This window comes from Parambassis ranga, chromosome 19 (assembly GCF_900634625.1).
Source record: "Parambassis ranga chromosome 19, fParRan2.1, whole genome shotgun sequence".
In the NCBI taxonomy this organism is placed as follows: domain Eukaryota; kingdom Metazoa; phylum Chordata; class Actinopteri; family Ambassidae; genus Parambassis; species Parambassis ranga.
Genome location: NC_041039.1, coordinates 13,497,495 through 13,609,108, shown reverse-complemented (window position 1 = coordinate 13,609,108; position 111,614 = coordinate 13,497,495). Strand labels below are relative to the sequence as shown.

At 41.3% G+C, this 111,614-nt stretch overlaps 4 protein-coding genes and 1 non-coding gene across 6 annotated transcripts in view; 2 read left to right on the top strand and 3 right to left on the bottom strand.

Annotated features, from left to right (window-relative positions):
• The first annotated feature begins 2,588 nt into the window (after positions 1-2,588).
• On the top strand, positions 2,589-7,258 carry slc24a1 (solute carrier family 24 member 1). Its single transcript, XM_028431159.1, has 9 exons — positions 2,589-3,614; positions 4,290-4,349; positions 4,636-4,744; positions 5,208-5,285; positions 5,694-5,782; positions 5,959-6,216; positions 6,289-6,378; positions 6,471-6,637; positions 6,719-7,258. The coding sequence occupies exons 1-9, from the start codon at positions 2,589-2,591 to the stop codon at positions 6,966-6,968; spliced, it is 2,127 nt and encodes a 708-aa protein (XP_028286960.1). The 3' UTR covers positions 6,969-7,258.
• A 220-nt stretch (positions 7,259-7,478) lies between these two features.
• On the bottom strand, positions 7,479-27,913 carry dennd4a (DENN/MADD domain containing 4A). Of its 2 annotated transcripts, XM_028431347.1 has the most exons (31): positions 27,671-27,913; positions 23,827-24,163; positions 23,396-23,642; positions 23,225-23,294; positions 22,975-23,144; positions 21,951-22,189; positions 21,795-21,861; positions 21,641-21,699; positions 21,413-21,557; positions 20,960-21,135; positions 20,528-20,628; positions 19,316-19,534; positions 18,731-18,876; positions 18,320-18,340; positions 17,038-17,171; positions 16,570-16,702; positions 16,230-16,436; positions 16,009-16,137; positions 15,780-15,924; positions 14,549-14,671; positions 13,736-13,846; positions 13,253-13,321; positions 12,335-13,167; positions 12,021-12,240; positions 11,484-11,575; positions 11,223-11,398; positions 10,675-11,068; positions 9,855-9,972; positions 9,425-9,587; positions 9,268-9,332; positions 7,479-9,109 (listed from the first exon to the last, which is right to left on the bottom strand). In XM_028431347.1, the coding sequence occupies exons 2-31, from the start codon at positions 24,135-24,137 to the stop codon at positions 8,973-8,975; spliced, it is 5,220 nt and encodes a 1,739-aa protein (XP_028287148.1). In that variant the 5' UTR covers positions 24,138-24,163; positions 27,671-27,913; the 3' UTR covers positions 7,479-8,972. The 2 variants fall into 2 exon arrangements, with proteins under 2 accessions (XP_028287148.1, XP_028287149.1); XM_028431348.1 differs by lacking the exon at positions 18,320-18,340.
• Positions 27,914-29,694: 1,781 nt separating this feature from the next.
• Positions 29,695-29,766, bottom strand: trnaq-cug (transfer RNA glutamine (anticodon CUG)). The gene has a single exon. It is a non-coding gene; the product is annotated as a tRNA-Gln (tRNA).
• A 5,791-nt stretch (positions 29,767-35,557) lies between these two features.
• On the bottom strand, positions 35,558-85,509 carry megf11 (multiple EGF-like-domains 11). Its single transcript, XM_028431065.1, has 26 exons — positions 85,373-85,509; positions 84,124-84,238; positions 83,011-83,112; positions 82,512-82,612; positions 78,297-78,389; positions 78,115-78,135; positions 58,561-58,807; positions 58,338-58,458; positions 57,532-57,668; positions 55,506-55,718; positions 54,841-55,015; positions 50,250-50,370; positions 49,251-49,414; positions 49,048-49,150; positions 46,300-46,446; positions 43,251-43,385; positions 41,009-41,137; positions 40,288-40,416; positions 39,562-39,690; positions 39,282-39,410; positions 38,945-39,181; positions 38,687-38,853; positions 38,528-38,591; positions 36,953-36,997; positions 36,083-36,289; positions 35,558-35,827 (listed from the first exon to the last, which is right to left on the bottom strand). Exons 2-26 carry the CDS (start codon positions 84,228-84,230, stop codon positions 35,652-35,654), a joined length of 3,399 nt encoding a protein of 1,132 aa, XP_028286866.1. The 5' UTR covers positions 84,231-84,238; positions 85,373-85,509; the 3' UTR covers positions 35,558-35,651.
• Positions 85,510-106,604: 21,095 nt separating this feature from the next.
• map2k1 (mitogen-activated protein kinase kinase 1) overlaps positions 106,605-111,614 on the top strand; it is an 8,898-nt gene continuing 3,888 nt past the window's right edge. The window contains exon 1 of the mRNA XM_028431386.1: positions 106,605-106,877. Within this exon, the coding sequence (XP_028287187.1) occupies positions 106,792-106,877 (86 nt within the window). The 5' untranslated portion in view covers positions 106,605-106,791. The remainder of the gene's footprint in view (positions 106,878-111,614) is intronic.

The window sequence follows — 111,614 nt, the reverse complement described above, 5'->3', positions numbered from 1 at the left end:
CCTGAAAAGTGTATTTGAATGATTTGAATGATTTCTCTTGTCCACAATCTCTAAGGGAAACCCTGCAAAAAGTTAACAAGGTCAGTTAGATCCATATGTGCATGTTACAACACAGGGAAGTCTAGGATTGGCATAGATGAATATACCAGCTGAACTCAGAACATACCAGTTATGTAAAACCTAATTGTTGATGCATATATTTTTTTAAAATCTTATAAATATGTATGTCTTGTGTAGATTAGTTGCTGTGCAGCTTATTATTAACAGAAAGGATCCAAGATTCCTTCTAGGAGGCTGTGCATGCAGGAAAAAAATGAGTCAGGCGGTTCCAAAGACTCTGACACTGAAGAAGATGACAGCAATGAAAGCCGAGAGGACTTTAGTAAAAGTGAAGATGATGAGAATAAATTGAAGGAGGAGGAAGCAAAGGAAGACAAACCACTCTCTGCACTGGCCTGACAAACAATGCCAGCAAGCCACCTACCTCTTCCTGTTGCCCATAGCCTTCCTACTGTGGCTGAGTGTATGTTTGTTTGTTTTCCCTCTTTTGTTTCACAGTAAATTCAGTTTGATCACTTTCCTGGGGTCTACCTTGTGGATTGCTGTCTTCTCCTACCTAATTGTGTGGTGAGCTTATCGGGTCAGTAGCTGTAGAACCATTAATAGGTGCCATGTGCAGGCTTTGTTTATTTTTGATTGTGCAGACAAACAGTTTTCACAGAGGCCAATGTAAGCTGACACTTTTGATATTATGATTGTTTTCCCCCATTTTGTTCTGGGTCTGCTAAGATATAAAAATCATTGAAACTGCTGTGTTTTTGTAGGTTAGTGAGACTGCTGGTGTTTCAGATCAGATTATGACCACTCTGGCTGCCGAGACATCCCTCCCTGACCTAATTTCTAGTGTGATTGTGGCTCATAAAGGCCTGGGGGACATGGCTGTGTCCAGTAACATTTGACATCACTGTGGGGTGAGCATCTTTAGCTTTATCTGTGAGAACTGTGCTGGAAAAAAGCACCTCACTCAACTTATATGTCTCAATTTTTTTCTATTTATCACTTTTGAAAAAAGTTTCCCACTGCCTGGCTCTTGTGTTCCTTCATCTACGGTCTTGCACCAGTAGGCGTCAGGATCATTGGTCACTTCTGTTTTAGCACACTGCTCTTCCACATGCTCCTTTTCTCATCACCTTCATTCCATCTTGTAAATGTAAGGTGAACAAAGTGCTTGGTTTTACCATGTGTCCGCTCTATTTAATTTTCCTAGTAGCTAGAATAATGTCACATTTTTATCTGCACTGCAATTGTGAGTGAAGAGGCTTATTCTGATTCAGTTGATTCAATTCAGATCTTTATGCAGGCCAGTCAATAACATTCAATTTGTCCTCCTGGAGGTAGATTGGACTAAGAGACAGTTTCTTTTAAGGTATTCAGAGTTATTCTTGGTCTGCAAACCAGCCTTTGTTTGCAAATCGAATGCATACTCAGTTAAAGCACAGACTGACTAACGAGTTAACATTTGTTTTTCCCTATTAAACAGAGCGTGGGAAATATATAATATAAATATACAGTAATAATCATAACATTTTTGCAAGGTCACTAATCATTTTATCGCCACCTATATGTGCACAGGTTCTTAAATTCATCCATAGTTTCCGCAGTCAGTATGCTCTTTGGAAACCCATCAAGGCTCATCATACTAAACTGTGCATTGTTTCTTCCATCCAGGTTAATTCAGTGTACAATCAAACAGTTCCCACTTAGCCTAAAGCAGATTTCTTTATATTTCATATTCACAGGCAAAAAAAAATCATGTTACAAAATAATTAAGGAAATTAATTATTAAAACATGCCATTGTCATAATTACATTCTAATATTGTAATACTGCCCATAAGCAATATAAAAAAATACACTAAATTGACATGTGTATTTTGCATTGCATTAAATATTACTCAGGTATACTCACAAAGTGAGAGTGAGACAATGCACATAATCCTCTTAGAAGACTTCAGGTAGGTATTATCCTGATCCATTGTGAAGACTTGCTCCTGTGTCCTACATAACCCTTTGGCCACTACCAACAGTTTTTCTCTGTGCCACAACACCCCACTTTGGAATTCTGCATTTGGAATTTTTGGACCGTGACTTTGCAAGACATTAAATCTATGGTAAGTCTTTATCTGTGATTATATTGTCAGGTTTTTGTTTTCTTTGGGTTTGATGGTCGCCTCTCTACTGCATGACATATGTGCTCATTTTATTTTCTGTGCAGCTATTGCTAATTTGGTACATTTTGTATTTGTTTTTGATTCATCTACACTGCATGTTCATCTTAATAGGTTAATCAGCAAGGCTAGTAATGCTACTGAATGATATGATGTGTATTCCACCGGCTGTCCAAATGTAGTCAGTTTCTTAATGTTTTCCTTAATTTCCCATAGGCTGTCAAGGATGTGACATGAATTACACCGCTAAAGTTTGGAATTCTGTTGCCTCATGGTCTGCCAGGGAGAGAGCTGGACTCTACCAAAGCCCATTTATGCAGTTTAATTCAACCTAGCCAGGAGTGACACTGCTTTGGAGGAAAATGTATTGCACAAGAAGAAGGCGACTGCAGCTGAGCAGAGTTCTGTTTCTCCTGTCTGGGGTTTTCCTCTGTACCCTCTATCAGCTGACCATCAGTGCCAGACTCTATGAACCTTTGCCAATGCCTCAGATTAGGGAGGACTTTGGAGAAGGTTCAGCAGAGGGAGTTGAGGAAGTCACAGTGGGAATTGGTGGACTGGAAGAACCTCTAACTGCAACACGGGAAATAGAGCCCACAGATCAAACCACTCCAGCAATGCATGTGGAACATAACACAGATACAACTTCGTCACCAGCCACCACTGAATCTCCATTATTGCCTACCACAAACAGGACTATTGTGCATTGCATCTATGTTGCCCCCGAACCACCACCCGAGACACCCACACCAGCTCCAGCTCCTCCAACAACTCCTGCAACCGCTGGTGAAGCGCCACATATAAAGGGTGAATACCCTGAAGATATCTTTTCTATTGAGGACCGTAGACAAGGCTGGGTGATCCTTCACATTATTGGGATGATCTACATGTTTGTGTCACTTGCAATTGTGTGCGATGAGTTTTTTGTTCCCGCACTGGGGGTCATCATAGACAAGTTGGCCATCTCTGATGATGTGGCAGGAGCCACTTTCATGGCTGCTGGAGGTTCTGCCCCTGAACTTTTTACCTCTTTGATAGGAGTCTTCATCGCCCACAGTAATGTGGGTATTGGAACAATTGTTGGCTCGGCAGTGTTTAACATTTTGTTTGTGATTGGAATGTGTGCTCTGTTTTCTCGGGAAGTCCTCCATCTCACCTGGTGGCCACTTTTCAGAGACGTATCATTCTACATATTTGGCCTCATCTTATTAATCATCTTCTTCTTGGATAATGTCATATTGTGGTGGGAGAGCATGATGCTGGTGGCCTGTTACAGTCTGTATGTCACTTTTATGAAATTTAACGTGCAAATTGAACGAGCCTTCAAGACTCAACTGCACAAGCACAAGAGCATAGTGAAAATTATCACTGTGGAAGAACCTGAAAAGGTAAGCACTTATTTGAAAATATAAAACAGATCCTGATTTCAGACAACCAGATAAGTATGATGATAGATTTGGTCTTTGACCAAAAATTACCATTTGAAGATGCCCTAAATATGTCAGTATCGTTATTTACCAGGACAAATGTGTAATGAGTTAAAAATATTCACTGCCACTACTAATGCCTTAAAGTACACTCCATAAAGCCACATATATGATTATTTTTGACATCTCTGCCTTTGCTTGTAAGTCATGTCCTAAGGCTGACACACTAGATGCTAGTGAAGGCCTTGGTGTACTAAAGCTGATCAGCTACAGCAAACTAATCCTTTCAGGGCTCTGTGCAAACTGTAGCATCAACATATACTGTGTTTAACCCTGGTAAGCGTGACTGAGGCTTAATTTACCCAGTATTTGTTCACACCCAGGGTTTTTTAAAAAGTTAATCTAGATATAACTAAGAGCTAAGCTAGTTCACTTCAAAAATGTAAGGGATGTGTTTACAAAACCATACTTCTGCATGCACATCTTTTTTACTGACACGCTAACAAGACTTCCAGTGTGTGCATGTGTGATAGAGCAGTATTATAGTATGATATTTAAATTCTACGAAATTTAATATCTTTGGTCTATCTCTACAAATGAATGATTATTACTGAAAAAAACCATTGTTGCACGCAGACAAATGGGGACGTTGAAGATAATGCCCCCCCTGCTCCAGAGGACAAGAATCGGTTAAAGGTAAAAATCAATCAACCAACCAATCAGCTGCAAGAGGAAAGACACAAAATACCTTAGATAGTGACAGTGTTCATTTTTAACTACCTGTCTCCATGTAGATTGACACCTTATTTATCCTTACATAGTCCTGACTCATCATATGATCATGTTAACAAGTCTCCCTTCTAATGCTGGCTCATGCAGATGCACTTTTTGAAAGACATCCACTCTGACATGATTGTCTTAACAGCGGTGTGTAGTGTGTGTAGCGAGTAGCTGTCATGACCTCAGCCATCTCTTTCCTCAGTTGAAGCCATCCCTTCAGAGAGGAGGGAGTTCAGCTTCTTTACACAACAGCACCATGAGAAACACTATCTTCCAACTCATGATTCACACATTAGACCCTCTCGGTGAGGGTGAGTACCATGTGACTGCAATGACTGCCCCGAATATTGATTCATGTGTAATAAACTGTCTTGGTACTATGTCCTTCCCATTGTAAAATGGATTAGCAATGTGTCCCATATGAAGCCAGCACTAAGTCCAGATTGATACTAAGCAGATAAATACCTACCACAGTCTATGGAGGGATCCGTTTGCATGGCCATGCTAAAACAGTGGTGTATTCATTGAAATTGGCTTCATTAAATTACAACGTAAAATGATCGCTGGTTTAGTTTTTAGATAGATGAATGCTCTTAAACTAACTGTTTTGGATACACAAGCATCTATATCTGTCTCTATCACTCACTACACTAACTTGAGTTGCAAAAAAAATGTGTGTTTTATAGTTTTGTAGTGTGTCCTGTACCATGCATATTCTTGGTAAGAGTCCATCACACTGTTCTAAGTTTGTTTTTCTTGTTTGATTGTTAATAGGAAAATTTAAGGACAAGGTAGAGACTTTAAATAATGTGGCCAGACGGAAGGAAGACGGCAAAAGTGAAAAAAGTGAAGGTAAGATAGAAAGGATGTGATAGTTATCCACTGTTTAGACACTTCTCACTAAGCTTTTAGATTTCTTCTTTGATGCACAGAGGCTGAAGGCTGAACATCATTTGGACTGAATGCACTTTTTCAGAATTAAATGCATGTCTTTAAGACTCTTCTGTAAGTGATGATCAAGGTTAAATAAAATGTAGTGCATAAGAACAGAAAAGAGCATAAAGGGGCATGTAATGATGTGTTACTTATGAATACACTGAGTTAATTTAGTCCAGTTACCATGAGGATGATCTCACACATTATGTAAGCCTCAAAAACACATTTACTTCCATATAACTGGTCCCAAAGTGACTACTTCTTGCAGACAGCTGAATGATTGAGAAACGGAAAATAACAAAACGTTTGGAATTCCTTCCACAGATGCTGAAGGAAAAACTGAGAAGACCAAAGAGCCAGAGGCAGCCCCAGCTACAGAAGAAGAGAAGAAGGAGCCGCCAGAGGACAAGAAGGTACTCTCCAACCATGTGCTGCTTTTCAAAAAGCCCAGAAGTCTGTCTTTGATACCTGTCTATGTAAGAGTCACTGCACAGAGCTGCCTTTGGCAACACGCCTCTTTTGATGGTCCTTCAGATTCATCTGATCTCTTCTCCACTTTTGATGCATAATGATGTGTTTTCCACTTCAGGATGATGTACCTGCAGATGAGAATAACTCAGGAGGCTCAGACGATTCTGACAATGATGAAGATGACAGTGACGACAGCAGTGATGTGTCCAGTGAGGACGAAGATGACGATGAAGATGACAGCGAGGAAGAAGAGGAAAAAGAAGATGAGCCCCTCTCTTTAGAGTGGCCTGACACGCCACGTAAGCAGGCCACCTACCTCTTCCTGTTGCCCATCGTCTTCCCTCTGTGGCTCACTGTTCCTGATGTTCGCAACCAGGTAAGATGTACAGATTTCTGGGAGCAGCTGCCTTAAATTTGACTGCTTTTACATGTCTGTTTTGTCCGATAGAAATCCAGAAGATTCTTTGTGGTCACCTTCCTGGGGTCTATTGCTTGGATTGCTGTCTTCTCCTACCTCATGGTGTGGTGGGCCCATCAGGTCAGTTACTGTAAAGACACACTTTGTCTCTTGAGTAAATCATCTATAATATCTATAATATGATTTTTTATCATGTTGCACTTGTACTGTAGGTGGGTGAGACCATCGGCATCTCAGAAGAAATTATGGGTTTGACTATCCTGGCTGCAGGCACCTCCATCCCTGACCTCATTACCAGTGTGATCGTGGCTCGTAAAGGCCTGGGGGACATGGCTGTGTCCAGTTCTGTGGGCAGTAACATCTTTGACATCACTGTGGGGTGAGCATCACTAGCCTGGTAAAAAAAATAAAACACACACACACAACCTCTGATGTTTTTCTTCTGTGTTTGCCACAAAAGCCTCCCAGTCCCATGGCTTTTGTACTCAATGCTCCACGGTTTCGCTCCAGTGGCGGTCAGCAGCAACGGGCTCTTCTGTGCCATTGTGCTGCTCTTCCTCATGCTCCTCTTCGTCATCATCTCCATCGCGACCTGTAAATGGAAGATGAATAAGGTGCTGGGTTCCACCATGTTTCTCCTCTACTTTATCTTCCTGGTGCTCAGCGTTATGCTGGAGGATCGTATCATCGTCTGCCCCGTTTCCATCTAACACGCAGAGTGAACACAAAGCTTCACTACTGCAGACTTTCTTTTCACTCGCAACTTGAAGCAGCACCTCTACAGAGCTTTTAAGCATGGATAACTGTAGAAACCTCTCAAAAAAGCTACTGTAGTTGCTCTGCATGGTTGCCAGTGACACATCTGCAGCAATACACACTTTCTAGATCTCAATACACCTTTTTAGTAAAGACGGCAGCTTTAACATTTCCTATCACACCGAGAGAAGCAGAAGTGTCCAATATGAAATGTGCAGTATAAACATACTAAAATTTTTTCACTGTTTACACACAACCTTCTATAAGATAAAATTAGGAATCTAGAATAATATATTTTGGAAAATGTAGGTGTCTAAATATGATTTTTTTGTATAATATCTAAGTATAAAAATGCACCAATTGTTTTATAACTTCCTTCAGATAGAAACTGAGCTTGATCTATAAGTCAGTTCTTATCTGGAGGATCAGGCATAGCACTCAGATTTAAAACAACAGACTGGACATCCATAGAATAAACGTGTTTATTCATAAACAAAGGCAAACTATAGATCCAGCCAAGGAAGAAAATTGATTTTTCTTTTCTTTTCTTATGTAAAAAAATCATACAAATTTGTATTTGTGTTACAAATGATAAATAATACTTCTAAAACAGTGTTTAAATCAACAAACAGTGTAAACAACGTGTACACGTAAATTTATGTTTTGGTCATTTGTGTGTTTATAGTCACTGGTTACAAGGTGGTGAAAAAGCAGATTTACATGCTGTGAAACACAGCCTGACCTCATCCAGCATTGTGCCACTGAGAAGTCCAGAGAGAGGCTCACATAAGCTGAATCTGTTCAGGTCAGTTAATAGTAAAGACGATATAACACAGTTACTCTTTTTTTTAAGTGGTTTTGATTGAGGGCAGGTCAGAGCTGTTGTTATAGATATTTTTTTAATAAGCTCAGTGCAAAGAAACCACACTGCCGTCTATTCAGAGACAGTCGGTTATTATAAGTCAGTAAAATGTCCTTTTATGCTTTGAATGTCACAATAAACAGTGCACTGTTGTCCAAATATCTAAAACTGACATCTACACCATACAGTGAAGACCAAAAGCAAATATATAAAATACTAAAGTCAAATACTTTGTACATTTTAAGGACAAATTTACTGTGTTGTTTTGTTTTCTTTTTTTTTTAAACCAAAAACCATGACAGAAAACATGTTTCAGTTATACTATTCATTTGATTGTACTGTTTTAAGGAAACATATCCTTGGTCTCACATTAATACTCACTTTTAAAAATGTATTGCTTAAAAAACTGTAAATAAATCACATATTTTCCCTTAATGGGCTTTTTTTTGGTAACTTGTACAAAAAAAACAATGAACAAATAAACATTGTGCATATACATGAATGGAGTGTTGTCTTCTTGAGTTGATGTTAGGTTTTATAACTTTCTGGTGTAGTTTCATTTTATTAAGTGAATCTAATGGAAATACCCAGCAGTGTAGTCAGTGCTGCAGCTGCTGAACAAAGCGTAAGCTGCTGGGTCACAGCGTTACATAAGTGAGAATAAATGACGAGAACTCATCCTGTCAAAGTGCTTTGTGAAAACATGAATGTCTAAAAGCACACACGCACACACACACATACACACAAAACAGTCTGAACAAGGTCACCAGGACCACTGAGGGATTTTGACATACACTTAACTTTACATACTTATTCACAGCTTTGACAGAAACAATGGCTTAAAATATACTGTATAATAACTGTACAAACATTTTTACCATACTGAAAATATGGTAGATTTCCTACATATTTACAAACAAAAGGCTTTTCGCTTCATTGCCTCTCTCCTCTGACACTATACATTAAAAACTCGTGGCAGTTATTTTACATTGTAAGTTTCTCATTGTGCTTAAAAAGAGCTCTGTGCTCCAGTCAGGTGAGCTGGTCCTGAGTCTGAAGAGCAGTGTGAAAACACAATAAAACAAACAGCAGCAGTTTACAAACTGGGCTCTCCAAAAGTCCTCCTGCACTCCATGACCCCTGCTCCAGGGGGCCGGTCACAGTTGTGTGTCAGTTTGACCTGGTTGGGGGGAAGGCGGTCATAGGCCAACTTGTACTCCCGGTCAAAAGCATCTGCAAAACGTTACAGGTTAGTTTAGTTTTAGTAACTTTTACCATTTCCAAAAAATATTCTCACACTGTATATTAGATTTAATTCACACACAGAAATTTTGACCAGATGATGACACATAAACCAAACCTAAAACAGGATATCATGGTTTTGTACTCACTGATATTAATGTTGTTCTTTCCCAAAGCAACCAGAGCAAGGAACAATAAATCTCTGTAGAGGCTCCTTCAATGGAAGAAAACACAAAATGTTTCCAGCTGTATTTTCTTTTCTGAATAACTTTCCAAATGATTCATACTAGCATCTTATTTCCTCACCTCTGTCTCTTAAAACCTAGCTCTGGCCCCAGCAGCTGGATGATCTGGCTCATGGGTTGATGGACGTCGCTCTTCTTAATGCTCCTCACAAATCCCTGCAGCAGCTCCACAGTGAACAGTTGACCTTCCTCACATAGGCCAGAGCGAATCAGTGAGTTGGCACCTGCAAAGAAAGTGAGATAAAAGTCACACTGATCAAAGACGTATTCATCTCCATCACTCAAAATAAACTCTGCAAGCACTGATAAAGCTGGCATGACTAATAAGAGTCCTGAACTGAATAATGCATGATGTTCTGCTTCCTTAATATGCATTATGTAATTTGCATCCAAATATTCAACCTTGGAAGCAGAATAACTTCTGCAATTAATGTCAAAGTTTGTTACATGTTGTACCAGATTCCGTGAAGGTAAAGGCAGAGATGACTTACAGTGAGTGTTCCACAGGACATAGCAGGGCTGAACTTTGTCTTGGTGTAACTTCAGGTTGTCCCACATAATCCTCACAAGCACCTGCTTACTGTCCTCTGATGAAACAGTCGGAGTAGTCTGAAGGAGATAAAATGTGTGGAAGAGAAGCCCCTTTTAATCATGGGACACCTTTGGGTAAAATTTTGTTAAAATAAAAACATTTTAAGTGCAAAAATGAGCTGCTTCCATGTATTGTTTTGTTTTATAAGCCAACACTAGGTGTCACCAAAGTCACAGTTTTGATGTTCAAGGAGAAGTCGCCAAGAAACTACGAATGTTTTTTTGAAAATAAAAATTTAGCTTTAGACATTTGATGTTTTTTTTTTTTTTTTTTACACGGTGCTCAGCCATAAGCTAGTATGCCTGCCTCCACCTTAATATAAATGCAGGCATAAAGAGTAATTATTTAAGTGTAGAGGACCAAAAGTACAGAAATAAAAATTAACAATAAATAAATATGGCATCAAATGCACCAAAAACATGTTTTCAGGCTTTAAATATATATATGTACACATTTTTAAATCAACCACTAGGTTAATTTTTGAACCCATTATTAAGTTTTTAATGGCAGCAAGAAATGCGTGTGGATAAAAGAAATGGCATAAATAAATAAAATGCAGAGGGTAAATTAATACAGAGTTAAATAAATATATATTATATATTAATAAACTATAAGGCTTGTTGTGTTTTATCACATTATATTTATGTATTTTACTTTAATTGCTTTGCTTTTACTTTGTCTTTTTAGTGGGTTAACATAACACATGCTGTGATGTCTACCTGGTCTCCATGGCTACAGTGCTGGGAGGCCAGGATGAGAGCAGGCAGGTTGCTCGGCAGCTCCAGCCTTCTGAAGTACCACACAAGGTTCCAGAAGACAATGGGGTGTTGGTCGACAACACTTGGGGAGGAAATGGCCTGATCGCCCTCATTCACCAGCAGGCTCTCCAGCTCCTTCCACAACACCAGAGGGCTCAGGTAGGGCACTGTTACCGGAGCAGAGGTGGAGGCTGATGATGAGGTTGGTGCCATTCCGGTGCTCCCACTGCTCTCCCGTGTCTGTGTCGAATCTGCAGATGACTGACCTGCACAGTCTGCCCCAGACATTTTGGCCTCGGGATCGAGTGGCACAGACGTGTCCTCCTCTTTAACAGGATTACTTTTCTTAGAAGATCTGAGGGGAGACACAGAGGGGATCTGTTTAGGCCACAGGGATAAGAGATGTGCGTGCATGTGTGTTTGAGCAGTTGCAAGACTGTATAAAAATAGAAATGTAGCAGCAGAAATGTAACAGCCCACATTTTTACTGAATTAAATGTGAAACTTACCTGCTCTGTGGTCTCAGATCTTTGATTTCCACATTGAGGAAAGGCAGGAAGGCCGTGCCGCAGAAAGGACATGTGCTATTTAGGTTTGAATCATTCGCTGTCCAGCCTGCCATGATCTCCTCATCGTACACCAGACAGTCACATGTCTTACAAAGTGAACAGCTGGACATCAACACCTGCCACAGAATGAAATGGTCAGTTTTTACAGCCTAAATCAAGCCAAAGTGTCCAATCAGGGATCTTTAAATGTGAGGATCTTACCTCGACAGTGTAATTGGGAGAGGGTTGGAAACGGCTGGTGTCGGGGGAGGAATCTGGAGTGTGAGGAGTTTTAGAGGGGAGTGCCAAACCACCTGGATATGATGGAGGATTATACAATTAGACACACAAAGCTTGCCCAAGTTTAACACAGCTATACATGTCTGGTGAATAAAAGCTGACAAAAGCAACCTACGCATGTGCAATTAGTGGTCCTTTTGCTTTAGTGGTGTAGGTTTAACTAATCTCTGTCTTTGAGTATGTGCACGTGAGTGTGCATGCACGTGTGCATGTTCACATGTTTATGTTTAGCATAGGGCCTGTGGCTGGGTGTGGAAAAGCCTACACACTGAATCAGTCTTCGTGCCTGTTGGCCTAGATTCCTACAGAACAACACCGACTCTTTCCATTACTGAGCCCTACTCTTACTCTAAATTTAGATTGTCACGAAGTGTTTTAGCTCAAAACCAACACAATGCTGGAGATGTAACAATTGCTCCATATCCTTTCAAACATTCAGACATGCTGATTACAACATACCAGAGAAGGAGTTGTGTCTGAACACTCTGTTGGGAGTGCTTGGGCTGCACAGATTAGCATGGTATGCTGCAACAGGGCTTCGCCTGACTCGGGACACACTGCCATGCTGGGGTGAGGTAAAGCCCTCTGGGTCCAGACAGGAGTCATTATCAAGCAGTGAAGAGCACTCAGCCTCTCCTGACGTCAGCGAGGACACACTCATGCGGTCACAGTTTGTATCCTGAGGAAATAATGAAGAAGAAAAAAACACTGCCACATTAATGGACTTGATCTTCGAGGCAGTAATCAGTTAGGTTAGATTTAAGACTACTAACCTGTGTTAATGAAGTCTGGGAGGACAAGCGAGAGTAAAGGCGACTGGCCTTCTCAGCCACCCCCTTCCCTGCTGAGAAGATGCTGCTCCTGAAGATGTCCAGCGTTGGGGTGAACAGTGAGTCCATAGAGAACGACGAAGTGGAGGGAGTGGGTGATGATGGCGAAACCAAGGAGGAAGGCCTCTCTCTGTCTTTGTTGCAGACCCCTAGAGGAAGAGACGGTGATGGCCTCAGCCTCTCTTTGGGTTTGACTGGCAGTGGGAGGTGAGTATTGGAGCGGTGGAGGGAGGAGGATTGCGGTGAGGCGTAAGGAGAAGAGTCAGCATGAAACAAAGGGCTGGAGGGGTTCTGCAGGTCCATGCTCGGTGTGCGGCTGCTTAGAGGGCTGTTGCCGTTATTCATGTACATCTCAATCTCCTCGGCGAGGTTGCGTCGGGCAGTTGGTGTACTGGGGCTGTTCTGGTTGCACTCTTGACCTGTCGCCATCAGTGACAGGGGATCAAATCCCATCTCGATACCTGTCCTCTTCACTGTCCCACAGCTTGTGCTGCTCTCTAAGGGGACGCCTGGCCTGTCCACTGCACCGCTGCAGCTGGCCGTCCTCTCCACCAGAGGTTTCTGTTTGTCAGTCTCTGTTTCCTCCTCTTCTACACCATGTAGTCTGTCAGCAGTTAGCTGATGCTGCTTTGCTGAGCCGAGGAGAGGGACGGTGAGCCTCAGAGTTTCCTGCCCTCCAGACAAGTCGAGAGATTTCGGTCTCTCCGTCTTTGGCAAAACCCCACAAAGGGAAGTGTCTTGAGACTGACTGAAAACAAGCCTGCTGCTACTGCCCACTGCAAGACATTCAGGTCAGACATGTAAGATCCATACACTGTTTTTTTTTTTAATTTAGATTATTTCTTTTTAAATAATACATACCTGCACTGGCATCTGTTGATTTGCATCCTCTAGCTGAAGTGCCGCTCACTGGAACCTCAATGTCAGGTGCTGGAGATTTAAGTGATTCATTGTTTTAGAGAGAGAAAACTAAAGATGTGCGTTTGACATTCTTAACATATTGTTAAAAAATCTAAAATAATAAATGTAATATTACATTGAGGCACAACCTCAAGAGAAAATACTGAAAGGCTGTCAAACAGTAAAGGACTACTGATTAAAAGGTTGCATCACATACAGCACGTCATGATTTTCAAACAAAATTCGAGACATCCTGCTGTGCAAACAATTACCTGATTATATAACACCTATTCTGAACAACGTGCCTAATTATAACAGCAAACCGATGGTACATTACACCCACACTGATGCTCCAGCTCTTGAAAACAGAGGTTTGGTTTTGCTGTAAGCTGTGAGTCACATTTACTCACATGGTCACAAAGTGTTAAATTATCCAAAACTCACTGGACTGCCTGTGTCCTTTTTCCTCGACCAGTGCTGTGCCGTCACTCTCTCTGCTGCACAACCTCTCCTCCTCTTTAGACAAGGAATCGTAGCCCTGGTCCGACTGTCCACCTGAAAAAAAGAAAAGAAGTTTTTTACTCTTCTGTGTCTTATTTTTAATATTTTAACCTACTTTCTGTTTCTTTCTTTAAGAACGTTTGCTGAATTAAAATTGTGCTTTTTCTCTACGTGGACGCTTTGAGACAACTGATCTGAGAGCTTCTTCAAAAGAGCGTGCTGACATTCCCTACAGCTTATAGCACACAGCACTCCCAGAATAGAAAAGCAAGAGCAGCAGAAAAAGGAAAAGAGTCTTTTTAAATCTTGCATCATATTCAAGGTTACACTGCTCCACTGTGATTTATGTTATTGTTAAAGATTTTCTGCTTTATTCAGTAGTTTGATGAGAAAAGTTGCTCCAGATAAATTAAACTGGCCAAGGTTTAATTTATTCCACAAGGACATGACATGTTCTCCCTACATTTACTCTTCTTCTCCTGCACCTGCAAATACTTTAACAACATGTCTTGCCTTTTTTTGAAGCCCAATTTTAACATTATTGAAGATATCTATGTATTTATGTACAGGTTTGACGTGGGATTCTTGATTTTGAGAGAAGTTTTAGGGTAAAAACACAGAGACATTAAACCTATTGAATCATATAGTATGGACATTTTTAAAGGCGATAAATTAAATCAAAGCAAATCAACCTGCAGAGAGAGAAAGTGCAGTTACTGTGTGAAAAACTGGCAGAAGAAAGAGCTGTCTTCCTACCTGTACTAAATCCATCATCACTGGAGTCCATTTTAGTGAAGTCTGTGTCGATGGAGGTGCGCTCTGCAGAGTCATTAGCACTGTCCAAGCTGCCATGACTGACTGTGTCAAGATCGCTGCCGTCTAAAGAGAGATAAGAGAAGAGAGAGAGAGGCCGGATGAAAGACTCAATAAATGACAGAGGATTATGAGACCAAAGGGTTAGTGAAATAATTATCACCCACAGAAAAGATGCACGAATGTTGTGAAAGCCACTAAGTTGTTATCATAATAGAATGTTTGTGTCTTATTTTTACCTCAAAGCTAAACCCGGAAAGAATCGCATTAAAATACACATTACCATTTTATAGGATCCATGAATTCACACAAGAACATTCACTGACTGAAGTAAACACCTTTATGATTTAACGTCTGAGATTCAAACACAGTTATCCCACAGTGCGCGGTGTAAAGCACGGTGCTTTCATTTGAACCCTTCACACAACATGCCATTATGGTAATGAGAATGTCTTTGGGATGTTGTGGGAACTGGGGACTGACATCAAGAGCAACCTGTGTGCTGGGGAGGGAAACCTCTTCACTCTGTTTAATTAGTGTCATTAAAGAAATGCAGGTTGGGAGTAATGTGTGCTGGAGGAGGCTGGAGTCGTGTTAAAACCTTATGATAAGACTAGCAAAAAAATAAGAGTCCCACGTATTCATTATAAACTACAGCAAGTAAGCAGAGGTTTGACATTATCTATCAATCACCTCTAATTTGCTGGCAATTGAAAAGTAAAGCAGCTCCAAACATCTTAAGGCCTGTTTAGTCTTAGGCATGAAGCAGTGACTCCCTTATTTACGATTTCCTATCTGTTTGCAGACAGTGCAGGAGGAAGTGTGTTATCGTTATCATATTAGGCAATAAATGTTTAAAAATAAGACTGACAAATCCTCTGGATTTTATGTGCAGTTGGTTAAGTTATCTTCATATAAGGAGAAGCATTTTTATTTTCTTATAACTGATATATGTGGCTCATCTCTAGACTGTCTCTAACTTATCTCTGTGTTTCTAAAAACAGAAGTGATGACTGATGGCTTGCTTTCATATGAGAAACTGTGTGCCATCTGTGAGTCTGTGTAAGGAGGACTTTCATAGAGATTTACTGTAGCTGTGGTTATCAGCTGATATTATTTTTAGAATTAAACGTCATCTGATATGAGGAAAAGGTTAATGCAGTGTTTTTCTTACCTGAAAGCTGAGGATCTCTTTGTGGAGTCTGCTGTTTCTTCCCTGCTTGCTTAAACTGGAGCACACCCAGGACCACATTCCTCAGCTTTCCCCACAGAAAGTAGCCTCCTCTGGTCGTGGATGGCCACGTGCTCTCCAACACAGCCTGGAGCAGAAAAAGTAGATTTAAAGATTTCAATTTAAGAGTCATAATAGTTTATTGATTGCCGTTTATATCAATAGCACACACCTTGTTATAGTAACCGTAGGTGATAGCGTTGGGTTGAACTCCAGCCTTTTTCATCTCAAACAGCACCCTGACAGCCAAGACTGGCTGGCTGTACTGACCACACAGCTGCAGCAGGACACGGTAACACACCTTGAACAGAAAACCCACAGCATTGTATTAAAAATGCAGAAAATACAAAACTTCAACGCATTCACCTCTATTCAACAGGAACATCTGTGTACCTCATCTGGAGCCTGCAGCTTCTTGTCCTGCATCTTCCTCAGCACATCGTAAGCTGTACGCAGAGCTCGCACCTTTGAGTGACAGTTGCCAACAAATCCTGGCAAGCAGATAAACCACAAGCCGTAGCAGTGGCGCAGGAGACACTTGGACCACATCTGAGGCATGGATGAATATGTCTTGGCCATCTTTTGAGCTGATTTGATCTCCTGTCATCAAAAAAAGAGAAAGAAAACATGTGACAATTCATTAGCTTTGAATTCACAATAAGTAGAATAGGTGTAGATAGATGATAACTTAGATACTAGTTTCAAAGTAATTCTAACGACTCATATGGCTGACCTGTTTTGAGCGTCTAAAGATGGCCGTAGGGCTGGCAGGGCTGCTGTGGCGAGAAGCTACGCCTGCTGATGAAGGATTTGGTCCCTCCAGTGGCTCCAGAAGCTCAGCACTCAGCACTGGGAACCCAGAGTAGCTGCAGAAAGACATGCACTCACTTATAAAGCACTGCAGTAACTGAAAAAGACATTAATCCAAAATAAAAACTGGCGAGCCAAGTGACATGTACAATATAGCTTTTGGCTATTATACCCCTGCTAGCTTGAGCGCCAGTGGAAGAAATCAAAAACCAATGTGTTCCAGCCTACGATAATCACAACGCCCTGCAGCAGTGAAAGGTTTTTTTAGCAACACACACAGAGTAACACACAATAAGTCGCTTCTTCAGAAGCAGCCTTTGTTTTTCACCCTCTGCGCCAGCGAGAAGTGCTTTTGAGTGCTTTAGGTGGAGTAAAAGACGGCAAGTGGTACCTATAGCACAGAGGATGCTCTTCTCCCTCGGGCAGAGGCGGCAGCTCTGGAGGGTTGATGTAAACCGTGTGCTCACTGCGGTGCGATTCATCCAGTTCAATCAGTCGACTGTCCTCAGGTCGTTCACTGTCCATCTGGTTTGTAAGAGAAACAGACATTCATCATCATCCTTTATCTTTCCTCCTGCCGTAAACATTAATCTATACAGGTACTATATCAGCTCATTAGAATCTGATGCCATATGAGCCCTCAGATTCAATCAGATCAGAGCAGGTCAGTGAGGACAAACAGATGTCATTAATGAACCCATCCACATCAAAATAGGGCCTGTGCCCCAATTCCATTTATCTAAAGGACAGTGCCAAGGCAGAGGCTTGATCCTATGAATCCTCCAAGACTGAGTTAATCTGGGCTGCAGTGACCTGGACAAAATAGATGCCATGTTGCTCTTGGGACATGAAACCATTTAACTGTACCACTTTGGCAGCACTACTTCATACTAAACTGCTAAATCTGTTTCAGCTGATAACTGACAGTTTAAAGGGGAGAGAGACAACAGCACCACCACAATGTATCATCAAAAAAATGTCCTTTTTAGGAGGAAATCAGCACTGAATAGGCGTTAAGGCGAGATCGATTCTGAGCTTATCTTGGGCAGGGGTTTCACTGAAACATTAATATTATGGCAGCAGCTGAATAGTTCCCAGCGGTACTGCATTACAGGGTTTGTTCCACTCAGTTGAGTGGATGATTCAGTCAACTGACTCTCACTGACCTGTTTGCCCTCAAGTTGATTCTGCTCAGTGTTTCTCCACTTGCTGCCCTTCCTCTTAGACCCAAAGGCCCTTTCTCAATCATGTATTTGTTGTTAACCTCAGCAACTATGACGCTGAATGAATCAATGCTTGGACTTCGCAATAACCGCAATGGCCATTAATACAAGAGTTCTATCTGCTCATGCAGGATGTAAATGTGACTTCCTGATTGCACAAGTTTGCAAGCACAAAGGGAGACAGATTTTGGGAACAAGGCGGATGTTTTGTCTTTTTTTGTGTGTGTGTGTAACAAAACATGCTGACAGGTTGCCTTCCTACAAGCTGTCAAAATGTGACAATAATTAGCACAAACTAACAATGAGCATGCCTACATCCCTTAGGATTCCAACAAAGAATGAACAGGATCATCCCTGCTTTTGCTTTGTTTCTCCTTTATATTCATTTATGTCATTGTCACAGCACTGGAAAAACAAACTTCAACTTTAACACAAGTTCTAGAAGATTACCTTGCCTCCATTGGTGAAGAGCTACCAAAGAGGAGCAGAGATGGCAAGAAAAGGAGCAGAAAGAGAAGAAAAGTCAGACCAACAAGAAGACAGAAAAACACCAAAACCATGAAAGAACAGATGAGAAAAGCTGCTAACAAGAGGCTCAAGAGAGTGTTAATTACCATTAGTTTATTTCAATTAGCTTCTTTTTCTGGCTTATTAACTCCCTTCAAATTAAATAAGAGCCACAATGGGATCTTAATTGAGAGAGGACAGCGTGTCATTAGTCTTTCCTCTAAATGCCTCTGCTGCCTTATGAGAACTTCCGCAGACCAAATATTGCTCATTTTTTCCTATACAGAAAAATTATGACAATGAACTGCCTCTTAACACTGAAATTCATCTGTAAAGGTGAGCTGTGAATCTCACCTTATCCACACACTCATCAAAGAAAGCCAGGCTGGCGTCTTTATCACTGACAAAGGAGCACTCCTCTATGAAACGACTGAACATCTGAGTCTTAGTCATAAGGGAGTAAAACCTCTGATGGGAGCGGTCTCTGCTCTTCAGGAAGCCTGTAAAAACAACAAACATTATTTAGACACAAACCTGAAAAGTGGACATAAATATACAGAGATTTACTTTTCAGGCTGTTGCACAATATTTATGGGGTCAAGATGCATGTGTTGCCAGCATTTAAAGGAAATGAATACTGTTGTATGAAACAAGTTGTTCTCCGCTGCTCTGCTTGCATAAGAGAGCACAGATGTGCTGGGACATTGTGCTATTAATCATGGCAGCTTCTCCGACTTGTCATCCAGGTCTAATTTCCACTAAGGCTTAAGCTAAATCATTACAGCAGTGATTTAGGGCAAACTTTGATGCAGCAAATTTCAGACCTTAACCCCCTAACCCACCACAGCACAGCACCCACACATCACAGCAGCAATGACATAAGAACTCATCAACAGGGTTTGTGATTGGAGCATTTTACAAGCTGTCAGAGAAACTAACCTTGAATGTCAAAGAGCGAGCTGGCATCGGTGGTCTTCTCAGAAGGAGCTTGAGTGATGGGCAGCAGATAGGAGCGATAGCCTCGGAGGATGGCTGCCATGAACCTCAGGAAAGCCTCCTGGATCTCTAGCTCTAAGGTCTGGAGGCTTTTACCACCATCAAGCTCATTCTCCGTCATTGTGTGGTCCATCTGGACGTCTTCACGGTTTAACTGGCCGCCTGACAGCACAAAACAGAGGAGGGTTCAAAATCTGTGAACACTTCAACAACTGAGACTGGAACACAAGCTCAGGTGACAGCACACTGGCCAGTCAAATGGTAGACATTTTATATACTCTATAATAAGCCAGGAAATGTTAGTACATGTGCATTTTTGTGCCCATGGTGTAAATATTAATCCCACAGTGCAATGTGTGCATAACCAGACTTGGGCACAGCAATCTGATAACGCTAAAGGAAAAGTCAGGGGTCACCAAAGTCATTTGAAACTATTAGGGAAGCCATCAGTTACCATCCAGTGACTAAGCCTCTCAGGGCATTTGCCAATGTTTCAGGGCTTTTAGTATAGCCAGCAAACAGGCACCGACTGCCTGTTTTCACTGTTTACAGACTGCAAATGACTCCAGAAAGCTTTAGTGAGACACAAGCAACTCTCTGAGAACCTTCAAGTTTTTGGAGCAATCCAATCAATACTTCTTGAGATATTTCAAATATTCCAGCACAAAACATGATAATAAACTGGACAGAAATGGAATAGATATTGTTGTGTGTCCAGCACAAATAGAGACTGATACCACAAAACAAAAAGTAAGAGTCAATCTGTCAAGATCAAAAAGCTTCTTCCTCTGCCAGGATTCATTTTGTATTGATGTTTAGCCATCACAGCGAAAGAAATCCATTGTCTGGATTTTACATCAGATAGAGGTAACAGATACAGAATACATCCAACTGTATGACATGCTGAAATTTGAGCGAAGGGGAAAAAGCACTTCTGGGAATGACTGTATAAATGACTGATAGATGCCGGGTGAGGAGGAGCGTGTGTCATCTACAGTAAACATTATATGCTCTAATAATGTAACAGTGTGTGTGTCCAGTCTGTTTTCCTGTAATATTGACCATGCAAGCTGACTCCACAGAATCAACACCGCCAACCTAAATTATTCATGAAACCGCTTCTAAAATGACACAGCAGCATCAGACCGGACTCACCCTCAGTGAGCTGCTGATAAAGCTTGTTCAGGGAGTTCAGAAGATGTTTGCAGGCTCTCCTGGGCAGGATTTTCCACGTTAAAGCCTTCTTGTCTTCTTTTCTGAAAGGACACCATATGGTTTGTGTTAAAAACGTTGCATAAAAAGCACAAGGAGGGAGACAGATTCACTGACATCAGCACTGACAACTTAATCCCTTCGCAAAATAGCTTTTGAATTGATGCGGGAGCCCGGCCGTATCCAAATGTGCGTTTGTGTGTACAGTAAGAATGCTTCACATTCCTGCTCCTATCATTACATAAGAGAAGCTCTCACTTCGAGATACTGATAACCTTTGGAATAACTTTCAGACCAGAACATGCCTGAGACTTATTGGCTTAAAGTTGTAGGTGATCATCTATCACAGGTCGATTGCAGTCAGAGATCACTTACTGTGAGATGGCATTTGTGTCCAGATCAACGCAGGTGATGTCAGCCGGTGGCACATAAAGGTCAAAGTATCTGGAGTCCACGCCTACGATGAAAGGGCATGGCGCACTGAGCACATCTGCTAAGGCCAGCGGGCACAGAGGGATGTAAGGGCACGGCCAGTGGAAGGGAAAGATCATCTAAAAGAGAGGAGAAATTATATTATTACAATATAAAACCCCACATCATCAATCTTTCTTATATCCTTTTTCTTATTTCAAAATTTGAAATGCTCATTTCTGTTGTTTTTGCTGTTACCCATAATCCCATAGAGGGGTCCTCTTTGATGTGATTATACTGTAGGTACTTCATTGGACTGGCAGCACTGCCTCGTGCCGCATCCACCACTGCCCTTATAATCACATGAAAGAACACCCTCTTCAGTGTTGTTAGTGGACAGAGAAAAAAAACACTCACGGAAACAAGGGCCTCAGTGACACTGGTGAGCACAGCTGGACGCAGAGAGTGAACCAGGATCTTGTGCTCAGTGACAGCCAACACCAGTAGAGTGGCTGCATTTTTTGGACCCAGATTCAGCAGTAATGTGGAGAGGCTTCCACCACTGCAGCACAAAAACAAACAACAAACAATTAGGACTGCAACAAATGGAGTGTGATCAAATATTGCACTTAATGTTTTTGTTACCTGAGAGGCAGAGGGGAGGACACAGGCTGGCTCAGAATCAGGCTGTCATGTGGAGACAGCTGTGGGAGACAGAACAGAATCAGTCAGTGCATGAATGACTTAGGGTGTAGCTAAAGTGTATTTAAAAAAAAAAGCAATGCAAAATCAGTCAAACCTGCACGAGGATGCGTGGCCTCTGAGTGGAGGGAAAGGGCACATTTTGCATGAAGTGAGAGATGTGCCTGTGAGTAAAAACAATAATAATTGAGTTATGTGATAATTGCAACAATTTATGTTTACGAAATCTAAATGCAAAAATAAAATAACTAACTTTTCGATAGGCAGGGCATGTGGTCCAGAGATGGAATATCGGTAGAGGAAGGTGAGAAAACTCCTGAAGGACTGAAAGAAAGGCCAGTGGGAGAGCAAGCAGATGCTCTTGTTGCTGTAAACATTTTTGGTTCCGTCAGGTCCGAGATTGCAGCTTGGCAAGCCGAGTTGTGAGCGCTGACGCTCAGACAGATTGTCCTCTGAATACGGCTCATAGAACTGAATTGCTGCTCCATACACCTGCACACAAAAGGACCTCAATGTAAGGGCAATGATTAGCATAATATCTGCACAAGGATGCACACACACCCTGATAGAAACTTTACAGAGGTGACTTGAAAAGTAGGGTGTTATGGTGGCTTCACTACAGAGTTTCAATCATAATAAACCTGCTAAAAAACAAGCCTCAAGCCTTTGAAGGTACTTCTCCCAAATAAATAAAGAAATCATTTCAGACACGAAGTGCCCGGAGACTCGCCTGCAGACTAAAGGTTGCAGGGAAGAAGGAATGAGCACTGAGGCACTGAGCATTTAAAACTTGTGCACAAGCCCAAGTGGTGCATGAGCCATCCATTATTCAAAAGATGAGCTGCAAAAAAAATAAATGTCTTATGCTGCATTGCTTTCAAAGGCTAAGAGCCTTTTAGTATTCCAAACACAGCTGTAAGGCCATTTTTGATTCCAGTCCGAGTTAAGACGTTGATTAAGATTGTCTGGTATTATAATACCACTGCAGTTCATCAATAAACCAATACAAGAAGGACCTTAATGCACAGCGAGAAATAAAGACGGAGAGGCTATCTGGAATAATGCAATTATAGGAGACTTTGTGTATTAGAAGACAAAAGCTGATGGGAACTTTGGGGGAACTCCTTCAATTATTGATGATGTAAATGGAACTGGAGTGTTTCTTCTGACAATAGGAGTGTGCACTTTTTATGTTTTGCATGCAAGGACAAAAAAGTTTAAATCAAAGACAAATTGAAAGAAGAACTTGGTAACACAGTGTAACTGGGTGGTCCTACCTTTTCTCCAGAGGCTCCTGTAAGTACAAATGTGGAGAAAACTGGGAGGGAGTGTTTAGTGTGTGCTGGCCAGCACTCGATCATCGCCCCCATGGGAAGGCAGAACATAGGCACTGACTCAGGCAGAGGGAAGGACTCGTAGTCCTCTTCGGGATACCTGCACAACAGACCTGGACACAAATATACAAGTCAATAACATTATAAAGGTACTACTTAAACACATATAGTCACAATCATGCTTGTTGTTTACCTGCTTTGTAAGCAATTGCATTTGCTTTAGCCAGAGACTTCTTATAGCAAAGGTAGACTGAGGATCCCCACTGGGGGTTCAAAGAAAAAGCAGCACAGATAAGTCAAATTCTGCATTTTTTAAATACATGTATATACAGAATATGTGTTTATTTCTGGAGCTTTGACCCACCATACTGCTGTTGAGGTTCTTATCCACCTTGCAGAAGGTGTGAGGGGGCATCTCCCCCTTGCCTGGAATGATGATGCAGACATCAGTCACAGCCAGTGAGGTGTGAGGCTGGCTCTTTGGAGCACGGCGGTAGGTGATGTAGATGCGTTGGGAGGATGAGTTGCTGATGTTGGCAGGGCGACCTGAAGGTGTGGTCTGGACAATGTGACATCCTGGTTTCAGCTTCTCCTTCCACTCATACAGAACCCTGGAAGCACAAGGTAGGGTTAATCTGATGTTTTTGTAGGCTGTTTTAAGGGGGACCGTGATAAAATATTCACTACAGGGATGTAAAACTAGAGGATATGTTTAAAAGCAGATTACAGTGACCCTCTAGGCAGAGAGGTGATTAGTGGTGCTGGGTGAGTGAAGGGTCAGTAAGTGAGGATTACCCAAGATCTGTCAGTGGAGGCTTATCTCGGCCGCGCTTGAAGCACAAGAAGATCTGCGGGCCTCGGAGACTGGATCCATTAAGCTCTGCAGAGAGGCCTGAAGGGGTGGTTTCCACACAGGTGAAACCCGGGGGTACCTCTTCACCCAAAGAACGGATCACCACGGCAACATCGGTAATGGGGGCTTTGGGTTTCACAGACTTGGGGCCAGCATCGTCAAAATGTAGATCCTCCTCCAGAGGCTTGGATGAGTCAGTGAGGCCGGCAACCACAAAGTAGTCAGCTACACGGGGCCCTTTATCCTCCATCATTTCCCATTCCCACACTGTGGGCTACACTGTAGAATGGAGGAGGGGAGAGGGGGGCTTTTATTAAACATTGTAATTATATTTTAAAATGTATCTGTGCCTAAGAACAAGACAGAAAACAGGCTATGCCATCAGGAAAACAACCTGGCTCAGCAGCCTCTCTGGCTGTACAGGCTCCAAACTCCCTTAGCATGAATTATATTACTGCTTCAACTGTTGCATGAAACATGGGAATTGAAACACAATGCTGCAGGAAGAATGCTGGCTTTACATATATTACAAATGCATGTTATGCTGTTAAGAAAACATGTATAATGAGAGCATCTGGAAGCTTTTAACATGCATTCCTGTCTGCAAAAACACTATATTTCACCAAGACATATAGGAGGACTGAGACCAATGACCTTCTATATGCCATGACTGATTACGTAAAATAAAACACATGCCTCATAGAGAAAAAAAACATGTGGGGTAAGTAAAAGAACCAGAACTGTAACTGCGCCTTCGGAAATGAGGAGAGAGCCGAAGGCGCACTGTGGCGCTGCTTTTTTTACGAGGTAACATTCAGACAGCTTTTGTTCTGGATGTTGTGAAAAGAGGAAAGCATCACTGAATCGGCTTGTTATGGCTTTATCACAAAGCATGGAGCCCTGGAAGCCCTCTGAGCGCTGGGCCAGCTTATTGTGCTTCAGTTGAAGAGCCTGCTTTATCTCTCTCAGCAGTTCTTCCACACTCACTAGTAAACTGATAAACAGCTGCCTATTATTTTCTCCACTGGGATGTGTGGGAGTTAACATAAAGTTATCCTCCTCCCCTCCTTTCTGGGCTGGATGTGTCACCAAAGAGGCTGTGACCATATCTCACCTACTTATAACTTTAGCTTTGAAGCTGAAGGGTCTATGTGTTGCTCTTTACACTGAGGCTGTGTGACTGGAAACACAGCTAAGCTCTGCTAACAGGTTTAGAGCGGGAAACTGACCGCTGACATGAGAAGACACAAACACGAGAATGATTCTGGAAACCACAGTTCTGATTTAAGTATTTTGCAGAATGAATATTTATCATAACAACATTTATAATTCATATTTCACAAGCCTGTTTGCCCTGCACATCAAAAACAGTGACTCACCATCACAAGGTTGTTCATGGCCTTACAGTTTTCGATGTTTACATCTAGTGCTCCCTGATGGCTGTTCTGGTTGAAGTTGTTTGTGCTCTACAGTTATAAGTCCTGTGGGTATGCATGATGACTCAGCTAGCTGCATGGTAAAAAGGTTTGTCTGGTCTCCTTCAGTACCTGATTATATAATCAATACTGACTTTATTTCATGGCAAAGTGTATATATGTATATGCATGACAGCCCCATGATTTCTGTCTGACAGTTGTTTGATAGGATGTCACTGAAATACCCTGACACAGCATGATCAAGTGTCTTTTGAGGCATTCAGACCCTTGAATGTCACAAACCTTTTGCATCCAAAAAGCTTCTACGAGGCAGCTGATGTACACAAAGACAAATATGTTCATTATGAAAATAACCAAAAAAAAGCCCAAAATCCTGCTCTTCATCCACCTCTTCTTCATCATGACCCAACCCTGTGGATAATCTGGGAAAGCACCTGCCCTCTGTAGGTATTGCATGAGCGCTGCAAAATAAGCAGCTGATAGCATGACAGATTTATTGTATAATACTTCAGGATTAAATATAGATGTAATCTCCGGTTCCAACTACCATGGTATCAACTGCGTCTGTTCCTCCCCCTCAACAGGAAGCAGAGGCCTAAAATTGTATCCAATCCTCTCCATGGCAACAACAGTAAAACTGAACAGTGAAGTGATGATTGAACTCTGCTGATGCAAACCAAGAAGATTGCTTAGGTTACCTTTAACCAGGAGGATGACTATTGATTGATCATGTTGTTACCACTGAGGCATTCTGTCTCTGTATTCTATCAGTATTACAGGTTATTAGCTCGCTTTTGTCATACCAAACACGGTGTTTCATAGTGTCTTTTCTATAATCCTTTGACACCTTTAGTGGCACAAAGCCTAAAAAATAAATCTGATTTTCAAAGATCTTCCTCTCGTCTCACTCCCTGTTACAGGCAATCCTGTGTGCTGAATACTGTGAGTGACTCATGGTCTCCCCAGAAACTGCATTTCATTCACCACACTTTCTTCATAATAACAGCACAAATAAGGACATAGCGGATTTCCTCTTCTGGCTGGCTAACAAACTAACTTCCCCATCGGCATGTACTATTATTGTCATGAGTCACCTCTAACTGTCAGTTTTGCAGCAATTTGTCCACCAATTTGTGAAGCCACAAATGTAGAAATCCTTCTTAGAATGACATCTCAGTATTTTTTATATTGCCACTAATGCCTCACTTCCTTTCTGTGCAGTTTATCATGAGCTTTATGGCATCTCTGACCTTGTGGTTTTAAGAGGAAAGCAGCACTTTGGGTTTTCCAATAAATTAAGGTAAACATTAAAATAATAGCTTAAAGGAAAAATATTTCTAAGTGCTGCTTGTTAGGAGAATACGTTTAAGCTGAAAGTTAGTGTTTCTGTTAGAATCAGTCCAATGTCTTTTGATATTTTATGTAGAATTTTTCCCCACAAGCTTGACAACAAATCTTTCAAAATTGATCCTCTTGCTAGATGTTGGTTTAATGATGTGAAACAGGCTTTGTGACTTTTGCCTTGTGTTGTTATTTGTAATTATGGCCCAAGAGACAGAGGCAGTGGCTGCTGGACACTGCACAGCCTGCAAGGATTAAAGGGCTGTGTTAACAGCAGGGGAGAAGGGGGGGGGGGGGGCAGGGAGGATGGGCAGTCTGATCAGGGAGGGAACAACCACAACACATTTCACTCAGCATCTGTTCCCTTTTAACCATGAAGACAACAGTCATCCTCATCAGCCATTTGCATTCCTTATGTTTGACAGGGGGAACCCTGCTGCGTGATGAGGAAACCACACACGCCCAACATAAACACAGCAGAAAGATGAAAACACTCCGAGGTGGCAGAAAAAAAGACAAATGCAAAAAGAGCTCCTGATACAGAAAGCCTGCATCCCGTGCAGGAGGGTTTCATTTAAAAGCAAGGCAAGCTTCAGAAAAACAGAACTGACCACCATAATAACAGTGAGGGGAGACTCTCACTGCCCACATCTGAAGAAGCCATCTTATGGAGCATCTACACGGGATGCAATGAAATAAGCCTCCATATGACTCCATCGTAACCAATGGGCGCACGGTGGAAATCACACACAGGCAGTGAGACTCGCCTCAAAGCATCAAATCATTCCTGCAGCGCATAAAGCAACAATCCAATCAATTTACCGTGATGAGGAATAATTATTATAAACAGTGCAATATTATAATAATTATAATAGTAATAATTAAGGATGTCGTCAAAATCAACGCAAATAATCACAGCGTCTTCATCTGAAAATAATAACAAAAGTAACACACTCATCACAGAAGCTGAACGTCGTTTTTTATTCCAATAAAATAAAAATCTACTCACATCACGACGGCTGAAAGATGATCTGTCGAATATGAGTGCGCGTCGAATAACAAGCCAGATGTCTGCTAGAGAATAAATCTCTATTTCTCACTGTTTAGTTTCTCTAAGCTTATTATTTTATCGGTCTAAATTCTTCTTCTCCTTCTTGTTTTGTTTTGTTTTGTTTTTTTAATCGTAATACCGATATCACACAGCGGGTTGGACGGATCCGAAGACACGGTGAAGTCCACAGCAGCGCTTTATCCAGACCTGCACCTGGTCACGTGACTGATTACAACCCTTACCGACGTCACTGATGACTCTGTTTTGACAACTGTGACAGAAGAACCACGTCCGTGGATGTACCTACACTGAATTTCCTCAATAATAATAATACTACTACTAATAATAATAATGAATTAATAAAATGACCCTCAATTTTTTAATTTCACTAGGCTAATATGTGACTGATCTGACTATAAATCAAACTTCTCCTTGAAGACAGTCATGATCCAGCAGTCTACTGATCTGTCCATGCATTACAAATTCCATCTCGTTCGGGGTCATGTGTCAGCTTCTGTGGGCTGAACGGAACCAAGCTATATGTATATGTAGAACTATTAATGTGTTGACAGAAGACTCTGGGGACTTTTCTATCAGCAGCTACTGTCAATATGTGCAGAGAGTCTCAGGGCTGGAAAGACTGAACTGATGTGGAAAATTGGCTGGACCTGCAACCACCATACAGCCTATTGTCCTGCCCTCTACTGCCCTTGTGTGGTGATTATTAGGACATGCACATTTTGTTGTCGGAAATCCAAATATGACCATATCTTTATACCAACCGGAAGATCACAGATAATTTTAGATAGTCTATTTTCAGATATCCTGCTATGTCATCTTTGATGCTCTGATTATGTGTTTTTGACAACGACATGACAAAGACAACAGACAACAGACATGTAGGGTTATTTAGGTGATTTAAATAGTTCTCCTATTTGTAGGATGGTTACCTTGGAGCAATCTGAGTGAATGTGCTGGATAAAAATAGAGAGAAAAATTATTCTGCCAGGAGAGTCTAAATGACAACCTGAACGCTCACAGTGGATTGTGAGTTCGCCAGGAGCTGACAGCAGCTGCCTGGGTTTTCATTTGTTTCTGTGAGATTGAATCACACAGTCTGAAAGCCTCTGACTGAATTCCAGGATGTCTGTGCATGAACAAAAAGCATCATCTGCCCTGCTCCAAGGCAGATACAGAGATGTTCACTGTGAGTTTGTGAAGCGAAATGTTCAGGTTCAGTGTGTGCAGATCTGATTATTAAATTTAAATGTCAAATTTTCTTCATAACTTTATTTACACTGTACTTCTTTTCTCTCATGGCCCCACTTTAAATAGCATTAATATGTGCATTAGCTAGAAGCCAAGTTTCAGTGTAGTTTTCTATCATATTCCAGATAAGAGATAATTATTTTATGACTTAACAAACATAATTTGCAACTACAGATATTTCTTTTACTAAATTTAATGTCATGACACTGCCTATTTTACACTGACTTATACCATAAAGTACTTACAGCTCCAAAGCAAACATCATATGGCTGTACAATTTGTTAATTGTCTAGTACCAGAGTTTCCAAATTTCTTGTATGTATACATATTTCTTGTATGGCTAATAAAGCTGATTCTGAGACAATGGGGTCACGTTTGTCTCTGCAGAAACTTTAATCCATTGCACTGACATTACATGACATGTTTTGATCTCTGTGGATGGCTGAGTATGAGCTGCAGATCAAAAACACAACAGCAAATATCTGTAGGTGTTATGAGAAGTTGACAGTAAACAAAAGAGGGAAACAAAGCCTGTGGAGCAACCTGTACCAGAAATATAGTTTCAGAGAGAAGAAAGAGAAGGGAGAAACAAATATAAGGACTTACTTCATTAACACACAATAAAAAACATTTACCGGAATAAACAGAAACTATTTATAGAAACAACATTGTATATTTAACAGGCCTCATTTAACAATGGGAACAAAAAGGTTAGGTCCCACCGAGATTTGAACTCGGATCGCTGGATTCAGAGTCCAGAGTGCTAACCATTACACCATGGAACCACGTGGTTACACGACCTGTGACTCATCTAGGCAGACAGAGCAGTGCGCATGTCTCTTTGTTTTCATGGTGATTGTGATTGATTATCCAAAGATAGTCGATACACTCTGATTATGGTTCGTGTCAGCTTTACAGACACAGCTGTGAATAGGTTCGTACGGATTTAATTCTCACATGTCGGCTCTGGCTGACACGTGACTGCCCCCTGGTGGTCAGCGGGACTTATGGCAGCGTCTGGACGTCTTTTGTTTCAACTCAGTGTCTGTACACACCACACAGACTCAAGGACAAGTAGTTAAAGAAGCATTCAGATTAAGACATTTTTATTGAGATGGGTAAAAATGTGTTACTCTACAAAAGTGGTAAATACCTAAACACTACAACAAGTGTGTTATGTAAGTAACAAAATCAATGATCACACTAGTCCTGCTGTAAAATTATGTAATCAAATGTGGTCGATTTAGATTTAAAAATGTTAATTTAACAATTTGACATACAGAGTCTGTTATGAGAAAATGATCACCTGCTTCACCACTTTAATTACCTCCTAATTACCTCACTTAAATTTAACAGCAAATTAATGATTGTATTTACATCCTCCATGACATCACACTCAGTTTAACACCACACAACACCAATCAAAAAGCAGGTATGTGTGTGAAATGTTTATTAGCACACTGCTGGCCTTGCATCTTTTTTCTGAAAGAAAATAAGATCTCAGTTAATTGAACTGAAATGGAAACAATAGGATTCTTCTCTGTGCTGATTGTTCTGGGTACTTTCATTGATTTGTCCTTATATAACAGCTTTACTTTGTTAAAGAGCTTATTTTGCAGAGTTATGCATGCCGAGGTACATTTTGATCTGGGTTTAGGTGCAGTTATAGACGCAGAGGGAGTGAAAATGATCTGCCCGACTATGGATGAATACTGATTGTTCATTAAGAATGGCTAAGTAAAGATCCAGCTCTGGTCTGATGGATGCTCACAGTTCCTGTAGCAGGACGTGACCACAATAAAGATCTGCAGCTGAGCGCTCTGCTATAGATTTAGCCACAGCACAGTGCAGTCAAATGGTGCATATTAAAAGAAAGCACTATTACATTAATCCTGCAAGCACAAAGTCACTGGGGAAATACAAACTTTCCCAGAGGCAGGCACGTGTCAGTCACTTTAAAATGTTTTATGTCCAATTCACTTTTCCTCACCCAACATAAATCTACCACCCCTCGCTGTTAACAGCCCGGCGTCAGACTGAAGTGGAAGTGACAGGATATCCAGCAGCAGCGTGGTCAGCATCCAGGTGCAGCCAGTCAGAACATGTGGAAATGTACCCTCTTTTCTATGACAACCTCTGTGAAAAACAGCTTTGCCTGAAAGATAGAGCTGCCAGGCAACTGCAGTAGAAACGATTATGCCCAAGGCTTGCATTAATAAAGGAAAGTCCCCGCAGTTCTTTTTCACCTGTGAAATATTTTACATTTTGATAACCATCAAAAGGCAGTGCTACATGTGAATGTATGTAGTGTCCACACTGCACACATATGAACAAAATAAAAGATGTTTTTTCACAGTATGTCTGTTTAGAATCCATCATTGCAGCTTGAAATATGGGTTCAGGTTTTCCATCACATTCCTATACTGTATGTATGATCAAACAGTTCTTGGTCACTGCAATCATCCCTTCTGTGGCTGTCAAGAGATTTTCTGACTCCTTCCAATGGATATGAGTGACCACAAAAATCCATAATCCCTCTCTATATAAAAATGCATTCCATTTCTCTATTGTCTGTCTACTTCAGATGTAGCTTATATGAGGGTTCAGCAGACTGTGTCAGACACATCAAGTGAGTCACTCTCCAAGTCCTTGAGCTCACAATTCCCCTTTTTATTTTTTCCCCTTTGTGAGCAGGGATAATATGAAAACACTTTACATTGGATTTTTTTTGTCTAATTCTTCTTATATAATTTTTTTCAAGTCAAGGTCAACTGGTTTGATATCCATGTGGCACATCTGCACTTCTTTACATTAGCTTGTTAGAATTCAAAAATGCATTTCAAAGCACAAACATGAGGCCTTTCTGTTAGGTCAAGTGATGTTTTAGTTTGTCAAAGACTGCAACATGTCCTTTAAAAGTTCTACAATTAAATGAACGTTTAATAAAATATTTAGTTTATACAACGGGGGAAAAATACAGTTTTAAAAAACAAAACAAATGACTTCCTGTGAGACAGACAAATTACAAATGAGAGAGCACAGATGTGGACAGATGGCATCGATGAGAATAACCCTTTGAGAAAAGTAGGGACATACATGTGTAAGAGTAGCTTACCTTTTTGCATTGAAGTTTGCTGCAGGTTGGTGTTGAATGGCAGATCAAAGCTTGGAAAATGTTTCTCTGAGTGACTCTCCTGCAGCAGTAATCACACTTGCCTCTGAGCAGCATGACATGCGTTCCATTTTCACACATACAACTTGTTATTGTTCACTATCAGCCCACCTTTCAGTCTGACGTCAAATCAAACACACGGCCTAATTATTTCAGTGTTGAGAAGGTAAAAAAAATCTCACTTTGCTGAAGTTTGACCTCGTCTTTTAGAGCTTCTCTTCCATTCCAGCTACGACTGAATTAACAGGTTGTATTTGGTCCATTAGATCCTTGACTTACTGGCTACTTCTGGCTTTCAGCGGGGCATCACTCAGAGCTTGTTGGCTTTCAGAGGCATGTCCATCATCTTGAGCTTACTGCTGGGGAACAAAAGCTGGCTCACTGCAACTCTAATAATGTGGTACCTCTCTTATTAAAGCTCTGCAGTCAGTAGTATGAAACACAGTAGTTCACATTCAAGATTATTTCAAACCTCACCAAAGCTGAAGCAAGCGAAAGACTGTAGGCTTGAAACATGCTGCAATGAATACACCATGTTCTGTGTGATTATGTGACATTGTGCATAATAGCCACAGACACATAGTTAAAACAATGCAGTCTGTTTTATGTGAAGTTAAAATGAAGCCATTTCTGTCCAGTACTAACATTAAAACAGACGTCCGATGCTTTCATTTAATTATCGCCATGCAACTTCCCACTCTGTCTGCAGAAAAAAAGTCTCTGTCCTCTTTTCAACTGCTCAAAACTGCAGGAGTCAGTATTTTAACCAGCACAGGAAAACGATTCCACATTACATCCATTCTTTCATCTTCACGCTGGCTGCCTGAGTCACTTTTAAAGTTTTAGTTAACACTTTCAAAGCCCTGAACAGGTTAGCCCCAAGCTATATTTCTGACCTTTAAACTCCAGGTGTACCAGCTCCTGATGTCGTTGGATGCAGCTCTCCTGCTGGTTCCAACATCTAGATTAAAAAACAAAAGGTGAAGACTTCTGCCTTCAGGCCTCCAGTCTTTGGAACAATCCTCCTAAGGATATAAGGCTGGCTAAGTCTGTGCCTTTATTCTTCAAATACACTTTTACAGTCTAGGCTTTCCTCTGATCATCCATCTTATGTTACTACACCTTTTAATCAGAGTTCCTTTTTCTACATATCTTTATTGATGGTGCTACTGCTCTTACTGTTTATATCATCAACATTTTTATGATTCTTTTTTGCCATTTTACCTCATGAAACATTTTTTTAAATGTACTCCAGCGTCCTCACACATACCAAAGATGTGCATGTAAACAAGGTAAACTCCGGACTCTTAATTGGTAATAGGTGTAAGTGAGCCTGGCTGCCTCTCAGTGTTGGTCCTGTGATAGACTAGTGACCTGTCCAGAGTGTTCCCTGCCTCTCACACATATAGATAGACTCCAGCCCATGACCTTGTAGTACAGGACAAGTGGGTTCAGAGATGGATGGATGTGTGCTGATCTCCAGCAGTTTAACATCCTGCAGTGATATAGAGGTGAACTCCAAGAACCTGTTATTATAGGCCCACCTAATGCTGCATTCAATGGTAAATAGGAACTCTAACTTACAGTGTGATTTTCATTCTTCTCTTTGTTTAGTTAAGACTGTTCTACAAATAAAATACCAATCTTGAGGCACTGTCCAAATTTGGCATTAGGCTAATGGACATTAAAAATTGATTTTTAATTATGACTTCTTGCTTTCAGAAAGTTGCAGCAAGGCAACTAAACTTTTAGTATTTCGCTGCTCCTTCAAGCAGCTTGATCAGTTCAGACTTCTTGCTTGCAGCGTTTTTTGATGTAGCAAAAGTACACTCCTGATCTCCATAACCAATCAACCTATCAAGATGAAACAGTTCCATTATCCAGTGCATTAACCTGACTGAAACATGTATCTGATGGCAGAATAGGCATTTAATTTTAAACTTAAGTACCAAAACAACAACCAGCTTTGATATGACAGCAACTAGAAAAACCTTCCTCAGAAGACAAACAGTCACATGAAAGTAAAGAATGATCCACTGTCACCACACTGGTCAAAGATGATATAATGTCCGGCACTAATGAGACGCTGCCTGTGCATCGATTGTCAACATGTTATTGCTTCTACAGAGGGTGAAATGGAATTCACATAGTGAATGAGTAAATTCATTTCAATAAATAAAGTTAATTAGCCTGATAAACATAAAATAGTTTAGATATGGACTTTGTACACATGATTCCCTTTGTAAATACTGCACAGGGTATTTGTCTGGTCAGACGAAATCTTATTTTCAATTTTACAATTCGACAGAGAGAGAGAGAACATTTTAAGTGACTTCAAAAACAGTTCACAAAATGACACTGATAATCTCACAAGAAGATAAATTGTGTTATCTACATCAGTGGGTATCCATTATCTGATCATGCTCATCTTTTTTTTAATTCTAGAGTCACATTAATTAAAAAAACACCATCACTAATATAAATGAATAAATAAAACAATTATAAATACAAAACATAAAAAGGTCAAAGCAATTCCTTCTTTGAACACTCAATAGTTTAAAAATGTCAACTGAAACATAAAAAGCTTTCACATAAAAACAACACAAAATCAGATCACTTCATTAGTGTGGGGAGAAAAACAACCAAACTTTATACTTACTGTATGTGTGTAGGTCTCAGTAATGCATTAATGCATGAACACTGGTGTGACCTCAATACATGTCCAGATGCACTGGGCCTCATTAACACTAAAAACTTACAGAAGCTCTTTAGTTACAGACAGTGACCACATTAACTGTGTGATCATTACTGGATAACAGTGAATAACCATTACAATATTTTACTTTTTATCCATGCTTTCTCAGACTTTGCTTACCCTCAGCCTAGTTTCCATTTCTAACATTTAGAACAGAGTATTCTCTACTTTTGATCATGGGCACTTCATGTCAGCTGTACTGTGATCTGCAGCGGTATAATTCTCGCTCTGATGTCTGTTTGTAGTAAATATTTGCTGCTGCTACTCCTTCCTGTGGGAACAATCCTGTCCATTTAGGGCATGTTACAAACACTTTGCTTCTCTTGAACAGTAAACCTATGTCATGGGCTAAAAAAGAGCATGAGGATAGCTCTCTCCCTGTAAATAAACCATCCACCCACTCCATGTATACTGCCATATCGCTGTTTGGAATCATTACATTCCATTTCAGGAGGTCCATAAAGAGGCCAGGCAGCAGTTTGAGTGATCACTTATATAAGAAAATAAAATGGGTGAATGGTCGCTGGTGTGTGGGACGCTCTTTCCTCCCCCTCCCTCCTTAGAGTGTGAGCGAGGGAGCCAAAGAGGGCAGGGTCCAGAGGAGCTGCGGCTGTCCCTCCATCTCAACATCACAGTATCTGATCGGACACAACCGGAGACAAAGGGAGGGCCGTTGGCTTAAATTTGGCTGAATGTTTCCCAGATGCCAGCACACTGTCAGGGCCAGGTGAAGACTGTGCCCTCTAGAGCAGGGAGCTGGGGCTTTCTGGGGGTGGAGGGGGCGTGTGTGTGGGGCTGTGACGCATGGGCAGTATGTCATAGTGGCTGGGGATGTGGCTGCTTCGGGGAAGGTCATAGGGGCTCTGGGAGAAGCCGGTGGCCATTCCATTAGGTCCCTGCAGGACACTCACCGTCGGCTCTGTCATAGTTTAGGGAAGAAGGACAGGGAAAAAAGTGGGAGAGGTATGTGAGATTCACTGAGGCTGAGGAGAGGCAGGTACAGGCTGAGGGAAAAAAATGAGAAACAGAGGTGCATGCAATAGAGAGCAGCTCACATCTCCTCTTATCAAGGCTTATAACATCTGCACAGGCTCACAGCATGGGACATGACCAGAAAGGCCATACACTGCAGAACCCTGCTGAGCTCCACATACCAGAGCAACAACGCACTCACCAACATCATAGACATTCCTGCTCGCACTGCCCAGGAGGGTGGCAGTGCCTCCAAAGGGCACTTCACGGTGGGAGGGGGATTTCATCTCCACGTAGCTGCTCTCTGTGTGCTTGCAAGCCAGCCCTGGCGGGTCTCTAATGGTGGCGTATGGATTCTCACTATTCAGGGAGCAGGAGCTGTTGCTGCACATTGAGCCCTTGATGTAATCTGCGGTAGCCGTAAAACAAGGACATATTCAGTGTCAACAGTGATGAAGCGATTGTCACTGGCTTATAGCACTGGTATTAATACTGGACTCTGATATTACACCACTAAAGTTTAAACAGAGCGTGGCCAGCCAATGAAACTCGTTGCCATTCTGAGGAAGTTCAACTTCTTTTGTCTCCGACAGGTGAATGGTATATCAGAGTACAAAGGGGAGACAGTGGAAGTCTCATCTCATCTATAACAGTCTCATCAGGCTGATAAGAGGGCTCATTAGAGACGCTACAAAGCTCCTTCAGACCACTCTTCACACCCCTGGGTCCCTCACATTCACTACCAGCTGCACGAAGTGGGAGACAAAATGACGTATCAGGCACTGAGCCATAGAGAGCAATTACTGTTGGAATAAAACCTCAGCCCACCATGATCTCGTCCAAAGTGCAGAGAGCTTTCACATAAATCACAGAGAATATACGGATGTGGGATTTTGGGTCAGAGAAATAGCAGTCTCAGAGGAGAATTAGAACCCAAATGGGAAAATTGATACACAGGCTAAGGCGTAAAAGGATTGAGTGATTTTGGTGCTGGTGAAGCTGAACAGGATTCCACATGCAGACTCACACATACATATAGATGCACAAACACACACACACAGTAATTACTTACCTTTTCTGGAGCCTCTTTGTGTTTGTCCCTCGCCCTGCTGAACATCTGTAACAAACAAATATCACAAATGTGTGAAGGTTGAAAGGCAATGCAAACGGCGTATGTTTTTTTATTATTATTGTTATTTTTTGGAGGAATATGATGTATAGTAATGAGGACAAGTTGCTGAGTATTCCAACTGCATGCTGTCAAACCCCCTCAAGGCGTACACGCTCTCATCAGCTGTGGTAATAATGAGATATGTTACGAAGAGAAAACACACCTTAGCTGATTACTCAGATAAAAAAATATATATATTCTTATTAGAATTGATCTGCTACACGTTTAAACATAAACTGGAAATCTGCGAATCAAGATATCTGATGATTAAATCAAGCATGGCAGAGGATGAATTGTACATATTTGTGTGGTGTTCAGCAGTAATGAAGCTGTAATCAGTACACAGGCATTGCTCACACACCAGCACAGCTTTGCAGTCCATACCTCCACAAACCAACAATTTATTCATTTGATATAATCTATACATAATGTAATAATAAATGAGAACCTCTCAGTACAGAATAGATGTACATACACTGGTCAGCCTTATGTGGACTCTTAACTTATGTCTTACGTCAGGTCCTTCCTGCTATAGTAGTACTATATTTTCAGAAACTATATTATCCAACCAACATGGTTCCGTCGTTTCTTGAAGAACCTGGGGTGTTTGGGTTGTTGGTTCACTGAGTGTCCTCTAGTGTTGGTTGTTTACTTCTAATCCTTGCCGATTTTTCTTGTTTAAAAGACATCAACATCAAGAAGTAACTTCTTGCCTAACGTATCCTCGGTCTTGAGGAGAAGAACCATTATAACAAGATAATCATTGCTATTCCCTTGTTTTTTGTTTTATGGCTGTTCTCTTAGTTTTCAGCGTTTAAGCTGTATTAGCCGTCAGATCAAAATGTTATGATTAATTATTTATTTCTCTAGTAAGCCAGAGCTTAAAATGCTAGTTAGGGTTTTCTTAAGTTGGCACGTACATGTAATCACGTCATTTTTTTGCTTCTTATTAATTCACCAATTATGAGTCATGTATGAAAACACACAATCTGCCTTATACTTCATTATCTGAAGAATTACAGTTGTCAAACTGACACGATTAAAAAACAATTCCATCTGCATACAACAGTTTAACGTGTTTTGAACCATTTATTAAACTCTAACGTGCTACTTGAAATTTCTCACATTTAATTTTCTATAATTCACCACCTTAGAGTGCAGTGCATGACCCAATGTAAGCCATCATAGAAAAATGTGCCACTGGGAGAAGTGAAAGAGGACTAATGAGCTCACGATGACCCCTCATTCATCTTCTCACCACCGCTGTCTCTGTCCCACCCGCATATCTTATCAAAATCAGAGCAAAGGTTATGTCTAACAAGAGACCCTCGGTTCATCTTCATTCACAGCAGGATGGTGCCAATAGAAGGTCTGCACTAATGACACCTTCATCTCTGCCCTTGAATCAACAATTCTGCAAAAGTCTAAATTCAGGATGTATGTGGTGTGACATAATGAGGGAGAAAGAAAACTGACCTAGGTCATTGAGGTTGCAGTAGGCTCTCCATTCAGAACCATTTCTGCTTTTCAGGGTGCTTGACTGTGAAAGAAAAAAAACACAATACAGTGTTGAATTTGTACTGTTGTGGGTTTTTGGGGAATTAAAATGTTGTGTAAACACTTGATTGGCCATACTTTGAGGGTCAGGGTGCCATCCAGGTTGCTGGAAATGGTTGAGACAACATTACACTGAGCCACAGTGTGGTAGCTGGGGTTGGAGAAGCACTGGCCGCTGCTGCTTCCATTCTGGCTCTGAGTGATCTCAGGAGCACTGGTCCTCATCGCTACCGTGCTGCCACACTCTGAGGGTTTAAACATGTGTTTGTGCTCATCGAGATAAACATTTCAAATACTTTGATGCAACTCAGTAGGGAAATGTTTTAGGAGTCTTACCAGACAGAGAATAGTCAGTGTTGGTGATGTGCATTGCCTGGGAGTAGGACACGCTGGGCTGGATCTCATGGCCCTTATCCCTCTGCCTCTGTCTGTACCACACAAACAGACTAAGCATGGCCATGATGATGAGGAGGAGAAAGATGATGCCCATGACAGCCCCTGCAGACTGGCGCTCTGAGCCTCGTGCCGGACTAATCTTAGTGTATGGGTTGAGCTCCTCCATCATCAGAGCTGCTACAGAGAAAACACAGAGAATGAGTTGTTTAATCAATGCGTACACATCTGTGTTTCAGTGAAGCTGCAGAGGTCTCGTCTCATCTCAGTCACCTCTCACCTTGATCACATCGAATACCCTTATACCCAGGGCTGCAGTAGCATGTTCCAGTCACATAGTCACAGGTAGCATTGTTCAGGCACTCACACAGCTGCTGGCAACCATACCCAAATGTACCAGCAGGACACTCTGCATGACAGAGAGGTACATTACTAAAGCCATCAAAATTAAAGCACTTACAGAGTGGGAGCCAGAGTGTTCACAGGACACATACGCCTAACCACAGTCACTCACAGGGTGATTTTTATTATTTTACTAAAATGTGCCGGTTTTACTCAACTCTGTTCGCAGCCCGTCCCGATGAAGCCTGTTCGGCAAGTGCACTGGCCAGAAACATAGTCACAGTCTGCCCCGTTTTGGCAGCGGCAGACTTCAGAGCAGTCCCTGCCGTAGAACCCTGAAGGACAGCCTGGGACGGAGATGTATAAAATGATGGGGAAGGGGAGTGGAGTGGAGGGGTGGAGAAAACAAAGAGAGAAGAAGACAACGAAAAGAGTCAAGGTCATATTGCAAGGGAACAGGGAAATCAATACCAGTCAATGTCTCTGCTGCATACTCAATAGGGGACAATGTGAATGAATGGAAATGAAACATTTCCTGCTTCAGCAGAAAGTGCAGTAATGCTGTTATGGCACAAAGGTGGAAATACAACTGGAACAATCTTTATGACAAAAAAGCTGCAGCATTTCAATGCACAATAGCAGGAGCATTACAACAAACAATACTGAATAAACCCTCTGGGTGATAGATAATGGAATTCAAATTAGAGGACAGCTGATGGTGATGTGCACAGTTTCAGGATAAATTACTGCAATGTCAATGAGATAACATTAATACAGTAATAAAGAATTTTATGTTGCTCTGTCTTAAAAAAACAGCAAAAAGAAACATGTGTTCTGTTGTTTGAAGAAAAAAGTATTGTTTTTACACTTGCATGTTGCTGCAGTTCTAGTGGACTGCCAGTAGATGACACTGTGTGTCTATTAACTGGGTGGGAGACACTCACGCTGTGTGCAGTAGAGACCAGTCCAGCCGGGGCTGCACCTGCACTCCCCATCATAGGCACTGCACTGGGCTCCATTGTGACAGTTACACGAGTTGAGACAATCAGGGCCCCAGTGCCCAGAGGGACAGGCTGCAGACGCCAGAGACACAGTCAAACTCATGGTCACACAACCTCCCTTCAAAAACAAACAATGTCCTAGACATGCATAAATAAGGCACAGAACACACATGGATCAGATGTGTAGATATTCTCCACACATTTGTACAATATCTTACCCAGTCCTCAGGGAGAATCCAGGGGGGTCATTACCCTCCACAAGCCCATATTTTTTTATAGTATGAGCAGCCACATATCATGTGAAAATCTATGAAAGTCATCTCTCTGATCAGGTTATTTTTACTTTAAGTGGTAAATGCAATTAAAAGAACACATATCAATTTCTCATGCTCAAAGTTCTGTTAATGATCCTTGGCCTACAGTGCTGTAAATCAAAGAGCATAATGTATTACAACAATCATTTAAGCAAGCTATGTGTTTTACATCAGCTGAGGGTAACGGTAGATTTGGAGTGAAAAGGTTCATGAAAATAATTAATGTGTATGAAGGTGAGTGTGAGAGAGAAATTAGGAGTGAAGACGGACAATGAGAAGGAGGGGTGGGGGTGTGTGGGGATACAGGAAAATGATCAAATGAAACACAGGATAAATGAGAGAAGCCATACCCTGAGAGCAGTCCTCTCCTATCCAGCCAGGGAAGCATTGGCAGGAGCCATCGATGGGGTTGCAGGTGCCGTTGTTGGTGCAGCGGCAGATCTCAGCACACGCTCTCCCGTACCTGCCACTTGGACAGACTGTGAAACAAGAAAAAAAAAACATCATCATCAATATGATCTGCAGATTATCACTTACAGGCAAAGACAAGTCAAAACCATTAACACCATGACATCAAATCCGAGCACATTTATGAAAGCATTTTGTGAAACACATTCCTCCAATGGATGATATTATTATATATTGCGTTTGAGTGGACATGAAGTGAAGTGATCTGTTTAGACAAAAGGAGGAGTCAATCATTGCCTCCTGTGGCACAACTGCCCTATTTCCACTCACTAGAGTGGAATGAGTGATGTGCCACAGAATTAAAATAGACCACGTACACAGACCACCGTATACATTTTTTATGAAATTAATATTTTAATGCACTCCGGCACTGTTCAATAAAATATATAATTTCCAGTGAAACCTCTATTGTGTTTTCTTGTTAGACCAGGGGACAAATTGAACCAAGGTGTATCTAACCATCAGGATCAGGGAGCTGCGCCAGCAGATACATTAAGGTCTCATATAAGGAGAATAGCCCTGTGTTAGAAATATCTGATAAGGTAGCTGACTGTGAAAGAGATGGGTCTGACTCATTTTCATGTGGGGTGATTTTAATGATTACATTTCAACTGACTTTCCCCTCTTCTTGAGGGCTCTTTCAAGCTCCTTCAAGCAGGTTGTCATTAAGCCATGAGGCTGGCTCCCCCATACTACGGCTTCTGGGGATTCAAGCCTCAACTCACCAGGAGAGCTTCATTAGGCTTTGTGTGTGCTGGACAGAGGACAAGTGAGGACACTGATGATGTTCAACAAGAGGAGAACATGAGCATGTGGCTGGCCACCTTCATCCCACGTTACCTAATTCCTGCTCACTAGTAATTATAGTTCAGACAAATTAGGACCGGCTCTGGTTTTTTTTACATTTTCTTCTTCCTTGAGCTAAGCTATTAAACTTTTATTTTTAAGACACTGCTCAAAGCCATGAAAGAGAATTCAAAAATGCAGCACAGCCTTTCTGTAATTTATAGAAAAAAAACAGTAAATTATTAGAAGTAAAAGTCTACAGTACATTTATACATAGGTGTCTTCTCTCTACACCATGACAGAGAGCAACCGCTGCAATGAGAGGAACCTGCTGTCTAATATAGTACCTGTGGTCACACAAAGTCTCACGCATATTAGCTGTATTTAGCATTTAGTTCAACAGACAGAGGGGAAAAAAAGCATTGTGAGCCCATTAGTCCTCTTTCACTTCAGCTTACATTGGGTTATACACTGCACACTAGTAAATAATATTCAACATGTCAACACAAATAATTCACATAACTTTAATCAGCTTTCTTTTGAAATGTTCTTGGTTCTTACAGAAAAAACTCCTCTAACATTTATGATGCTGCCAAGACACCTCATGTTAATGAAAATATCACAATAGCTGATATTTCTAGATCTTTGAAACATGCATTGTTTCAGGGAAATATATTGAAATAACTCATGACTCCTTAATCAAACACATCTTGGGCAAAAAATAAAGAAGAGCAAGGAAGCAAGAAAAGACTGCCGCATCGCAACATCATCGCCAAGGTCTTCCCATGTGATTAAAATATCGTCAAAGGCAACGCAGAAAGGCAAAGTTGCCTTGAATTTAAATTTAGTGAGAACAGACGTGCACATGTTGTTTCTTTGTGTCTGTGAAAAGTGACTTACATGAGGCTCTCTCTGTTGAAAGACAGCAACACACTTAATGTATTCTTTGTCTGAAAAACTGGATCTCAGCAAATTTTCAAGCTTCTATGAAGGTTGATTTTTTTTTTGTGGGGTCTGGGTTGTACTGATAATAGCCATTATTCAAAGTTTCAAGTCTAAGATGCCGGTGGGAGAGACAGCAGGTCATCCGTTGATCTTATTAGAGGCCGAGAGCACAGCAAGGACTGAGAGAAAACATACAGGTGTCCTCACCAAAGACAGTGACAGAAAAGGTTGATTTTTAACCATTTCTATACATATCATTGTGCATTTTATACCAGGGAAATAAAAACATGGGGGCTTTTTCAAATGTAAAAAGTAGTAACTGTTTTCCTTAAACTTCACAGTGAATGAATATGACAACAGAAAAAGGTCAAAAGGACACAGAGCAGTACTCACCTTGGTTGCAAAGAGAACCAGAGAAGCCCGAAAGGCACTCACAGTGGCCCGTGACATGATGGCATGGCCCAGTGCTGTGCACACACTGCGGACACGACTGGCTGCAGCGGTGCCCGTAGAACCCCGGAGAGCAGACTGCACCCAACAGAGCGTGGAGGGAGAGCAGAGGGAGTGAGTCACCAGTGTTGAAAAGAAAGACAGGTACAATATTTTTTAAAAGAGTCACATATCCAAATGTAACACACAAATTGAAAGGAGCCATTAGGCCGGTTATCAGTTACACCTGCCATATGACATGTCTGTGTTTAAAACGCTGAGTGAGATGACCACCTGGCAGTCTCGGGCAACACTGTCAGCTTTGTACTCAGAACGTCTCAGACTTCACATGATGTGCAGAAACAACATGCTACATCCTTATCTGTAATTCACCTTGTATTGACCTTTGCTGCAGTCCCACTTAAAGGTTGAGAGTTACATTGCATATTAATTTATTTAAGCACTTAGATGGCAGCGCCACAAATCTCCAATCAGTCGTGCTCATCAGAAGATAAACCCTGTGACACAGTTTAGCCTTTTGTCTGACTCCACTTTATCTGGCATGTAAAGGAGCGATTCACTGCATTTCTACTCCACAAAAGTTCTTGTCAAGTTTGCGGACGACACCACCGTGGTGTTGGGCTTTCTTCAATTCTCTCCTGGTGAAGAAAGGCTCTTTTGCCTCAGCAGGCTAATAGGTGCTGGACTCTCCTCTCAGCTGCTCGCAAACTTCTACACAGGTCACAGTAGAGCACATGCATGGTCTGTCTCAGTGCGACAGTGTGCTAAGGTAGCTGCACTACACAGGAGAGAAAAGACTTGGCCTAGGGGGTGAGAACAGCACAGGGGATTGTAGGAGGTCCTCTCTATATTCTGATCGGATCCAGAGGGAGGCCAGGCATACTGCTGCAGACCCCACCCACCCGGGCAACAGGTTGTTTGCTCCAAGACTCATACAAGCAGACTGAGACATGGCTCCAGAGCTGTGAAATCAATCACTCCTTGCTCACATACACACACATCTCCACCCTATAGACACTCACATCGTATCACTGCAGACACACATTCACACCCTGTGCTATGTGATATGCACTACGCTGCACATTATAACTCCTGCTGGACTTGACTATAATACCTCTATTCTTTCATATTTATCATGTTCTTTGTATTTTTCTTTTTGTGTATATTGCCTTTTATGAGTGTGTCAAGAGCAACTGGACAAAATTTCATCGTGCATAATGATGATAAAGATTTTTGATTCTATTTCTCCTCTGTAAAATTGAAAGCAATGCAAATGTGATCTGAAATGAAATAAGCACTAATATTCTCTCTGTTATATTGTGCAATCATACTGTGTAATTGTGCTTTTATTGTACAATTAGTTACTAATTAATGAGTTGCTTTATTACCACTTCCACATGTGTATAAGTGTGTAGAGGTTGTTTTTACTTTCCCTCAATCAAGTGTGGAGACAGACTTTCTGTTTCCTTCAATACACAAAATTAATGAAATAATTCACACAGTAGAGACAAAGATCCTGACAGGCCTGCACACAGAACTAGAGGAACGTAGAGGAAAAGCCAATTGATAGCTTAGTAAAATACATCTTATGTGTGTTAAATCGTCTTTATTTTATTATCTTTATGACATCAATGTATTGAAAATTCTGAATGATATGCAGTTTGTAGTTTACCACAGATAAACCCAACACAGTCAGAGCTTCCAATCTCAACAGATGAGCAAAGCTGCACTGTTCCGTACATGGCTGCACCTAGCAACCTGCAGTATCGATGCAGGATGTAACAAAAGGGTGTAACATGACGATGAAACAACACATGACAAGAGCGAACATAGAGAGAACAGAAAAATCAGGCTCGGAAGAATTAAAAAAAAAAGAAGAGAGAGAGAGAGAGAGAGAGTAACGGGAGAAAGCCAAAAAGTCAGCCTTCATTGTAATCACTGTCATTTCATCTGCAGCCAGAGATGGAATTTTAAAAGACTTGTGACAGTCTGCTTAATGTCAAGGCTTGAGAGCAGTGTGAAGATCTGTATATGTCAGGATGCACACAACTGTGTGTTAATAATGCAGTTTTTAAAAGGCTTCAGTTTCTAACGTATTTTTATTTCAACACAGTGAGTGCCTTAGAAATCTGTCTTATGTTGCTTTTTCCCCCCACAGTATCTGGGGAAGATTCCCACTCCACAATATCTGGATTCTCAGGAGCTGACTGAAAGGGTTTCTATTCCAAAATAGAAACATTTTCTGATCTGACAAAACAGCCTCACTTAAAGTTTAACAACCGTACAATGTTAAGTTTACCCAGTGGAGTTTGATTATATTTAAAACAGCAGGTGTAATACATTTTATCAGCCCCTGGAGAAGCATGTAATCCTTCAATTAAAATTTCAATGAGAAAAAAAAACAGCAAAACTGCACTTACGAGGATTCCACCTGACGACTAAATTATCTGTGTAAATATTGAATTTAGGAAGAGTAATCATCTCCTCTCTCACACACACACACACCCACAGCTTGTTTAAGTCTGGCTCCTACATTCCACTGAAATGGATGTTTACAGGTTTGTGACTGTGGATTTCATTCCCAATCAGTGAGCTGATCACTTGAGAGCAGCTTCAGACAGACCCCTGTCAGAAACCAGAGCTAGCACTCCCAGTGAGCATGCCTTCTGATGAGCCTTAGGCGAGGACTGTGCGTCTCCCACTGTGAGTTGGTTGTTGAGGACAGTAACGGGGTGCTGGTGGGGGTGTATGTGTCTGTATTTATGTGTGTGGCACTGCTGTAAGGGTTAAGACATTGTGATTAGGAGATAGCAGTGATGAAGGGTTTACACTCAAGCAGACATGGCCGACAGCTAAGTGGCTCTCCTCAGCTGGCTCGCACTTGAACAGTTCTTCAAAGATCAGGGCAAGGTCAATACTGTGATGGAGTTTGTTGCCTTCAGAGTCATGCAGTAACATTTTTGCTTTGAGAAAAAGAGAAAGGAAGACTCACTTCTTTTGCAGGAGGTCCCTCTATATCCAGGTGCACACACGCATGTGCCATCTTCAGGAGAGCAGGATCCTCCATTCTGACAGGAACAGCTGAAGGAACAGTTGGGACCCCAGAAGCCTTGTGGGCACACATTATCACAGTGGATTCCTGCAGGCACATTTCCATAACGAATATTCAGTGAATGCACGCTAAGTAGGCAAAAGACTGGTATGCTGAACCATTCTAAATAGCGTGCCATCTGTAAAAACACATCATTGAAAGACAGCATGTCTGCTCATACCAGATCTACGCAGGGTTATTCAGCCGGCTTAGATTTTCAATTGATTGTAGTTTGGAATAAAGAAGCTGCAGTTTGCAATGTGTTTTCTTTTTTCTTTTTTTTTCTTTTGAGTTCAACCCATCTTTCACACTCTGTTTCTCCTTTCCACATGTATTTTATTTTTGATCTGACTGGGGCTGCTTGCCAGTGCACTGTGTTGATTAACAGGGTTGGCTCTCCAGAGAGGTCGAGCTTGTCTCTCATTCTCTTTCAGCAGACCCGGGGTTGCGTAGAGAGCTGAAGGGAAGTGCTCAAGCTACAAGAGTACAGTCTGGAAGTGTCACGGTGTGTTTTGTGCTGCTCAAACCAACAAGTGCAAAATACTGCATCCATACAGGGCTGTGACAGATGCACAGATGAATGCATTAGCATGTTCCCATGCTTTCTCTAGGCCATAACCATGCTTTCAAAAAGGGGGATGAAAAAGGAAAAGTCACATGTACTGTGCTTCACACAAATGTGCAGGTTCATGAAATTGACTACTGAACATCACTTCAGATGCACACACACACACACACACTCACACACATGCCTGCAAACTCTGTAACCTTTCAAGCACCAGCCTTTATTTCGAAGCCTCATTTGAAATTTCCTTTGAATGAGAATATCTGAGAATGGTGTGGCCATTAAAGCTGCATTAGAGCAGTAGCTTTGAATTAAACCTGGACTAAACTCTGGGGACTAATGTTATACAGTAACCACAGCACCTAGGGCTGGCATGGAAGAGTAAAAGGGAGGAAATGTTAGTGCTGATGGGGGGGAGGTGGGGGTATGGTATCAGTGATTTAGTCAGACGCCAAGACAGGACATCAAAAGGAGGCCAAGGCTTGTGCAAGTGTGTTTGAGGTTCTGCTAGGCCAGGCAGAAAAAAAAACAGAGACTGCCTTTACTGTCAGAAAATGAATGCGGACAGAGCATCACATTTTTCAGTCTAATGGTGACAAACAGAGGGGCTTTGGATGCCTAGTGAGGGAGAAGAAGAAAGAGCGAGAGAAGCCAGAACTGAAGTCTCTTCAAAGGAGTCTTTTCACTGAGAAGTGCCAGAGGTCCCACTATCCAATTTGTACAGTGCGAACAGAGCAAAGCAAACCTCACTCACCCCTTTTTTTTTGACTGACTCTCTCTCTCAGTGCATGTAAACACACACTTACATTACCTGCTCTATGACACGGACTAGGATCTCTTCAGAAATAAAAGGCCGGGTCCTATTTAACATGGACTAGCATGTGGCTAGTCTCAGAGCTTTTTAAAATCTTTGTTGGCTGATGTCAGGCTTACGACAGTTCAGCAACAACTGTGTGGTTCACTGACAGCTTAGCTACTTAGGTGCACACACAGTTGAGATTCTACTAGAAAATAATACCAGCCGCAAGTTGACAGCAAAGTAGAACGCAAGTCTGGATCTAGCAACCTCCGTGATATGACAGTGTTAGTTTCTGTAAATAGCTATTTTATTCTATCCCTTGGACTCTCAATCCCAGGACTTAGCCCTGTGATACATCCCACACAGCCCTCTATCTCTCTAGGTGCTCCTCTCTTCAGAGAGCCAATTGTGAAGATTCCACTATGTGTATGTATGTATGTATGTATGTATGTGTGTTTGTCCGACCCATTGGGCTGCACGCTGCCCCCAGCCCTGCACCCTGGTGACTCAATTACGGCTGACAGATGGTCCCGACCTGCACAGGATTCAGAGCATGAGAGGCCCGTTTTGCCGGCTCCGTTCTTGCAGATAATAAAACCCACATTGTTTCCCAGAATAAATGCCCTAAGCTCAGGAGGCTGAATGGAGTGGGCTGCTGAGAGCTCACAGGCTTGACCTTTCCTGCTGAATCTTTTCCCTCCCTGACTGCACCTCTCTATCCAAGCTCAGAGACCAGGTCCTATGCTAGCCCCCCTGTATTTGACATTCAGATGCGAATGCTTCATTTTTGAGCATAATGACTCTCACCCTTGCTGTGACATTCACACATTTCCAACCTGCAGCCCCTTTCCATGTAAGCAAATAGTTTAAATGACAAGAAACACGGGGCGGACATATGTTCATGAGAAGTATTCGTTTTTGTGCTCAAACAGAGAGCCAACGACCATCTGAAAATCATAAAAGCATCTGATTCAGCCTCCAAATATTTATCTTATGAGTCAGTTCAGTTGTTGTGTATAACCAATAATAGATGCAACATAAGCGTGATTACATAGCATCAGTGTGTCAGCCAAGAGAATTAATTTAGAGCTAAATTCTCAACATCTCTCATTCGGCTACGCCACCGGCTCAGTGGGAACACAAACTGAACGTTTAATTAACAAAACACTGCTTAGACATTCTGTAAACATACTGTATGACACAAATCATAAATGCCCATGCACATTCTGCTGTTTTGGTAATTCAGTGTGTCTGAATAAAATGGGATGTCTATAACAGCACTTACCTGTCCAGCCAGGGTAGCAGCGACAGTAACCGCTGACTGGGTCGCATCCATCAGCATGGCTACAGTCACAGCGCTCTCGACACTCTAAGCCATAGGTGCCATCCTACACCAACAACAATGGAAACACACAAACGTGTGTCACAACATGTCACCTCAGGCCGTAGGGTGATCCTAAATGTGCAAGGCCCTCTTGACAGACTTACAGGACAGGGCTCGTCACAGTGCTCTCCCCTCCATCCAGGAGAACAAGTACAGATGCCATCCATAGGGTCACATGCGGCTCCGTTTCCACACAAGCATGTACGGTTACAGCCCAGACCCCACGTACCACTGGAACAGAGGATGGAGCAGTCCACACCCTGCCAGCCTCGGGTAAGAAGAAATAAAGCAAACTGTTAACAGAAGTTGTGTTTTTAAACAATAATGGCTTTAAGTTCCCATCCTATTGGTAGGCAGTGTTCTTGTATGTTTCTCTGTCTATTAATGAGAAGCTAGGAGTCATCACATAGATTTGTTTGGTGTTTTTTATCCTTATGTATCCTCTATGTACTAGATGATTTGAAAAAAACTATTGTGCACAGAATTCATGCTTCCCAGAGGAGAATCCTTCCACCGTGTGCCTGTGTTTGGTTGATAAATACATCCCAGTTAGGATGGGATGTATTTATCTCTGGTGAGATAAAGTCTTCATCAGATAAATGCATTACATTGTCTAATACAGTTTTATGGCCAAACACCTGCAGAAATAATGACACAGCCTCGGCTGTGGTGTGTGTACAGCGCTATTAGCAGATATATTATGGATAAATGCTTAATCTGTCCCCAGGGTGCTCTCTGCTTATCTTACTTTATATATATATATTTCACCTCTTCAGACAATCCAGTGAAGTGTTTAATATACAAGCCACTTAAGCTGAGACAACGATCACTATTTGAATTCCATATTTGTGATTATGACACTCTGACGGCTGGATATACAATAAATTGATTGCGGGGGCCACCTGGCAGTCGTATACATGCAGGAAATCAACCAGCACCACAGAAGGCAGAAGGGATTTAGTCCATCAGTACAGTGTGTATGTGTGTTGATCCATGTAAGACTCTGGCTTGTCAGATCATACAGAATGCAGTGCTGTCAGTGTAGTGTAATCTCATGATGAGCACTTGCTCTCAACCTCCACCACGAGTCAATTATTCTGTACCTTCCCTGCAGATGCAGGAGCCATCGACAGGAGAGCAGGATGCGTGATTATGGCAGGAGCAGGTGGACATGCAGTTAGGTCCAAATAGACCAGGAGGGCACACCGTGGCACAGTCCTCACCCTGTGGAAGGAAAATAAAGTAAAGCTCAGACACAAAAAATCAGCACGACAATAAATGCTGACTCTGGAGGAAGAATACAGCCTGAACTAAAATACAGGGAAGGTTTCACTGCACCTCTCCACAACTTACTGAACTGTTTACTGTATACAGGAAAGGAGCACCACTACTGTAAAACTGAATGGATGTATGATAGCAACTGGAGTTCAAGGAGAGGAAAGCTCTTGATCAACCAAAGCTATCGCTTCCTTGCTTCCAATTACGCACTCTATATATTCTGACAGCACCTACTTGCAGCCATGCTTGACTTTTTGCAACCCTGCTTCACCCCATCTCTCTCTCTCTTTTTTTCTTCCTCTTTCAGCAGATAGACTCGCAGGACTCCAAAGCCCATCCAGACTCTTCCCACATCCTTCTCCAGACAAGCTAAATATGCCCTTTATGTCTATAATACAACCACGCCTTACATTAAGTTGTGGTTCTTGCTATGAGAAATGGCTGGTGGAATACATGTCTAGTAAAGTGCACTGGGATTTCAAAGTCTGACACAGTAAGAATTAAGTAAAAACAGGAAAACAGCAGGATATAAAACAGCAAATATCAAATATGATATTTGGAAATTTCAACTTCCTGTTGGACAAAAAAAATCCATCTGCCTGTTCAGAGTTTGATCAAAGGGAAAGGAGTGTGTTTTCGATCAGTATTGCTTCATTGAGCGGTGTGCCACAGACACTGTCGCAGCTTGTTGACTGTGTCGCCTCCTGTGGTTATTCCATACCTCTCAGGAGAGGCGGAACTCTCATTTTAAAAACTATGATGCTCTATATGGAGTGACTTTGAAGACACAAGTTAGATGGATCAGCATGAGTGATTTAATGTTGTATTTTAGTTCTGATAATATCTAGTTAACTTACTAACCTAACCCTACTCATCTGTTATGTCACTGTTAATATCCAGAACACAGCTGGCAGTTGAAAATATTTATTGGGATTGTTGGTAAGGAAACAGACCTGTTTTATTGTGTTTGTGTGTTTATTTGCCCTCATCTAGTTTACTGCAGGTGGAAGAAGTTGGCTTTGTAACACATGTTGTTAAATCATTGTAACAAACCATGATGTTTTCCCAAGTAGTTCTTCTAAATGAATCTGACAGCCAGGTCTCCTGGGTAAAAATTGGGCTGTGGTTTAACAGCATCCCCCACTCCTTCTCCTCTGTTTGCAGACCTTATCGTGTCTTATGTATGAGGAGGTGTTGTAGCTACACCTTACAGGGGTTTAGGATGAAAATACATGGAGATCTGGCCAAAGCCAAGCTAGGGAGAAAAATGTGGTAAAAGAACAAAAAACTAAACAAATTCCAGAGTAAGGTGGATGGACAGGGGTAAACAGGATCCCACAGGTATCCCTAACACACTGCTGTCAACTCACACCTTAGTACTAATGAGAACACTATGGAGATTGGCAGCCATGCTAGTGCAACCTCTGAGTCCCTTACCAATGCATTAGAGGGAACTATCTGGTACAGAAAATGGAGCACTCCTTCCATGTCCTCTGCAGCCTGCTTTCATTAGAATTTTCTGGTTTTAAAAGGCTGAGCACAGCCCACCTCCACTAGTCTCGTCCCTCCCTCAGCTGGAGATCACAGCCAGTCTATACGAGTTCCCACACCCTCCCTTTCAAACCCTGCCTTGAGTGACAGGTGACACAATGATTTAGAGTTCCAATTAGAGGCCCAGAGGAGTCCTGAGTGGCTCCAGCTTCGCTCACCAGAGCACTGGGGGATTGCTGGCTGCTCACTGCTCTCATTATCATTTTGAACTCAGTTTAAACAGGAGGCAGGAGGAGATGTGCCAGTGGACGCCAGGGGCAGAACACACATCTTAAAACATCTCTCCTCCCCGTACACCACATAAAAGAGCCTGTCTGTGAATGAAATTTTTATCAATCGGTTGCAATAACCTTTGTTCTGCTGAAAATGACAGCTTCAAGACTGCTAACAATAGCAGTTCAGTTGCAGTTGTTAAGTGTGGAGAGAAGTTCGACCAGCTTGGGGTGAGGGGGGGGGGGGGTATTGGGGATAGATGGATGAGGACAGCAAGAGAAGGAGGGGGGAGGGTTTCAGTCTTCAGAGCACAGGCAATTTACTGATGACTGGACTCCTGGATGAAACGTCACGCAGCCACAAATGACCACATGGATTTCGGTGCATACATGGCTGCGTCAAATTCCACTTGGTTTCACCCTTATGGTGGAGAGACCAGTGGTTGGTCTGTTCTCAAGAGAGGGGAAGGCAGCCCTCTCATTAGTCGACTGATTCATATTCCTTCTGAGCTGGGAAGGATAGAAGTCTTATGTGGAGAATCATTATTAATACACGGGCTGTCAGTCCATTGCACGAGAGCAGCAGGACCTTACATAACCACACAGCCGGTGGAGGCAGAAACCAGACCAAAGCCGCTGAGAGGAGGCCAGGTCGTCCTTGGCCAAGGCACTAAATTCATACCTATTAGTATCTTAATGTAATTGGAGTGCATTTTTTTCTCTGGAAAGCCACTAGCTGACACAACATTGATCAGGCTGGTATCCATTGAGACTAGATGCAAATGGCACTCCTAATTACCAATCAGTCTCACTCCTTAACAGTTCATCTAACTGGATGAGTGACTGCAGTTTAAAATTCATGCAGCACCACAGAAAATGAACCCCTGAACCTTTTGATGAGGCTAGAAAGCCCTGAGAGAAAGGGAAATGATTTGTTTTTACCACCTACAAAGGCAAGCTGGAATCCATTTCGAATGCATCCATATTTCAGATACAGCAGTATCAACAGAATGGGGACAAACCACAGACATCGAGGGAGACATGTTTCTATGCTGCAGATTGCAATGGACAATGCCTGAATAGGTAACATGTAATCACTTTGTCCCAGGCAAAAAGAGCATGTCCAATTACCAGAGCTAAATCAAGCGTGCAGGTGCTCAGTCTGCTCCAACACTTTGCTTGGTTTGCCCCCCGATGAGACTCCAGAACAAGGATGCAGTGGGGAGGCTTAGTCTTATCAGCTGTCCCCTGGGGAAGTGACTTCACCAGCAATCATGGCCTCAACACCATCATGGAGCACATTTTTAAATCTCCACTTGATAAAAATCATGTGCTATACATGTGACAAACTAGCTACACAGCCCTGCTTTCCTAACAAAGTGTCTGTGCTGTTTGCACAGCAGCAGCTTTGTTAAAAGTACAAAAAAAAAACATTACCGTGAGTGCTCACTCACCGCCCCTCCCTTCTACACACACAAACACACCAATCCTCCATATGAGGTGTGTCTGTTCCCATCTGACTGCCTCCTTTTTCTATCCAGCTCCTGCCCTCTAGGTCTGTTTAATGGATCTGGCAGCCCTTCCCAGCAGCCGCCAAAGAGAACAGGTGGAGCAAATTAAGACACAGTCTGCAGCCCCGCTCTGTAGCTCAATTCACCACAGTGGCCCGCTGTAAGACACAGGCAATTTCCACTGAAATGTAATGCTGGCAGAAATGTACCCTCTCGGTCTCTGTTGCTCTGTAACTTCAGATTGCAAGACAAGAACTACAATGGAAAAACTGATTGAAGTTACCCAACTAATTTGACAGTTGCAAAAGGGGACAATAGGGCTGCAAAAACGGAAACACATATAGGTCAAAGAATCAATTTTCTCACAATTGGTGCGGGGACACAGATATGCTCTCTGACACCACAAGCCAAAGCATGTCATCTGTATTTTTGTGAAATACATATGACTGATCATTAATGTCAGCGCAAGAAAAAAAACAAATCACTGAGAGGGGATTTTTCTTGTGGTGCCACAGAGAGAACATTCATAACAGGAGCCATAATAAAAACGTCTCACCTTGCTGTTGAGTGCTTGTGTACCGAAAAAAAAAAGCTTCTAAAGTAGAACTGGGACCACTTCCAAAAAACATAACGACCACAATGACACAAACATTTTACAAGAGCTGCTAATAACATGAAACGTAAATCAAAGCTGCAACCTTCACAAAACACTCACACAGGAGAAGGACGCGCTAGCAGGTAAAATAATTATTATTAAGTAGAGGTACAGTTTTTCTTAGGTATAACAAGGAGCAAGGTCAAAAATGACAATTAGTGTTTTATGAGAAAATAATGTATCTAATAGCATAATTTGAGCAGACACTAATTACAGCAGTGTTTAAATTAAAACAGACATGTAAGTGTGGAATAATTTTATCCTGAAAGTCATTGATTTTTATTTTTTTAATAAAAAAGAAAATAATGTGCTGTTTTTCTTGTTTTGTTTTAGTGAATATTAAATTTTCTTCTTGAGTTAATGTTGGCTGCATGGTGGTTTGTATAACATAGCTACACTGACATGCTACCTGATCTCTACCTGAGACCAAGAAAAGGTCAAATTAAGAATAATGTAGGTAGTGTGGTCTGTGAGGGTACATACTCACCATGAACCCAGGGGCGCATGTACAGGCACCTGTGACAGGATGACAGTCAGCTCCGTTGGCACAGCTGCAAGACAGCATGCATCCCCCTCCGTGGTATCCAGGTGGGCAGGTCTCATTACAGTAAAGCCCTGTCCATCCCGCTGAGCAGGTGCATTCACCAGAAAGCGGATGGCAGCTACAACATAATGAGAAGGAAATATGGGGACAACAACAGGAGCAAAGAAGACGTGAAGTCAAGTTTCAGCTATGAAACTATCAACACTTCATTTCTGAGCTGGATCAAAGTGTGAAGCCCGCGCCAACAGCAATCCATCTATCTATGTGTCTGCCTGCTTGCTTCAGATAGATGAGGTGTCCCTTTTCTCCTTCGTTCTGTAATGACTTCTATGGCCGATGCCCAACTCCTGCCGGAATCAGAGCATTAACATTGCATTAACTATGAATGCTGTTGAGAAATTATAAATGAAGTAAAGGTCGCGATTAAAAGCTAACTGGATGACATGGCTAGGAGGTGTCCAGACTTCAGAATGAGAGCTGGCTTAAAGCTGAGATGAGACGGAATTGAGTTGCAGGAGTCTTTATTCATATGGAGATACATGGGGGCTTTGCTTCAGGGCTTGGTGGAAGTGAAGCTGTGTGTGGCCTTGCACTGATGTCTCACTTACCTCACGGTGTTGCTGGTATTACAGGGGCAGTACTTGTCACAGATGAGGCCGTATAGGCCCGGGGGACAGAATCTCTCTTGGCAATTAGGGCCTTTAAACCCTGTTTCACACAGACAGGCTCCATTGATATGGTGACACTTGGCTCCATTCTGACACTCACACCTTTGGTTGCACTGCGGACCATAGGTGCCTACAGGACAGTCTTCTTGACATCTGGGGGCAAAAGTACAGAGCAATGATTACTAACTTTTAAATTGGTGCTCAAAAAATGTCAAGCACATGGAAAATAAAGCCAAGCCATATAAAGTTTAGATAATTCAACAATAACAACACTCACTGTTAGTCTTAGGATATGTTATAGAGAGCTCAACTTAAGCAAGAATAAAATGACAAATTAAGAAATAGGACTCCTAGGTGCATTATTTTTTTCTCAGCCACTACTTATTGAACACATTTTAAATATTCATCAATGCACAATATGTTTTAGTGAGTCTATCTTCATCTAAGTTATAAATATTTAATACACAGATTTCCTATAGTGTCATTAATTAACTTTATTATAATGACAGCCATAAAAATGTGCTGTGATGCATTTTAACTGGCAGTCTATCATTTATGAAATCATTTTTTGAAAAAGGCTCCTAAACATACAGTCATTGCTATAACAGCTGAAGAGCAATTAAAAATACATATCATGTGAACAGCCCTTTAGAGTTGTTTATTAATATTTAATAAACACAATGTTATAAACACTTATTAATGAACTATTTTCTTAAGTGCATTTTGTGTGCAAGTGTGTGTGTCGATGTCTGACACACAACAAGTTGGAGTGGCTATTTTCTATTTAGAGAAAAGCCTTTCTTACTTCACTCAACAGCATTTTCACATTTTCAAAAATTAAATCATGAATATTTATTTTGAAAAACGTTCATAAATTAAAGGCCAACACAGTCAACAAGTAGGAGGATGTCTAAAAGCAGTCCCCTGCTGTGAGGACTTCAGCGTCTCTGCAGGGGTTGGAGTAAGACTTAGTAATCGTCATCAGCCGGGAGAATTAAAATTACTGAAGACTTTCTCAACTTGAAACACAACATAGATGAGAAAATGGATTTTTCTTCACTTAAATATACTGACTTAACTATACACTCCTGGTGGAGTACGAGCCTCCTGAGTATAACAAAGCTATTACAAATAGCTCAATTACATTAGAAAATGGTCGACTTATGTTTCATGTTTAAATTACCACAGCTTTAGTTTTATCAGGGGGCCATGGTATTATTATACTAGACAGGAGAGGATGGGGGGGGGGCTAACACAATCTCAGATTATTCCTGGCAGGTTAATTCACCTGCCACTGCCAAAATGAATGAGGGCAATTTTGCAAAAATAATAAAGTAAAGGAAAGCTCTTGTAAAGGAAGTGTTTCCATCCAAGAGACAATTGCTTTAGCTGAACTAATAAACCTGGGCTGCTCTGGGCTGCTCTGGCAGGCAGGGGGAACTAAAAAGATCTGTGGATTTCAATGAGGCCTTAATATAAGCCCATTACTTATAATTAATGAGCAGTATCCAAACAGCATGTAGCTCATGGTGAGATCAATGGACAGGCTGGGAGTGGATGAGGATGAAGGCTGAAGACACAAAACCTTGCTGGCCAGCATGAAGTACAAGATTAATTAAACATAAACCGCCCCTATTAAAAGCTTCCAATCCACCTTCAAATGAATTAATGGGCATTTATAAATACTTACCCCTCTTGAGCGTGAGATTATTCTATTCTACTTTTCCTTTATCTTTTAAAAGAACAGCCAGGTTTGTGCCTCATTTAGAAGTCAACAAAGAGAATAGGTCAATGAGTGACTGTTTAATGTGTATCTGTCTGCATGAAACCATCCTTTTGCATTAAATACTAATATCAATAAATCATGTTATTGTCTGACCTATTTTTTAAAGTATGAGTGCAGAGTTTTTCACAAAAGGATTTTGTGGTTAATGACTGTCTGCCAGCGAGTGTCAGCTGCATATACCTGTGTCCACTGAAGCCAGCTGGGCACTGGCACTGCCCCGTGACGTGGTCGCACAGTCCACCATTACGACAGGAGCAGTCTTTACTGCAGTTGATGCCATACTTCCCGAGAGGACACGGCTGGGCACAAACTGAACCCTTCGAAAAGACACAGCATACAATTCACAACTGCCATTAATGCTTCCCTATCTGTGTGGTTATATGTAACACAAACTTTTCCCTGAGGTCAAAAAGTTATGTCAACCCTTTGCAGAGTATCACAGGATGCATCCACACTTTATTGTGGCTGTGGATCGGTTTGGGCTAAATCCAGCTGCAAAGTATCATTTGATTAGTTCTTTTAAGTCCAAGCAGCAAATCAATGCACATTTTAGACCAAATTTATGAATTGGTTTTCTTTGAATATCAGTGAAGAAAAATACAAAGTTCTGACATTTAGCAGATTTTTTTTTTTTGAAAAAGTGTTTTTTCACTGTTTGGCTTGATAAAATTCAAATTCTGACTCTGATCTTTTAGAGAAACCAAGTCAGCAAATACACAACTGCATTCCTGCTTCTTCCATAAAAGTAGCAGGAAGCACCGTTTTCACACATCATCCACACAAAGCTATAAATTAATACAAAGGTCATTTTACACAGAAGGTTCAGCGTGGTGAACTTCCTCATTATAGAGACATTTTCTCCTGCAGAGCAGAGCATCATTTCTAACTTGACAGCATATTTATGGTAAAATTCATACAACGTGTCTGTCTCTGCATTAGAAAAGTAAACTTTCTTCTTCTTCTTTGCTTTTCTTTGCGTGACTTACCGTCCACCCAGCAGGGCAGGAACAATCTCCAGTGATGTGGTGGCACGTCCCTCCATTCTGGCAGGGACAGCGCTGCTCACACTGAGGCCCATGACTACCGGAGGGGCAGCGCTCTCCACAGCTGTCACCACAAAGGAAGCAAGCGTCTCAGACACAATAACCTGCATCTGCCTGTCATCTGCACAGAAAGCGCCAAAGGAGTAAATAAGTTACTGGTACTCACAAGGCGCCTGTGTACCCCGGCGCACAGATGCACTCTCCTGTCTCGTGGTTGCAGGTGGCACCATTGAGGCACTGGCAGGGCAACTGGCACGCCTTGCCGTAGTAGCCATGCTCACAGTGCTCCTCACAACGCCATCCTTGGTAGCCATCGGTGCAGACACAGGCACCTGTGATGGGGTTGCACTTAGCTCCGTTTTGGCACTGGCACCGATTACTGCAGTGAGGTCCCCAGTAGTCGCTCTCACAGCCTGCAGGCACAGAGACAAGAGGACATCAAACAGGCCCATACACCACAACACTGAGGACATCTGAAGGCAGAGAAAGAACAATACACACATTTATGTGATGCATTTACTGTTATCATTAAATAAATATGTAAGTGGATTATTGCTCCCACCCTGTTATTATCCTATCATTCGCCATAAGCTCACTGCCTGCTTTATTATTAATTTTCTATTAATTGAATGTCACAAAGGTGTTTGTTTTTACTTAAAAATATAAAACATATAATATTTGTTTTGCTGTTAATAAAACACATAAAAAAGCTACCATAAACCTCAATTATTAACACATCGATGAGCCACACCGCTGCTGAGTTAATGCTACAAGCATCATCCGACAGCTGCAGATAAATACACTCACATTTTGTTTTAGGAAATTATTTATCATCATCATTCATGTACACAGAAATAAATACATGAGCACCACACATAAGGTACAAAACCTATTGAGTGATACAGTTCTTGTTGTTGGTCTTTCCATGAATTTTTACAATAGTAAATTTTAAATTCATTCTCTGTCTTTGCTGTCTCCTGCTCAGGGTCATAAGGGAGTAGGTTTGTATCCAAGGATGCCCTGAGCAGGAAGAAAAGGAAAAACCATCCACAGGTTGATACCCATCAGAGAGTTGTCAAAACAATCACTCACACACATTCAGAGAAACACAAACACAGGGCCAACATGCAATCTCTACACACACTTACATACTCACACACTCACACACCTGGTCAGAAATCAAAATGAGACTGTGTGACTCCAGCTCCTCAGCTGCAAACACATGCAATACAAACATGAGGCCAGCAACACGGCACAACAAAATCCATTTCTCCTGTCAATATGAGTGTTGCGAAACATCAATCAAGCTGTAACCACCTGGTACTCCAGACAAGAAAGCTTCTGCTGAAAGACTTGAAAACATTACAGCTACTTTCTAGACAGGTTGCATAATCAAGGTGACAAACTGCATCTCTTTAAGCAACTAAACAACATTTCACAAAGGCTGCCTGTTGATTCTCTCTTATCTTCAGACTGAGTTGAATAAACATGTCTTCAGGTGTCTTTTAGCCATCATCCAAATTGTCACATTGAAATGCCATCTTTTTGATAAACATATGCCACTTTCAAAGCCTTCACCCTCCTACAAATCCAATATATATTTCAGAAGACTACAACTGTGGATAGCAATAAAAACAAAGCTTCATAACTCAGAACTCAATTAAAGAACACAGTCATAATATCTGTTAATGCATCTATTAAGCATCAACATTTTCTCTGGCCATGATCAATGTTTCACCCTCCTTTAATTATTCATTATGTTCTTTTAGTATCATTTTAAAATGCACCATCATTTTATTCTAGAAAACATCTGTGTGGAAAAAGTGACATAATTAAAAATGTGTTTGAGGTCACAGTGACCTTTGACCCAGAAAATGAGTTCATCTTGGAGTGAGGGCCAAGTAGGACTACTTTCATTAACGGGTTGTCTACTTTATTTTTTTTAATTTAATGACTACTGAGACGTGCTTTAACTTGTATCCTCTTGTAGTGCACTGACTAAAACTTTGAGACAACAGCAAAAATCAAATGAAAAATTGAGTTCTATTACTAAGGTATTGGTGGACAAATAAACAGAAGCAGACTGAATGTGATGTTGACATAGCACAGCCATCACAGAGAAAGGTCATAATAACACTATGAAATTAAACTGCAAAAAAAGGGAAGCACATGTGCAAGCTGTTCACACATCTCAGAGACGCCAGAGAAGAAGATGCGGAGATTAATGCAGAGAACAAGTTGTTTTTCATATTTGGTAACAGTTTAATTTTTTAACACCTATTTCAGGTTCAGCAGTTAGCTGTCAAATGCCCCCCAAAAAATGAAATAAATAAATAAAAAAATCTGAAGGTATTACAGCAGGAATAACAAACTGCTGTAACTCATAAAGGTACGAAGTGACTTATTTTATTGAACCTGCTAGAAATAGCAAGGAGAAATATCACCTGAATAAGATGATGTTCATCCTCTGTGAAGACTATGCAAACATCTCAGAGGAGTCATCTCTCAGTAACGAAGACCGGCAAAAAATAGTCTTTAAAGTGATAGACACATAAACTAGCTCCTTTACATCAGTTAATGTAGAGCTCAGTGACATTACTAAGTGGTACCTGAGGCAATGATGTAAAACAAGCAATTCCTGCAGTCCTCAGGGAATCAGGCTGTTTAGAAATCTTAATCAGCCCCATAAACGGCGAGCAAACAGCTCATTTTCAAGGTTAAATGAACAACCAGCTTCTATGTGATGAACAATCAGCGCTGAGCTCGGCTAGTAGGTAGTCTTCACTCCCACCAGGGTAAATGTTCTTTTGAAGTTCTAGTGATGATTTAAGTGATTGGTATGGTCTGATATCTCTCCATCAGCAGCAGTAGCTGTATCACCTCACATAAAAGCCCAGCTTGACATCCAGACAAGCGCAGCAGCCAGAATGGTGAATATTCCACTATTGATTTTCACATCTCAGTTGTAAATGTAAAGACACTACGCCCCCTCCTTGTATGCTCGCTTTGCCAGAACTGTGATCAGTCAGAGTACGAGCCTAATGAACCCTGTTTCATGGCCGGCACTGAAGCCTGTTTTTCCAGGTGCACAGCAGGAAGATGATCAGCCTTTCCCTGATACAGACAGGTCTGCCCTGAAGGGGGTCCTGAAACACTGAGCTACTGCAGTATTACTTCTATGGTTGGACAGAGTAGAGGCCACATTACAGGGCTCACATTGATTTGATCTAATCTGCTCCTGGCCTCCAGTCTGGCATGAATGAGCTCCCTGAAGGTTGAGCTGCTGCCACGCAAACGACCCTGGCACATTAAATCTGAGGTGTGTGCGGGCGGCTGTGGTAATAGATGAGCAGTTTAGCTGCAACTTGGTTTAGCAGTGTATAAGCACTCATCAGAGCTCCCTCAGCAACGCAGCGCTCTCTCAGCACAGGAGAAAAATAGGCAGTGTCTACATAACTAGAGGCATCATCTCCTCCACTTTCAGCTCAAACCTTGACCACATTAATACAGAGGGCATTTTATATTCTTATGTGTATGCCTCAAAATATGATGTCAGTAAAAAAAAAACACTTCGGAGAGGCAGAGAAAACTTGAATTAAACCAAAATCTATCCAGCGCTTAATTTGCAGACTTTTCTGGTGCTTAGAAGCTCAACAAATGTTACCATTTGAAGTTTTAAACCTTCTTTAGCTTGCAGTTAGAGGCCTCAGCACATTGAGAGCAAAGCCCATTATCTCGCTGTCTCTCTCCTACACATAGGTTCTCAAACTTTCCCCAGAAGTCTCTCACTTCCGAGCTCTGACAGCATTTAACTGTGATTAAGGAGTCAGAGTTCATGAAGAGCTGCGGGCGAGAGCAGAGGCACGGCAGAGCAAACCTAGCATGTAGCATGAAGGCTTCTGCTTCTGGAGTGTACAGCTAAATTGTGTACAGTGATGAGGACCCCTGTGGATTGTGTGTGTAGGCAATGAAAACCCATACAAGTCTGAAACGAGGGAAGTTGCAATCTAACCCTAATCTAACTGGTCTGAGCAGGGTCAGTGTGCTTTAACCAGAGGACACATACAGCAGCCGGCTCGTGCTCTCAGAGCTCATGATACGTAACTGTTAGAATGTGGATAACCTCACACATGTGTGGAAAGGTCCAATCCCCAGATGCTGGGTGAAATCCCCTTGGCCGGAACAAAACAGATCACAGATGAGGCAGGTAGTAAACTTCTGAAGGTGGCGTCCAAAGAATGGGCTGAGAGAGCCATCATGGTGGTGCTGAGCTTTGAAGTGTGCTCAAGAGTCTGCATAATCAGTGGCTAACCACAACAGGATTAAAACCAAACTGCTTTCAGCAGTTGGCTTCATTCAGACGTTCTTCTGAACTTGGCCTCTGCCGCAAAACGTTCGTCAGTCTTCTCTCTATGAGGAGAAGTCTGTGGCACAGGAAGCGGCCATAAGCTTCTCAAAGCTAAATTCAGAATGTGAGTCTGAGTCAAGCTCTTTAAACACCTCCTTGTTTTTTGTACTTTATATATGCAGCTGGGCGCAGGGCACAAAGCAAACTTCTCTTACAATCAGGTCTCATAGAGACGCTGGCCTCTTGAGACAGCTGGAGCAGGCTTGCTGCTTTGTGCCAGCTCTAACTGGGAAATCCACATTATTGTTATTGGAATACTTGACATGAATCCTGACTTCACTCCCCACTGTCTGAGTCAGTCACATAACTGTTATTAAGACACACCGTGGACACTTAATAAATGACTAAATTAAAGTCAGGAGAAGGTAAAAGGCTCCGGCTCCTCTCCTGCTTTTTATCACAGCTTGTAGCGAGGCAAAGCAGCATGACTCATGTCCTGATGAGTCTACCTGTGTTGCCTCATGAGGAAAGTTTCACATGGTCTGATTCACAGCTTTGTTCTGTTTGACAGAGAACATTTTCAAATCACATTTCATGGCCAGAATTACTGACAAATCACTACTTAAAACCAGCATAAAAAGACAAGCAAAGACCTTTAAAAATGATATTTTTACAGGAACAATGAAGCAATTCTTTCCTTAGCTGACACAAGAATATGTAATATTCTGATCTTCAGTCAATATGAGCTATTTGTAAAAAGAGTTATTCAATAAAAGCTTGACTCAACATCCAGCTATTCATCACGGCTCAACGACAGAGTGATGCAGACTAATGGAGTGAAAAGCAGACAGGACTGGTACAGAGTCCGGAGGGAAAGTGATGATTGTTGTGTAAAGTGGTGAATTTGCACTGAGTGATGAATGTCTCTCAGCTTTGTTAAACTTGTGGCTTTAAAAGCTGCCAATAAGCTACAAGACAGGTCCCACTGTTCCTTCCATGTTCTGCTGACTCCTGTTACACTGTTATTAATTGTCCTCAAAAAACCCAGACGTGAAAAGTTTAGATGCATCCATGAGAGCTTGACAAATGAATTTCTAAATATACAGAGGAATCTGCCAATAGTCATGGGGGCCGTTCTGCTGAATTGGAATAACAGCGTTCTGCAGCTTCTGCTGTTGGGCGTGTCTTTTGTCCTGCCCTAATTCATCTTAGCCGGACCCCCGTGTGTTCACATTTCCCTGGGGGGGGGGGCCGAGATGCACAGGTCCACAGCACAACCCAGACACTGTCTGAACAGTGTGCTTCCTAGACTATATTACACCACCATCCTCCAGTCAGATAACAAGATCTGACTGTTGCCTGTTTGCAACCACAAAACTAATGAGTGAATAACTTAATTCTTTTAGCACAGTGCATTACTGATTAAAAAGTCTGGTCTAGTTGTTTATCCTGCCTAGGATCTGATCATTTGTCTGAGTTTACTCAGGATGTGAACCTGGATCAATACAAGCGCTGCAGGTGCCAGCCGGCTCCTCTGCAGCACAGCTCTAACAGGGTTAACAGGTCCAGCTGTTGACCAAGACAGACAAGGCCGGGTCATCTGATGCTTTATCCTAAACAAGCACTTAAAGTGATGCTACTTAAAAGAGCAGCCCTCTCTTTCTAATAAAGCCGGCCGTGTAATGCTAGCAGGCAGCGAGAGCTGCTTTGCCTGTGCAATAAACCAGTCACTTGTTCAACACAACCTGACACAGCTCATGAAAGCTTCTGGATCAGCAAATTGTTACACAGCCCACTGCTCCTTCCAATTAATAATTTACCCTTCACCTAGTCCTGCAGAAAACAAACCCTTTGCTCTCTCGCCACAGGACAACAAAAAAAAGCAATCAGAGCCGAGGTTTATCTACAGTGCACAACGGCGGCTGGAGTTTAAATAAAGCTGTAATTGTGCTGCATCACAACACACAACAGCAAAGCAGTCACCTGGAATGACGTGGCTGCTCAAAAAACAATGTCAACCCGATAAAACCAACTGTTACCACGTTTAATTTGCACACATTGATTTCCTATTTTCAATTATTAATTCTAATTAGGATGAAGTACAATCTGCCATAGGGCAACAGCAGTCGATGTGAAAGGGTGCGGACACAGACTGATGTACATTCATATAATGCCAATACAGGCAACCCCAGTGGCCCCTCCCCCACAAACCCCACCACACACACAGCCCATCACTGCTGCTTTATGCATTTCAGAAGAAAACTTTGAAGTAAATTCATTTCAAAGCTAAAGAAGTTTTAAAGTGAGACTGTACATACAGATGAGATACAGCAGTGCATACATAAAACCTCAGGCCTCAGTAACTATGATCCAACAGAAAATAGGACCATATGCAAAAAGTATTTACTGTAGGTAAAGATGTCCTGACCTCATTTCTACTAAATCAGAGTTAAAGTAGGCTCCGGCCCAGCAGCCCTCTACAGGACAAAGCAGGTATAGTAGATTCGATGGATGGATGGTTGGATGGATGGATGGATAATAAGTAAAAGCAAAAGCAGGACACCTTATCTTGGGTAAAAAATATCCTGATGGATCAAATCTGTATAAATGATCAGCAACACCATCAGCTGCTGTGTAAACTGGGTCATCTAGGATAACCCTGTATGTTGTCTAGGAGACCATGACCAAATTGCTCAATTGATTGTTAGTAAAGGGTGGGTCTGTATAGATTTAAAGGGTGAAAAACCATGAAACAGATAAACAATAAACAACAAGAGAAAGAATGCAAGAACTAAAACATCAGGTTGACAACAACCCTTCTCTCATGGCCTCCTCTGTGTGTGTGTGTGTGGCTACACTGGTTGTGCTCTTTCGCCTGCGCTGCCTTTCATTAAGTGCAGGGCTGCAGCGTGACGGGTTATTGTTGTGCCTCAGGTATTCTAATTAGAAACTAGTGACTGGGTTTATTTGCATAAGTGGTCTTAATAAATGGGGTGCTAAACTAGAGGAAGCTGCAGCTGTTACGTTTGTGTACATGGTACTAATTAGTGCACCATGGTGTGCATAGTGTGTCGTCTCCGGCTATCCAGACTTAGAGACACAGACGCACAAAAAATCATTCCCCATCCATTACTAGAAATTATGCATCGTAGGTGTTTCATGTGACACTGAACGTACAGGTTTGTGTCAGGAGGAAGCAGACAGTCAGTGAATTCAGGACTTGTCATGAGGGGGAGAACACTTGAAAGAGATTTTTTTAAACCAGTCTGTTTCCGAGTCTACATCAATTTTCTATGTATATATGGCAGCCTGCTGGACTGGAAACGGCAGCTTATAAAAGCTCTGTGCTTCACCAAACATAACCACAAAAATCACCAGCACAGCATGCACACAACAACAATGACAACAACGACATAACATCCAGCAAGCTGCAGCTGTAAGGGCTGTCCCTTTGTGTCACACTGTTCAGCACAAAAGAACAGCTTTAACTTCACAACATATCTGACACAAGTGACCATTACACACAAATTATCAACACTGAGCAGGCAGACTGGTGTACACAAATCATTTCTAAAAGATAAGCTAATAGTTTTTTTATTGTTATTTAACTTTTTTCTTGGACCCGTCGGTCACCCCCGCCTTCTGGGTACAATCACTGGTTTCTGTTAATGCACATAAAAAGCTATGAATTCACAGAAAAACACATTTTGTTTTGTTGTATGTGAAGGTAAAAACTAATTATGATTTTCATTCTTGGTTAATCTGATGATTCATTCTGTCACTCATTAATCTATGACACATTTCATCTATAAAATGTCAAAAATAATGAAAGATATCCATCATAATTTCCTGAAAATGCAATAAGACGTCATCTGGGTTGCTTTGTAAGGCAGGAAAACAATCAAGACACTGCAGAGACGATGATGTATTTTTTATTTAAATGTAATTCAGGCAATTATTGAATTGTCAGTGTTAAATGACTAAGTTGTTAAGCTAATCCTTTAAAGTTCTAAATGAGAGAACAAGCTGGGTTCCTTAACGTCACCAAATAAATGTAGCTTGAGCTAATCAGAAACTTCGTCAGTTTTAAACTGATGACAGCTACAGTATCTGATTTTCCTTGGCTGAGACTTTACTGAAGCATTAAACACAGTGATACTACAAACAATTTAATCGTCCGTACAGCTGAAGTTGACAAATGATCAGATCATTACAGCTTAATTACTGTAAGTTTCCACCTTGGACGATGTGTCAAGATGTCCACAGACATTTCTGAAATCTCTCCTGCAGCAAGATTCAACAGCTGATTGACAACTTCAGGCAAAACTTCACAAAAATACACAAACACACAGCACATCCTGCTATCTGAGCACACTGCAAACAATGGCTAAAGCTGGATTTACACCAGAAGCGTTGCTCGCGCCGCTCCGTGAGAGATACGTGCCAGGTCTATTTTGGCGGCTTCTCACCTTCCACTATTTCAGAGTTGAAGGTAAGAAGCTGTTTCCGTGTGTTGATGGAGTAAACTGAGTTTTCAGTAACTACTCTGTAGCCCAGCCTGATACATGTAGAGAGGACATTAAGCATCAGGTAAACAGGAAGATTACGACTTGAGTTTGTGAATCTTATGGGAGCTTGTAACACAGAATACGGATACACAACGCTTCAGAAACGCTTCTGGTGGTGATTGATGTCCCTCTGGAGACGTAATAAAAATGCGCCGCTGTGCAGCGATTTGTAACGCTTCTGGTGTAAATCCGGCGTAACTCTCGCACATAAGGTAAAGCCAGAACAAAGATAAAAAAGAAAGTAGATTTTTGCACACAAGTAACGTAATTCCCTTGTTTAGGGTTCTTAGATCATGAACTTTGATAGATGAGTGCTGCTTGCAGTTTTATACCCCCGGAAACAGTTTTCTGCCTTTAACGCATGAAGTTTGAACAAAAAGGTCTTCTTCACTCTGACTGAGCATCAGATTTGAAAAAATTCTGCATCTTCATTGACATATGTGATATGCCTTGAAGCTCTTTAAAAGTCCAGTTGCCTCGCTTCAACCCTTTGATTGAAAATTATCTGGATGACTGAGAATCTTCATCAACATGTTATAAAGCTCCTTTCACAGCAAACTAGGAGTGGAAACAGGGGGAAAAAAGCACTTCTAGCTTTTATAGTGCAACCAGATTTAGCAATGATCTAACCTGTAATTGTTCTTTATTCACGTACATCACTAAAAATTACGCTCATATAAGTTTCCAAACACTAAACTGAACTAAATTTGATATGATTGCATAACTGTGTCGAATACCATGTCCAATCTAAAAGTCTGTTAAATTTAATTGTGAATCAATATTTTGTGTAAAACTATTGATTGCTTCAGCAAGTAGGTGTGTAATGAGTGCCATTATGTTCAGCAACATCAAATATTATTGTAGACGGGTCGTTTTGTTATGTGGACCATCGGCCCTGTTCCTCCCCCTATACTGGCACGATGATCCTTGTCTCTGTCGTCATTCTCATTGGTCATACATTGACACAACAATTAGCCAGTGCATCGCCTATGGCCGAGAAGTGAAGTGAAAGATCATCATACTCATCCGTTTTAATAATCTGCCAGATTAATTAACAAATAACAAAAATAATCTTGTTCATGACCGACACGTCACTGGTAACCAAAACTAAAAAAAAACGCTGAGGAAAGGACCTTTTGTCATAATTATTATTAAAACAGTTCTTCCTGGGAAGACATGCACAACTTGTTTTAGGACAGGTTATATTTTAGAATTAATGATGAATTTAAAAAATATTGAAAAAACATGACACAGTAAATAAAATTTTAAAAAAAGGACATGCATTTTCTGTGCTAAGAGAAATGCCAGCACTAATAACCATCCCATTTAATTCCAGTGTTCAGTGTTTAGTGTTGTTTTTTTTCTTTTAGTGCATGTGTTAAAAAAACAGCTTGAAGTGTGAAGTTGTAAACCTTTCCTCATCTGTCAAATCCTTTGAATTATCTTAAGCTGTACTTACACAGAATAAGCAATAAAAGGACAAAAAGCACCAAAACAAACCCACCGACACTGACAGCTGCATGAATGCCAGCGTTATCATCTTTCCTGTTTTGAATATTCTATCTCCGTGGAGTGTTGTGTGCTTGTCAGTTGTTTACTCAAAGCAGCGACTTCAAGAGTCTAACATGGCGGATGCGTCCCTCACTGTAAAACACTTGACATAATTTAGCTTAAAGCGCACCCACCAAATTAATGCCTACAATAGAGAAACACGGAAACACACGGATAATTGCTTTTTAATGATCTCACATTATGCAAATGCACATCATGAAGCTATAAATCTTGACAGGAGTTTTTACCTGACTGACCGGCAGTTGTGCCAACACACTGACATACAGCGTACAAGGAAGTTTATCTACTCATCAGTGCAGTCGTGCAACTTTATCCTGTTTGTTTACATGGCCAAAAAAACAACAACGTCCATCATTTTAACATGGACAAAACTCTGATTATTGATCTACAAATGAGTGGAAAAATATGGTGTAGTCGCACAAAATCAGCACTGGCTCCTGTGAAATATTTAAATATATCAGAAAAACAGAAGTTTAAAAACCACAGCGCTGCATTATGCTCAATTAGGTACAAAGTGCAGAGCAGAGCTGGTGCAATATGAAAGGACAGAAACAGGAAAACATTTCCATCCTTTGATTAACACTGAAAACTGTAGATTAAGAGTTTTTTTTTCCTTTTTTTACATCTTCTCTTCAGGATAATACAAACTCTTTGGAGATTTCTACAAAAAGAGGAAATCCTGAAGTTCATCTCAAATGAACTGCTGGCTCTGAAAGCAGCGTTGTTATCCCAGTCTCTGAAACTTGCTAGGTCTATGAATTATTCTCCTCGATTCTCAAAGTCAAAGTGAAGTGAAAAGTATACAACAGCAACTTAGCATTGTGTGTGTGTGTGTGCGAGAGACAGAGAGAGAGGAGGATACTCTGGTTACATTAAAGAAGCAGCAAAGAAATGAATCAAGCCATCTGGGGAAGAGCAGGGTCAGCATGGAGCATGAGTCCTGAATCTTAGTCCACCCTCTGTTTAAAATATTTAAACCTACAAAGATTGAATCATTGGTCACTTTCGATTAAAAGTCATTTAGGACAAACAAAAAGAAACAAGAGCAAACAAATCCATCTGAAACCTGATTTCAGAGTCAGTGGAGGACCGGAGATATTGATCCATGGACCGTAACCCTGTTTTTGTTCTGTTGCGGAGGGCGAGCTTGTCATTCATACTACAGTATGCCTGCTCCTGAAACTGGAAGCCAGTCTTAGAATTATAATAGGAGTTAATGTTTAAAGTGTGAGGCTGGGAGAATCACATGGTGTCAAGTTTCTTTTGCAAATCTAATTTCTCAGGGGGGAATTTTTTTTTTTTACTTTGAGGATGCGGGTGCCTGAATCAGTAAGTCAGCATTTTTCTGTCTTTTATCCATCTAAACTCAATTGAGAGGTCTTAATGAAGTGCACGCTACAGGACATGTTTAACTCCTGCTTGTCTGCCTCAGCCTTTAAACACTGTATGCGCTGCCAATACGTGCACATGCAGAGAGACAATTTCCAGGGCCCTGACAGTTGTTTTTATTTCAACTTAACAACCAGTTTTGAATCAGTTTCTGCGTAACACTGATTGAACCCTCATAAATGCATCCTCGTCTCTGGTAATGATTGCATTTCTTCTAAAATTTCCTTTAATCCTTATCATCCAGATGCCCTTTTGTCAATGTTTAGATCCCAGGCTCCCCTCCCACCCCCCCCACTTAGTACGCCGAGCTATGTGATAGCGTCTCTTTGCGTTTTTGTCCTTTTCCTTTTTTCCTCTGTGGCAAAAGCCACCAATTTAATTGAATTTCTGGGCTTTTAATGTCTGCATTACTCTAATCAGAGGAGGAGGAGAGTAGAGTTGTTTATCTCGACCTTGGTAGAATTAGCAAAGGGTATTTGTGGAGATGTTAATGCACAAACTATTCCACAAGATCGTAACCTGAGCTTTTATTGATCAACTAGTCAAAGGTGCTTATAGACATTCCTGACACTGACGTGCACTTAAGTTGGGGTGAAAGCATTTCTATGATTGAACTAAAACAAAAAAAGAAGATCAAACTGTGTTTTATTTAAACAATGGCAACAATGAGAAAAAAAACATTTTCAATGAGTTGACCTAGCTTCCTCTACTTTGTGTGCGTAATCTTGAAGATGCCAGCAGCAGATGATTCATCAGTCACAGACAATACAGAGATAGAGCTGCCATTAAAGTGAGGTGCAGGAATTTCTGCTATCTCACACAAACAACATACAATATAACCTTCTGAAAAAGGGTGGCACAACTGCAGGCGAGGCAGAACACAGTGGAATGCAAAATACAACCCCAAATACCCTGGGGCCCACAGGCAAATTTGATTAAAAGTTTGTTTTTCTTCACTCTCAACAAACGGAGGAGCTCGTCGATGCGGCACTGACAGTTAATTGGACTTGGCAGGGCCACGAGTTCATTCGTCAGCATTGTGTGGGGCTTGCCTAGGAGGAGCAGGACAATCGATGTCCCTTAGGACGGCCTGTAATCACTGCAACACTCCAATGAAGTCCAGGGTTAAACATCAGGAGATTGCAGGTGCACCAGAGGATCTGAGAAAGACTGCTAATATGCTCCCACTCCCAAAGCAAACCAAGGACACTGCAACACAGCACCCCGAAGGGCTGTGGTGATCCCTGTAAGAGTAGAGTTACCTCCAGTTATTATTCTTATCAAAATTATCCAAGGTCCTGAGAGGTGATACGGGGCTGTAAAACTAATATTATACCAATAAAGAAGTGCTAAATCAGTTGTTCCTATGGGGGTATCAAGACTGAAATCTTCAATCTGATTAACAGGATATTAAAGCTGACAGCACAACTGTACCATATGTTTTATATATATTAATATTTAATTCATTTTTTTCCTCCATGGCCTTTCTGCTGTATTTGATAATACAAGTAAACATGTTTGTTTGTCCTACTTTATGTAAAAATTACTATGCTACACAAATTGTCTTTTCTCTAGTCTTTTTTTCCCCCCATTGTGCAAGGTGAATAGTTTTTTCTCTAAAAAGCGTCGATCCAAAATGAGAAAAATAACGACATTGAACACTGACCACACAGAACTGCACTTTGAAACCTTGACAGGTGTGCATAGTTATGCCGAAAAGGTCATCAAAGTTGATAATTAATAAAAAAATAAAATATATTTAAAAAAAAAATCGTTTGACACCAACTTCAGAAACACACCAGTGGACCACAACGGTGTGACTTATAGCCTGTGAAATAAGCGTAAAACAGCTTTGTTCTACATTAGTATTCAGGAGATATCTTATCTCTCTAAACTGTTATCATAGCATTTCAGCTATTTTAGACACACTGACCTTCTCTTAAGGACAGAAGATAAGGCTTTTTAATGTCCTTATTAAATCAAGCCATCTATGCGGGCTCTCATAGCTGGGTGTAGTGTTACAGGGGCTCTTAACTCTGTCTCTCACTGACTAATGACAAGCATCACAGTGATAATGACCAGCGGGACTGGATGTTGTATCATCCTAACCATCACTACGATTTGCTGCTTTTTGTGCTGAGGTTATATGCAAAGAAATCACACATGCATACATACACACACATACACACACACACATTTTGGGCATTTTCCTAAAGGTAATGGAGCAGTGAACTCTTGGGGAATGATAAATCCTGCTTAATGGGATGGTACAAAAAAAATCTTCAGAGCTGAGCACGGTCAATCTGCGTACTTGGCCAATGAGGCTTATATGTACAAAAAATGTTATAGAGACACTGATGCATAATACTCATGCAAAACAATTGTGGTTGTGTTCAGTGAATGTTTTCTTTAATTCATTTTCACCGGTGTGTGTGTGTGTGTGAGAGTGTGTGTGTGTGTGTGTGTGTGTTCCTTGTCAGTAGTAAAGAATGCTGCTAGCTACAGTGTGGGTGCCACAATTCATTTGATGGACTCAATATCAGTCAGCTGAAGTCTCGGCACAGTGATTTACACCACACATAAGTCACAGTGAGTGAGTCACTACGAGGCAACGCCGCCCTGAAACTTCTCCATCACAGCCGGAGCAGTGACGTCCACATCTGTTCTAACTGCCCACAGCAGCACTTCTGTTTAACATCAACACAACCAAACCAACAACCTTACAAGTGTGTTAAGTCTGCTTTAGGCTTTTAGTAACAATTATCTAAACCTTTGAAGATGTACAGGATTCATAATCTGGTATACAACATTTAACTTATGTCTGTAATGGAAACAACGACTTATAGAGGCCATGTTTGTTTCTGTATGTTTATTATTGTTTTATTATCTTACTACTTGCCTTTTTATTTTATTTAACAGTTCTAACCTGTTTCTGAGTATGCATGGAGCACCTGGAATGTAAGCAATTTCCCCCTGGGATTAATAAAGTATTTCTGATTCTGATTATATTCATGCGTTTGCTGTAAAACTACATCTAAAGACTGCATTTTCACTATTCTCCCTTTCTAAAGGGGGTAAAGTGGATAAAATCTATACAGTCTACATTAGAAGTGGTCTGAAGAGACACTGCGCACTATTCTGCATCAGTTCTGCAAATGCATCGACACTGGGCAGGGAGGGGGGGGGGTATGCGTCATAGACATAAAAATACCTCCAACAATCCAATAAATGTAATTTATTTCCTGATTACACATTTATAAAACAGTTTTTTTTTAAATTACTTTTAATCATTCACTATTTGCATTCACTTGTATGACCTCCTTGATTTTTCTATATTTCTGTTGGCATATTTTTTACATTTCATGACTCGTTATTGCCACCAACTACCAATACCAGAGTGAATCATTTAAACTCTGCAGCAGAATGTCTTTACATTCCAGCCTAATATCACCTAAGACTATCTGACACCTCATGCCTGTTATTATTACACATGTTGTAACAGTAAAGGGTCACCTTTTCTTTAGACCTAAACCTGATCCTCCACTGCATTATTTAATGCTGTGATGACACATAAAGAGAAAAATGAATCAAAATGACACGCACATTAGAGGCAAATCTTAAATCACAGTGGTCATTTCCACATGCCACATCTTTCAATAATATCTTTTAACTTCTATCTGCACACTTTAGCTGTTTACCTGTATAATATCTGTACAACATGGAGTCATGTACAGTATTTGGCAGTACATAAACTGCTGCAAATGGCTCCAAGGGAAACCGGAGCGCCATTCAAAAACACAGCTCTGTCAACACAGTAGGGCTGAGCTCCACTGATGCTCTATAGATCGGTCCATCTTCTGCCCCCTCGAGAAATGCCGTTAGCCTGTGTGCTTTGATCTATCAGAATGAATGAGGCATCGACTGTTAAAAGCAGCAAGGAACCCCCTTCAGAATGATAGAGTTAGAGTATTTATAGTTCTCACTAAATGACTCTTTACATGCTTGTTTAATGAGGAATTCAATCGATGTAGACTTTTTTGTTAAAAGTTGATGTAGAGATCAAATCTTGCCTTTCTGCTCTCTGTGTTCACACAGGGGCCGGCATGTGACAGAGAAGTGACTTGTTGCTTTTGCACTGATGGAGACAGAAAAGCACACACAAACATTGAACTGTCTATCTGTAAGATTAATGAAGAGAGAAGTTTTGAGAGCAAAGTAAAGTGACGTTTGGAATGAGGGTTATTCTCTGTGTGTCTCTGTCACGTTGAATGGGATTCAGCCTCTCGGTCTTTGACAGTGATGCATGTCAATGTCCTGCTGCGGTGGGATTGGAGAGGAACCATCTGGCTCAGATGCACTTCTGAGAATAATGTGTAAATAGTGTCGACGTGTGCCAGAGGGAGTCCTCATAAGGGTGCTTTTCCAGCCAAAAATCAGCTGGAGCAGCACGCTTTGGGGTTCGGCTACTCTTTCATTTTGAGCCTGCACTGGCTGGGACAATGTCATCTGCAAATGAAAACAGCTAATGAAGCTTAAGTAATAATCTGCCATTTCTGCTTGACCCAGGCCACAATCCTAAACTCTTCAATCTAATAACACAGATTTAAAACCTTAAAAATGAATAATCATGCTGTTTTTGTGGCCAATTAAAATGAAATAAGTAGCATGTAGCCACTCGACTGTCGCAATAGCCCATAAAAAGAGCATCCGTAGGCCACATTTATCAATTAACCACATGTACTCAGAGCAAAGGCTGCTTTACTGTGTGAATACATCAGGGAGGAATATGTTACCTCATGCACCACGGCTGACCAGCCACATTAGATTTGGCTGTTAAGTGTGATAGATTTCTTCTTAGAGCACAAAGGATGCTTTGTGGTTAACAAAGCTAAACTACTTCTCGGACTTTTCAGATACTTATCTCGATAGCATTGATTTTTTTTTTTTTTTTTTTTTTTTTTTTTAAGAATCTCTGCACAAAGTGGGCGAACATTTCCACAATGTACAATAGACGGAAAGAATTCCAAGAAGGCAGAGAAGAAGAAAATACTAAAAGCTCTGTATTTATGCACATTTCTTCTGCCTGAGCAGTGGGAACATATCATTATCTGACTGAAGCACACAAAATCAATGACAGTGCTTCACTGCACCTAATATTTCACAAGTGATGGCAGTCGTAGCTAAATATACCTTATACATATAACGTCTATCTTTATCGCCCGCCTTATTTGAAAGCTGTTATTACTGTTGCATACAGTATAGTGACCCTGTGTGACGGATTCAACAGGGAGGATTAAATCACAAGCACTGTCCATGACAGAGAGGCGACCAGGTCATTTCTCTGCAACTTTTCAAAAGAATCGTCAACTTCTAAACTCCAGAAACTCATTGGAAAAATAAAATACATTCAATAAACTCAGAATATTCTACAAAGATCTGATTTTCTATTTGATCATACACTGTGTGATTCTTTTTAAACTATATTTGCTACAACTACAACCGATAATATCTCTACAATCTGAAAACCCCAGAAGAAGAAAACACCAGAATAAAATGACTAAAGACAAACTGTTCAGTCCCATAAGCGTGAGCTATATCTATCTGAATTGCCTTTGCAAAAATTGCTTCTGCTCCTCTTTTTATTGAGTTTATTTATTGTTTTTTGCCAGTTTTTTTTATTTACATGGTGAAATTCCTTCTGTTGTTTTTCCAAGACCAGCCCATCTGACAAAACAAAGTACACACAGAGAGGACAAACACGAGTGCAGTTCACAAGAAGAAGAAAAGACCAATATAAGAAAAACAAGCACAAAGACAGACAAAAAAACACATGTACAGGTAAAGGGCACTCGCCCCAAATGGTTAAAGTAAAATAAAATACATGACTGATTCATGACATATAATGAGAGAGACACAATCAAGACCACGTTCCACAAACACAATACGCAGGCATTAGAGCAAACACACCAACCAAGAGCAACAATTAATCATTCATCACTCATGTGGGAAAACAACCTCTGCTCAGAATGTTCCAGATCCTCTCTAACAGATGTAGAATGAGACCACAACTGCAGACAACAGTAAACAGCAGACGTCCTGTTTTACCCGTGGTCCACATCGACCAATGTGTCCTTGAGATGAGTCTTAGACCACCCCGAGAATCCAAGCAGGTCATGGGGCAGCTCTGGTCTCAGTGGGACCATAGCTCCAGGCAGATGAGGAGGATGAAATATTTTCAGGCTACAGCAGGTGGACACCAGCAGGTGAGGGGAAAAAAATCCCTTTCTCTCCAGCCTCACCACCGCTCCCATCATAATTTGCTAAATCTCTCCCACCTTATCGCCTTCTCTTCACTGGCTACAACAGTCCAACTCTTTATTTTCACCACCTGACCCATATTCAAAACTGCTTCCTGGTGGGTGCTGCTCCAGAAACGAGGTCCAAGCCTTTGATCCAGCTCCAGATCACTGGCTGAAAAGGCTGTCACTTCAGCTTTAGGCCCCACAGCATCCCACGGCAGCTCTTCATCTCCAAGCCTGGGCGACACACTTTTTATCTCATTCACACATCCTTTGTCATGTGACCAGCTCATTCTGCCCTCTCGCCAGCTACTGCGCCAGGGAGTTGGCTTATATGCGAACACAAATACCTCAACTCAAACACAATGGTGAAAAAATAAACAGCAAATGAACCATAGCATTGATTATGTTGCAACAGATCATGTGCTAATGTGCCTTCCAGCCCATGTGACCTGCAATGTGACGGCTTTACCTACTCACATTGGGACTATTTTTTCTAAACCACACCACCTGTCTGTGCTGGGTGAAAGCAAAAATTTACAGTGAAAGACCCAAAAAAAACATGCTGAACCATTTACACGAAGGAAAAAGAGGGCAGATTTAATTTAAAAATTGGCACACGGTCCTCATTTCTACAGATGAAAGCTCGTAAATGAAAAAGCCTGGAATCATGCCTGGTATGGAAATCTAAAGTTATGAATAATGCCTCTGTCTCAATCATCAAGTCTGTTTTAACAAGGTGGATTAGCCAAGCACCTGCAGGGTGGAAGTCACACACGGCTGCACTCCTAACCAACCAAGACTGGGACAGGAGTCCCTCAGGGCCCTGAACCTCACATACTCCCTGTTGGACCCTCACCAGTCCTGTAGGAGTGAGCAACGGCAAACAGCTCAAACTCATCGTCATTTATGCTCATGAATCCAGCTCCAGGAGGATGGAGCTGCAGCTGATTTACACACAGTTGCTAATCAGGGAATGGCTCTCTTGCTAATGAAAACACATAGATCTATACAGTAACAGTACTGATATGATTTTATCCACCATTACTCATTGCTAAATATGCAACAGTTAAATGCTACTCTGGGTGAACAGTGGACTGGAGGGCAGAAATGTTGATGCACAAAATGGTGAGTGGGTTACAGCTATCCCTGTCCTCCGTGTCACAAACCTCCTGTATGCACATTTCTCTGCAATCATAAATTTTGCAAAGGAGTAAATAGATACTTTCCTCCTGCCTGGCCTCAGAAACGCTCCAGCATTTAGCTGATTGCAGGATGGATATGCCTAACTCCACCCTCCCATCCAAGCTCAGGGAGCCGAGGTAACCCCAGTAAACAGAAAGTCCAGCACAATGGTGTGTTCCAGCTTGGCACCGATTCATCATTTCACTGAACTACTCACAGGCATCAGTCTAATCATGATTAAGACCATAACAGAGAGTTTGGTGGACACAGGGGGGATGCAACCATCCATCCATCCGCTAAATTCATCAAGCAAATCACTTCCACTTCCAGCAAATGAAAATGAATTCATTGTGACTTACCTGTTCCATTGGCTGTGTTTGCTAAGAAGAGAGGATACAAAGCTGAGCAGCTTTGAGATAGACGGACATCGAGGCAAAACAGATTCACAGCAGAGTCTTATGGACTAACTGGCTGTGAAAGCCATTTAGGAATTAATGAGTCTAAGTGTGTAATTGAAGGTTTAGAAGGAAAGTGCACTCACCACTGGAGCAGTCCAGTCCTCCCCATCCGGGCTCACACTGGCATGTATCAGGTGACACACAGCGGCCGTGGAAACACTCCTCTGTACACAGAGCTGGGACACACAGAAGCATTCCCTCATCAGTGTGAGTTATAATTGCATTAACACACACACACACAAGCAGAGTGTAAAACATCATTATACCCCCAATAAACAGTATAATGAAAAGCACCAAGATAACAGCTGAAAGAAAATGGCCCATAAAACTGAACACTCAATATCTCCCTAATATCATCAGGGATCTAAATCTTAGCTATGGCACACACATCCAACAGCCTTCCCCACTACTTGTCACTGGACTAAATGATTTCTTTGCAGTCCTTGGTCAACATTTCCGTTTATAACATAGCTTTACTTTCCACAATGAGTCGTTATCAGCAGCCTGAGCCATGAAGGAACAAGTTGTAAATCCCCTCTAATTTGATCAGCCGGTGCTTTATCATACAGTGATGCTCTAATGTAACAGGCCGGGGACTGCAGTGTTTACCAAGTGTGCAGTTTTCCTGATCATTCTTATTGAGCAACACAGCACTCGATTGATTGGGTCGGCATTAGTATTCCTGGGAGCAAGTTCATAGGAGCTGGATAATAAAGTGACCTACATGAAGTTTTTTTTTTGCCCCAGTGTTTTTAAACCAAGAAGGACAAAAATAAAAAAAACAAGTACTTAGCATGAATAAGTATATGGCAGCCAAGGTCATCTGGCCAGCAGGGTTAAGACAGGCAGGCTCTTATCTGAGAAAGGAGACAGTCAGGCCAATACGACAAGAGAGAAACCCCGCCTGATGGGAATCAGCAGTCCACTAACATGGCCTGTGGAGGGATAATACACAGTCCAAGGGCAGCAGAGCAGACAGTCCGTCCCCTTAACTGATCAGACCTCATCCAGCACTTCCTCCAACTTCTTTTGTTCTTTACTTTTTGTTTTGTGCATTGGACATCAGTGGAAAAAAAATACATGGAGGACAGCATCTGTGCATTTTGTAAGACCTGGGGTGATATTGCAGCTGTATGTGCATCACTGCGTCATCCATCCTGTAGGCAAAGAGGTCAGCAGGAGCTGGCTGCAGGCCTGAACAGTGCTATTATAGATTATCACTCAATCAGGCTTCGATTAGGATCCACCACCAGCGGGGGAGAGATGCAGCAGGAGAGGAGAAAGAGGAGTGAATCCCAAACACCCACAAGCCAGTGCTAATCGCAGAAATGCTCCTGAGGCAAAAATGGTAAACCAGAGATTGAAAGATAATTCAGGGCAGATTTCTGAGCATCAGTACTCTGGCAGGAAACTGTCTAATTACAGTAAGCTCTGCAAAAAGAAAAGGGGGAAGAGCTCCAACATTTGTGCTGACGAAGGGAGTGAGATCGACTACCTGTAATCAATGAGTTCACAGTATGCAGCGTATTCATAAGGAGGGGAGACGAATTCAATGTCACCATGATGAGTTGATTTCGTTTAGTTTCAATCAGCAAATTCTGATCAGCAAGAACAGGGAAATGCAAATGTGTCACATCCCTCAGAAAAAAAAGAAATATGGAAATGAAGTTTTGAATATGGGAGAAAGGATAAAGCGCACCCTTCTCCTGAGATCTGAACCGGTGTACTGAAGGGATGGCATAATAAAGTAGGAGGTAGGTCTTTCATTTTAATTGAAATTCATGAATCACTCTGCCCAACTCATGTCTAAGGAATCTGTTGGAAAATTGAGTCTTTCATCTAGATAAAAGGCTAATCTAACTCATTATGCAGAGGTGTTATCAGAACAGGGAACAATGGAGCTAATTGGTGATTGTCATGCAGTGTTAATACATTTTATATTTTTCCCTAGTCAAAGTACACTCTATTTAAAATGTCTGACAAAACAGGTCCATGCTGTCTGTCTCTGCATTGGAGAGCTGCAAAGACAAAATGGCCTGCCAGTTGTAATTGTTTGTTTGTTTGTTTGTTTGTTTTGTAGTTGTAAGCACACAAACAACAGGATGTCGCTTAAAGGTAAATCAATCTAAGAGCTGCAGAACATGTCCAACAACTTCTTGCAGAGCTTCTATTCTTTACACACCTCAACGCAGCAACACTGATGATTTATTTTAAAACTGATTCTTTGAAGCATTCAAAAAAAATTGCAACAAAGCCAAAATGAAAAAGAAATCAAAGGCACAGGAATCCTTTCTGGAGAAAAATCTCATCATCTCTCCTGATCATCAAAACGCAAACCTTATCAAAACCTGACTAATTCTGCAGCCAAAGTCATTTTAAAATTACAGGAACGGCAAGAGTCGTGTAGGAGCCATCTGGCCTATAAATGCTCTGCAGAAAGAGGGACTCATTGCCCTGCAGAGCCCGTACGGCTCTGAAGACATTACAAGCTGTTGTCATTAGCAAGTTCCTCTCACATCCTCATGCACAACTGTAATAATCATGCTTATTAGGAAGGAAATGAGTTCCTCACATCCCTCTACATATAGTCTTGCAACATATTAAGGTAATGACTTACGACAGGTCACAGAAATAATAAAGACCTCTAGCTGGAAACTTCAAGCGCTAATTAAAGAGAAGCAGATCAAAGTTCAACTTATCATGGAGCGCCTGGAGAAAATTACACAATCGCTTCCAGAAGATGGAGTGAAACAAACATCCTTTAAGATAATGTTGCTGATTGGCTGTCAGAAGCATAATTTATTGTTTATTCAAGGTCCCCACATTCATTTAGTCGCCTCCCTTTGGAGCCACAGTGATACAGAGCCATATGACAAAAATAAAAGAGAAAGCAAGCAGGATTAAAAAGTCCAAACTCTCTTGAAGCATTGCCGACTTTTAATGAAACAGACTTCACGGAGAGAGCTACACTAAACTAACAATGCACAGGGGAGGACATGTTACATTCTGTAAACAACAAAATATCCTGAAATAGACGACTTGAGTTAATTTTGGGTCGATTTACTCTATAATGCCCCCTTTTTGTCGCCGCATGCAAAACAGCTCGGGGAGTACAAATCTCTTAATCCTGGTAGTGAAAGTGGTAGGATTAAAATGGAACAGTCTGCAAAGACAGCAGAAAGCAAAAACTGCCCTCCTGGCCCCTATCATCTCCGTCTCCACTTCACCTGAAAGAGGCCGGGTTAAAAGGGGAGGGCGGCCGTTTTCACTCACAGCCAGATATAAATGAAAACAAATGGTATTAGACAAAGAGGAGGACAGAAGATCGAGAGGCATATTCACCTTCTGGAAAGACTATTAATGAACACACACCTCTAGTGTCAGTTAAATGGTTAATGAATACATTATTGATCAGTCTGCACCTCGCTTCTCATGAACCTCACATATAATCTGACTCCTTACTGGCTGGCTTCCTGGGGATCTGCTACCCCGAGGCTATAGTGAAGCCTAGACAAGGACAAGCTCAGCTGGAGTCAAAGAGCAAACCCACAACGCCGCAGTCATTGTATCAGAAACTCCTTCATGCTGCAGAAGATGTAGGAAGGTATTAAAGTGCAATTCTCATCTTATTTAAAGAGAATAAAACATTAGCTAAGGCAAGAATATCAAAAACATAACCCTCCGACGCCACACTGTGTTCTGTCTTTATTTGACCAACATGCAGAAATATTCAGTTTGATGTGTGCCAGTGAAAATAGAAATCAATGACCATTAATGAAGCTATGAAGATGACAGTGAAGGATTGTTATCAGCATATTGCTACAGTCTAATCTTCAAGGCTTCTGCTCTTTTTTAAGTTACTGAATTTTGGTGTGGTTTTATGGAGGGTGCTATACCTCCTCACTCTGTAAGCAGCTACTGCTCGGCTCGTTAATTTTTCCTCATTGTTATACAACTTCAATTATACTGCTCCTACCGGAAGAGTAAAGCAGGGAGCGGGCTGCGCTGTGAAAAACTGTGCCATCTTGTTAAATCATCTTAAACTGAATAAATTCTCATGGATGCTGGCTTGTAAACAGGGAAGGCAGTGGACCGGTGGTCACGATATATCAGACTGGGCGGGGTGGTGGTGGTGGTGGTGGTAGCAACCCGGTGGGGAGTTGCGGCTTTATCTGCAGGCCACCCACAGTAACGATCAATCCTAATGTTTACTCCTTTTGCCTCACAAAATGTCTCGCAGATACACTCTGAAATGTCATCGGCGAGGACAAAAGAGTTGGAAAAAAAGGGATACTTACGAACACACAAGTCTCCACTCTCAAAGTAACCAGGGCAACACTGTGAGCGGCGCCTATACATGGTCCTCACTCCCCGCCGGTAAGCCGTCTTATAGCTGATCCTGAAAAAAAAGACACACAGAGACAGCTACGTGATGTAAGGAGTGACCCTTTCTGAAGGGCAGGAAAACATACACAACACATTTTATTGTTGGCAATGAGGAAAAAAAAAAGAATCAAGATGGTGGGATTTTCCCCCCTCATATAAAAGTCTGGGGGTGACCTTCTGTGTACTTGTTTAGTTGCCCATTAGGCCTTGATAGAGTAATCAAAACATTAACAGCATCTTAAAAACAATATGATTACAGTCAGAGTCATCAGGCTCTGACCACATCTCCATCAAACCCATTAACAAGGGCATTTATTGTGGCCTTAATAGACTTGGCTCTGATTTTAGGGGGCAATAAAGGTTAAGAAAAAAAATAATATTGGGATAAACATGGAGGCTGGACACACGTACCTGTGCCTTGTGCATTTAAACCAGTTCAAAATGTCTGTGCATCTGGTGTAATAGATCTGGTCAAACGGGTGGGCGTAGGATTCCTGGACCGTCACAGCATAGCTGGAAGACAAGCAAAGGCCCTGTTTTAGATTTGGACAAAATATCTTTAGCTGGGACTCTTTTACATCCTTCAGACATCTTAGGTTTGTTAAGTCTATCAAATCTAAAACTTCTCACATGGTTTCATTTAAAGAAACTCTTTTAAATGAATATTGAATAATTCACAAACAAATATTGCAGCAACATCAAAAGCATTTTAAACTTTTTGTGCAGCAAAAGTTGGTTTTTCCTTCTTTCCTACCTCATTAATCATCTCAGGCCCTCAGATTTATCTTTGAAAGAGCCCAGCCTCTTTATTGGAAATCACTGACCTAAACTATTGAACTTCATATAAAAGTTGTTAGGACTGGTTATATGCTGCTAATGCTATTTCTGAATGGTTTTGCGCTGGCATGTTGCATGCAGGATAGTTTTGTGTATTGTTACATTGTAGAGCTGCCTAAACAACACAGCTGTTCCTGTCAATGAATAAAGTTCCAATAAAGGTAAGATAATAACTTTCATATGCAAAGAAAGTATGTGTTTATGATATATGCAGCCATTTGGTGTCTGGGGATATTAGATGACATGAAGCCATGAACACAGCCCCACTTAGGGAATTCATTTTAATGCCAACAAGGTGGAACCTAAGTCCCCTCACCTTGGTCAGGCAATAAACCAGATAATATATCTTCACGGCTTTCTTTCCTCCCCTTTGCATCCAGGACAGAAATTATTCCTGCTTATTTCTCATAAGTGACACTGCCCAGCACAGCTAATAATTATTCAGGCTCTATGCCTGTCATGATTGATTGGGATGAGAGTACACTGATCAATCTGCCTGCGTATTTCATTTGAAGCCAACTCCTCCTATTTCTCAGAGCTTGGCGACTTCAGCTGTGCGAGATCGATACTGCTGTATGGACATATATGGACAATAGATGTTCACATTTGCTTAAGAGCAGCAAATTTACTGGAAAACAGTACTATGTACCATAGTAAATATATAGTTAACATGTTATACATGTTCACCTCTCCCAGTGACTGCAGACGTTGGGGTCATCCGGGTTGAGACTCAACACACTTGTGGTAAAGCCTGCGACAAGCAGCAGGGCCAGCAGGGCAGCAGATGACGCCATCCTTTACTCTGTGTGGAGACAGGGAGGGATGAAAGATATAGATGAAAAATGGCTCAGACCAGGCAAAAGGAAAAACCTCATGACCCAAAACTCAAAAATCAAAAATATTTCCAAATGTATTTAAACCAATATAAAAAGGAAACCCATCCCTGCGCGCTTAACACTGGCTGCTGTGTTCTCCTTAAAAAAAGACGCTCTGAGATGAAACCTGCCTGCCACTGTGACAGAAATGATGATTTGTTTAGCTCAGTAGGTTATTCCCTTAGATGTATGAGCCGAACAAAAACATATATAATCAACACACATGACAGTGATGGATTCACTATGTGCTACCTTAGTGAATCATTAGAGGGTAAAGACTGCATGAATAACACATGTATGACATGTATTTGAAGATTTGATATGTTAATGCCTGAATGATTTGTCATGATGTATCCTACATGTGGTGATCTGCAGACTTTTGAGAATAAAGTATAGTCAACAAACACATGAGACACACACAGTCTGACCGCTGAAGAGTTTCTGCATGGCTCCATGTGGAGTTACACTGTGTGATCTACATGTGTTATATAGATGTGTTCAATATTTCTGAGTGACTGTATCCAATAACAGGGGCATTCACATGTTCTGCTAATCTTCTGCATTGATAGCCACATGTAGTTCACTCACATGTGAAGGAAAATCAATCAGCCCTCCACTTTCTCTAAGTAGCAGTTCATCTGAACAGGCAGAGGTTAAAGTCGTGTTCATTTCCTTAACAGGATGATTAATCAACATACACGCATGTTACAGAGCTACAGCTGCTTTCATATCCAGGTCCATCTTTGAAACAATCCTGTTAAATACTGCAGGGGGACTCCTTGATGGACTAGAAAGCTTTTATCGTTTCTGTGATTAGACAAACACCTTCAGACATTTCTCTGAATAACACATGGAATACCTCATAACTTTTCATTTCTTTCACCACAGAGTAAGGCCAAGAGATGATAAAATTAGGATTATCCCAAATATGTGGTCAGATTAAATGAATCAGTGGCTTTTACTACTACTAAGAGTGATGGCTGCAAGCAAATTAAGTGCCACGGAGCTGCTGAAGAAAAGTGACAGATCTAATAGCCAGAGGCACGTGGCCTTAAGCTCACCTAATCTTACAGCCTGTGGTCCCCAGGAGTTTTTTTCGTTTTTCTTTTTTTGTGGCTGCTGAGGGGACTCTGGAAGCACAAAGTGACAGAAGTGGCGCTGTGTTCAGATACACACACACACACACTCACTGGGAGAGGTGATGACAGGTCGCAGATCTGTGGGAGAGAAGAAAAATAATGAGCCTATGATGACACACAGAAGACACATGCTTCCCGGCTCGCTCTCACGCACACGCACATACACAAACTCGTACTTTTCTTATGGGATCAAGAATCTCAACAGCCATACAGTTCACAAAAGCTGCTTCTGAGAGGCCAGTTTACCGTGTGCAGCCTCCACATCCGACCACACGGCCCTCATTCAGTTTCCCGGGTTCCCACCTACCTGTTATCCACAGACACACAGGAATAAAAGCCTACATTAACTCAAGAGGGGCTGATACAATGAACTCTGCACACACTTCAAACACTACAAGTGGCTTGTCCATGATGCGGTAAGATCACCTTATCTGCACTCATTAACGAAGCCTACACACGGGTTACTGCGATGATAATGCAGGCATGAGGAGAACAGTGTGTATGTGTTCATCATCACTCTCACTACACTGCTCTTAATGATTCGTCCACCAGGTCAGAGGGCAGGTTGGAGATTCTTCTGCCCTTCATTTGCTGTGTATGCTAACTCACGATGTAAACAAAATTAGATCAGTTTTTGTTGCAGGCTGAATAAATAATTCAACACATGAACAGTTTCTGAGGCTCAGCTGGACAACGAGACAGAAGACTAAAGAATTACTGTAGGTTGACTCATCGTTGTACTCATAAATAAGATGTGATGTGAGAACTGAATTTAAATTAGCAGATAGCTGTTACTATAACAATAGAATAACATTAGCATTGTATTATTGGGGGATTACATGAAAAGCTAATTTTATGTGTTGCAACCTTAAACTAACAAACAATCTTTAAAAATTAACTTATATTGGATTAACCAAAGCAATTCACATATATCAGAGCCATTTATTGTGTCTCACCTGATGCTATACTCATTCTGTCATTTTTAGCCTAGGTGCCACAAACTGCAGCTGTAAATTTGGATTCATCATCTGTTAGAGGTTTAATTCCAAATCCTACCCTGTGAGATCTGGTCACAATCTGCCTCCCACGAGATATCTGTGTGCAGCCCAGCATGTGTCAGTAGCAGCTTAGTGACTTTAAAAATCTGAATGTCAAGGACAAGAAACTCCCTGATATTTTGTCATGCCTGAACATATCCTTGCCATTTCCCCAATTTCCTTAAAGTGTGGGCTTCAAAAAAAAAAAAAAAAAGATTCAATCCATTTTTAATGACATTACACTGGACCTATTCATTGTTGATTCTGCATACAGCATGTGTGAACAAAGAGCATTGCATAGCTGGATCAATATGCCGCTTATCACTCGGGGCGCTCCAGTGTACCTCCTCCCTTGCTGAAATCCCTGAAAACAACCTCTTTCCATTTTGACTTCAAACGTGTTCTTTTTACAGCAAACAAAATGTTCTCCAGAGACCTTACACGCCCTAAATGAATTTCTCTCCTGTTCGTCACCACTTTTGATTGCTGAGACCCGCTCAGCTGCTGCACTGCTGCATTTGATGCGCCTTACAAACAGGTGTAAGAGGCAGACTGCAGAGCCAAGGTGCATGTAGTGTATGTGATTATAAGGACTTCAGGATCTTGACATGGACACCCACGGTTAACATCGGACACCTGTCTGCAGAAACATCTGACATTGATGAGAAAGAGCCACCTTTGTCCCCTGGACTGCCTATCAGCAGAGACATCTGCATGATTAAAGCCATGTGTCTTCAGTGTGTGACTTATTAAAGTGCAATGCAATTAACCACCCTGTCCCCTGGATGACCAGCTCCTGCTCTCATCCATGAATGATGCTCAGCAGGCATGACTAGTTAGCTGACCTCCCATTTCTGATCCTTTTCAGGCTCCTCGCAGTGCTCTGTTTCATCTTCCTTGTGTTAATTTACATCTACATAATCGAAGCCAGTCAAAGAAAACAACACGTAGTATTGCAATCTTCTCTGATGCGACTTGAGAGAATGCCTGATCGGTTGTGGGCTTCAGCGTGTAACATGTACAAGCAGCCTATTATCCCTCCCCTCTAAATTCAAGCGGAGGGCTCATATACAATTTTTATGAGAGTTCTTCCAGCCACTCAATCGGTTTTGTAATCACTACTGAAGGATTCCTGCAGCAACCTAATTTGGAGTGATCTAAAGGTTACCGGTGTAACCAGGCAGCACACAGTGCCAATGAGATAAGCCCCACTGCTGGCCATCCTTGTCTCTAGCTGTGGGTTGTGAGTCATTAAGAGTCAGGCCTCATTAGTGGGGCCACGGTGTGGTGCATCTCAGACGCAGGCACCCACGTTTCAGCCATATACCTGAAGGTGTGATCTGTTAGAGGCCAGAAGGAGAGGACAACAACATGCTGCGTTTCTGATAAGAACAGCAATTCGACAAAAACTAAATCCTGAACTATTGCTGCTTACAATCTGAAGGAGAGTGTCAGCTCTATGTTCACATTAGGCTACTGTAATTCCAACCCGAGAGCTTCTATTTTGAACTTCAAACTCCTACTCTACTTCATTATTTTACACTCCAGTACATTTATTATTTTAGCTCCCCAGCAACCAGATACACAAATCAAATATTACCTTAATAATGATTCTGTGGGCCTAGATAAATAGAAATGTGATATGTGGTTGTGGTTGTGCTTATGCGCATGTGCTTCTCACCTCCTTGACTGATTATACAGAAACTTTGAAGACTATAACTTTTGAAATATTTTGTTCCAGGTTATGGGAAGTTGCAGCAGTCAGCATGGTCTGGACAACATCAGTCTTTAGGAGGCTACCTTGGTCTCATGGGTTTATCACCCAAGGAGGTTCATAAGGACATGATGACAATACCACGTGGCAATGATCAAGGTGTCCTTAAACTCTTTTGGGCTGGAGAAAAGCAGTTTTTTGTGATGGGACAGTCTTTCCATGTTCCATGACAGATTATCTGGCTTACAAGAAAGCCAAATCGGTGAAGTAAGGGCCTCTGTTTTATGAGATACAAAGGCAGACTACCTGCAAAAGGATCAGATGTATACTGATCTCTTAAAGAAAAAACAAAACAGCGTGGGAATCTGAAAAGAGGAGTGTTCCTAAGCACAATGGTTCAGTCCACAAGTCCACAATGGTGACAGTTGCTATCAAGGTGTTTTTTTGAGTGAGTTTGAACTTATCCAACATCCAGAAGGCTGTATTCACTCGATTTGGTCCCCTCAGACAACAAGCTTTTCCCCAAGAAGAAGAAGGATGTTAGCAGTCGCCGTTGTTTCCAGTGATGTGCATTACAAAAAGAACGGACTTCACAACCAACGTAATATGTTTAAATGTAAGATTATCTAGAATTGACTCCTAAAGTAGTTAACCGTCTCATCAATCACCCTTTGTCCATACATTCGTTTATATTTAGATATTAGTTTACTCAGAACCGGACCAATCTGCATAAGAAGCAACTGGAGTGTGTTTTTCGATAATAATACTTAACGGTAATCTTACTTACAGAAGTGTGTTTTACCTTATTTTTAATTTCGGTGGCTTTTTTACTTTATGTCTTGCTGCATACACATAACTTTAAAGAGTCCAAATACATGCACTGGCGTTGAAAGTACACTGGAGTCATAAAGCCCGAGGGGCTGTTTGTTGCTGCATTTATGGGAATTTCAGTAATGCTGACAGCATGAAGTGGAGCCGAGGCAGCAATGTCTTACACCTGATCTCTCTCCTGGGTACTTTACTTTTTTTTATTACACTTCAGTGATTAGGAATGCCAGCTTGACATGATCCAGCTAAGGATTAATTTCACAATCTCCCAATCTCGGACTGGATGACCCAGCTATAATACTGCTTAGTTATGGTTATGGACATTAGCGGTTCAACTCACATGTGAGGACACAGGGTATGTGTGGAGTTCACATTATTTAATGCAGGAAGAAATATTCCACCCTGCCATGGCTGTGGGCTAGCACAGAGTGAAGATGGGCAGGAAGGACAGAAGACACTCCTGCAATATTCATTTTATCAGTATGCATAACATTCATATGTATGCGGTTTGCCGTTTCCCTGGAGAAAGTGTTGGTACTCTGCCACCACATAGACTCAATGTACAGTACACTGTGCCTCTGCTATAAAAAGAGAAATTACACTGAATATATGCGCAATGACTCTCATTCATCCAGGTCATGCTACATCCAAGAGTTGAAAACCAAGGCCAATAGACTAAGAGCATACTTTTCTGAAGCCCTTCTCTGAATATTATCGTTTTATTTGAAGTGTATGGAGTTGTAGAATATAAGTTCAGTTGTTGTACAGCATTCAACTTACCCTGAATAAGGTCCAAACTAAGTTGTTTTTATAATTTTAGGTCAGACTTGTTTATGTTTGTAAATCTAGAACAGACATGGCTCATGTATGATCAATATTCAATCAGATCAGGTCAGTAGCATAATGTTTACTATGGTGTGGGACGAACAACGAACATTTAATCAATGGCTACGCAAACTTTTTTTTTTCCAATTTACCTACAAATACATACACTAACGTACTTGTATGTATATTAACCCACTTTAAACTGTACTGTCTTATAGTGGTTTTCTGAATAGTAGATACTATTAATTACTGTGCAACAACAGGCACACACAGTCTAGTCAGTTGAGAGGTGTACTGGGGCCTTATATTTTTGGTATTATTTTATCATTTAGTGATGACGCACTGTACATCAGTCTGCTCACTAGTTTAAACTTTATTATTGGGAATTCAAGTTCAGAAACTCCTCAGATTTAAAACTGGCAGTTCCTCAGCCATCAGAAGTCTGTCTCATGTAAAAGAGACACAACCCAACTTTCATGACGGTGATTTCTTCTTGGTTGGTGAGAAACCTGGGAAAACGCTGTGCGTCGTTTAACAGGAGCTTAATTCTGCCCACATGGTTTATTCATGTGGCGACCGCTGATATCACGACTCTCATAAATCACACAGCGCGGCGTGCTGGACGTCCACGCGCTCGGGCAGGGCTCACTAATCTCAACACCATCTTTCAACTGAATAACCTTGCCTTACTGCAGGGCAGGCCAACACCAGATACAGCCCATTGGAGGGAGGCTCTGCTCATACTTTTATTTCTTTCACTCTGGGCACAAAGACTTTCTGCAGCCAGTGGGAGCAGACAAACACTGTCCTGTGTACTCCCAGGCAGCAGTCTGCCCACTCTCAACCTAAAAGCAATAATGAGAAATTGCTTCATGGACATCAGAGAAACTAATCTAGTCTAACGTTAGCTTTATGAATGTAGAATCAGACACACAAGGGACGAGAGCAGCGGCGCCAGTCCAGCCATCTGTTCAGAAGTGGTTCAAAGAAACAGGAGAAAATGTGAAACTAATGTGAGTAAACATGATCATCAAATATAGATAATAGAATAGGCTATATAAACTTTGTACTCGTTTTGCTTGTGAGTTTTCTACTGTCAAACATTAAGTTTTTTTGTAATTTATTATATTTGGGTTCTTCAGCTGCCACAGAATCTACAACCATAAAACAATTACCAGCTTTAGGCTCCTACTTTACATAACAGAACTAATTAGTGAAACAACACCACTTAATGAACAATGTGCCTGATGTCACATAGCTGTGACCGCTGCTTAGAACAGTCGCTGTGTTTCACCACATGCCTTTATTAACACACCACAGGCATCACACTGACAGCCAAATGTGATGCAGTGTCCTCTGCTCTTCGTCTGTCCTCTTCCCACAGAACTGGCTATGGCCTCCTGCTGCCACCAGGAGGAAGCACCAGTCCAGCTCCTCCACACACACCAGTAAGGCTCTCCTTCCCCTCACAGACAATTAGCCACCCTGTGACTGATTGCGAGTAATGAGAGCTGCTGAAGAACAGTTGGACATCTTTGGACGAATTAATGTGTGAATATTAGCCTGTTGAACCTTCTGCTCTCTCCCACCGGGATCATTTTTAGTGGAGAACAAAAGTGAACCACTCTATTACTCAGCAGCTCTCTGGCCAAGAAAGCACAGCCACTACAATCACGTATACTTAGCCGCCAAGACGGTTATTACTGTCCTGCTTCTACACAGCTACAGGGCCAAAATCAGCAGAGGTACAGTATGGTGTGGACAGAAAAAAAACAAATGAAAAGCAGTAGAGGGAAGGAGCTACTGAGCAGGCAAGTAGTGTCTAGCTGAGCAGCTCGCCATGAAATGCTGAAACAACAGCACGGCTGCCAGGGCAATTTTACACTCCAATAGTTTCACACCTCAGCCACCAACTCCTTCCAACTCTGAACCTTGTGTCTTCTTTGTGTCTTCATTTATTTTGTGTCAGTGTCCAAGATGTGAGAAGCCAAGCAGTGAGAAACTCGTCCCAAATGTCGCAGGGTAAGCGGTGTGTGAAGTGGACGAGGGTGAGCGAGGAAGAGAAAAGCCACTGCGCCTGGCTGCACTTTGCTTTCTGAGTACACAATCATCAGAGATCTCAAGGAACTGAACACATTACACATCACATAAAAATGTATATTATATATATTTATGATGAATGCACTCTATCAGAGAAGGTATTCAATACCATCACACTCAAATATAAGACTTACAGTCATTTCAAGTTAGTACCCCCTCTTTTAATTCCATGTTTTTTGCAGGAAAGCAAATAGAAAAGCATCTGATTATAGTAGTGGGCCATAATGCTGACCGCCATTCAGCCATGTTGGCTGAAAACCAAAAACGCTGTTTCAGCAGAATCACTTCATACGCACGGTCAAGCACGGCGGTGGAGGTATGATGATTTGGGCTTGTTTTTCCAACCACAGGACGTGGACACCTTGCAGTCACTGATTGGACCATGAACTCCTCTGTACACCAGAGTATCTGAGAGACAGATTTTAGGCCATCTGTCTGAGCTTGGTAGAAACTGTGTCATTAACAGAACAATGATCCAAAGCACAGCCGCAAACACACCAAAATGAACTGAAGCAATGTTGTAAAGAGGATGTGAGAGGCTCATACAGGAAAGCATTACTTTACAAGTTATTGTTGCTAAAGGTGGAGCTATAGGCTATTGAATCATGGCTGTATTAGTATTACCCACGTGTCACCCCCCCCCCTTTTTGGCTTCATTTTGGCTAAATAAATAATGACACAAAGAAAAAAGTTATATGCTGTTGCTCATCTGAGGTCGTTACTAAAAGGTAATTTGTCTTTGAGCCACTAAGGCAAAGTGAGCTTGAGCAAACAAAGGACATCACAGTCCAGAATTTAGTCTAAAATTATTCAGCAATAAAACAAAAGATTGCTCACAGAGCTGATATTTCATTTGATGATCTTAAAATTTAAATGGCCTGAGTTTGTTTTTAATTCTCAGGCAAATAAGGAAATAAATCTTTTTTAGCTGACAGTCAAATTGATTTAAATATCCTTCATGAGAGCAATTCAGACATTAATGAAGCAGAAACTGGTTTAAATTTGTTAAATAAATACAGCAGCAAATTGTTTTTGATTATTACTTTTTCAGTGTAAAAGAGTGAAAGTACTTATAGGCTGCGTATATGAACGGTCATTTTTATTCAAAGGTCCAATTTTTCAAAGGAAGGATCTGTGTTTGTACTGTATTATTATAACCAATTATAATAAAACATCAGCCCTTTATGTTAAATTGAAGTCTTCGCTCTAGATCAGCGGCGTACAACCTCTGCTAGCGTAGCACATTAACCTTGTGGATCAGTTGTCAATGGCTGAAAGAGGAATGACTTAACATCATGATTATTAAATCTGAAAATATGCCCCCACAGCATGTGCGATGCAACTAGGTGATCTCAATTTGGTAAAATGAAAGCTCCATCAACTGCATTTGCATTAAAGATGTATGCCCAATTTCTGCCACCATGACCTTTTAAATGTCCTTGAATCCACTTGAGCAAAATACACCTACTTAGACTGAATGCATAAAAAAATGAACAAAAAGTGGCTCTGTGCAGCCTGACTGATAAACCCACCAAGAAGGTGCCTGTTTCCTTCACTGACATGACTTAAATGAAGCCTACATGTCACTCACACTGAAACCATATTTTATTTTTGTTGCTTACGCAGTAATTTACATACAACCACTGAGCTGAAGAAACAATGCAGCGAAATGCATTCTTTACAAATCATCTGCTTCATTAGAGGTTTACATCCTGCAGTACAAGAACATCACTGACATTCATTTACTTCATTAGATACACCTGTTCAGCTGCTTGTTAAAGCAAATATCTAACAAGAGAGCACACTGTCAACACAGGACCACCTCACAAGGTCAATATCAGCCAAGGTGTCACTCCTGGTAACAATCTATATATGTGACGGGATCCACCGATCACTCAATACGGCCACACTGCCTCATTATAATGCAAAATGTCCATAATGGAAGTTGCAAAGTTGTCATGAAAGAATATCTTTCTACAGAGTATGATGGTGAACATATTCCTCAGCGTTTTGCTTTGTATTTTTCCACTGTCGGAGAGTTTCAATGAGCACCTGTCTCCAAGGACCCTAGAAGAGGCTCTCCTTAGCATGAAGAGCTCATTGTTAGAATGAAGCTTGTTAGAGATGGAGTTTTGCACCTGATGTACGGAGCTTATCCATGCAACCCCATTTGACCCAGCCTGTGTTGTGCAGAGAGGTTGTACCAATGCACTGATGTAGTCTTAATATGTAATCACTTTGTATTCCTTTGTTTTTTCCTTTAGACATCCTCAGCCAGAGACTGGACTCTGTATGACTGATCTCTCCCTCTCTCTTGCACAAGATAATAAATCTTACTCTTCTTCTTTATTCATCTCATCATTTATACATCAAATTAGAGAAACTTCTATAACGAGAGTAAAAATGTTTTTACTTCAAGTCTGTAAAGACAATATCTTCTTTAAAGCATGCCATTCTAACATGGACGTCTATGATGACTGACTCACCTTTGGTGGCAACCTTTAGTGGCTTTTTGAAGTAACTCTTAGACAAGCTGTTTCGAGCATTTCAGGGTCTGTTGATCTACCTTTTTAATGTTTACATCTCTCAATGAAAAAGCCTTGTCAATGACAGAGATCAGAGAAAAAATTCAGAGATGCAAGAAAAGCATCTCTGTACACACAAACACACACACAACACATTGAACCTTGAAAAGTACAGGTAATAGATGACCTAATGGGGTCTTACTCATAGGGGCACAGGCTAACCCAAAGTGGCAATAGAGGTCTGTAACTCAGATAATAAACTCAAAAATCAGGCATAAACTACATAAAGTCATCCTGCCATGTATCAATACTTCAGGCTGCTGATGGTAGAAGGGTTCACACACTGTGTGCGTGCCTACCAGAGTGTCCTTGATAACCATCTCCATCCCTCTGTAGCCTCAATGTCACCATCTTATAATGGCTACTTTCAACAGGATGACATGTCATGTCATGTCAGACTGGCTTCTTGACAAGAAGATCACTGCCTCCACAGTCAGCACATTACAAAACAGCAACTTCAGGATGTAATGGTAGATGACCTCAGTATGTGCCAAAATTTGCCCAAAAGTGCACAGTATTAATGTAAGAACACTACAATAACAAAAAAAAATGGCCTTATTTATTTAAAAACAGATTCATGTTGCAGTAACCTGCTTTACTTGGGCCTCAGTATTCCATCACATGGCAGGGACAGGCAGGACTGCCTGGTGCTGGGAGTGCCAAGCATTTGTGCCCCGACCTTCTGCTCTCTGAACAGGTCTGAGTGCAAAACCATCACCTGCAAAGGCCCAGAGGAGATGGGACACTAGGCTGGCTGCTGCATTATTCATGAGTCACCCCGTTGAGTGGGCTGTTATTCAGCATCCAAATCCCAGATGTGGTTCAATCTGTGCTCCATTCAGTGTCCTGACTGCTGGCCATTGATCACAAGCAAGGTACCCGGGTGCTGAATAAGCGTAGGGGCTTTATGTTATAGGGCTCAAAGCGCCTCAATGATAGCACAAAGATCCATCACTAGATATTGGAAACGGTCCAGTTTTTCTCCCCCCCCTCACTGGAACTGATCAAACAAGCTGAGAGGAAGATGCATCAACAACATTTGGGTGTAGCGCAGCATGTGGCTGAGATGTGACAGCAAATACGTTATATGTCAGATATGAATGCTGTGCAGGGATGGAGCAGAGCGTATGCATTCCTTCAGACATACACAACCCCAGCAACAGGCAGAGAGGGGGAAAAAATACTATGATGAGGTCCCTCTGTGAAAGGTGCCAGAGGCAAGGTATCACACTCTAATAGGCATCATACTATTAATGGACAGTTGAGCACAGTGAATCATTTGTCAACTTTAATCATCAATCACACACAGGCAGCCAAATGTTGCACGACCGCAACTCTCTCCTGTCTGCATTTGTCAGGACGATGATCATTCATCATTGAGTGTTGCCAAATTACTCAACGATATTAAATGTTAATAATAATTACCACATCAGTTAAAGAGGTGGGGCAAACGCCACTGCAATACAGCGACCAATGTTACAATCTGAAGGCTGACAGATCATGCACAGTTTATAATTCAAGATAAATCTGACCTTTCAATCCTCACACAGAGAAGATGTCTTCTGTTTGCACATCAGATTTCTGAGAAAAAAAGTATGTAGAAACAAACCGAAGACAAACTATTCATGTTTTACCCAACAGGAAAGGAATTTTCTTATTAGTTATGTGGCATTTAAAAAGGCCTAATTCTTTGATGAATCAAACATTTCTTAGGAGTTATGTAAAAATTAATCACATCCATTTGGAATCATTTTCTCAGCATTCTCAAACTTTCAGTGCCTTTTTTAAAAGCTGTCAAATGCGTATTAAATATTAAATTTCAGCATGTTTCTGACAGGACCATATTTCAGTTCTCTACTTCCTCTCTACAACTTTGGTCCTCAGAAGGACAGATCAAATTGTTCTTTGAATAACTGTGGTTTGTACACAGTTTAAATAAGTGATTGAATTGTTTTTAAACTCCACAGTAATTAGTAATAAAAGCCAGCGCAACTCCACTGCAAATTTGAAGCAAGGAGTAAACTGTGCGTAAAAAAGCATATGCCTGAGATGGAGGGTGGATTTTTGCTGTCTAAGGCATAATGATGAATAATAGCCTTATCTTCCCACACACATCCCAACATGCTGAGATGTTATCACTGCTCATTTCCTCAGCTCATGTATCCTCTATCTCTGGTGGAAAATGTGTTGTGCGGTCCCCTCGCACTGTAACTGACAGCCTAGTCATGTCAAAACACTCAGGCTTTCTGGCAGGGGTCTTTTCAAGAGACAAGGAAGAAAAAAAAGTGGCAGATGCAAGCAGATTTATCAGCAGTATTTGCAAAAAGTCACCAAATTCCCATAAGGGACATGCTTGTCATTAAAACAAACAAGAAAAGAACTGATGAGTGCACTAATCAGAGCTCGGCCAAGCATCGGCACTGAGCTTTAGTCCATGGTGTGCCTCCCCAGGACTGCACCTGAGGGAGGGGTGGGGATTAACGCCACTCCACACCGGCGCTCCTGTATCTGAAATCTGCCTGAGCTCATCGTTTCTGCTGCTTGCTGAGACGTGGCTGTGGCTGGATATCAAGCTCAGGCAATCTATTCCCCTGCAGAGCGCTTGGCTGACCGGCATCAATGCTGTGCATTGTCGAATTATTAATTAAATGTATGCAAGCATAATCAGATGCAGACGTGGTCAGACCTTTGGGACGGCTAACATAGAATTGAAGGAGAATCTAAATTGCAGATGTCTCCTTATTTTTCAATGCCAGCCAGCTATGTTGTTTTAAGAGCAAAAATCTGCGGCCTTTAAAATTCAGCAGCACTTGGCACTTTTTTAAACTTTGTTGTGATGCAAAACATCCACGAGCACGACTTCTCTTTATATGCTCACTAGAACAACTGGGGTTCATTGACAAAAAATAAAAAGTGTGTCTGCTTTAACAATACAGTGCAGGCAGCAGCATAAATACAGACAAGAAAAATCAGATGTGGGCGTACATGCTGTGGTAGACACTGTTTTCATCCCCTCTTCTCAGTGCAAAATGTAAATGCCATAGCTTTCAAAAGTAAAGCAAAGTCCAGGTCCTGCCTCCACATATTTCATTAACTTTTGTTAATGTAGTTGCTATGGCTCCAGGGTATTTATTCAATGCTCAATGCTCAATGCGCTTTTGCTGAAATAATAAGATCTATCAGTCATTGTAAAGCAAAAACAGCTTAATTTGCAGAATAAAGGTCATTGCAGCTGTTGTGTTTTGAGGGACTCTGACAGAGAACAGTGTTCGACTCTAAAAGAAACCCAGCCTGGAAATATTTCAAAACACTCATGTGTTCACATGCAGTTTTGAAAATCAATGCCACGTTTATAAATGCTGAGCTGACTTTTATATTCGCCCTTGTGACTGGACCTAACCTGCTCATTATCCCCTATAGCACAGTAGGTCTCCAGGTACACTGCTGGAGACTTAACAGTGCTAACAGCATAGCCTGCGAGGGAAATAATATCAAAACATATGTACTGACAAGTGACTAAAAAAATCCTTTAATTCACATGTGATTAACAGTTTATTTAGCCAGCAGAAATGTTAATGATATGTGCACATTTATATGTTTAATGGCTGTGTAAAATCACCTTCCTAGAACAAAAAGCAAATTTGGCCCGTTTTCCAGTAGAACGTGTCCTTGTGAAGTGAGAAATCTGTCAGCCTTCCACAGCCACACTCTCTCATTAATCAGCTCTAATTAAACATATTGATTGAGCCAAACATCAGGATTTCCAGTTGAAAGGTTTTACTAGACTGTAAAGTGCACACAGCAACAACAAAACCCCACCAAATAAAATTCACGAGGCCACTTGTGTGCCCTCACAGGATCAGTCACTTTGGAAACCGAGAAAAAAAAAGAAAAAAAAGGACAAAAGACGGGTCTCCTCACTTCTCATTAAATAACGTCAGAGACTCACAGCATCTCTGTGGCAAATGTCGTCCTTGGCTCTATGAGAGCTGAAGCCACTGAAGCTGAACTGAGTATCAATTTGTTTTCTGGCGGCAGGACCTCTCAACGGTGGAGAGAGTTACTTGAAATAACAGCTTAAACCCGATCCAACCCTGGAGGACCACCTGATGATACAGAGACTCCACACGTCACATGCTTTAACTTCATTTAACAATGTGATGTGATGGGGGCAAAAATGACTTTCAAACACACCGACTACATCTGCATGCAGACATACTGTCAGTACAAAAGCATATTATGCCAATTTCACTACATTATGTGCTCATAATATAAAAATACTACTTTACTTTATTTATACGTTATTGTTTTAAAGGTTTTTCCACACTTTAAGCCAGAATGTTAAATGATTATGTGATTTAAATATTAATCACTTCCTTGCCTCATTGATTGTAGAAAAAACATGCACCCCTAAATCTGCTGCTTTAAAGGACTAAGAAATTTATGTTTTAAACTATATAAACCACTAAAAAGGCGCCTTCGTATGATTTGTTGTCATTACACTGAAAACAAAGCAATTTCTCTTCTTTTGGAGGCCACAGCTCTGAGATAAATTATTTAAAAGGAAAGAAAAATGGGGATTTTTAAACAACGCAGTAGCCTTAATTATAGCAACTTGAAAACTATAAACAATAAAATGACATCAATATTAATCCACAATTATTATGTTATTGTGAAGTGCCATCCTGTTTCAAACGAACAGCTGACTTGGACAGGGAACCGGATCGCCTAACTTCTTAATACAAAAAGCAAACACTATTTGCAAGTTAAACATGTGGATGTGGACGATGTGCATTATTTATGTGTGTGCGTTCTGTTTGTGTAGTTATCTGGAGAAAATAAGAATGCAGGATATTAAAGCTGTGACGTGATTACAGATTGTAAATGTGTGTGTGCTCAAAGAAAAAAAACAAAAAAAGCTAACCAGGAAACAAAAGCAAAGCTGACGGAGGCAAACGAGTTTCCAGTCACCAGAAAAGCTGCTGTATAGTGTCAAGGTGCATGATAAACGGCAATATGACAAATGGTTGAAATGCAGAGGACCCCCGCAGAGCAAATGCCACAATGTATGCGGCTCCAACAGGGCAAAACAACAGTAGCTATAGGGTGTGTACTGTATGTGTGCATGTGTGTGTGTGTGTGTGTATCTGCCAATATAATTGAATAAAAAGCATGAGTTTTACAAAAGGGCTTCCCGGTCTGTTTATTCTGCCACAAAGGAAATCAGCAGCAGTAATGATTTCATTATTAAACCATGGTGCAGATCTGCTCATTGACTAATAGGGTAATGCAAGTTTAATCAGATGCTTTAAACTTGCACTCTGTTGTCATCTAGTGGCTCAGAAATGAAACAACACAACCTGCTGTGTGTGATTTTTTATAATTCTACAGGGTCCCTGCTGCCAGACTCCCAACTATGAAGGACAAGCCATCATCTCAGATTCTACTCAATTCATTAAGAGAGATTGTCACACATGCACCACCTAAACTCATCTTAGTGTCAAATGATTTGATAGAAGAAGTAGATGAAAATCCTCATGAGCCAACAAACTTCAAAATATAAACATCAATCATAAATCAAGCATCAGACACTGGAGCAGTTCAAATGTGCATCCTGCAACACAATTCCCATTCATCAGCATTCACCGCATCACTGCGAGCTTGTTCAGGAATCACTGTGTCCTCAAGTTTTCATGGCAGAGCGTGCAGGCTGCGTGCCACGTCCAAACACCGGGCTACATGTCTGCAGTACATTATAAAACTCTCCGGGATGATACAGCCCTTTTTTCCTTTGGCACGGCGCGCACATTTGTACTGGATAGACTCGCCAATAGCCTAATTAAATAGAAAGCACAATTTGTCACATCAACCAGGAGAAGAAGCCAAAAGACTGCAGCGCAACTTGCTGCGGGCCGCTTCAGCTACACAAACAACAAACACAACAAACAACAAAAAGCTGTTTGTGTCTCACAAACAAACACCTGCAAGGCTCTGCTGCTGCTTCTGCTGCTGTCGACTGGCGGAGACACGCCTGCTGCTGCAGTGTCATTAGCGTCCTTTTTCTCCCATTAATCCATTTGCTGGAAAATAAATCTTAAATTCAACTCACCCTTCGAGGAAAGTTATTGCCCTGAAGGCAGCAGGATTCAGCGGGTCCACTGTGCAACGCGATCTCCCATCTTAAGTGGAACTTGGAAAAGCAGAACTGCCGGCAGGTTAGTTTCTGGAGTTCAGACCGGGATTGTTTTTTTTTGACGCGCAGAAGTCAGGTGAGAGGAGCTGCCACAGCTTCCTCCTCCTTCTTCTCTCTCCGCTCCGCCGGGTGAAGCGCGGCCCACTTTAAACTCCTGTGACGTCACGGACTCTGATGCTGACCCCCCCCCCCCCCCCCCCCCCCCAGCAACCCCCACACTCCACCCACCTAATCCCCGTTACCCAACCCTACACCCAAACACACACACACACATTTTGGCTTCTCCTTAAACAGAAAATCATCCAAAAACATTTTCACAAAAAAATCTTTCCACTGTATCTTTATCTTCAATCTAAGAGATAGGAGCAAACATATTGGTCGACTTTCCATACTTGGCTTCAACATTATACAAGGTGAAGGTGGGCAAATTGCCTGGAACAGCATAATTATTATAATTAGATCCTATATATTTATGCAAGGGTGCACACAGTTCTCCTGTGAACCTGAAGAAAGAAGATCGTCTCATCACACAGGCAGCTTTTTCTCCAGGATTCAGATGATCCTTTAAAATCCACCTGCGCTGACATGTCCTCATCTACCTGACAGATTTATGCCAAAGTTCAAAGATGAAGCACACCAACTCAATCACAGATAGCACGCCTGCAGGTTTTCTAAACATGCAGCACACTCCAGCACTATCCTGATGTTTCCAAAGACAGACAAGATTCAGCGATTGATTTTCTACATGGGTGATTTATAGAAATGTATCAGCTCACGGAGCTTTAAAAGTGACATTTAACAGGGAGATGTTTCCTGGTGGGAGGTCAGAAGGTGTTGAGTGTAGACAGACTGTTTAAAGTAAATGTTTTTTGTTGTTTTTTTTTTGACTGAGCGAACATGAAACAGAATCATTTTGGACTCAAATGTTCTCAGGAATGTCAGCATGAGTCAGATTTTACAGCCTCCAAAGATACAACATAGCTGATATGATCTGGCTCACAGGGCCAGCACCTGAAGAGGACGGTCATCCTAGTGACAAATATAGAAAGCTACAGCAGTGAGGATTATGGTGGGAAAAAAATCTGACATAAGATAAAGAAATGTGCCATTCTGAGAGAGAATAACGAAATTAAAGCCCTGGAATGATTGCCCTGGATGTGACATTTGACTTTGTTGTAGACGAACGAGTCAGCAGTGATTGTGTAATTACTGTCACTACCAGAAGGGGGAGACAAACTGTAATCAGTGCATCTTTAACAAGATTCTTCATTGAAGTCTCTCTGAGGTGTGTTGTGAATTGTACTACAGCACATTTAGCAGAAGCTTCTACTCCAACCCAGTTAAGTAAACATACTTAAAACACAGGTGTGTCTGTGAAAGCTGCCTGTGCATATTTGCTATAAACCTGCAGTTTAACGCCACGCAGCTAAATCAGCCTCCACACTATCCTGAGGAGCACGCCCAGCTTGTGTTCGTTCCTTTTTCAAGTGCCTACTCTGGCTGCTGGGCTTTTGTTCTTGTACTTTATCAGAAACATGTTCTCGGTCACATTCGGCGCATGCAGTCCTCCGTGTGCAGTCCTTGGCGTCGCTCCAGATGAACTACATCTGCCCAAAAGTAAAAGTGCATTAGCTCTCTGAGTTATCTTACCCAAACAGAAGGGCGCAGCTCCACCTTCCCATTGACTGCTGACTGAGGGCAATTATGTTCTGTACGAAACATAAAAATCCATTACACTACTTAAGGATCTGCAAACAAATTACTTGTTTTTCTTTTGTTTGTCTTGACCGTTTTCTCAAATCCCTTAGGATATTGTTAAAGGCTTACCTCCATCTGTATGGCCTCTAGTTGTGAAAACATACCTGAATAATTTAAAAATGTTTATATAGTAAAGAGAAAGTGAATTTCACATTAAAAGCATGCATCCTGTCCACAGGGAGGACTCTCAAGGTGAAACTATGGATTTTATTCTGTAATAAAATACAAAAAAAAGACCAGCACTTGATTGATGAAGTTGAAGTGAGTGTTGATTGAGGAGGGGATTTCAAACCCTCACATAAACAAACATCCTTTTTCATTTTCCAAAATAGAGAGCACAAGTACCACTTGTCCCATCGCAGCCGTCCCATCCTGTGCTTGAATTTCCGTCCCAGTCTTTGGACAGAATTACATGTCAGGGACTCCAACTACTGGCCTTTCTTCTCAGCTGGAGCAACTGGCTGCCGTTATCGTCTGCTTCAGAAGCCCCCTTTGTGGCCCGCTGTAATCCCTGAACACAAATCCCCAACTCCCCAAACAAAGTGCTGGTGGATGAGGCAACAAATCCACAAGCATCAAATAAGACGCAGCATAGTCTGGTTTCCCTACGCAGCTGCTCGTCCTCCATCAGAACGTCTCAGCGTGTTCCTTTTATGTCTCATCTGCTGTCTCCTCATGGTGGCACAGCAATGTCAGGAAAGTACAGTATATAGAGCGATACACAAGATGTCAGGGTGAGATATTCTTTATCAGTACACTCACATTTGCTGGCTTAGTAGTGATTTAACCACTTCAATTCAACAAGATTCCTGAAATACACTTTTTTTTAATCAAAACACTTTATTTGAGCACCTATCCACAGTTTTCATTTTAACTTGACTACTTCCTTACAAAGATGTAAAAAAGCTATTGACAGCAAGGTCTGTGGATTATCAGGGTCTCCGAGTACAAATGCTGCTGATGAATGTTTTAGAGACGCCCTCCAGACATGTTAAGATGTGTACGAATAATCTGCTTTAATAACAATAATTTGTGTCCGATATGTTTTTCCCCACAAATAAAAGGACAAAACCACCTTAACAAATCAAGAATAAATATTTAAAAATTTAAATCTTGTTTTTTATTTTCTGTTCATTGTCTCCATCGTCTTAAAATGTTTATTTATTGGTTTTCACCAAAACTGTAAAATATAATTGGCTGCTCTGTTGTTGAAATCACTCATTGTTACTAAATATGTTGAAGTAATCCAATTTTAAATCTAATGTAATTAAAGAATTAGCTAACATTTTAAATTCTTTTCCATAACTGTGCGCAGACGTGGATAGAAAGGCTGCTTTCTGCCAGTGCTAATATTTAAAGAGGATCTGCATCATCTTACAAAAGATTAAGATTAAGAATTACTTTATTAATCCCTGTGGGAAAATTAAGTGAAAAAAATTCATCAATGCTAAAGATAAATACACAGCTATTTACTCTCTGTGAGTCTGTAAGCATCACTGCTGTTCACTGTGAAGGTGTAGACTGCTCCACCTACTGTCTATTCAAAGAACAATGAAAGAAAGTAATCAGCTGCATGGAGGTTCTTTGAGAAATAATCCAGTCGTAGATTATTTCCAGTGCTGTAGTCAGTTCTGATATGCTCAGATGCCCACAATCCAATTTATCAAAGGCAACTTACAATTCACCGGGTTCCTGTCCATGGGCTCCAGATAGGACACGACCAATCTTTCCTCCCTGTCAGCCCTGGTTTATGAAGAAAAAGATGATTTTGGCAGCGAGATGCTTTTGGTAAACCAGGCACGGCTGGCTGGCCTTGTATTCTGTCAGGACAATGTGTTGAGACTTCAGAGCAGATTATAAAAATGGCACCCGGTTTCAAGTTCTGCTTGATATCTAATCTGCATGGCACAGTTAACACTGACACATCACTCACTGGGGGAAGGTCTTCTGTCAGGTGGGACCATTCATTGGTAGGTCTGATTAATTCTTTCCACAGAGGTCAAACAGTCGGCTATACAGGATACCCCCCATCCACCCAGAAACAGGAATCAGAATGGAGGCTTTTCATTCTTTCGTTTTTTTTTTTAATCTACACAAGTGGCCCCTAATATTTCAGGCAGGTGACCCCCTTTTTATTAAAGCTGAAAATTATTCATAACCCCTACCCCAACCTGGAAAGAGTAGTTTAGTTTATCAAAGTCAGGGAGAGAGCATAATGCGCTAGTCAGCAGTTTACAGTTTTTAATTCAGAAAGAGAGCAACCCTCATCATCCTCCTCACCGGTCTCCTCCCTCTGCTGCTCCTTATGAGACAGCCATTACATTTATCTCTACGAGCTGTCACATACAAACAACAGAAAAGGATGAAGCTTCATCAGAACTGATGAAGCTGCTTGAAGGAGTCCAGTTGCCTCACTTCAACCCTTTGAACAGAATAGGATGTGTGGTAAACTGACACATGGTTGTCTGGGTTTTAGTGGTGCAGGGCAGCACACCATCTTCAGACTATGTATAGTAGATGATCCACAGAGCAGAGAAGGAGGGTTTGTGAGGAAAGAAGACAAAGAGGCCAGCACTACCACTTCACTTTTATCTGATGAATCCTTATTACCCAGGATGCTCCGCATGATATTTGTGAAACCACTGACAGCTACAACACATTTAAAATGTCAATTCATTTGCTTAAATAAACCATGTTTTATTTATTTTAGCTAGCAGCAAAGATAATAAAACAGCCTCACGTATTCAAACTCTGAATTTTTAACACAGGCTCAATGTAAAATTCCAAGCAAAGTCTGGCAGAAAATAAATCTTAGGGACAGCACAGTAGGTCTGAGAGAAAATCAGACCTCCTGTACACCATAAAAAGAATCATCACAAGCTTCTTTTAATCCTCTCAACAGACGCAAAGTGTCAACAATAATAAAAGGCAGCAAATGTACAAAGGGAAGTATTAAAGAGGGGAGGGTATTGCTGAGGATGAAATCAGACCCCGAATCCTTGGTGATTTTGGATTGAAATAAATAAAACAGGAGCAGAGCATGTAGAGAAGAATCCACTGGTTGCGTGAGAGGCTGATGATGACCTAAGAAGGGGGAAAAAATATTTTAAAGGGCTATCTTCTAATGAGACTCCTGCTTAATAATAAAAAAATAATTCAACTGAAAAATGATGCAGTTTTTACATTAAGTGGCAGCAAGACACAAAAAAGTGGCTAAAAATAGTATCAGGCATTAACATGAACTGGTCCCTTCTTTCCTTTGATCAAACATTTTAATGATCATTTGTTTAATTTCCTCTGTTTCTAAATGTATCCTATGCTAATTAGAAAGTGATGACACACAAATGTCTTCCTGCAGTGAAATCACATCCTGTTTGCTTTTACGTTCATATGAGTAGAATGAGTTGTGTTGGGCTTCCTTATTCATGACATTCATGCTATTTTGATCAAAACATTTTTGTGGTTATGATGCTGGGTTGAATACATCTGTACATTAACGATGCAGCTTTTGCAGTTACTCATATGTTTGATATGACATGACATCACAATCTCTGGCTTTTCATTAGCCCGGCAGGGTCCGTCCGTCTGTTTTTTGTGTCCCCTGGAAACATTTGAGTCGTCATCTGTGCTATTTGGTTGTGTTATGACTGTTTGCAAGATATTGTCTAAATGATCCCTGCTTTTCTATTTGCATGCATTTTCTTGGCCCCATGACCAATTTCAAGTTTGTACATCTGTGTTTTAGGTGCATTAATGTGCCATTGATTTTTAAAAATCAAAATATGTTGAAAGAAAGAAAGAAATTGCTAAATTTGTTGCAACTAAAGCTACTAAACTGTAGAAAATAAGCCATAACAGGGCCAAAATGCCAACAAAACAAAGAAAAAATCCATTTGATTCTGTCTTAGTAGGAGGGTCACTAACTGTACTGGTGCATTTAATTGCTTGGCTGTCCACAGGCTGGCCTGAATGAAACTGTATTATTATTTTTTGCTTATTGCATGGCAATACCGCCCATCAGCAGCAGAGGGCGCGCTGTCACAAGCACCAGCCATGCTGTCCGGAAGACAGATGTAAATATTTTTGTGACGTTTCATTCACATCCACCCATTAAGAAGCACATCAGCTTTGTGTAGCTCCTGACAGCGCGGCTCTGTTTCTTCCTCTGTCAGTCTGGGCTTTGACTAACACTGACTGTGTCTTCTTTTCAGAGCAGAGATCTTTTTCTTCTTCTCGGGCTTCCATCCACATTTCTCGTGTTTTTTCCCTTTCTGCAGCAGCCCGTTTTTTGTGTGTGTAACATGCAGAAGAGAAGGAAGCCAGAGCTCCAGATCCAACTCAACCCGATCCCTGATGGAAACACTATTAACGGCACCGGAGCCACAGAGTGAGTGTCAATAATCATCTGCTGCTGATATCGATAAGGGCTGCCTCATCTATGAGCTAATCCGTGTCAGATTCATGGCAGCAGTGTGTGTGTGTGTGTGTGTGTTTAAACTCAATACCAGACTGCACCAGGTGACTTATCTTACTGAGGCCTGCAGCTATTGATTACTGTCATTATTGATTCATATATTGAGTTGTTAAATCAAATGTAGCATTAAGGCTGCATCTATAACAACTATTTACAGTATTGATTAAGTGTTTATTATTTGCCATCAAAGCCCAATCTTTGATTGTTGAACACAGTCAAAACACATTTTTATACTTGTTAAATAAAATATGAAAAATATTTTGCGGTTATCAAAATAATTGATGATTAATCTTATGTCATGTCAGAAGAAGAGTCAAAAATCAATTTTAATGATGAAAAGCTGTCGCCTGTATATGTTTCTGTGGCATTTTTTAGACTTGATAAATGATCCCCTAAATACAGTGTCAAAGTGTTATTGTCAGGACTTTCTAGGAATTGGTGGATTCGTAGGGAGGATAAGAGTTGGTTAGCAACAAAAATCCAAAGTTTATTACAAGCGGTTCGGGACACTGAAGGCAGTCCAACCAGGCGACGGTACAAAGGGGTAAGACAGTTGTACCATCAAGACAAGTCCAAAAACCAAGTAAGCAGTGCCTCAGGCGAAAGTACAAAAGGGGAGAGGCAAGGTCATCAAGTAGAAACTCCTCACTAGAAAAAGGCTGGAAAAAAACATGCAAGACGATCTGGCAAGGAGTGAGGGGACACACACACGGGAAGGGAAGACAATCAGACACATGTGGAGCACATTAGGGCACGGCAGGTAATCAGCGGGAGGAGGGAGCACACGAGGGAGACAAGACACCTGAAACGAGAGGGGAATTAGTACTTCAAAATAAAACAGGAAACAGGTGAACTCTTAAAATAAGAAACCCTGACTTAGGGGTGGAGACCTGACAATTATGCTGTTAAAGCCTTCATGGTTTGTATTGTGTCACTATTCCTTTTAATGTATCCTCCCATCACACCATTACTGTCACAGCGTGCAGCTCGGTCCTCTTCATGCCATCACTGATGAGCAGGACAGTGATTAGCCAGCTTTAACATTCTTGTGTGTTGAGGAAGTTTTGCATGCACCCACCACCATTCGACAAAACACAGTAATGGAGATATAAAACTGTTGTGACACCGCAGTACTAGATTTCTCTGAGAAATCTCAGTCAGTCCTTCAACACGCTGGATCAGCTGAGAGGAGAGTTACATAACGTGTCATCCGTTGTGATGGCTGCTTTTCTATTGTGCTGCAGAGGCAGAATATTTCATTGTTTCTTCGTTAGATCATACATCCGAAGGCCATTTGTGTCTTTTGCAATTAAAAAGTCAAATTCTAACTATAAATCTGCATTCAGCTTTTAGAGTTCCACATCAGTTAAAGAACAAACGTGTCCAGTCCTTGAGCAACAGGATTTCTCTACTTTCAAAAATTCTTATGTCAAAATAACAGATTTTTTAATAGACGTCTCAACAGAGAGCTCATTTTCCAGCTTGGAAACAGAAACATTCACCATCTTAACTACCAAAAGCTGATAATGTTCATTAGTCATTATAAGGGACGTGTATGTGGGATCAGTATGTTGACAGTGTTAAACAGATGAGCTGCCCTTCAGCTTGTTCAGTGGAAGCTGTTAAAGATGACATAATGTTTGGCTCGACCAGAGCACATTCTTGCTGCTGCTGCTGCTGCTGGGCAGGCTGTAACGGGCCACAAGGAGCAGCATGTAGGGATGAAGCAACAGGAACTCTGATTCACAGATTTGGAATCAGGGGCCTCACTGCTGTTTGTGTTTTAGTGTGTGTCCAGCACTGTATATGGTGCACTGTGACACAGTCTGGTGTTACTCAGCCATCTCCATAAAAAGCTAGTTTTATCTGAGTGCAGGCTTTCAGCTAATGCTGTTTCAGTCATTTATAGTAGATGGCTTTTGTGCCTCACACATGAATGGGAGAGGAGAAGGGTCCCAGCAGGGAGGGTTTCTCAATGGTCTGGAGTGATCATTTCGGATGCTGTTATAGTCTTGTTGACTTGTATACTGTATGTTTTGGTTTCCTATCCTTTGTGTAAACCATACCACACAGAAACACTACCACTTGCAGTGATCCGTCGCACGAGCGGATGCTTCCATACAACAACAAAAACAGGACATTATGAATGATTTAATGCAGGGAGTGTATATATTTATTTAAGTCTTTCAATGAGAGTTATTGGGATAGGTTAAAAGTATAAGTTAGTATTAGGCTTTGAAAAGTGAAATACATAAAGTATATTTATGGAGTTTTGGATTTTTTTTTATCAATGTCTGCCTGATAAAATGTCCTATAGTTTCCTTACTTTTTTCCAAGGAGAAGGTCTTGAGGAAGCAGAGGGTGAAAGAGTGGTTTGTTTGTGGAAAGCTGGAACTTTGCCACATCTTTACAGACCAGTGAAGGGGAGGATTAAACTTCAAGACCTGGCCTGTAATTGCTCCATGTGTGGTATAATAGGAAGGTGAATGTGATGATGCAGAGAAAGATGGACAGGTCTGTACTTTGGAGCTTGAATCACAGAGTAGTGCGGTGCCATGTCCATGTATTTGTTAATGTTTGTGCTCTGACCTCAGGGGCTTTAAAGGGGCAGTGCTGAGCTGCTGATCCCATCCTGACAGAAGAGCAGCAGATGGCCAAATGCATTCTGAGCCACAGGCCATGCTTTTTGTGTATTAAATAGTCAGCACAGGAATGTGGAGATAGCTGATCACTGGCAGGTGAGGTGAATAACACTGATTATTCTGTATGATGGCACCTGCAAAGTTGATGTGATGTATCAGGCAGAGAGCGAGCAGTCAGTTGTTTAGGCGGACATATTGGAAGCAGGAGAAATGGGAGAATGTAAATATCATGATAGCTTGATTAAAAAAAAGGGGGGGGGGGCATCCCCACCAAGGGTGATCAAAGCTTGGACACCCAAAGTCATAATGGCTGAAGCTCATGAGCCATGTGAGGACTGAAGGCTGCCCTGTGTCATCTGTGTGGTCCCACAGATGACATACCATAACAAGAACTGCAAAAGATAGTCATATGCTGAGCCCAGTCCATCGCAGATGGACATGTGAAGGAGGCCTGGTCTGATGTATCACTTTGTTTACATCATGTGTACAATTTGGTGTGCCATTAACCTGAGTTGGTGATGGAAGGATGACAGGGAAGATGGGAATCTATTCTTCTGAGCAAAATTCCACTGTGAAACATTAGGTCCTGACATTCATATTGTTCTGACACATTTAACACCCTGTACACCTCCACATGCCTTTGGACAGGTGTAATGTTTGTAGTTGTGATGCTGTGCTGTTATTTCACAGTCAACCAGCTGATTCCACACACACATAGCCATGGTGTGAATTGTGTGTTTCAATATTTACCTGGTCTATAAGCTTTTTATAGGGGAATCATCTATCCCTATAATACAGGATGGATAATTATATCTAGACTAAGGAAAACCCATCAGTTGTTTTGAGAGGAAAGAAATGGGCTCACATTTCAAAACAAATTTAAATTAGCACATTATTTGGGATCATTTGTATTAAGACACAGACCAATTAGAAGCTGACACTACTGAGGAAATGTGGTCTATAACGGTTGTGTGGATGAGCTTAATCCAATCGATGAGCCTCTCACTGAAACCAGACCGTCGCACTCTGGTGAAAAAGAATTGCCATTTAAGCCCGCCAAATGCTTTCTCAGTGTAAAATGGCTGGCAGGCACTGAAGAACTGTGCTGAGTGCCCTGTAATGCCAGCAGCCAAGCATGGAAAATTATAAGAGGAGTTCTGAGGAGAAATAAAAACAACCTGTTCTGCACAGACCTTGCAGCTGGCTGAAGGTCCAGCCACAGTGTAAATCTGTCCATATATGCTTATGTGGTGTCTTTATATTCTGATGTTCATTTAGAAAACAGAGTGAATCATGTTATAACAATTCTGGTTTTACAGCATGATGATATACCTAAAGTTTGATTATATATATTTATAGATGAAAACAAATAGATTCCTGAAAATACTTTATATTAATTAAACACATCTTTAACTGATGTTTAACTAAACAATGAATGAATATGTAGCATGAACGATCAAGTCACCGTGGATCGATGTGATTGGATCATAGTAAATGGTCAAATCAGTGTTGAGATGTTAACTCCGTTACTTACTTCATTATTTTATAAACGTTCAAATTCATTCAACAAATGTATATGTTGCTGCTTGGTCAGAATAAGACTTAATAAAATGTAATAACTTACAGTCAGGTAACAGCTCATCAAATGTTTTACAAATTGAGGTTTGTGGAAGCTAAAAGTTATCATCATTAATTAATAAATTAATGATGATTTCTGGTGAGTAGTAGGTATTCCTGAAGCATTTTGTATTAAATGATTTCTTGAATCATGCATGTGGGCAGTGAATGGTGTGTACCTGTATTATAGAAGTCACAAACCGCACAGCTCCTCGTTCTGATAAATACACACCATTTTCTTGCAGTTTTATAACAGACTGCAGAGATATTGTGTTTCTCTAAGTTCTGCGCTGGATGTCCTTGGACATTGTGTGGACAGAGCACAAAAAAGCTGGCGTCGTGCTCACTTCTTTGTGCACCTGAAGAGGAGGGAAGTGTGGGGGGGGGTGTC

Bases quoted from the DNA above. Each gene is read 5' to 3' on its own strand.
- slc24a1 (XM_028431159.1), top strand. From the start codon at position 2,589: ATGTATTGCACAAGAAGAAGGCGACTGCAGCTGAGCAGAGTTCTGTTT. The intron at 3,615-4,289 runs GTAAGCACTTAT...TGTTGCACGCAG, and splicing joins CTGTGGAAGAACCTGAAAAG to ACAAATGGGGACGTTGAAGA. The intron at 5,783-5,958 runs GTACTCTCCAAC...TTTCCACTTCAG, and splicing joins AGCCGCCAGAGGACAAGAAG to GATGATGTACCTGCAGATGA.
- dennd4a (XM_028431347.1), bottom strand. From the start codon at position 24,137: ATGATGGAGGATAAAGGGCCCCGTGTAGCTGACTACTTTGTGGTTGCC. The intron at 23,643-23,826 runs GTAATCCTCACT...TTGTGCTTCCAG, and splicing joins CCTCCACTGACAGATCTTGG to GGTTCTGTATGAGTGGAAGG. The intron at 21,862-21,950 runs GTTAGTTATTTT...TTTTACTCACAG, and splicing joins CATGCCCTGCCTATCGAAAA to GCACATCTCTCACTTCATGC.
- megf11 (XM_028431065.1), bottom strand. From the start codon at position 84,230: ATGGCGTCATCTGCTGCCCTGCTGGCCCTGCTGCTTGTCGCAGGCTTT. The intron at 57,669-58,337 runs GTAAGTCACGCA...GTCTTTTCGAAG, and splicing joins CCTGCCCTGCTGGGTGGACG to GGTTCAGTTTGTGCCCAGCC. The intron at 39,182-39,281 runs GTGAGAGGTGAC...TTTTCTCTGTAG, and splicing joins GGGTATTCGATGTGATCAAG to CAGCTCTGATGATGGAGGAG.